Source organism: Bos mutus, chromosome 19 (assembly GCF_027580195.1).
Source record: "Bos mutus isolate GX-2022 chromosome 19, NWIPB_WYAK_1.1, whole genome shotgun sequence".
NCBI lineage: Eukaryota > Metazoa > Chordata > Mammalia > Artiodactyla > Bovidae > Bos > Bos mutus.
Genome location: NC_091635.1, coordinates 21,962,579 through 22,103,331, shown reverse-complemented (window position 1 = coordinate 22,103,331; position 140,753 = coordinate 21,962,579). Strand labels below are relative to the sequence as shown.

Below are 140,753 nucleotides of genomic sequence, written 5' to 3'. Positions count from 1 at the left end.
TAAAAAATTAGTTTGAGGGGCTCCCCTGGTGGTCCAGTAGCTAAGACTCCACACTCCCAATGCTGGGGGCCCAGGTTCTATCCCTGGTCACGGAACTAGATCTACATGCTTCAACTAAGAGTTCATCTGCTGCGACTAAGGATCCCAAGTGCCACAACTCCTGGTGCAGCCAAATACATTTCTTTTAATTAATTTGAAATTTAAAATTTAATTCTAAAATGGAATTCAAAATGTTCAGTTTTTCGTCACTCACCCTGACTACCTGCCAAGGGCCAGGCTCTGCTGAGGGCCGAGCTCCTGGGGATGACTGATCTCTGGCCAACCACTGTGGAAACCTCCTCAAGGGCCTGCGGGTTGGAGACCCTGATCCTTCCCGGCACAGGTACTTCAGAATTCTGAAATTTCAGTCCAGCCTCCATCCCAGCTGAAGAGATGAGGTAACTGAGGGCCGAGGACATACCAGGGACTCCTGCCAGCAGGTGAGACACATGGGGTGATTTACTGAGGAGAAAAGTTGAACCAAACCAGGAAAAAAATGACATCAAGTTCTCCAGCTGTGAGCAAAAGGAAGATGGTGGTCCAGGGAGCAGGAACCTACCAGGCCTGGTTAAGAATCAAAGCGGCTCAGGGCAGGACCCGGCAGGGCCGGAGGGAGACCATGAGACAAGATGATAAGGACCACTCAGGCCAGGGAGTTGGGACCTTATCAGGAGGGCAAGGGCGGGTGGTGTGGAGAGGCATGGAGAGTGTGAAGCTGGTGGTGACCCAGACAGAGATAAACGCTGGCCTGTCCTTCCCAGGAGGCCCTCCTTTCCACTTAGCATGGTCAAGGAGAAAGGGTCTGTCTGCTTCTGGGATCCTCACCAAGGTGTCCCCCATAGTATGTGGAATTCCTCCATCATGAGGGTATGAGCTTGTGGGGTAAGAGGACCCTCCTGGCCTTGCAACTTGAAGAAACCTCCATTCCTCCCACCCCAGCACCAGCGCCCCCCTACACACACCAACTTTGCTGAGATTTGGGGTCTGTCCTCACACTGATGGGCTTGATATAAAATAATTGAGCGTGCGTAACTGTTTTTCTCCCGTGCTGCTCATTTGCGCCAGTCGTGTCCAACTCTTTGTGACCCCATGGACTGTAGCCCACCAGGCTCCTCTGTCCATGGGGATTCTCTAGGCAAGAATACTGGGCTGGATTGTCGTGCCCTCCTCCAGAGGATCTTCCTGACCCAGGGATCGAACCCATATCTCCTGCAGCTCCTGCATTGCAGACCGATTCTTCACCCACTGAACCACTTCCTGGAGTATCCCAATTACAACACCACTTGACATTCCTCCTCACTTGAAGACCGTCTTCCCCTCCCCCCACCACTTCCTTAGCAAGGCAGGCAGGTGGCCGCCCTCCCACCGCACCCACTCACACTCCTCTCCACCCTGTCCCCTGTGGTTGGCAAAGGCCAATCTGGACCCTTGCTGAACCTCAGCTCCTTCCTGCATGAAGCCCAAAGGGCAGCAGCCCGCATCTCATCAGGGCCTCGGGAGGAGCCGGAAAAGGAATATTATGAAGCACTCAGTGTAGACAGCTGGCCAGTCCTGCCATGAGGGACACAGGCAGAGCAGCCTTTCAGGGCCAGCCCTGCAGCCCGCCAACACGCTGGGGGCCTGGAGTGGGTCAGACATGGTAGTTTCAGGGGAAGCTGAGTCAAAGTGGTGGGCAGGCTGTTTCAGGCAGAGGTGGAGGTTGCCAGGGGGCTGAGGCCACAAGGCCAGGAGCCAATTCTCCTGAGCTTCCTGTCAGTGTCTGAGGCCAAGTGCCCGGAGGCTTCTCATTCTGGTTCTAACTGGGAGCGTCTAATCCTCAGATTCGCAAAGCTTCTAACTCCTGATGACTCGGACTCCAAGCAAGTCCAAGTCTGTAGCCACCCTTCACCCCCCCTGCCTGAGACTCACCAAGACACTGGCAAGAGCCCCCTCTCAGGCCCTGTGCTGGCCCCTCTGCAGCCACGCACAGCCAGACGAGCCCTTGGAAACGAGCTGGATGGAATCCAGCACTACTCTGAGCTCGCCGGCAACTGTCCTGTGCGTAGCAAGAAACCAGACCCCCGGGGTCCTCAGTGCCCCCCATGCCCTCACCCACCTCTTGCTGTGCTTCTCACTGGCTTCTGGGCTTCCTTCAGCACCCCAAGGCCTTTGCACTTGCTGTCCCTGCTGCCTGGAGCACTCCTCCCCCACGCTCCACTTGCCAGGCTCCTTCTTACCATCCAGGCCTCAGCTCAGTGGTGTCCTCCTCGACAGCCCCAGCCCAAGTCCTCAGACCACAGAGGCCACCCCCACTCTTGCTCATGGGAGACCGTGTTTTATATCCTGCACGGTACTTTCTTTCAGAAATTGCCCCATTGGTTGCTTTACATGTTTATTTTCCACCCCGCCCCGGGAATATTTGTCTCTTTCACTGCTATGCTCAGGGCCTGGCATACAGTGGATGCTCAATAAATAGAATTAGACTCTCCCAGTTAGAAAGTATGAGAAGCGGGCAGGAAGCTCAGGAGACCTAGCGTTGGCAAATGAATGAATTCGGTAACTAGGGGGGTCTATGTCTTGTTCTCACACCAAAGGTCTGATAGAACATTACTGGCTGAGAGCTCGGTGGATATTTGTTGACTGCCTACCTGATCTGGCACAGCTGCTCCTGGGTAAAAGGCACTTCACGCACACTGGAGGGAGGACGCAGAGGACAGCATACAACCCCTACTTGGTAAAGGGACAGAGGGCAGTTTTTGCTGAGTTGCTGGCCCCACAGCGCACCCCCTCCCTGCCTGCCATCACCCCCTGCTCAGAGGTCCAGCCACCAGCTCACACCTGCCAGGCTCTTCCTTGCCTTTGTCCTCCTCAGCCCTATACAGGCTAGCCAGCCCTTGAGCAGAGGTGGGGGCCTCTGAGCCTGCAGGGTTAGTGTGGGGGCAGAAGCTCTGCCAGGAAGTGCAGGTCCCTGGCTGGAGTGGGGGTTGGGACGGGGCTAATGGATTGTTAATGGCCAAGCCGCTGCTGCGACCCAACCCGGTGGCCCTCGCTTCCCCGGGGGCTGTTAACAGTGTTAATGGGGCTGACGGGCCCTCCAGAAGCAGCCCTCCCCTCTTGGCCCAAGGTCATCAGGGCTGTTAAGTGGATAAGTAGCAGACAGGGAGGGGAAGAGCAAGCCCCGCTCCTCCACTACCCTGGCACTCAGGGTAGCCTGGGGAGTCTAAAAACCAGCTTGAAACCTGGGGAGAGGACACTGCCCTCCATGCCCCCTCACAAGTGAGAAGACAGAGGCCAGTGCCTGAGTCTGCTTTTGTTCATCCCTCTCCTTTGCTCCTGTGACCATGGCTCACCCCTCCTCTCTGGGCTGCAGGAGCCCAGCCACAGACCCTCAGGGACACTTCCAACCCAGGCCAGAGGGGCACCTGAGGGTGACTCAGCAGTGGGGCCCATGGGTTTTCAGGACCAACAGCAGGCGTAAAAGAGGAGAGCAGAGGGAACCTAGTGGGGCCACGAAGCCCAGCCACGCTTGAAGTTTGGGCTCCCACTGTCAGCAGTAGCGGGTGAGCAGAGGATCTCTGTGCTGGGAAGGTTGGAATCAGGTGCCATGTGAAGAGAAATTTAGGTGGACAAGTGTGACCCAGGGTGGCCACAAGGCAGCCACTGACCATGTCCAGCCAGGGATACTGGCAGTGGAGGTGGGGAGGAGGTTTGGAATTCAGCAGGTGGAACTGCAGAGATTATCAAGGATCTGGGTATGGGGGAGGGGAAGCAAGGAAGTAAAAGCCCATCCCAGGGCCTTTGGACCTGCTGTTGCCTCTGCCAGGAATGCTCTTCCCCAAATGGATTCTCATTCAGTCCTTCACCTGCTAAGTCTTGGCTCAGCCATGACTTGCTCTGGGACACCTTCCCAGACCACTAGATATTATCCTGCAGTTCCTCCTACCCAGCAGCATGAGCCCTTCTCGCCTGCCTTTTTCTTTTCAATACACTATGTCCCCCCGATATTTATTAATCCCCAACTTGAATGTCAACTCCTTGAGGACAGGGCCACTGTTCTGCCACCACTGTGCCCCTAGCCCCTTGCACAGGGCCTGGCATTCAGTAGGTGCCCAGTAAGTGTCATAGAATCGGGAAGACTGACAGGGAAGAGGTTTGGGGGGCAGAAGTCAGTGAGCACAGAACTGGCAACCATTCATTCGACAGTATTTGCACAGCACCTACTGTGTGCCAGGCACGGCCCTGAGCACTGAGGGGTGAGCAGATCAGATGACGTGGAGGCAACACTCCCCAGGGAGACAAGAGGCAAACACGCCAGTGCAGCTGTGGGAAACGGGATGGCTCAGGTGTGCGTGGGGCCGGGAAGATGCAGAACATGGGTGCTGGCACACTGCCCAGGGTTGGCACAGGGGGGACCTGCCCATCTTCTGCCCGGTGACAGGTGGGGACAGCTCCAGCTTCCTGGCAGTCTTGACACCCCATGTGATCTGGGGACATTGTCTACCACCTGAGGCCTTCCGGGCCCCTCTCCACACCTGAAATGGGAGGAACAACCCCCATCTGCCTCGCAGGCCTCGCACCTCTCGGAACCTCAGTTTGGTGGTGGTAGATGCATGGCTTCTGGCTGTCACCTCAAGCCAGGATGAGTGCCCCCACCCCAGGAGGGGAGAGGGGCCTGGATGATGGGGGAGGAAGGCAGAGCCCAAGCCCAAAATAGCCTGAGATGGCAGAATGATGGAGGCGGCGCAGGCTGGGCAGCAGAGATGGATGGCTGTGTGCCGGCCATGAATAAAACATCGGGCTCCCTCCACCCTGTGCTCAGTGTTTGTAGGGTCACCCTGCCCATTCTCCCTGGGTCCTGCCTTCTCCTTCGCCTGCTTGACTCCTCAGCACCAAGAGGGCAAATCGAGGCTCTCACAGGCCAGTTTTGTCCCCTCCTGCCAAGCCAACAGCCTTACTGCCCCCTAAACCCACACTCACAGCCACACCTCCCTGACTGGCCTGCAGTGACTCACCTGCCAGGAGCCCCTGCCTCTTTCTCGCCTGCAGCAATAATTCCTCCATCTGGAGGGCCAGACATCAATCTCTCAGGAAGACTTGCCTACCCCTGACACAGAGGACCACCCCGTGTGACAGCCAACCACCTCACCAGGGGTCCCTCCCTCTCCCTCAACCTCTACTCTGCCAGGGCACTCCAAATGCAGTTGACTGGAGGTACCATTTCACCAACAGATTTTCAAAGTCCCCAGAAGGGCATGGGGAAGTGGGCATCATATTCATCACTGGCCAAATGGCCACCATGGGGGCCATTCACACAAGCTTGCCAGAGACCGCTGACCCCCAGGCCCGATGAACACTTTGTTCTTGTTTAGTCACTCAGTCGTGTCCGATTCTTTGTGACCCCATAGACTGCAGCCCACCAGGCTCCTCTCTCCATGGGATTTCTCAGGCAGGAATACTGGAGTGGGTTGCCATTCCCTCCTCCAGGGGATATTCTCGACCCAGGGATCAAATCCATCTCTCCTGCATTGGTAGGAGCCACATGGGAATCCCACTGAAGACTCTGACTCATGAATATCCTCAAACACGTGTGGCACGCCTGATCAAGGACGCTTGCTGCACTGTTTCAGTTCAGTTCAGTTCAGTCATATCTGACTCTACGCAACCCCATGGACTGCGAACGCCAGGCCTCCCTGACCATCACCAACTCCTGGAGCGTGCTCAAACTCATGTCCATCAAGTTGGTGATGCCACCCAACCATCTCATCCTCTGTCATCCCCTTCTCTTCCCACCTTCAATCTTGCCCAGCATCAGGGTCTTTTCCAATGAGTCAGCTCTTGGCATCTGGTGACCAAAGTATTGGAGCTTCAGCTTCAGCATCAGTCCTTCCAATGAATATTCAGGACTGATTTCCTTTAGGGTGGACTAGTTGGATCTCCTTGCAGTCCAAGGGACTCTCAAGAGTCTTCTCCAACATCACAGTTCAAAAGCATCAATTCTTAGGTGCTCAGCCTTCCTTATGGTCCAACTCTCACATCCATACATGACTACTGGAAAAACCATAGCTTTGACTAGACGGACCTTTTTCAGCTAAGTAATGTTTCTGCTTTTTAATATGCTGTCTAGGTTGGTCATAGTTTTACTTCCAGGAGCAAGTGTCTTTTAATTTCATGGCTGCAGTCACCATCTGCAGTGATTTTGGAGCCCAAGAAAATAAAGTCTGTCACTGTTTCCATTGTTTCCCCATCTGTTTGCAATGAAGTGATGGGACTGGATGCCATGATCTTCATTTTTTGAATGTTGAGTTTTAAGCCAGCTTTTTCACTCTCCTCTTTCACTTTCATCAAGAGGCTCCTTAGTTCCTCTTTGCTTTCTGCCATAAGGGTGGTGTCATCTGCATATCTAAGGTTATTGATATTTCTCCCGGCAATCTTGATTCCAGCTTGTGCTTCATCCAGCCCAGCATTTCACATGATGTACTCTGCATAGAAGTTAAATAAGCAGGGTGACAGTATACAGCCTTGATGTACCCCTTTCCCAATTTAGAACCAGTCTATTGTTCCATGTCCAGTTCTAGCTGTTGCTTCTTGACCTGCATACAAATTTTTCAGGAGGCAGGTAAGGTGGTCTTGTATTCCCATCTCTTTAAAAATTTTCCACAGTTTGTTGTGATCCACACAGTCAAAGGCTTTGATGTAGTCAATGAAGCAGAAATAGATGTTTTTCTTGAGCACTCTTGCTTTTTCTATGATCCAATGGCTGTTGGCAATTTGATCTCTGATTCCTCTGCCTCTTCTAAATCTAGCTTGAACATCTGGAAGTTCTCAGTTCACGGAATGGACTGTTGAAGCCTAGCTTGGAGACTTTTGAGCATTACTTTGCTAGCGTGTGAGATGAGTGCAATTGTGCAGTAGTTTGAACATTCTTTGGCATTGCCTTTCTTTGGGATTGGAATGAAAACTGACCTTTCCCAGTCCTGTGGCCACTGCTGAGTTTTCCAAATTTGCTGGCATATTGAGTGCAGCACTTTCATAGCATCATCTTTTAGGATTTGAAATGGCTCAGCTGGAATTACATCACTTCTACTAGCTTTGTTCATAGTGATGCTTCATAAGGCCCACTTGACCTCACACTCCAGGATGTCTGGCTGTAGGTGAGTGATCACACCATCGTAGTTATCTGGGTCATAAAGATCTTTTTGTATAGTTCTTCTGTGCATTCTTGCCACCTCTTCTTAATATCTTCTGCTTCTGTTAAGTTCGTACCATTTCTGTCTTTTATTGTGCCCATCTTTGTATGAGATGTTAGCTTGGTATCTCTAAATTTTCTTGAAGAGACCTCTAGTCCTTCCCAGTCTATTGTTTTCCTCTATTTCTTTACATTGATCACTTAGGAAGGCTTTCTTATCTCTCCTTGCTATTCTTTGGAACTCTGCATTCAGATGGATACATCTTTCCTTTTCTCCTTTGCCTTTTGCTTCTTTTTTCTCAATCATTTGAAGACCTCCTCAGAAAACCATTTTGCCTCTTTGCATTTCTTTTTCTTGGGGATGGTTTTGATCATAGCCTCCTGTACAATGTCACAAACCTCCATCCACAGTTCTTCAGGAGCTCTGTCTATCAGATATAATCCCTTGAATCTATTTGTCACTTCCACTGTATAATCATAAGGGATTTGATTTAGGTCATACCTGAATAGTCTAGTGGTTTTCCCTACTTTCTTCAATTTAAGTTTGAATTTGCAATAAGGAGTTCATGATCTGAGCCACAGTCAGCTCCTGGTCTTGTTTTTGCTGACTGTATAGAGCTTCTCCATCTTTGGCTGCAAAGAATATAACCAGTCTGATTTCGGTATTGACCATGTGGTGATATCAATGTGTAGAGTTGTCTCTTGTGTTGTTGGAAGCAGGTGTTTGCTATGACCAGTGCATTCTCTTGGCAAAACTCTGTTAGCCTTTGCCCTGCTTCATTTTGTATTCCAAGGCCAAACTTGCCTGTTACTCCAGGTGTCTCTGGATACCTGGATACATTCCAGTCCCCTATGACGAAAAAGATTTTTTTTTTTTTTTTTTTGGTGTTAGTTCTAGAAGGTCTTGTAGGTCTTCATAGATCCGGGGGCATAGACTTGGATAACTGTGATATTGAATGGTTTATCCTGAAAATGAACAGAGATCATTCTGTTGTTTTTAAGATTGCACCCAAGTACTGCATTTCAGACTCTTTTGTTGACTGTGAGGGCTACTCCATTTCTTATAAGGGATTCTTGCCCACAGCAGTAGATGTAATGGTCATCTGAATTAAATTCTCCCATTCTGGTCCATATTAGTTCGCAGATTCCTAAAATGTCAATGTTCACTCTTGCCATCTCCTGTTTGACCACTTCGAATTTACCTTGATTCATGGACCTAACATTCCAGGTTCCTATGCAGTATTGCTCTTTACAGCATCAGACTTTACTTCCATCACTAGTCACACCCACAACTGGGTGTTGTTTTTTTGCTTTGGCTCAGCCTCTTCATGCTTTTCTGAGCTATTTCCCTGCTCTTCTCCAGTAGCATATTGAGGCCTGGCTCAGAGGCGGGAGCGACAGGTGCATGGAGGCTTCATGGTGTAATGGTGAGCCCCCTGGACTCTGAGATCCCAGAAGAAACACCGTCAGCTGCTCACACCCAATCACACCCCACAGGGCGCCAGCAGCCTGGGTGCTCACGGTGGGATGTTTAAGATTCAAGAAGGTGGAGTAGAAGGATGTGCGCTCATCTTCTCCTGTGAGAACTCCAAGCTTGCACCTCGCTGCTGAACAACCATCAACAGGAAAATGTTGGATCCCACCAAAAAAAGATACCCCATGTCCAAGGGCAAAGGAGAAGCCCCAGCAAGATGGTAGGAAGGGCAAAAGTGCATTTAGAATCAAATCCCATACTCACCAGGGGCGCTCAGAGAGCTCAAACAAAACTTTGTGTGCACCAGGACCCAGAGACCCTACAGAGACTGAGCCAGATCTGCCTTTGAGTGCTTGAGTGTCTCCTGCAGAGGCATGGGTCAGCAGTGGCCTGTCACAGGGACAGGAGCTCTGGCTGCAGCAGACCTGGGAGGCACTGTGTGTGGCATAAATACTCATGGGGGAGGTGGCCATTAGCCCCACCATAGAGCCACCGAGCAGATGACCCACAAACTGGAGAACAATTATATGAAAGAAGTTCTCGCACTGTTGCGAAAGTTCTATGGGCCACAACAGATTCCCCAACCTGGGGATCTGGCAAAGGGAATGAGTACCCCCAAGGAATTTGACTTTGAAGACCAGTGGATTTGATTACAGAACTTCCACAGGACTGGGAAACAGACTCCTGGAGGGCACAAACAAATCTTTGTGTGCACCAGGACCCAAGAGAAAGGAGCTGTGACCCTACAAGAGACTGAGCCAGACTGGCCTGTGAGGGTCCAGGAGTCTCCAGCAGAGGCGTGGCTCGACAGTGGCCTGCCACGGGGTCAGGGGCACTGAATACAACAACAGTCCTGGGAGCCATTACCCCTACCATAGTTCAGCCTCAGGCCAAATTACAGGGAGGGAACACAGCCCCACCCATCAACAGAAAATTGGATTAAAGATTTACTGAAAATGGCTCTGCCCATCAGAGCAAGACCCAGATTTCCCCACAGCCAGTCCCTCCCATCAGGAAGCTTCCACAAGCCTCTTATCCTTATCCATCAAAGGGCAGACAGAATGAAAGCCACAATCACAGAAAACCAAAGTGATCACATGGATCACAGCCTTGTCTAACTCAATGAAACTATGAACCATGTTGTGTAGGGCCACCAAAGATGGACGGATCATGGTGGAGAGTTCTGACAAAACGTGGTCCACTGGACAAGGGAATGGCAAACCACTTCAGCATTCCTGCCTTGAGAACCCCAAGGACAGTATGAAAGGGCAAAAAGATATGACACTGAAAGATTACTTCCCCAGGTCAACAGGGGCCCAACATACCACTGGCGAAGAGCAGCCTGTGTGCAGAACAAAAAAGGTTGGACAGTCAGGACGCCCACCACGGGGCGCTGATGCAAGGGACATTGGCGCCCTCAGAGCATCACAGAGCTGAGACAGTGAGCACGGCGGCTCGATAGCTCTGGCCAGGAAACACTTCCAGAGGTGACACATGAAAGAAAGGCAAGGTGCAGGGCAGCATTCACACATGCTGCCTTTTTCTGTTCAAAATAACCAAAAAACAATTTTGTGTCAATGCTGTGTGTACACAGCAAGGACACACAAGGAACCCAGTGGTCGCCTCTAGAAGGGGCAAATGAAGGGCCGGAGGAGGCTGCTCCCTCAGACTCCGTCCCCATGTGTCTGTTAGGTAAGTAGAATAGGGGAAAGGAGTCCAAAATGGCGGTGGCTAAACGACAAGGACAGTCAAAGGAAGGTCTGAGGACCAGAGTGAAAACTTCAGGCAGAACAAACAGCACTCCTGGCTAAGCCCAATTTGCATAGGGCAGGCCCAGGTAGAGGAAAAAAAACATATAAAAGGAGGAGCCAAAGCGCTATCTCTCAGACTCTCTCTCCCGCGTGCGTGCGCTCTTCTCTCTCTCTCTCTCTTTCTCTCTCTCTCTCACACACTCTCCTGCTATCTTCTAAATAAAATAGAGCTGTAACACTGATTTGCCTAAGAGCTGTAGCACGGTTTGTCCAAGACCCAAGAGCTGTGATGCACCGAGGGCTTTAATGTCCATCGCTCCAAATCTTTGTTGTGACGAGACAAAGAACCGAGGAACATACACTCGCGTGACATCTGTGGTGCCATGACTCGGATATAACCTGGCTGAAACAACCTCCGCGTGGAAGAGGCCAAGCACAGCAGGAGCCCAACTTGGTGAAGCTCCCACGCTAGAAACAGAAGGCAAAGAAACCCAGCGCAGGGGAAGGCCCATCGTGCTAGAAACTGGGACAGCGAAAAACGAACTCAGCAGAAAGCTCACGCGGCCCAGTCTCAGATTCCAGAAGACCTCTGGTTAAGGTAAGAGGTCCTTGCTCCTATGGCTGGACGAACCTTTACAATCTCTTGTTTCTTGTTTCCTCGAACCTCCCGCAAACAGGCGGGTGACAGGGGCACAATTGAGGGACTCTGGAGAGGCTACTCCTCAGCATGTCCCAAAGGCACTATCTGCTGAGCCCCAGTAGCTGTTACCCAAGCCGGTGGGGGTTCTTCTGTCTTTTTCTTCTCTGTGCCAAGGATCAGACCAATGAAACTGTGAGCACCGGTCAGATATTTAGCAAATTTTCCGGCGGGCTATGAAGGGGATTCCTTGGCATGTTTTTCCCACTGCTTTTTCCTCCTGTCCTTCAGCTCTCTCCCGGGACTCAAGCCCGGCCAAAACTAATGAAACTCAGGCTCTGATGTCTCATTGCAAAAATTCATTGCGAGACAAAGCGATAAGAGGTAGATTTGTTAGGATCCAGAGAGAAGGCACCCTTCAGGGTGTGAACCATTGCCGAGGGCAAGGGCTGCGGCCTTGGTTATTAGGCCTGGCTAGGTTTTGTGAGGGGATGGAATTCATATGCTAATGAGTGAGAGGATCATCCCAGCCATTGGGGAACCACTCACTCCTCCCTCTTTTGACCTTGTGCCTCGGAGCTGTCCTGCCACCTCTGGGTGGGTCTGTTGGCTTCTGAGCCCTTCCCTCCTGTTTCATGCTCTTTTCCTGAGCCCCATCCAGACCCACAAGACTGCCTCTACAATCTTCTGGATAGACAACCAGAAAATAGCTGGCCTTCGGAGGGAAATACTCTATAATATCCAACCCCCTAATCCTACCCAATACTGGTCACACTGGAGATCTTGGGGATGCCCAAACTCCAGTCCGGGGGGTCCCAGGAGGTCATCGCGCCTTGACCTGTCTAGGGATTGGTCTTCGAAAGGTTGTCACGCCTCAACCTGTTCGGGGATCCTCTGGTCCCAGGGGTCCCAGGAGGTTGTCACGCCTGGAGCTGCCCGGGGATTCCATCTCTAGGAGGCTGTCACACCTCAGCCTGCCTGGGGATCTGCACCCTGACCCGGGGACGCCTGGCTCTCAGGTTGCAACAGTTCTGGGTAGGATAAGCTTCAGAAAGACTCACCCCTAAGGAAGTCCACCCATGATTACTTGTGGGATTGTGCCCAGTCTCAGCAATAACTCAGGAGCCTGGACTTAGACTCTTAAGTTACAGCAGCTACAACAGCAGGACCCTGCTGCCTCTTTAGATGAGATGGTCCAGACAGCCACCAATACCTTTTATAACAGAGAACAGGAGAAGGAGGCCAAGGCCCAGGAAAAGGAGAGAAAGAAAGAGACAAGGCATGCCCAGATGCTGGCCGCCCTCCAGAGAAGCCCTATGGCAAACCCCGAGTCCTTGAGGGACAAGGCACGAGACAGATGCCTGATCTGTAGACAGGTGGGGCATTGGGCCAAAGAGTGTCCAAACCATAACAAGTCTCCTAGAACAGCTTGCCACAAATGCCATCAACTGGGACATTGGGCGGCACTCTGCCCTCGGGACCCAAGAGCCTCAAGGTCAAGCACCAAGCCTACCCTCACATGGTTCAAGAGGACTGAAGCGGCCCGCTCCAGCCAGCCCGCCTGTCACAGATAACCATCACAGGGCTGGAGCCAAGGGTGCAACTGGATGTGGCATGTAGGTCTGAAAATTTCTTGGTTGACACAGGGGCTACCTACTCTGTCTTGATCTCCTACTTCGGAGCCTTCTCTTCCCAAACCAGTACCATTTTGGGTGCTACAGGAAAAGCAACTACTAAAAGATTCACCCGAGCACTTCTTTGTTGCTGGGATAGACAAATATTTTCCCACCAGTTTCGGGTGGTCCCTGAGTGTCCTACCCCCTTATTGGGAAGAGATATACTCACTAAACTGGGGACCACCCTTGTGATGGGAAGTTTTTCAGCCCCTAGAGCTCCACAGCTCCTGGTTACTACTGAAGAACCCATTACACCTTCAACAGAGAGGGACCAAAAACTATGGGAAGACAAAATTAACCCCCAGGTATGGGACCAGGGGATTCCGGGACGAGCCCACCAAGCTGAACCGGTCATCATTGTCCTCCGAGATCCCACTCGGTTTCCTAATCGGAAACAATATCCTCTCAAAAGAGAGGCTCGGGAGGGACTACAGCCTTTAATAAATAAATTCCTTGTGGGCTATTGGTCCCCACCAGTTCGCCATGTAACACCCCAATCCTCTCAGTAAAGAAAAAAGACGGAACCTGGCGACTGGTTCAAGATCTCCGGATCATAAATGAAGCTGTAGTCCCCCTCCATCCCACCCAATCCCTATGTAATCTTGGGAGAAATCCCACCCAGTGCCAAGTGGTTTACAGTCTTGGATCTCAAAGATGCATTTTTTTGCATACCACTGGCTAAAGAATCCCAATACCTTTTTGACTTTGAGTGGGAAGCCCCAGGAGAAAAACACCAATAGATGACTTGGACAGTATTACCTCAGGGGTTCAGAGATAGCCCCCACCTGTTTGGACAGGCCCTTAGCCGGGATCTCCTAGATCTGGACCTGGGACCTAATGGGAAAATATTACAATACGTAGATGACCTACTAATCTGCTCTCCAGATGAGAAAAGTGCCCAACAACATGCAGTTCAGGTTCTAAACTTCTTGGCAGAAAGGGGATATAAAGTCTCCCGTGCTAAGGCACAGATGGTCGAGATAAAGGTCACTTACCTGGGAGTTCAAATTACACACGGGTCCAGGAGGCTGTCCTCTGATCGGGTACAAGGAATCCTCCAGTTGCCCTCCCCCACAACTCGAAAACAATTGCGAGCTTTCCTGGGGCTAACTGGTTATTGTAGAATCTGGATACCCAATTATGGTCTAATTGCCCAGCCTTTATATGAAAGCTTAAAGGGACGAGATGATTCAATCCCAGTGATGTGGGGAACTCCTCAAAAGGAGGCAGAGGCTACACTAAAACAGGCCTTAACTCAGGCACCTGCCTTGAGGTTGCCAGACCCAGAAAAAGCATTCCAACTTTATGTCCATGAAAGAAAGGGAATAGCCTTGGGAGTGTTAACTCAAAGATTGGGATCTGAGCCCCAGCCTGTAGCTTACTTATCCAAGAGGCTCAATCCAACTTCCCGAGGTTGGCCCCCCTGCCTTTGAAATCTTGCAGCTATTGCAATCATGATAGAAGATGCTTTAAAACACTCCTTTGGGGGCAAACTAACTATTTTTACCAGCCACCAAGTAAAACAACTCCTAAATGGGAGAGGCCATTTATGGATGTCTGATCAAAGAATCCTCAGCTATCAAGTAATGCTGATGGAAAATCCAGGCCTCACTATATCCCCTTGTGAGATTCTTAACCCAGCCACCCTCCTACCTACCCCCGAGGGCTCTCTCCCGTTTCACTCTTGTCTAAAAACCTTGGACCACTGGACAAAACCCCGAGAGGGATTGTCAGAAGATCCTCTGACCAATCCTGAGAAAATCTGGCACACTGATGGAAGCAGCTTTGTCTTGGATGGAAAAAGAAGAGCCGGGTATGCAGCAGTCTCCAATTTTGAGACCATAGAGGCTAAGCCTCTGCCACCAGGTACTTCAGCCCAATTAGCTGAGCTCATAGCCCTGACTCAAGCTTTAGAGCTGGGAAAAGGAAAAAAGAATAGCCATTTACACTGACTTCAAGTATGCCTTTCTGGTGCTACATGCACATGCAGCTGTTTGGAAAGAAAGGGGCCCCTTGACCACCCAAGGGTCCCCAATCAAATATGGTGATCAGATTCTTCGACTCTTGGAGGCAGTCCATCTGCCCACTGAGGTTTCAGTCTCCCACTGTAAAGGACACCAGAAAGGGAACATGGAAGTGGCACGAGGGAACCAAGCAGCTGATCAGGCAGCTAGGAGAGCAGCATTAGAGAACCATAACCTAATAGGGATTGCCACCCTAGTTCCACAGACTAATTTGCCAGAAACTCCTTCATATACTGAAGGTGAGACTCTTAAAGCTAAGAGTGAGGGCTTTCAAGAAGATCATATGGGGTGGTTCCAAAAGGAGGGACTCCTTTTTCTGCCTGGGACCCTCCAATGGAAGCTGGTTAACTCCTTACATGCCACCACTCATTTAGGAGAAAAGGCCCTCCACAGATCACTAGAAAGGTCCTTCAGAGGAACAGGCCTCCAAACAACTATAAGACAGGTGGTCTCCTCTTGTCCCACTTGCCAATTAAACAACCCCCAAGGAGCTCGAAGACCCCAGCTGGCCCAGCCCGTCCAACGACGTGGGGCCCACCCAGGAGAGGACTGACAGATGGACTTCACCCAGATGCCAATTTCTCAAGGGTATTTGTACCTATTAGTTATGATAGATACTAATAGGTATTTATACCTATTAGTTATGATAGATACATTCACAGGATGGATTGAAGGCTTTCCCACCTGGACTGAGAAGGCTGAGAAGGTAGTTAAAAAACTGCTCCATGAAATCATTCCAAGATTTGGTCTGCCCAGGTCATTACAAAGTGACAATGGGACATCATTTACTTCTAAGGTCACCCAAGGAGTCTCGAAAGCACTGGGCATTACTTACTATCTCCATTGTTCCTGGAGGCCTCAATCTTCAGGAAAAGTAGAAAGAGCCAATCAATTATTAAAATCAGCGATAAAAAAGATAACCCAGGAGACCTCCCTGGGATGGAAGGAGGCTTTACCAATAGCTCTCCTCCGCACCCGCATTGCCCCTAAGGAATAGGTTGGTCTTAGTCCTTATGAGATGCTATATGGGAGACCTTTTGTTTATGTCAATGACCTCTTCCTAGATCCAGAGGTTCAGACCCTCCAGTCTTATATCATAGCCATTGGGCAATTCCAACAGGATATACGTTTGTGGGGTATGAACCAGGACCCAAAAGATTCTAAAGAGTCACTACTCCAGGGACTCAAGTCCTAATTAAAGTCTGGAAAGATGGGTCCCCAAAGGCTCAACTCCAGCCCACATGGAAGGGCCCCTACCCTGTAATACTTTCTACCCCCACAGCAGTCAAGGTACCAGGACATGACTCCTGGATTCACTACTCATGAGTAAAGCCATTGAAGAAAACAGAAGAGGACACTCGATACACCTGTAAGCCCCTGGGAGCTCTCAGATACTTGTTCAGGACTACCAATGAGTGTCATTCTAACGAACACCCCCAAAATCTGGTTTCTGGGGATAAGATTTCTCAGGATAACTCTAAAGAGCCAACACAGCTTGACAGAGACTGTACTCCAAAATAGACAGGAGATAGATCTTCTGATCCCTGAATAAGGAGGGACTTGAGCCATCCTGGCGATGTAAATTTAAAATTGGCTAATGCCCCTACTAGTCCTTGTTATGCTATATTGATGATGCTTATGATTATTCCATGTACTGTCAATTGTCTAACCTGTTTTGTCCTGCCCAGGTCAACCAGCTACAACATGCAGTGCCAATTCAACAAAGATATAAAACTACAGCCGACCACGGAAAATATCACACACCCTTAGAGGGACACCGCTATAAGGACTCTGAGGCTTGAGACTAGCAAGAGGAGGAGGCCCAATACCCCTCGCCATCCCAGTTCAGCAGGAAGTAGCCAGAAAGACCTCGACGCCCCTATTCCCAAAGAATTGGGCCTCCCATCTCTTGAGGGGGGAATGTTAGGTAGGTAGAATAGGGAAAAGGGGTCCAAAATGAGATGTCACGCGAGTGTATGTTCCTCGGTTCTTTGTCTCGTCACAACAAAGATTTGGAGTGACAGACATTAAAGCCCTTGGCGTGTCACAGCTCTTGGGTCTTGGACAAACCGTGCTACAGCTCTTAGGCAAATCAGTGTTACAGCTCTGTTTTATTTAGAAGATAGCAGGAGAGTGAGAGAGAGAGAGAGAGAGAGAGAGAAGAGCGCACGCACGCAGGAGAGAGAGTCCGTGAGAGAGCGCTTTGGCTCCTCCTTTTATATGTTTTTTTCCTCCACCTGGGCCTGCCCTATGCAAATTGGGCTTAGCCAGGAGTGCTGTTTGTTCTGCCTGAAGTTTTCACTCTGGTCCTTGGACCTTCCTTTGACCTTCCTTGTCTTTTAGCCGCCGCCACTTTGGACTCCTTTTCCCTATTCTACCTACCTAACATGTCCGTTACAAGTTAAACATAGAAATGAAACCTGCTGACCCACTGACCCAGGGACTTGACAACAGCCAGCAAACCCTCCAGAAATAATTAAGATATGTGAAGTTGTAACCTCAGGGCCTGTTTTAGTAGCTAAAAGAGGTGAAATGGCCCAATGTCCAGCAGGAGGGGACAGTGTCTAGCATTCGTGAGGCAGCGCTGTGGCCCACTACCCACACAGAAGGGCCCAGTGGCACAGCCTGGGATTCCTGACGGGGGCCATCAGCAGCACCAAGCTCCACCCTGTCTGTGCCCACCCTGTGTGTGCCCACCACCAGTCCTTCCTGCTGGCTCCTCCAGGACATCTGACCGTCACTGTCCCCACCACAGGGCTGGGCACCAGGGAAGGACCCGGCTCAGGCCCCACGACTGGCCCGTCTCCAGGCTGCCGTTCAAGTCACATTAGCTGCCCCCTCTCTGGGCTCAGACGGGGCCCCCCATCCCCACATGACCAAACTGGCCCCACAGAAACACACTCCCACCACACCTCCTGGTCTCACACCCACAGGGAGAAACTGGTGAGGGGGGCAGACTGGGCCGCGAGGAGCTCCGAAAGGCTAGTCACCTCCACACAACACACCGCACCCCTCCTTCCACAGACAGGGTCCTGTCAGTGCCCTCAGGGGACTCGTAGGCAGTGGCCCCTCGGTTCCTGGGGCCCCACTTTGCATCTTGCTAGGTGGCCCCAGGCACAATGGGCACATTCTATTTGAGTGCTTGGGACTCATTTGGCCCCTGGTTCCACGCTTCTAGGAAAAGAGCAGAAGAGGAAAGGAACGAGGGGCTGGGAGGGGCTGGGAGGGGCTGGGAGGGGCTGGGAGGGGCTGGAGGCAGAGCCCAGCAAGGGCAGGTGCTGTGCGACCCCAGGCCGGTAGCTCAGCCTCTCTGGAAAGCCTCGCTCAGAGTGTGTAATGGGACCTTGTGTGCCCACAGGGCCAGCCCTTTGAGATTCCCAGAGCTGCTGGGCTAAGTCCCTTCCAGTGAGGGCTGGCCTCAGCTACAAGCCCCGGGATGCAGAGTTGAGGCCACAGAACGGGGCCCCATGCACCGGGCCCTAGAAACGGGCGAGCCTAGGGAGTAAACCAGGCCTGAGCGCTGTAAGGCTCTGGGTCCACTGGAGCAAGAATGAGGAGGGCCCTGGGTCCGTCCAGGGCTGGAGCCCCACACAGCTGCTTCTGAGGGGCAGGAAAAAGAAGTTAAGGCAGGGAGGGTGGCTGGGCCAGTCCTCTTGCCGAGAAACTGGAGGGCCAGGGTCCCCCTGCCAGCCGCCCTTGCTGCTGTGTGGACAGCACCCAGTCCTGGACGCTGGACCTCAACATGTATCTGCTGAGGCTTCAGGAGGCCCCTCCCACACACAGAGGGGAGGCGCCACTGAGGGGCCTCACGGGAGGCGGAGGCGTGCTCAGGGCAGGGGGTGGTGCTCGGGCAGGGCCCTCTTCATCACAGCCTTGAGCCCACCCACCAAACTTGCCCTGTCTCCGCCCTCTCCAGAAGGGACAGAAAGTGGTATCATCTGGTGTCTGACATCACCAGACATCATCAGAGGTCTGGCAGCTAGTGTCTGCAGCCTTGACCCCTCACCTGTGGCCTCGAAAAAGCACGTGTCCTCCAGGAAGCTGGGTCCCGTCCTTTCTAAGAGAGGGTCACCCCCGGAATGCCAGCATCATCTAAGTGGGCCGTGAGGCATGGGTACACCAAGCCCCTCTCTGCCCCACTGGGCAGAGCTCTGATGTCCACCAGATGAAGGATACCAACAGGCGGACCCCAGGCTGGGAAGTGGGGCCCCAGAGCACCTGGAGCCCTCGTTCTCATCTCCCTGCAACAGGGCCAGGTCCGAGGCAGCTTCCTCCACCGTGCCCCATCAGGGCTTTTGACTCACCCCACCCCACCCCACCTTGGAAATCTCTTCCTCCAGGCCCCTTGCCCTGTCCAGGTGTCCACTCAGGTGGTGCCTCCTCCGAGAGGCCTTCCCCCACCTTCGCTGTCCCATTTCTCTGTGTTATTTTCCCCGACAGTGTTCGTCTCCACCTGGCGTTTCACTAGATCTTTTTCCCCAGCGAGAACATTGTCTCAAGGGCTTCCGAGTGCAGAAGGGGAGCAACACTTGCCTGCAATCCTGAGCTGCTCACCAGGCCCAAACCTGCCCCTCGGCCCTAGTGGGCAACCCACGTGCACAATGAACTGAAAGTTGCTCAGTCGTGTCTGACTCTTTACAACCCCGTGGACTATACAGTCCATGAAATTCTCCAGGTAAGAATACTGGAGTGGGTAGCCACTCCCTTCTCCAGGGGATCTTCCCAACCCAGGAATCGAACCCAGGGCTCCCCACTGCGGGCAGATTCTTTATCAACTGAGCCACCAGGGAAGCGTGCACAGTGAGAGCAGTGGTAAATACAGCCCCTCAGGGGCTTCCTCAGCCAGGGCAGGAAGACAGATGCGCTGTTCACCTCGATGTCCACCGAGGGTCCACAGCTGCTCAGAAGGGGTGGGGGTGGTATGGCCAGCCCGTGGGGCTGGGGCTGTGGAAGGAGGAGAGCCAAGGCCGCACCCCCACCCATGCTGGCGCCAGGGTCGGGGCAGGGGGCCCTGCGGCTGTGCTGGCCATCTCCTCCCTCTCTGCCCTGAGGCTTCAGGAGTCTGGGCGAACTCAGCCGGCTGCCAGGGATGCAGAGACCCTGCCTCTCGCACACCGGGAGCCTGTCCGGAGTACCAGTCACACCCTGGCCACTGAGCAGCCGGGGTCCCATCCCCATCCGAGCCATGCTGCTTCTTAGATGCCTCCTGTTGAGGACGAAAAATGTATGCGAGGTTGGCATCTGCTGCGGACTCTGCCCGAGGTTTGCTCTCACGGGAAGTGTCACGTCCTGCCCCGGATTTTTGAGGAAAACCAATGCCCCAAGAAGAGGGACCGTGAATGCCCCACAGCTTGGCTTTGTCCGGAGTGAGCCCCCAACCCCTGACCTGGAGACACAGTGAGAGTATGAGAGCCAGGGCTCAGGGGCCCTGTGGGCCTTGGTCAAATCCCAGCTCAGCCCCTTGTGGCTGGCCACGCTCTGTTTCCCTGTGGGCCTTGACCTTCCTGTCTGTGACCTGGCTCCTCCAAGCCCTGAGCCCCAGGCTACAGCCTCTGGGGTTAAGGGAGGGAAGGAGCAACATACAGCCTGGTGGGAGGACAGAAGGAGGTCGAACCCTCCAAACACCAGGGACTGTAACTCAGAAATGCCTCTCCAAGGTCTCCGGCCAAAGAAACCGAATCCAGGATTCACACAAAACCATCTATGAAGGTTGAGAACTCACTGCCCACAGCGGCCAAAGCGGGAAACAAACCAGGTGACCATACAAAAGGTGGTCCATGCAGTCGAATAGTACTCCACCCCGGGAGGACGACCCTGGAGGTTATTATGCCAAGTGAAACAAAGGACAAAGACCATGACTCCACCTACACAGTGTCCAGAACAGGCACATTCACAGACGAGGCCTGCAGGGGTGCTGGGTGCCTGCTGACACACACAAGGTGCTGCTTCTGGGGGGTGAAGACGCTCTACAACTAGAGCGTAGAGCCGACCGCAGAGTACTGTGAGCATACACAGCACCACTGAGCTGTGCACTTTGGCTAATTCTAGGTCACATGGCTTTTACCTCAATAAAAAGAGGGGAGTCACCAGGGCCAGGGCAGGACCACAAGCAGCCACACAGGTGATAGTGAGCAGAGAGGGTCTGGGCGCGTGTGCCTCCAGCCGCCTGCCAGCAGCGTGACCTTGGCCACATCCCTTCTCTGAGCCCCCGTGTCTCCACCTGACAGAGGAGGAGAATACACCAGCTCAGGGGACATGAGGAGGGCCGGTGGCATGTCTGGAGTGGGCCTGCTGCCCCATGACCACCACCAGCAAGGGCCACAGGCACCCTCCCCACTGGCGGAGAGCTGAGCCACGCAGCCGTCCCTCCGTGTCCCTGGTCAGCTGGTGTCTCGTCCCTGGGCCTTGCCCACCCATCTGTGAAGGGACTGGACACCAGTCATCTACGGAGCCCCAGCCCTAGGACCTTTCTGTTCCTGGAACTCCACAGGGTGGGCAGTGGGGATTAGGCAACAGGGGGTTCAGATCCCAGCTTCCCGCTGCCCAGCCCTCCACCCTCAGGATCACAGTCTGAGGCTCCGTGCCTACGTCTCCCCATCTGTAAATGTGGGGTAACTACAAACACTCTGTGGGGTGCGGGGAGTCTTGACTGAGTCCTGCCTCAAGGCACAGGCTCCGCAGGCATGAGTCAGGCACCCAGGCTTAGGGCCCTCATTCTTCAGGTGAAGAGACAGAGGGTCAAGCTGGAGCGTGGAGAGGGGGCTACAGACTGGGCTGCTCCACAGTAGGTGGGCTAAGCCCAGGGCCCCCAAGAGTGGACACTTAGGCTGGCTGTGCCAAGAGGGGCGGCCAAGAAAGAAGGGGGTTGAACGGGGTGGCGGGGGTGGGTGGGGGAGCCGGCTCTCATATGTGCACTTGGACACATACGCGCGCGCGCACACACACACACACACACACACACACACAGGCAGGAAGAGCTGCCCAGAGGGACGGGTAGGTGGCCTGTGTCGGGTGGATTCAGCCCTACCAACCACGCTTTATAAATTTTGCATCATCTCGTCTATGAATAGATTCCTCCACAGCAAGACAGACAGTTCAAAGGGAAGAGAAGGGCCTGTGGCAGGTTAGAGGGGTGGCAAGACGCACCGAACCCCTGCCTCGAGCTCTGGAGCTGCAGCTGGCGGGAGTGGGGGAGGACCAGAGGAGGGGTACAAGGGAGCTGGAGGACAGAAAGGGCCAGGTGTGTCGGGCCCAGGAGGACATGACTCAGGTGGGCACGCTGAGGCCTGGGCCTGGGGTGAGCTGGGCCTGTGGTGAGTGTAGGAAGGGGTCCAGTGAGCTGATAGGGTCAGGTGAGTGGACCCCAGGGCGTGGGGTCTGGGAGTGTGGGCGGGGTGGCTTCCAACAGCCACTTCAGGGCTGGAGGACCTGGGGAAAGAGGCAAGACTTCTCTGTGCCAGTTTCTCAGTAATAAATGTGTGATAACACCGCAGCTGGTGGGGAAGGTGCACCCTCTGGGCCCCTGCCCAGGGTTCAAGCCCAGCCCTACCACTCACCAGCCATGGAAGTGGCTCCCTGCAGAGTGGCCCTGCGTGCTTGGAGAACCAACCTGGCACAGAGTCACAGCAGCACCCGCTTACCACCACAGTTAGTATTCTGGGTGTTGAAACGTGAGGGGCCCCTCACCCGTAAAGTAACTGCTGGGCAGCCCCACCGGCCACAAGGGTGTCACTCTGAGATGTCTGGGGCCCCCGTTTGGTTCCCACCGGGCCATCGCCAGCTGGGACCAGGGGACTCAGTGAGGGGAGGCTCGCCGCTGGCAGGCCACACCCCATGGGGCTCTGTGGGCAGCACGGCCTCATTCACTGCCCACATTCCCAGTTCAGGGACCTCAGGCCATCGTCTGACCCTGCACTGGGGAGCAGGCTTATAAACTGAGGAGTATAGCCCGCCTCATGGGGCTTCTGTGGGAACCGACACCCCGAACCTCATCCGGGCCAGTTACGAACATGACTCTGGCAGCCGGCTTCACCCAGACACACGCACGCCAGGTGCTGTTAAACGCTCACTCCCCACTTCGAACGGCTCCTCACCCGAGGCAGATGCTGAGAGCGTCCCATCTGACTGACGGGAAACAGGCTGTGGGAAGCGAGCGGCCTGCCCCAGACATGGGCTCATCCTCAACGCTCCATCACGACACTCCGTCCTGGCTCTTCACTTAGGCCCTAGGACACCCATCCTCTCCCCATGCCCTCGGCAGTTGATGGGTCTGAGGCCAGCAGAGTGAGGCCTGGTCCGGCCGGTCCTCTGCCCACCAGCTGAGGAGGTGAGTCCCAGGCCTCCTCTTTCCTCCACAGAGTAGCGCTCACGCTCCAGCACTGAGCAAGGTGAAGTGCAGGAAGTCCTGGGCAAGAGCTGCCTGAGACTCCTCCTTGCCTGAGGCCGACGGGAGGATGGGGCTCCAGAGAGCCAGGGCCCACAAGGCCTGTGGGCGGCCAAGGCCCCGCTGAGCAGGGGAGTCTGGGGCTGGTTGTCCCCACAGCCTCCCATCTGCCAGAGCCCTGCCAGCCAGGCAGAGGAGTCCCCAAGGAAGCAGATTGGGGAGTTGACCTTCCCCGAGGAGAAATATGGCTTCACCAGGCCCTCAAAGTCCCCCTCCCAGAGCACCTGCCAGCTAAAGGCCCTGGGCCTGGACGGCTCCCCTCCTGGTAGCTTGGACCCCAGACTCTTCAGAGTCTCAGTCACCCAGGACCCCCCTGGCTCCCCACTTCCAGCAACATGTCCCATCACCCAGATGTTGGCCCCACGGCCCTGAGGTCAGTGGCTCTCTACTGAATCACTGGGGTCAAAGCCAGTTGGCCGAGGACCAATCTTGAGCTAAGTGACCTCAGCTGCCCGGGCGTCACCTAATAGCCCAGAGCCAACAAGACCATCACGAGTACCTGTGGTGAACAACAAGCCCCAAATCAGCACTTTTGAGCCAAATAAGCCCATTAGAGCTTGTGCCACCCACCTCCATGACCTCATTTCTGCATCGGATCAGAACTTCCCTCGACTTCTCACACCTTGGGCGTCCTCGTCTGACCATGTCTGCCTCTTCAGCAATCAGATCTTCTGAGAGCAGAAACTGAGTTTGATTTCTCTCTGTGGACCCAGCAACACCTGACATGGGGCCTGGGAGCTCAGAACTTGTTTACTGATTGAATGCATGATGGCTTTTGACCACATGTAAATTGCAACTAAGGTCACAGATTCCCCGTGGTGACCTCTATCGGGAGACGAACTCTATTCCCTGTCACTTTGCATCTTGAGCTTGGCAGCACTAGGAGGACAGGCAGAGGTGATGCCAAGACCAAGACCAGGTCTCTAACAAGTTTGTAGACTTCTGCCTGGGCTGGCCTGCTGACAGGTACAGGGCCTCTTGGAAGTGAGGCCCAGTCATCGCACCTGAGTTGGCTAACAGTGAGCAAGCCCACTGGAGAACAGCTGAGTTCAACCCAAATCACCAACCCAAAGATGGTGAGCAAAATGAAAGTATCATTTTGTACCCTGCATTTAGGGGATGTTTGTTACAGGGCAATAGTTAATTGATACACATCATATCCCCACTTCACAGATGAGGAGATTTGAGGTTGCAGTGGGCCAAAGCTCCAGGCCTCATCTCCATCTGCAAAGGGCCATCCTACCCACCATCATCGCTAGGAAGTCAGGGGACACAGGCAGAGGGGACAAAAAGTGCACACCCTCAGGATGGACGACTGTGACAGTCCTGCCAGCACTCTGACAGCTTATTGATAAAGATGTGTCGTTACACATAAACTCACACCAAGGGCGCCTTCTCATTCCTCCTGACATTTTGCGCCAACAGCTCACGGGTTGAGGGGCAGCTTGGCCCCACCAGAAAAGAGTACAAGGACCAGCATCAGCCCCCTCTGCACTGACTCTGGGCCCACAAGGATGGGTCTTCTCCTCCATCTGAGAGTTGGCTGTGGCCTGCGTGGGGGCAAAGGGAAGGTGAGGAGGGGACTCAGAGCTGCCTTGCTTCCTGCGGGCATGCACCTGCAGCCCCAACCACACCAGGCTGACCAGCACTCTCTGCACTTGCCACATCTTCTGCCTGATGCAGCCTTTCCTCCTTCCTTGCTAGCCCATGGCCAACTCCTGGACAACCTGCAGAGCCCAGCCACATTAATCTCCTCCTGGCCCTGCTCACTGTCCCTGATTCTAAGAAGGATCCATCTCTCTGTGTTCAGCCCAGCCCCGGGCCCTGAGTTAAAATGGTCAGTGAGACACATCTTTACTACCAGCATCCCTCCAGCCATGCTGCCCACTCCCTGTCCTCCAGCCCTACACGGGCCAGGTCCCAGCAGAGACTTGACCCCAATTAAGATAAAAATTAGAGGAGATAAAACTCAGGCACCAGCTCTGGCAACACTTCTCCGGGAAAATGCATTTCCCAGGTACCATGTCCATTGCAGCCATCTCAAACCCAGTCAGTCACGGTTCTGAGTCACTGCGTGAGGACTAGTGATGGGGTGGGGTGCGGTGGGGCGGACGGGATGGGAAGGGTGGGGCTAGGGAAGGGTGGCGGGGGGTGGGGGGCAGGGGTTCCACCTCAGACTGCAAATCAAATGCTATGTGGATGGGGCTCTGGAATTTTCATTTTAACAAACTTTGCCCTCTCTGGCACATGACTCCTACCCATGGGAAGGAAACAGGGGTTTATACTGGGTCCCAGAGCCCCCTAGGATTCACAGGTGACCTGACACAAGAGGTACAGGGTCCCCCACTGTGAACCTTACTCCAGTTTCTATCCTGTTTTACATAGTGGGGCTTGTGAGTATGTTCCATTTTTTTCCTCAATGGGTTTGTTAACTCCTCCCATACTGTGTGGGTGGGAGTGTAATTAGGACAAGCCCCATGGAAGCCATCTGGCAGCATCTGCACAGCATCTGGCAGCATAGCCTGTGACCCAGCGGTCCACTCTTGGGTGTGAACCCCCAGGAAACGAATCCACTGGAAGATACACTATGGCCTTCTTGCCACTTTGTTCAGAATCGCCCTAAACTGAAGCGACCCATCAAGAGGAGGAAAGGTAAACACATCATGCATATCCACATGGAGGCACGCAGCACAGCAGCCATGGAGACCTGCCACGGGGACCAGCCATGGGGAGCTGCCACGGGGAGCTGCCACAGGGAGCAGCCACAGGGACCTTTACCCAGAGAGAAGGGATCCAAACACAGAGCCACACACATGCCTCCAAATGAACCAGATGGTTCTGGGCAATGCTGTCGGAGCAGGGCTGCTTGTGGGATGCCGGGCCTGACCAGTGGCCACATGGCAGATGCATAAACACACTCAGGAATTTTATTTAAGGGGAATCATGAAGAACGGAGAAGGCAATGGCAGCCCACTCCAGTACTTTTGCCTGGAAAATCCCATGGACGGAGGAACCTGGTAGGCTGCAGTCCATGGGGTCACAAAGAGTTGGACACGACTGAGCGACTTCACTTTCACTTTTCACCTTCATGCATTGGAGAAGGAAATGGCAACCCACTCCAGTGTTCTTGCCTGGAGAATCCCAGGGATGGGGGAGCCTGGTGGGCTGCCGTCTCTGGGGTTGCACAAAGTCAGACACGACTGAAGCAACTTAGCAGCAGCAGCAGCATGAAGAAAGGTTAACATAATGAGCCTACTTAACCCTGCCGCCGAGGGACACCTGCCCCAGGGGCCTTCGGATCCAGGCTTGCTCTAGTTCAGCCCCTCACCGGCCTCACGGCCTTGGACCTCCTGCTCACCCCACAGAGCTCGCAGACCCACGTCAGGCCGAGTCAGCCATTGGAAAAGGACACCACCGTCCTCCGAGGGGACCCCAGGCCCTGCTGCTGCCCTCCAGCCACAGCTACCCCCAGCCCTGCTGGTCTGGACACCCAGCGAGCTGCTCTTTCCATTCCTCACCATGGGCCCCTTGCACCTGCCCAGCCAGGACCGCTGTCCCCAGCCTCATCGACTTCACATCACCTCCAGGTGGGGAGGGCCCGGCCCTAGGAAAGCTCCCCCTGCCTCATTCCTCTCATGACTGGTTAGGGTGGTTGTGTCTCTGGTGTCTGTTCACCACCCCACCCACCCAGCCGACCCCCTGGGGCAGGTCAGGTTTGGGGCCATGTCCATAGACAGCCTGCTCACTGTGGGTCTGGTGGACGTGCGCTGGATGAGTGACTGAGTGAATCAGTGGATGTACAGCCCCGCTCTGTGCCTGAAACTGAGGGCGGGAAGGCAGGCAGGCAGGGAATGGGGAGGGTCCTGGAGCAGAGGCAGCGATGGCAGGGCGAGGGTGTGGGGCCAGGCCTCAGACTGGGAGCCATGGACTTAGGGCCCCGGAACCAGCCTCACCCTCAGGGTCTTGGCAAGGAGCCTGGCCAGGCGCTGCCCACCTAAGCTCAGAACTCTGCACTGCACCCTCCAGAAGGGAGCCACCCTGAGAGGGTGCTCACTGCAAGTGGCACAAAAAGTGCTCAGAACAGAGCTGGCTGCACAAGTGTCAGTGCTTCTGAGTACTTGCTGTGACCTGGCCGTGATCATGCTGGCGTCCACCCCCGAGGCAGCACTGTGGTGCCATTTCGCAGATGAGGAAACTGAGGCACAGGGAAGTAAAGTGACTCCCAAGGAGGAGCCTGTATTGCAGCTGAGTCCTCACTCCAGAGCCCAGGGCTCCATTCCCAGGCCCTTCAGCCCCCAGCTCTGCCCCACACACAGTGTGACCTTGGCCATGTCACCACCCTCTGGGTTCATCCCCCCACCACCACCACTCTCTCAGGAGGCCAGGCAGCCCATTCATCCTCCCTGATGGCCAGAGCAATGCTGACTTCCAGCTCCGGCCAGCAAGGCTGAAAATATACCCACATGACGTTTCCATTGAGTTTCTCTGACTTATGGGCTAGGGCCTGCCCGGGCTGCTTCAAACTCTGACTCCAGAGACCTCAGAGAAGGTGCAGGCTCTGGTGGAGCCAGGCCAGGAGACACCGCCCCCTGCAGCCCAGTGGGACCACCTCACCTTCTCCCCACCCAGGGTCCCCCGCACGTTTCCCTGGGCACATGTGCACCGGGCCCCTCCAGCCCCCACCCCGTGGCCTACGGGCACCACAGACTCAGAGTGTCAGTCCACGGTGGCAAGGGTGCAGGGCCGTGCGCTGCTGTGTCCGAGTTTGTGCTCTGGGCGGGGCCTCTGTGTAGACACCAGGCGAGTGGTCAGCATGCTCACCAGAAGCTGGATATCTGAGTCAGAGGTCTTCAGAGGTGCCCGGGCCGGGAGCTGCGCTTTCTACAGTGTTAGAGGTGGGACCAAAGTTTCTGGAAGGGATGCATCCAGTGTACCTGCCGACCCACCCCCAGGTGAGTTCTCCCCAGGGTCCTGCCTGGGGGGAAACGGAAGTGCCTGTGACCATGGGGGCCCTACCCTCCACACACACACACACTCACCTGATCTGCATCTACTCACAGGGAGGTCCCCAGCAGACCCATGCTGACCCTCTCTGAGCCAGGTCCCTCCACCCCAGTATCTAAACCCAGACCTTATTCCAGCCATGCTCTCTGATACAGGAGCCTCTCACCACATCTAGCTATTTAAATTTAAATTAATTAAAAGTTAAATAAAAATTCAGTTCTGCAGTCTCGCTAGCTGCATGCAAGAGCTCGGTAGGAATAGCTTGGTAGGGACATGAGGCCAGTGGCCTCCATGCTGGGCAGCACAGATCCAGAACATTTCCATCTTTGCAGAAGGTTGTCAGCTCTAGAGGATGAATCTAGATGGGGCTAACCTGGTCACAGAGTCCCAGTGCCAGTGGCTGAACAGGGAGACATAAAGGAAGGCTGAGAAAGATGATCCTCCTGGCACAAAGGGACAGACCTGGGAGGAGTGGACACTTTACACACTGGTTACCCACCTTCTCTGCAGCTTTTGAAGGTCATGGTGAAAGGATGTGAAGGCTGGAGCTGAGGCAGCCTTTTTGTAGCTATAAGGCAATAAACCTAAGAACAAAAAGCCAACACACAGCAGGAGGCAAAACAGTAGGATGGCCAGAGACAGCTTCTACTGAACAGTGGAATAGCTGCCTCTGAACTTTTCTTTACGTGAGATAATTCAATGTATTTTTTTATTCAAGCTGCTGTACTTGGGGATTTCTGTCACCTACAGCTTTCTAACTTAATAAACTATGAAACCATACCTGCATTCAACTTCCAGGCCTCTAAGTCATTCCCTCTAAGTGAAAGGTCTTTTTCCTCATCTGTCTCCAAATCCCAACCATGTTTTAGGGCCCAGATAAAGGGCCACCTTCTGGTAACATCCTCCAAAAAGCTGGAAGTGACCACTTCTTCCTGTAACCCCAGGCAGGCCCATGTCTTCCAACATTTGGCACCAGTCACTATCGGAGTGAGGATAGGGTCACTGTCCTCATGGAGATGTACCTCAGACCCAAAAAAGTACCTGGCAAGTTGCAGACATTCAATATTTGGCAAAAAAAAAAACACCAGAATAGCTGCTTCATTTATCTCCCCACCTTGCCCTACACGTGGTGCACATTTACACCAAAGCTTGTGAAAAAGTGGAGAAATTCAAATGTCCACCCCTACCTCGCACCATCCACCCACATACAGTCCTAGTCAATTAAAGGATCAAATACAAAAGCAAAGCATTCACATTTTTATTTCTTTCTTTAAAATTCCATGTGGATGGTCTATGCATGCAACAGAATGTTATTCAGCCTTAAAAAGGAAGCAAATCCTGACACTTGCTGCAACATGAGTGAATCTTGAGGACGTTATGCTAAGTGGAATTAAGCCAGTCACAGAAATACAAATATTACTGTACGCACAGGAGGCACCTGGAGTCGTCAGGTTCACAGGGAGAGAAAGCAGAACGGCAGATGCCAGGGCCTGGGGGCAGAGTGGGGAGTTGTTTTTGTTCAGGACAGAGTTCAACATGAAAAGAGTTCTGGGGACTGGCTGCACAGCAACAAGGCTGTACTTAACAGGAATGAACTGTGCGCATAAAAACGGTTAAGACAGTAGTATTATCTTACATGCCTTTTGCCACAGTTTTAAAACTTTTGAATGACATATGGGATGTATACAGACAGAATGGAGATACAAGATCACTGTCCAATTGAAGCCAGAACACTTGGATGGGCCCCAGAGGGCCCACAGCCATCTGAAGAAATAGAGCTTCACAGTCCCTCTGAAGCCCTGAATGCTCCTGTCCAGCTTCACCCCTTCCCGTAGAGGAAACTGCCCTGCAGACGCGGGGTCACTACCTTGCTCACCTTTACACTTTCGCCAGATGTGTTCCTAAACAAAAGGTAGTTCAGTTTTGTTCAGTTATAACATCTACATAAATAAAAATAAATAACGCACATGTATATCTCTTCTGAGACTTCTTTTTCTCTTGGTTCTTTTTGGGGTGGGCATTTTTATTCCTATTATTTGTTAAACTTGCATTTGTGTGACAGACTCTTTAGTATGTCTTACAGGCTTCACAGTTAAAAATAAATAGATACAGTGCTAAATGTAAAGAATGAAGCTCTTTTTTGGAAAGTGGGGGGGCGGGGATCTCAGGGACTCTTTATCATCTTCAGCTGAGGAGGGACTCTCTAAGCATCACACAGAGACAGTCACAAAGGAATAGGCGGACGTGTTGGATGACAAAACAGCTCAAAAACGTCTGTGGATTTTAAAAAATGCCTGAAGCAGAGCTAAAAGGCAAAATGAAAACTGTGAAAAGTATTCACAGCATAAGGCAGGAGAGATTAACATCACCACTTCATGAAGGGCTCTTCCAAATCTGCCAAGAAGAAATGAACACGCTCCCACATGCTGGTCCTGATACAAGCTGGTGCATGGTTTCAGAACGTAGTATGTATTGATACATATCAAAAATCAGAAAAAATGTTTATACCATTTAACCTAGCAATCCCACGTTTAGGACACAACCAGAGAGGTGCATCACCACCACATAGACGATGTCCTTCACAGTCTTATCCATAATTAGGAAAAAATGCAAAGGCCCTAAATGCTAACCAACTGGGGATGCTTTGAATTATCAAAACCACTGAAATCCTGTTTCAGAAAAATGTTTCCTTAAGCAGGGAAATGTGAATGATATACGAGTTAACTGTAAAGGCAGGTTATACTCTGATGGGTGGCTTATCAGGAGACGAAAATGGTACAGTCACTTGAGAACGCAGCTTGGCAGCTTCTTCTGGGGTCAAATATACATTTGCACACAACCCAGAAATTCTACTCTAAGGGATTTACCCAAGAGAAAGGAAAACATGACCACAAAAATTTGGGCACAAATGTTCATAACAGCTTCACTCACAGCAGCCCAAACCTGGAAAGAACCCAAAATGTCCCTCCATGGGGAGGCAGAGCCACACACACTGTGGAGGGCTGTTCGGCAACAAAAAACAACAGACTCTCGGGAAAACCTCAAAAGCATCATGTTAAGTGAATGAAGCCAGACAAAACAGGCTACGTGCAGTGGGATTCCATTTATACAGCTTTCTGGAAAAGGCAAAGCCATCATGTCAAGAAGCAACTAGCCTTTGCCAGGAGCCGGTGGCCAGACTGGAGGCTGACTATCAAGCGGCCAGAGAGGATTTGAGAAGAAGGAAGTGCTGTTTGTTGCTTTGGTGGAGGTGATGGTTACACAGCTGGCGATCTTTCTCAAACTCATCAAGCTGTAACTTAAAATTGGGGGGTTTTATTTTCTATAAACTGTGCTTCAGTGAAGCTGATTGTTAGCTTTAAAAAAGAATGTTATAAAAGAATATGGTTGGCAAGGCCTCAGTGTTGTGTAAAAATGCAGTAAGTACCTGCGTTGGTTAAGATAGACCAGGATATGCCAGGAGGACAAAACCCCACAATCTTGGGGGTTTACGCACACTCATGTCCTGGCCTAGACCGAGCAGGACGATGGCCGCACCACTCTCTCCCTCATGCTGACCCCAACAGCACTGGCAGCCTCCACCCTTCACTCAGAACCTGCAGAGTTTCTGTCCAGAAGGAAACGGATCAGGGGCCTCCAGCTCCCACCGTGTCATTCTGAAGTCAACATACATTACTTCCTCTTCTAGCCCATGGCTGGGACAAGTCACATGGCCCCAGCCCAATGGTAAGGGGGGCTGGAGTCACGGACCTCCAGCGAGCAGGCACTGCCTCTGTCCAAATCCTTCAAACAGCCTTCCTCCATCCTCCCTGCATGGAGAGCACACGCCTCGTCCCATCCAGCACGGCCTCCAGCTCAGGGCAGGGGTCTCCAGGGATGGAAAGTAGCTACTGTCTGGTGGCTCCTCTCACTCCAGAGCCTCATGAACTAAAACAGTGTGTTATCTACCCTCTCCACACACTCAAGATGCAGGAGTCAGACAACAAGAGCAAGGTTCCGTCTGGAGCCCACCAGGAACACTGAGCAGCCTCATCTCAAGGGCAAGAAGGCTCTCTCTGTGAGTCATGTCCTTGGGGCCCTCACTCTGCCTTTTGAGGGTGTCCCTCCATCTTTCCTGTTTCATCTTCCTGGCTGCATCTGGAGTGACTGCTCTCAGTGCTCGGCCCACTCCCTGTCTGTCCCCCAGGAGGGTGAAGGCCCCAAAGCCATCTCATCCCCTTTCAAACAGTGACCGGCAGAGGGGTGGCTACACATACTAGGTGTGCGTGACTGTAACGGGGCAACGTGTGAAGAGGCTGCAGAAGACCTGCAACTCTTAACATGAATAACTAAACTCCCCTCCAGGGCAGGGCCCCATATTGAGAAGGAGGTGCTGAGAACAGAAGCCAAAATGAGCAGAAGAGGCATAGGAGGGGCCAAAAACTAGAAGTGAAAGGGGTGGGAGAAGCGAGGGGAAGGAGGAAATACGAGACCATTTTTTTTTTTTTAACATGTCATGAAAACAGCAGGAAAGAGTACTAAAGACTGTGAAGCCACCCCAGTCCTCCTCTCCAAAGTTCTGAAAGTCATTTCAGATAAAAATGAACAACAGAGAAGATTATAGTCAAGCCCCATGCAAAGTTACGGGAGAAATGAGGAAATGAAACAGATAATGAAGGCATTCCAGAAACACAGGCCACAGGACCACAGCCAGAATTTTTTTTTTAATGTACCCTAAAACTCTTGCACATGTCAATAAAAAGTAAGACAGTAATAAAAGATACAAAAGAATAACAAATCAAAATGAGAAGACCTAAGAAAAGATGTGCTAGAATTGAGGAAAGAATTGGGAAGAAAAGATAAAACTCATTTCAGAATGACAACTATTAGTAAACCAGAAGGAACACAACACAGCTAAACACAAGAGATGATGCCTAAGAGAATCAGAAGTTAGAACAGGTGGAAATTTTTAAGCAATAAAAAAGTGGAAGAGATAAACAGGATTCGAGAGAAAGTGACTACGTGGAGAACAGGCAGAAGATGGAACGTGTATAACACAAGTCGCTGAAGAAGGAAACCAAGTGTTTAGTCGAAGACTAAATACTGTAATTAAAAAAAAATGTCCCTGAAATATGTAACAACTGAACATCGTTGAGTATCTGGAAAAACGGATCCAGAACAGCCAACAGAGAGACATGTTGTCCAACATATTCTATGGCTGCCTTTGGGAATTCAAGCAAAAAAAGATGAAGTCGGTTCCCAGGAAATCAGGCTGTTGTCAGAGTCTCCAACACAAGCCTTCCTGCCAGCAGCCTCAGAGAGGGGCAGATCCAGCCAAACTGACCTGGAAGTACGATGGTCATAAACAGATCAACAGGCAAGAACTTCAGGACTGTTACTTCCACCTGCCTCCTAAGGACCTGCCAGCAAAGAAGCCTGAAACAACCAAGACCACCAGAGAAACAGCCCTGAGGTCTGACTGTGAGAACTAAACGTGCAAACACGTGAGAATCTACACAGTTAAGACCAATGATGGTTACACTGTGCATGCTGCTCAGTCGTGTCCGACTCTTTGCAACCCCATGGACTAGCCTGCCAGGCTCCTCTGTCCATGGGATTTCCCTTGCAAGAACACTGGAGTGGGTTGTCATTTCCTTCTCAAGGGAATCTTCCTGACCCAGGGATCTAATGCGTATCTCTTATGTCTCTTGCATTGACAGGCGGATTCTTTACCATTTACCACTGTGCCACCTGGGAAGCCGAACGGTTACACCAGATATAGTCTATTTGAGGGAAAGTGGGAAGAGCATGTAAAAAATAGAAAAAGCTTACTAACTGCCTAGTTAATGTCTGAGTGTAAAAGGCGTGCGTGCATGCTAAGTTGCTTCAGTCATGTCCAACTCTGTGTGACCCTATGGACTGCAGCCCTCCAGGTTTCTCTGTTCATGGGGATTCTCCAGGCAAGAAACTGGAGTGTGTTGCCATGCCCTCCTCCAGAGGATCTTCCCAACCCAGGGATCAAACCCACATCTCTTACGTCTCCTGCACTGGCAAGCAGGTTCTTTACCCCTAGAGCCACCTGGGAAACCCAAGAGTAAAAGGATATTAATTCAAATCAGATACTGTGGAAGACAACTGTAGCAAGTTTCAGTATGGCTCATAGGAGGAAACCAATAACAAAAAAAAGAGAGGACCAAGTGTCACTTACAGATATTACTATAAAAGTAACAGCTGGAACAAAAATAGGAACCCTTCCTAAGTACCAAAAAATAAAGTCCAGTGAGAGAGAAAATAAAAACCACAGTGAAAGACACATTGTTTAAAAGACTTGCACAGGTAGGTGTGAATGTAACATAAAACACCACGCAGAACTGAAGTTTAACATATTGATTGTCCCATCTTAACTCACCTATTAATAGAAAACATATTTTCAGGTTGGCTTAGAAAGGAACCTCCAGTGCTGGAGGGACAGCCAGAGCCTGCAGTCCAGGGAAACCAGGGGAGGGGGCCAGAGCTGTACACTCGGGTCACCGCGGCTCCTGCTCAAAGCGCGAGTGGAAGAGAGGGTTCTGAAGACCTGCTGCCCATGACCGCCCCACGGCTGACTGTGTAAACGATTCTGTGAAGACGAGTCCATGCAGGACCCACCTCGTGGAGGCTTCTTTTCCTCGTGGTGCTGATGGCAGCCCCTTGCTTACATCCAGAGGGAGGACGGGCTGGCTGGGAGGCTCCCCAGCTCAGGGCCTCTGAGGAGCCAGGCTCTGCGGCATGGTCCCCTCAGCACCTTGGGCCCCTCATGCCCATCTGCCACACTCTGCCAGTAGCTGAAGAAGGCCCAGTTCCCCAGAGTCAAGGTGGGAGACGTGAGTTCAAGAATTCGTAGCTGTGTTCACAACTACAAAGGCCAGCAACGGTAAGCCATTTTCTTAATGATCACATACAGGGGAGACCTCAGTTCAGTTCAGTCCAGTTCAGTTGCTCAGTCATGTCCGACTCTTTGCGACCCCATGAATTGCAGCCAGACCTCCCTGTCCATCACCAACTCCTGGAGTTCACCCAAACTCATGTCCATCAAGTCGGTGTTGCCATCCAGCCATCCCATCCTCTCTCCACTATCAGGAAGGGTAATTATCATAATCAGTTGAAACACATAGAAGATCTTTGGGGTTTCAGGGTTTTTTAATATTTATTTTTATTTATTTATTTATTTGACTAAGCTTGGTCTTAATTACATCATGTGGGATCTAGTTCCCTGACCAGGGATTGAACCCAGGTCCCCTGTATTGGGAGCACGGAGTCTTCACCACCCGAGCACCAGGGAAATCCCCCCAAAATTTCTTTGAACCCATGTGTTCCTAAATGGTGTTTTCATCCCTACTTGATCACCATTGGCAAACTTAACTCAGAAAACTGTTACAGGGACAGGCAAGCATACATCCGTGTTGTTGTTCAGTCTCTAGGTTGAGTACGACTCTTTTGTGACCCCATGGACTATAGCCTGCCAGGCTCCTCTGTCCATGGGATTTCCCAGGCAAGAATACTGGAGTGGGCTGTCATTTCCTCTTCCAGGGCATCTTCCCGACCCAGGGATCAAACCCGGGTCTCCTGCATTGACAGGCGATTCTTTACCACTGAGCCCCCAGGGAAGCCCAAGCTTACATCCTGCCTTTCCTTTAGAACCCACACCACCAGTGCAAACACTGGGGGAGGGCAACTTTCTCTCCACAAAAGCGTTCAGCTAACAAATGAAGCAGGAATGATAGAATTAGGATGTCACCAGTTTGCAACCTCTAATAAATTAGCGAATCCAGGTGCTGCAAATCAGCAGCTGCTAACACAGCAGAGATGGCAGGACGCTGTACCTCTCCCTGGGGGGAATACTGAGCCCCCGACCTAATGTTCTTGTCCAGTAAATAAATAAAGTCCCAGCTGAATCTGATCAAGTCTCCAGACCTGGCTCCCAACTTACAGGAAATAGAGAGACTGCGGGAAACTCTACGAGTCTAACAACCTGGTTTTCCCAACTAGTTACAAGGAAGAAAAGACAGGGGGTGAGCCTTTAGATGAAAGGTATTTAGGAGATACATCAGGCAGAGTGACATGGAGACCTTATTCAGATGCTGATTCAAACCATATTTTGTTCATTCTGACATTGAGGAGACAACTGTAGACTGAGACTGGATATTTGCTGATATTAAGGAATGGCTGTGACGCATGAAGATCTAAACAATGACGCTGTAATTGTCTTTTAAGTCATAACCTTCAGAAATATATTTTGAAACTCTTGTGGATGAAATTACACGATGTCTGGGATGAACAGGACGACCGCTTGGGAGGGGAAGAAGTGGCAAGGGCAGAAACGAGACCATTCTGATGTGTGCTGACCACTGCTGAAACTGGGAGCTGGGTGCCTGAAGCCTCATGACCCAACCTAGCATTGTATATGTTTGAACCTTTTGTAATAAAAGGTTTATGCGTGTGAATTTTTGCACGATAGAAACTTTTATATATGGGGAAAAAAAGACTGGAAGGATATAAATCAAAATGCTAGCTGCACACTCTAAGCTCATACAATGTTATATGTCAATTTTATCTCAATGAAAATGAAATCTAAAAAAGTGCTATTTATAAATATTTCTGGCAGATGGGATAATAGATAAATTTGCTCTTTGAATTGCTCAGTATCTTCTAAACTTTCTACAGCGAACACATAGCACTTCAAAAATCTTTGAAAGAAAGACAAAACGAAAGTGGCCCCCCTCCCCCTCCCTGCCCTGGGCTCTGCAGGCAGGTGGACCACTCAGCACAACCCAGCCAGGAAGCTATTTGGCTCCAAAAGCCGTGGCCTCACGGGCAAATGTGCTTCCCTCTGCCCCAGTCCTCTTCTGGGAATCGTGCCCAGGGAAATCACCTAAATCTGAAATGCCAGCTGACTTGCTGCTCAAGGATGTCCACGTTACTGGGGTGAAAGCTTGGTATCTATTGGAGGCCACATCCAGCTAGGGGGTATGTGGTGAAGAAGGGACCTCATGGCGATGGACCAGTAGGCAGCCACCAAAATGGAAACTCATGGACTTGGTGCTGTATGAACCAAGAAAGTACATCTGTATTCCTGGCAGGATTCTGGTTTTGCAAACATATGTGGAAAATGAGTGGAGCCCTCATCAGCCCACGGGACATCCTGTGGGTATTTTAGTTAAGATGCCGTGATCCTGGCCCCTCATGGGGGAATTGGCTTTCTCTGAGATCCTTCAGGGCCCCTCAAACCCAGCCTGGTCCGGCCTGTGTCTCTCACATTCCCTGGTCAGCTCTGTCTTTTGCAAATATCCCCACTGCTCTTAGACAGCCCTCACGCAGACTGAAGTGGGTCACATGTCCACTCAAAAGTGGACGCGGATAGGTTTCACAGGAGGGGCTCCTTCCACAGACCACTCCTCCTGGCCCATTCCTGTCCCTGCCTTACCAGCCCCCACTGCACTATACAAGCCCTAACCTCCCCTGCACCCCACGGGCTTTCCCTTACAGGAGCGCCTTTACCACCACGGACCCTAAGCATATTTTCTTAAATAGAGACCCTTATCTCTGAAGGAAGAATATGGTTGCAGTATGGTTCACGGTAATATTCTGTCCTCCCTGTGTGTCATAGCATGAACAGATTTCCCGTTTCTGTCCCCCTCCTCCCAGACCACAGGGCCCCTGGGGTTTAGGTGGGCACTGAGCTGCGTGTGTGGACTACATTTCCCAGCCCCCCTTGCAGTGTGGTGACTATTTGACTAAACTGTTCAACCTGAGGTGAGCCAATAATGCGTATGCCCTTCAAGGGGAGGGAGGTGCCGCTTCTCCCTCTACCTGCTGCTCAAAACAAGGGCTGGTGTCAGGGACCACCTGGAATGGTGTGAACAAAGGCCTCAGACACCCAGGATGGAAGGAACCTAGGCCCTGGGCCATGAAACTGCCCTTTTGCTACAGATCGCTGACCCTCAAACTGTACGAGAGAGAGATGGTTGTTTATCTGCTTTAAACCATCCTTAGTGTGATTTTGCTGGTATTTTTAATAAGCTGCCATACCTTGATCCTGACCAATAGACTCATCTGATTAAAATACACCCAAGATACCTAGTGCCAGCAGGTGGTCTAGTCAGATTCTCTCAGAAGCAGAGTCTGAGGCAAGGATTCAGGTTGCACAACCTCGGAAAGGATGTTCTCCCTGCCGAAACCATCGCGGAGCAGGAGCAAGGGGAGCGGGAGAGAGCCCGAGCGGCCCACGAAGGGGGCGTTTCTGTCCTGGCCGCGACCGGATCCCAGGGAGCTCTGGCCTGTAGATCACGCCTCTGAATCTGCGCTGCTCCAGGCGAGGAGCGCCACCTCTGCAGCAGCAGATGGGCGGGGTTGCCTCAGGATGCAGGAGTCGGCTCCCGGCAGCTCGGACTGCGCTCTCAGGGCAGTGCGGGCCCCAAGGCCCGAGGGCCACTCTCTGAAGCAAGTATCAGAAGCAGGTCTCAGCCAGCAGCCAAGCCCAGAACAGCGCAGGGACCAGCATGAGGTCCCTGTAAGGAGGTCTGCAGGCTCTGGTGAGGCACCAGCGCTCCACACGCAGGAGGAAGCCCCCCAGGTCTGTTGCAGTTCCCATCCTCTCAGCCTCTACACTCCCCTCACACCGAGGCCCCAGACACTTCTCCGGGACCCTCAGCCAGCCACGACACCTGGGATTCGTTTGCCCAGTGAGCCATGCTGGCACTGGCCCTGAGGAGGCAACAAGTCCCAGCACAGAGCGAGTAAGAAGTGCAGTCACTTGCCCAAGGCCACACAGCTAAAGCGGAGCGACTGAGGGGGTGCGCCAAGAGAGCAGTGTTATGAAAAAGCCCTGAGGGAACCCGGGAGAAGTAGAGTCCAGATTCTGCGGAGAGCCCGGGACGTCGACGGAGAGGGAGCAGCGGGGCGGGAGGGTCCCTGTGACGACTGCAGGCGTCACTTACCCAGCACATGTACGGACTGAAAACCTGACCTCGGTTAGCGCCTGCATCCCCACCCTTTTTCATAGAGGTACTCCGTGTAGCAGACACCGAGAAGGGTTTAGGTGCAAGGGAATCCTGGGCAGTGCCTACTGGGAAGCGAGGACAGCGCGTGTTCCCACACAGATCCCCCGGTGCCTGGAGCCGCACCCAGCTGAAGCAGCCAGAGGCAGCGCGGAGGCAGGAAACCTCCCCGGCAGGGATAGCGCGGCACCGGGCCGCGGAGCGGGACCTGTGGGCGTGGTATGGGGGCGTGGTCCGGTTTTTGCGTCATGGTGGGGCGGGGCTGGATTGGTGGGGTGAGGCTGGTGGGGTAGGGTAGGGTAGAGTGAGGCGGGGCGGGGGCGGGGCGGGGCGGGGCGGGGGGGCGGGGAAGCCGACTCTGGATGGATGGAGGGAAGCAGGGAGCTTGAGGGGAACCCTGCAAAGGAGATGACCAATACCTGTGGAAGTGACTTTTGAGGGCTGAGTAGGAGTAGGAAGTCACCAGCAAAAAGAGGGTGTAGGGAATATGTGTTTTAGGATGGGGTTGACTGTTCAGTACCCAAACCCCTTCTTAGTGGGGAGGAGTCCCTCTGTTCGATTTCCCACTACAGAAGCTGAAAGGACCAGACTTTGGTCTGGTCACTAGACCACTCTTGCCTGGGACTTAGAAGCTTACTATCTGGGGCAATGATGACAACACAGTCCTGACAATATTGGCCTTGATGCCCAGGCCCTTGTAGCCCCTTTGGTACCTGAAAGTTCTCTTGTCTACTCTGTAAGCCCTGAGATTGATCCAAGAAATGCCCCCCTTTACTTATGGTGGACAGGCACTTTGTGTTGCTTGCAACCAAGAACTCTGAAGGGAATTCCTGGAGGAAAGACTAAAATGAGCAAGAAAGGAAAGGGAGCAACAGCGTGAGTCATCCTGGCCCCCAGGCCCTGCGCCTGAGTCCTGCCCTCCTCCCCAAAGCTTTCCTCTCTGAGACCATTGCGATCACACAGGGAGCAGCCTGACCAATCCATTTCACAACAAACAAGTCTGAGCCTTGAGAAAAGTCATGACTTGCCCATAGACAGAGGGGACCAGTCAGCTCCGACAGAGGGTCAGACGCCAGCTAGGCTCTGTCCTGGCTCCAGTCAGAGCCTCCAGCACCCCGAGATGCACAAGCCCATCCCTACCTGTCATAGCAGCCTGTGAAATCTTACAGTTCCAAGGGCAGACCTTGAAACCAAGATTTAAAAGTCAAGCCCAGGACTTCTCTGGTGGTACAGTAGATTAAGAATCTGCTTCCCAACACAGGGCATGCAGGTTCAATCCCTGGTCCAGAAAGATTCCACATGCCACAGAGCAACCAAAGCCTGTGTGGTGCAGCTACTGAGGCCCATGGGCCTAGAATTGGTGCTCCGCAATGAGAGAAGCCACCGCCATGAGAAGCCCAGAAAAGTAGCCCCTGCTCACCGCAACTAGAGAAAGCCCATGTGCAGCAACAAAGACCCAGCACAACCAATAAATAAATAATTAAAAAATTAAAAAAAAAAAAAAAAAGCAAGCCCATCTCAGCCACAAACATGCATCCCATGGTACCACAAATAATGAGGCTTTGTTTTAAAGGCAACTGTGAGATGGAAAATGAATTTGGAGTCACTGAATACCATGCCTGAGACCCATAATTCACGCTCTGGGCCCAGCCCAAGAGCATTAACTGCATACCTACTGGGTGCCAGGATCGTGATGGACCTTGCGCTCTCCAGCATTTCCTGGAAGCCACCTGCAATCCTGTAAGATCAGCATTACTAGTCAATTTGCAAAGAGGAAACTGAGTCTGAGAAATGCTATGCCATCTTCAAGGTCACTGTGCTGGGTGACAGAGTCAAACTCAGTGTATCTGAACCAAGAGCTGAGGGTGGGAAGCCTGGAGCAGAGCTTGAGGGCAAAAAGGCATGAGAACATTTCAGAAAGGTGCTCCTCTCATTGCTGTTGTTCTTCCCCCTCGGGCTCCAGGGCCTTTGCACAGGCTGTCCCTGGCATGCTCTCTCCATTCCTCACCTATGAGATGGCCAGGCCTCCTGCTGCTGCCTACCCTGTCGTGTGGAGTATTCTGAGGCTGTGGGCTGCCCCCCATGACAAGCACTCAATAAAGGTCCCCCCTCATGTGTCCCCTTTTCACTCCACTGAGTAGATTATAATCCTCTAAACTAAACCATGCATTTTCTTTTCTTTTTTTTTAAACCATGCATTTTCAAGGGAGGCAAAAATTGGTTCTTGGAGGACTGCAAAAATAGATGTTACAATTATTTGCAGCCCCATATGACAAAATCTTTTTCATTAGTATTGCATCTCTCATCAGAGAGAAATTAAATAATTTACTTAATTAAAGTGAGTTACTTAATTGCCATTAAGTTTAATTAATTTAAATGATTTAATAATTCGATGCTTCTCCTTAGAGAATGACAATGGGAAGAGAGTGTGAAATGCAGCTTTAAGCTTTTATAAGTTTCCTTATGCTCCGTCTGATGCCTTCTGACCTCAAAGAGGGCAGGCCAGGTCTGTCTAGGTCCACCTATAGCTCCAGTCCTAGAACGTTGCTGGCACACAGTAGGTGCTCAGGTGACACCTTCCATGTGCCAAACCCTGCAGAGAATAATCCAGACAAGGCTCTTCTGTAGAAATGTGGTGCTGGGCCTCCGTTCCCTGAATCCCGTGGGCAACAGGGAGCCATAGAGGGTTTGGGAGCCAGGAAAAGAACTTCTTGGGCTGGAGCATCCACAACTAGAGATGGCAGCTGCTGCTGCCTCCCAAGCATCTCCCCATCCAAGTCCTACCATTAAGCCAGTCCAGGACAGAAACAGAGCAGCCCACGACTTCTGCAAGGCTGGAGGGGGTGAATGCAGCTAAACCCAGCTTGGCAGGTGGCTCGATCAGAGTGGGGGGTGGACAGGACTCCTGGGTTACTGAGCTCACTGTCTGGAGGGCCTCAGGCAAGCCTGGACCCTTGCTGAGGCTTTGTGATCTCCAGGAGAACCTGACTGCCCTGGGCCTGAGGATAAACGAGCTGCGATAAACATAGCACAGCTGATGTATATATAGACCCTCCCACCTGGTTTCCAAAAGTATTCAAAACGGCTTTCACAAGAGGCAAAGAAATGAACATTTAGAGTGTGCCAGAGTCTACACATGAGGCTCTGGCATCACAAGCCTCAGGGAGTGGAACCAGGACAAGAAGAATCTGAGATCCCTCCAAGAAGCACGTCTGAATGAGACCAAGCTCCCCATCAGGGGAGGTGTGCAAGCAGAGGTCTCAGCCCCTGGTGAGGGTGTGACTAGGGAGGGATCCCTGCACTGGACAAAGGTTTGGCCAGATGCTCTTAAGTCCCTGCTGGGAGAGGAAATGACCCCGGCCCAGCTTTCTCATCCACTGCCTTTACCCACAAAGCACTCAAGGACACAGCGAATGGAGGGCTGATGGCGGGAGCCACATGCTGGCCCCTTCCCTTTTTCCTGAGCCAGAGCCATCCTGATGGGCTTAAAAACTGGAGGGGGTGGGAGAAGGATAAACCTTACTCACCGTCCCGGGACCACTGTGCTGACAACTGCAGTGATTCAGGCAGCCCCGTCCCCAGACCTTGCCAAGATCCCAGCTCTGGTGTTGCTCCCTGTGTGACCGTGAGCCCATCGCATCCCTTCTCCGAGCCCCCAGTCAGTACAACCAGGGGTGGCCTTGGTTCTAAGAGCCCTCCCAGGACCCACAGCCTCAAAGAAATAGAAGGGCAGTCCCCAGCCCACCCCTGAGCTGTGGCACAGAACTGGCAGAGCCTGGCTCTCTGGGCCCCACTGCATTGGTTCTGGTATCATTCTGGCACCAGAGGGCAGCTTCCCTGCACCTGCCTCCTCCCTCTGTCATTGCCTGGCCCTCTCCATGCCAGGCTCTGAGCAAGACAGACCCAGCTGGCAAGACAACTCCCAGTGTAGTTGGAGAGCTGCTCAGCAGGCAAGAGTGTGAAGAAAACACAGCAGTGCAAGGGGGCACAGCGACAAGGTGGCCAGGGAGGCCGCTCTGAGAGGACGGCATCTCTGAGGCGAAAAGAGATGTCCGAGTCCCGCCAGGACTGACAGGGCAGAGTGGCACGATCTGGGCACAGAGAACAGCGAGTTAAAAGGCCCTGAGGCAGGTCTGAGCATGGCGTGGCTGAAGCACAGGGAGCAAGGAGGAGTATGGGGTGTGGGGGCTGGCTGGCGTGGGCCACGGACTGGACGAGGTGGGAGCCACAGCAGGGCTCTGAGAAGAAGCCAAGCTGATGTCTAAGGAGCAAAGCTGCCTTTCCTCACCTCCAGAAAGGAAGTCACCAAATCCTCCCACAGGGGCCACCTCCTGCTCCCAGCCAGGCCCAGATGCTGGCTTTCAGTGCTGCCTCGTGAGGAGGCTCTCACTGCTGCACCTGAAGCAGACAGTTCATGCGGCCCCACCGTCTGTCTGTCAATCCCCAAGAGACTCATTCATCCCAGGTCTGGGAAGGCCCCTGCCCGCCCCATCTGGTTCCTGTGCCCATGGGCCCCACCCACATGGACAGTGGAAGGAGCCTCCACCTGGCGTGCTCATGGCTGAATAAATCGTCATGTGCTTTGTGAATGTCAGTGACCTGCACGCAGGCTTCTCCCAGCTAGATACCTGGACGCCCTTTGTGAAAGCTGCAGGGCCCCCTCCATAGTATCCGAACCTGTAAACAACCATGTTCAAACCAACGTGAAGAGGTATCTAGGAACTTTGCTTGGCAAACTGTGAACCACTTGCTGGGTAAAAAGTGCTTTGCAACCCTGCGGAGGGCCTTGTTATCGGTCAATTATTACTTTGTAAGCTGTGTTTTGTGAACAGCTCTGGGCTTTGTAGACGGCAAAGTCCTTTGGACACTGCAGATGATTTACCAGCTGTAGAGCGCAGTGGAGGACAGGGGAGCCTGGCGCGCTGCAGTCCATGGGGTCGCCAAAGGTCGGACACGACTGAGAGACTGAACAAGAGCGCTGTGAACCCAGAACAGGGGGCACCCCTCCGGGCCTCCGCGTGGAGGACCGGCGCTTGGGCACTCCGGGGCCGAGGGGTAGAAGCCGGGGCTGTGCCGCGCCGCCTGGTGGCTGCGGAGGGAGGAGCACCCCGGGCTGTGCCCGGGGCTCGGGTCGGCTGGACCCGCGCGCGCGCGCGCGGACACGAGTGCGTGCGTGTGTGCGCGCGCGCTTGAGGTGGGGGGCGCGCGCGCGCGCACGGAGCCACATTCGCACGCTGGCCGATCCATCTATGCAGGTATCCACGGGCGCATCTGCAGGACCACACCCTCAGGCCTTTCTCACGTGGTCATTCATTAGTGTTTCCACTGGTCACAGGTGGGGCGCTCCCCGCTCCGCAGCTTCCAGCACTGAGCACACGATAGTGGCGGGTCTAACTAGCCCAGATTAGTACATCTATGGGGCCATGTGCAGGCTGGCTTCCCTGGGGAAGTCACAGGAGTCAGGAGCTGGTAAGCAGAGACCCACAGAAGGTGGGAAGGGGCGTTCTAGGCACAGGGTACAGTCACAAAGACCCCCCAGGTGAGAACGGCCTCCCCGCCCAGATGGAGCTTGAGGCTGTTAAACGCTGCATCCAGGAGGACTACCCACAGAGGCTGTCCCAGGCTGAGGCCAACCTTGGGCATGAAAGTCACACTTCGCCTCTGGCTGAACTGAAGATGGGAGGCTGGTGGATAGAGGCAGAGGAAAGAGGGACCCCAGGAGGATCCGTGTCTCCTGTGGAAACATGCCATTTCCCCTAGAGGGCCAGTGAGGCCCTGCTCTCAGATCTTGGTGTGCAGGCCAGATAAGTCTCCTGAGCAGGATCCTTGCTGCCCAAGATGGGCATGAGGATGAGCCTGTGACCCTTCCCAGCCGAGATGAGCCAGTCCTGGGGCTTCAGCAATTCTGGAACACTTTGCTAAGCTGGCAGCAGCTACTGAGTCCTGACATGGCCCCAAGTGGGGAGTACAAAACTGAGACAAAGAAAACAAGTAAGGTGGATTTAAGTTCCACAGGAGATTAACCTGGCTCGGATTCCACGGTGCCTGAAGCCAGGCACACTTCCGCTTATGTGAGCAAGTAAATTCCCTTCTACTTCAGTCTGAAGGAAGAGAGTTTCAGCCCAGGCCTCAAGGATCACAGAGTGAGAACCCTGCCAAGGGGGCCATCCTCCAGCTGCCCCACTCCCTCTGCCCCAGAGCCTAGTTCTCCAATCATGAGCTGTGTGACTCTGGACAAGTTACTTCACCTCTCTGGACTCATCTGTGAGCTGGGGATAATGAAATTACCCTCAGTGAGGTGGCCGCCCAGCCCAGGTGCAGCACCTGACAAGGCACTCGTCAGTGCCCCTGGGGACCAGGCCCAAGTCTGCGCTCTGTCCAGCGTCCAGCAAGGGCCTGGAGCCTCATCACAGTCTGGAGGCAGCCTTGTGTCCTCACGTGTGGAAGCGCACAGCCCTGGAAGGTCAGAGGCCCCCTGACCATGCTGCCTGGCCCTGTGCCTCAGAGCCACCAGCCACCACTGCGCAGCAGGAGGGCTCACAGCTCCGACACACAGTCACACAACCTTTTGCCCCATTTTTTTTTTTTTTTTTTTTAATTAAAACAGCAATCAGCCAACTGCCCCAACCCATCAGGGACAGGACCCTGGACAGGCAGTCCTTTCTTCAAAAAAAAAAAAAAAAAATATATTTTTAAACAATACCAAAAGCAAATCCACAGCCCCCTTCGAGCCGGTCCCCAAGGAGAATGAGCTGGATGGCTCCCCTAGCACCTCTCTGAGTGGAGACCTTAGGCCCATCTCCCAAGACCCTAGCCTGAGCAGACAGGGCAGGTCTTAGCCTGCTGGTCCCCTAGCAGGTGACAGAAAAGTGATCGGCTCCAAACCATGCAAGAAAAACCAGCCAAACCCACAAAGCGAAAGAAAAAATCAGGAAGATAAATTAAAAAAATAAAGGTGAAACTACACCCCTAGAGGCGGCAGGCAAGGGCAAGGTGACCCGGTGCCCTTAGCGCCCCGTCTGCCAGTGCTGGGGTGAAGGCCTCGGCGGCTCTGGCACCTGCCTTGTGGGGGCTCCAGGGAATTCACGTGGCTCATCCCCATGCTGGGTCCCCTCACCAATGCCAGGAGAGAGGTGTGGCCAGCCTAGGCCAAGTGTGCAAAGTCCATTCAGTCGAGAGATAAAAAAATATACAACTTGGGTGGCATCCAGGGCTGAGCCAAGGTAGTGGCCTGCACAAGGCAGGGCTGCCTTCTCTGTGAGGGGCATCAGGCCCCTCCAAGTCCAGAGTCTTGGGGTCCTTGGAGCAGCAGGGCAGAGGCACTGGGGGTCCCCGACGGTCTGGTTCTTTGGCACTTGGGACCTTGCCTGTCAGGCAGGAGCAGCCCCCTGGATTCCTCTTGGGTGCCCAGGCCAGGGCGGCAGTAGCTTATGGGTGTGGGCAAGCACTGCCCCAACAGACAGTTGGAGAAGGTCCAAGCCCTGCCCCTACGAGTCCTCTCCCAGGATCTCCTTCACGAAGGCAGCGATGTCAGTCTTCTTGGTTTTGTGCGAGGTGAAGAAAGGGTGCTCCTGAGGGTACAGAAGGCAGTCACCTTGGAGGGCAACCAGCCAAGTCCTAGTCCTAACCTGCACCCCGACCCTCCCAGCACCCCTGCCCTTGGAGGCCCTCCCGGTAGAGAGTTCAGGCTTCCTCCTCAGCTCTCTCACTGCCACCCTCAACTTGCTCTTGCCTGCACACGCCAGGACTCTGTCCACAATGGGCATTCCAAGTGGAGTGCCCTCTCCATCGGCGAGGAGATCCTCACTCATCCTTTGAGGCCCACTTCCCCTGCAAAACCTCCCGACACCTCCAAATAAAATGGCCCACCTGCCCTGCTGGCCCTCTGCCCCACTCCAAGAGCCTGGCATGAAGGGTGAAAGAGGGAGCCAGAGTACACAAGTGAATGAGAGAATGAACGACAAAGTTCCTCAAAGAATTCTGAATGCAGAGGCAAGCCAGAGGAGCTGCCCACTGCTGTGCATAGAGGCAGCCCTCTCCCAGAGAGCCCCACCCACACTCACCATCAGCTCCAGGTAGCTCATGCGTTCCGCGGGGTTCTTTCTCAGGCTAGGAGAGAACAGGGTATGCTGGGGCCAGGATGGCAGGGAAGTGAGTCCAGCCCATCCAGGCCAGTCAAGTCAGGCTGGGCTCAGCCCTGCCCAAGCAGCAAGGAGACACACATGCTCCCGAGGCTCAGGAAAGAAAGGACTGACCTGTCCTGGGGGCTTCCAAGGGCAGAGTGGGATCCATGGTGCCCACCACAGAGACTGGACCAAGTTTCTTTGCCTCCTGGGGTGTGAGCTTTCTTATCTCTATAGTGACCTAGGAGATTTCCAATGATCCCAGTACTAAAATGCTACCATTAACCATCATATGCTTGGTGTCCTTAATCGAGAGAGGAAGTTCCTTACCATGGGTGCTGGGAGAGAATGACCCTGTCTGCCAGGCGCACCTGTTTTCAGACTTTCTTATTTTCCAGTGAAAGAAAGAAAGGCTGTGAATTCTCCCCTGAGCGTCTCTCTGGCCACAGCACAAAGCTGTTGGTATGTTATACTCTCAGTCTTCACTTCTCACTACTTTATAATTTTATGTTTTAGATCTCTCTTATAACCCAAGAGTATATTAGAAGAATTTACTTTTAATGTCCTTGTAGCTTTTATCTCTATAGTTTGTATTTTCTGTTCCATCTAATTATAGTTAAGAGAATGTGGCCTATACGACTTTACCTCCTGCCTTTTCCCTTATTTCCTCTATAATCTCAAACATAATTAATCTTTATAAGGATCTTGTGGGCATTCTTTAATGTGATACAAAGTTCTAAACATCAACAAAAGCAAATTCACTGTGCATTTAAATCCTCCATATACTCTTCATTTTCTTTTTGATCTATGTCATCTGTCCATTTCTAGAGGAACTGTATTAAAAACTCTTCCCAGGACCATAGTTTGTCAAATTATCCTTATACTCTATTTCTGCCTACTATTTTCATGCTGTTATTGGGGTTTATCTGCTCAAAAAGGAGACCGGGCCCAGGGAGGATGGGATCTGGCCAGGGCAGGGAAGGGTACTGACTGGGCTCAGGGAGACCCTCAGGTCTGAGCAGGGCTGAGACTCACCACTGTGCAGTAAAGTCCACAAACTCAGGGGAGAAACGGTCAGCTGGGAGCTGGGGGGACGGCTCCTCTACCACCTGCTTCAGCTGCTGGAAGGGGGTCCCCCAGGACTCGTAAGGAAATCGCAGAATGGCCATCTCGATCTGCAGTGGAGATAGCACTGCTGGGTCAGAGACACCCACACTCCCACACGGAAGCAAAGCCTCCAAAGATCCTGCCTGTCCTAGTCCAGCAGCCAGAGCTGGACTGTGAGGCAGGTTAAGGGGCTGACAGGTGACATCAGTCCAAAGATGAAAGCCAAGGGACAGAGGAGTTAGTTCTTCTGTCCCAGCCAGCAAAGACTATATAGCTCATGGTACAAATTCAACCCTGAGTTTTGACTGGCTTGGCTATCAGGTTTTCAAACAATCTGAATTCAGAAGGTTTTGCATTAAAACCCAGGTTCCAGCTAACCTGGAAAAATCAGAGGGCTGGCAGCCTGGGGTGCTCCCCATAAAGCCGCTGTCAGCAAAGCGCCTTAGAAGAGCGATCAGCTTCAAAGTTCCCCACAAACCACTCCCTCCTCCCTAATGTCTCAGCAACACCTTAGCGTCTGCTGCCGTTTATGTGGGCTGTTGTTATTACTGAAAAGGCAAGCGGGAAATGAAATGATTCTCATGAGCTTGCAGGAGGAATGTTAGACTGAGAGGTTCATCTTCTGGGCTGTGCAGCAATCTACCAGGCCCCATTAGGAAATGAAGTCTGCAGCCTTTCTCCTCCACAAAGCCCCCACCACCCAGCCACCAACGCCTGGGAACCCCACCTCCAATGCTTCCCCCTCCAGGAAGCCTTTCTACTCTGATCCTGCCACTGTTTCTCCTCGACTCCCTGGACACAAGGCTGCCATGGCCTCATCGCTTCTACTAGACCCAGATCTCCCTGTGCCCCATGCCTCGCCTGCAGGAGTCATTTGTAGGAAAGAATGGCTGGCTCACAACAAACTCTGCTTCCAATTTTGACTGCTGACATGAAAACTCAGGTCCACCTCCCTGACAAGCAATCACCATAATAAACAGGAGACACCTCAACTCAAGCAGACGCACCCACACAGGTCACCAGTTGTGCTCAAAAAGCACCTTCTCATCAGGCTCTAGGCTCCCCTCCAGCCAAGACACAAACAGGCCCACAGATGGAGGTGACACAGTGTGGCGGGAATGGCTATGACCCTGGATTTTCATAGGGCCAAGACAGCCTTTCTTCCCTATAGTTTCCACTGACTCCGGCACACAGGAGTGAGGACCCTGCCTGGGCTGCAGAGAAGGATGCAGTGGCCACCAGAACTTAAGGACGAAAACAGCTTAAGGACAAAAACCTTGGACTTAGTCATTTCTCTCCTGGTAATTTTTTCTAAAAGAGCTCAAAAAATGAAAACATAAGCAGCCTCTGGGCATAGAGACACATAGTATGGCGTTATTTGTGGGAGTAAACGTGGAGAAGCAGCAAAAATGAGTAGGGCAGGTCGCTGAGCCTCGCCACTGTCGTGAAGCCCTCGTGCACAGGGAGCCAGTTGGTCTGGGGCTGGCTGTGCATTCTCAGTGAGCACCACGAGCCCTGAGGAAGTCCAACAGGAAGTCATCACCGACGAGAGCGGCATAACGTTGCCCTAACCCAGGGAGGGCGTGAGGCATCTGCGGACACGCCACTGAGGACACCATAATCTTTGATGGCACTGTCTCTTCTCATATTGTGAAGCCAACCAACCCTTCTGTCCAGGCTAGACTATCTGGCCCCCAGAAGCCCACAGACCTGGCACAGCCCCCACCTGTGCTCCACCCGACCAGCAAGGGTGCCCCAGGCCGTACCATGGTGATGCCGAGGCTCCAGACATCGGACTTGACATTGTAGCCTTTCTGGTTCAGTTCTGGGTTGATTCTCTCAGGCTGGAAGAGAAGCCAGAGGAGGGTCACCCAGTCCCCCTCAGCTGGGTCTGGTTGCCCCCCACAAAAACTTAGGGGCCAGCGCTCACCCATCCTACCTCCCCCAGAGCAAGTGTGGAAGCTGAGGCTGGTGAGGGCCCGGGTCTCGAGGTGGAAGCCTAAGTCTTGCCACACAGCTGCCACACCTGGGGGTCCCACCTTGGGGTATCGGCAACTCTCGCAGGCCCCACCAGCCACCCCCCTGAGGTGAAACCTATCATCCAAATGGATACCGTGGGGCCAGTCAGAAAGGGGTGGAGAGGGCTGAGAAGGAGACTCCCTCTAGAAGGAAATTCGGGGTCTGGGGAGGCCTCATTCCTGATGGAGCAGGAGGACACAGCTAGGTGCCTAAGCCTGGCTGCTTCCTCTGGGCATGACCTGGGAACCACTTACGGCCATGTAGGGTTTGCAGCCAGCATCCATTGTCTTGGCCACGGAATCCACCAAGTAACCACTGATCCCAAAGTCACACATCTTCACGTGGCCCTCCTTGTTGATAAGGACATTGGACGGCTTCACATCTGCCAGAAGTAGCACACGCCTTTCAGCTACTGGTTGTTGGCCCCCACTGCCCAGGTCAGAGCTGGTAGCCACACAGTCAGGAGCCCCGGCCTCCAGCCATAGGTGGGGAGAGAAGTTGGCTCCACCAGGGCTTCCCCCAGGACCATGTCTTTGCAGCTTCACAGTTGGGACTCAGCCTCCACTTACCAGTGCAACCTCTGGCTCTGGGGTCCACCCAGATGCAGGGAACCCATCACTAACAGTATGAGCACTGTAAACCACCCAGTATCCACCCTGAGGGGCCAGCAGTCTTGGCCAGGAAGCACAAGGCAGCCGCTCAAACACAGGAGGCGGGTCTGTGGGAAAACCCGGAGCCCCAGGACTCAAGGTGGGCACGGAGCGGGCACAGAGTGGGCACAGAGTGGACACGGAGTAAGCTAGGGGGCACAGCGGGGCCATCCAGCAAGCACACGCACAGGATACACGCGCATCCCTCCTGCCTTTTACGAGGACGTCTGCAGGGGCTCAGAGAGACGCCCAAAGGGTCCACGAAAACCTGGCAACAGCAGTGACCCGGGGACCACTGAGTGGGCTAATGAACTCCGTGTGGAAAAGCAGACCCCTCAGAACACAGAGGGAGGGGACAGGCAGGACACACACAGCCCCACCAAGTCTCAGAATCACTAGCCCAATTGGGAGGCTGAGAACAAGCAAAACCAACCCCCTTGAGAAAATCAGTGGAGTCAGGGGCTGGGGCGTTACAGGGCAAGAAAGGGAGGGGAGGGTGGGCATGACCCAGTGTAAACGATGATCGGATTCGTGCAGCACGCTCCTCAACACGTAAACAACACGTCGAGACAAGATGGGCTGGCTTTCCCAGGATGAAGGTCCACCCTGTCTGCGCTCTGAGCACCAGGGAACAAAACTGGGACGGGCCTGGGGGCTGACGGGAATGGCTGAGAGGAGTGGACAGCGGCCCGGACCCAACGGGCACATCACAGCCTGTCGCCTCCCAGAGCCTCAGCATCACAGGCCCGGCAGGACCGCGGGAACGTGTGTGTGAGGCCAGGCCCCTCCTCACCAGCCGGCCCAGGCACTGACCTCTGTGGATCACAGACAGCTTGCTGTGCAGGTGTTCCAGGGCCCTCACGATCTGGTGTATGGGATAGGAAGTGGGGAGAAACAGGTCGCATCAACAGTGACAGAGCCATAAGACTCCCCACCCAGGGCTGTCTGTCGCCCTTCCCCAGGTCATACCCAGCCCCTCACCACCTGAGGCTCCCGCCCACATCCCAGCCTTTGCTGGGGTGTCCTGGCCACCCTGATACTGATACACCTGGTTCCTACACTGCTCTGAATGGGCCAGGGTCTCAGGTGATGTGACCAAGACCCTGGGGAGTCTGACTTATGAACCCCCAGAGTGCTGTCCCTCCCTCCACCAGACTCCTGAGTAGAATCTGGCCCTTCTGCAGCCTCCTTGCATCCACCCCCCTCCCCTACTAGCAGTCACTGGGCTACATGCTCAGAGCCACTCCCCACAGGAATCACCCGGAAGATTCTGACTCAACGCCCTGGGGGGTAAGTTTACATGTTCGCAGCTGTGGTCAGGGATGAGGACCACAGGTACACAGACCCCACTCCCCTTCTGCTTTGGCTGCTGGGTGCTCATGTCCAGGGAGCCGCCTGCCCTAGGACACGCAAGCTCAAGAGGCAGACCCGTGGTTTTCTCCCCTGACTGCGTGCCTCTGCGAGCTGCCTCCGAGCATCTTCAGGATAAGGAAGCTGTGAACACTAAGTCCTCTTCTGTGGCCTCAAAACTCAGGAGCTGCACAGGAAGGCCCAGAGATCCTGGCTCTGCCAAATCTCTGTTGCTCCAGGGTCCCCGGGGTCTCCTGAGCAGGCTCTGCTCCAGGGTGGGGGCACCTGGGGCTTCCAAGGGCAGCTGCCCAGCTGCAGGACCACAGCTGGAGGCTACACCGGGGGCCCAGCTCTGCCCAAGACACTACCATTGGGACCCCCTCAACCCCACTTACAGACACAGCGATCTCCCCGAGAATGTCTTCTGGGATCGTCATGCCCTTGTCTAGCACCTTCCGATAGAACTTGTCCAGGGACGTGTCCATGAGCTCCATGCAGATCCACACATCTCCCTGAAGGTGGACAGCCACAGCTCAGCCACATCCGCCCAGGGCTACCTGGCCCAGCATCCTCCCATGCCCATCCCCATGGAGCCGGCCAGCCCCCGACACACCTCCACCCCTCAGCCCTCAGGGGATCTCTGACCTCCCAGCCCCTCCCCGACAAGGCTCGCCTACACTGCTGGGTCCACATGGCAGCCTCCCCCGACTGTCACCTTGGCTCTCCCCCGTCAGACTCCTACTTCCACGGCTCATCCCAGCTCTGACCCTGGCCGATGGGTCCCTTCACCGGCAACATACTGTCCCCCACCCCCACGCCCCATCCAGGATAGCCTTCTGAGAAGGCTGGGTGCAGCATTCCCTGGGGTAACCCCAAGCTCCTGGGCTCCCTGCCAGCTGACTCGGCCAGTGGGGAGGCTGACCACGTTTCCTCACCTCTCTAAAGAGGGCCCCATAGAAGGTGACGGTGTAGAAACAGTCCACCGTGCGCATGTTGACATCTAGGTCCATGAGCAGGCGCTTCTGCTCCTGAGAGTTCACGGTGGCCCGGATGCGCTGTGGGGGGAGGGGCTGCGGTCAGAGCCCGGGCGGCAGGGGTGCAGCCCCAGGTGCCCCCAGTTCTGACGGCCCTGGGTCGGGGACAGTGCTCACCTTCACGGCCATGATGGTGCCACTCTGGGCATGCCGCACCTTCTCCACCACCCCATAGGCACCTCGGCCCAGCTCTGAAATGGTCACCAGGTCATCCGCCTCCACCTCAAAGTTCTTAGGGGACAGAAAGGAGAGAGGGTTCAGGGGGGCCAAGTCAGGCACCAGTGGAGATGCTGGGGCAGCAGAAAGAGAATCGCCAGCCAGTCAGACTTGTGCTCAAGTCTTGCACCAGCCACTGCTGTGTCCTGGGGTAAGTCACGTAACCTCTCTGAGCTTCCCCTCCCCTTCTCTAAAATAGGCACAGCACCTACATCGGAAGGCTACTACAGGGTGTCAGCACATCAGCCTGGGAAATGCTCCCAGCGGTGCTGGGTCCTAAAGAGATGCCCTTTTCCTCTCACCCTACCCTCTCAGGTGGCCAGACTCACTCATTCATCACCTATGGCGTGTAAGTCCCTGTTTCAGGCTCTGGGAACACAGACAGGACAAAAGAATGGCCTTGCCTCCCAGGGAGTAGCGAGGCCCTGGTTGTCTACCCTCCCTCTTGACCTGCTGCCAGAGGAAGCAAGCAGGTGGATGAACAAGACTCCTGAGCATGTCCTGTGGGCAGCACACGGCCTCCAAGCCCGGCTTCCCAAGGGAACCACTGGCCTCAGGAGGTGCCAGTGAAACGCAGGCCCTTTGGGCAGAGCCAGGGATCTGCACACTCAGCACCGTGACTCCAGCTCCCCAGGGCCCAGGAGGTAGCCACCAGATGGGCCACCTGGTCAGCATCGAGGAGCCAGGCCCCCTCTACAGCCCAGCTCTGTCTCCACCCACAGACACCTCCTAGGGTCTGTTGACACCTACCCTGTCTCCAATGGTGATGAATGCCCGGGAGTCCAGGTTCCGGGGGAGCCTGCAGGGGAGAGTGGAGGCGTGAGTCCCAGAGAGCTCTGCCCTCTCAAGGGGGTCCCCACCCCCCCCACAGTCACCAAGCATCTGTGGGGCAGCACATGGCCTGTCACATGTACACGCCCTCAGATGGGCAAGGAGGGCTCCGAGAGGACAGGTGAGGCACATGGCCCCCGCAGCTGCTTAGAGGAGATGCTGCCCACACAGGCGGCCTGGCCCCCAACACTGGTCCCTGCAGGAGGCCTTCCAGGCAGTGCCAGAGGAACTGAGGCCAACTCACGTGGGGCTGGGCGCCGGCGGCTTGGACATGCAGGAGATTCGTAAATCCTTTTTCCTCCTGGACTTTCCTAAAAGGGAGAGAAGGGAGCATGCAGTCAATCACTGGTCAACCAACATCCCCAGGGACAGAGAGGGACAGGTCCCAGGGGCCCGGCACAGACACAGATGCCAAGGGCCACTGTGGTCAGTGCCAGGATGGGACCCCAAGGCCTCCAGGCACCCAGAGGACATGTCCAGCCCAGGCTAGAGGGTCCAAGCCCCGCCGGTCATCCTGAAACAGTCACTCCACGGTCATCTGAGAAAAGACAGCACCCCCAAGGAAGATGAGCCTACTCCCCAGCCCCCATGAGGCCCCTGCACTCCCAGGCCTGAAGAGTGAAAGCTGAAGTCCCAACACCCAGTACCTCTGAGCATGATCCTACTTGAGATTTACAGAAATGACCAGGTCACAGTGAGGTCACAAAGTGGAGCCCTGATCCAACACAACAGGCTCCTTAAAAAGGAGAAGCTTGGACACAGAGACAAGACATGCATCAGGGAGGAAGACGACCATCTGCGGCCGCAGCAGGACCAGCCCTGTGAAACCTAGATGGGGCTCTAGCCACCAGACAGGAAGTCCAGTATTGAAGCCACCCAGCAAGCGGGGCTTTGTCTAACGGGCATTACTCACAGCCAGGCCCATGGGCCAGGACCCTATGTCCAGGCACCCGTGTGCAGGTCCCCTGTGTGCAGGCCCTGTATGTGTGTAGGTGCCCGTGTGCAGGCCCCGTGTGCAGGCCCCCCATGTGCAGGGCCTGTGTGTGCAGGCCCCGTGTGTGCAGGCCCCCCGTGTGCAGGCCCCGTGTGTGCAGGCCCCGTGTGTGCAGGCCGTGTGTGTGCAGGCCCTGTGTGTGCAGGCGCCCGTGTGCAGGCCCCGTGTGTGCAGGCACCCCGTGTGCAGGCCCCCTGTGCATACACCCTGCCCTCTCTCAGCCTCAGCTGCCCCAGAAAGGGCCCAGGTGGAGAAGCATGAGGACCCACAGTCACACCTGACACCATCAGCACTTCACCCCAACTCACTCCCGGCTGACTGGGGGTGCGGAGGGGGTGGGGGCTGGCGGGGGAGATAAGCCCAGCAGGCCTACAGGGGTCAAGGCAGGGCGGACTCAGGCCTGAAGCTGGACCCAAGGCCTCATCTCACCCCTGCCTACTGCCCCAGGCAGGCTTCATGCCTCTGGGCCTCAGATTCCCCACTGGGAGGAGCCCTGTCCCCAGCTCCAGCTAGGAGGGCGTGAGGTGAGAGGGGACCAGCAGGGTCCAACCTTCCCGGGAGTAGGCCCAGGCACTGGACAGGACTCCCTGAGGCACAAGCAGGGCCAGCTCTGGCCAGGCCCACTCTCTCCACACCTGCACAGTTTGTTCCTTTGCTGTTTAAAGTTTGCCAACATCAAGGGCCCCAGGAAGCCCGCTCCCCTCCCCAAGGAGCTGGATGGGCCTGAGCCCCAAGACAACACCTCCTCAGCCCACACCTCCTGGGGACCGACGAGGGGTCACCTCTCCAAGCAGTCATGTCCCCGGCTCTCGGCCAGCTGAGAATGTGGCCCGGTGCCCGGCCTGCAGTTGGTGCTGAAGAAGAATGGGCATCGCAAGCACTGGGCAGCCCTGGAACTAGACCACCTGGAGCAGAAACAGTGACCACACACCTCTCCTGCGGCCCAGTGCCTCCTCCAGGCTCCCGCCCAAGGCCTGCACCCCTTGCCTCGGTGTGCACACCCTCTTGAAGCCACCTCTGGACCAGGTTTGGATCGAGCCTCCAGCACACCCTGCTGTATGGCCTCAGCACCTCATCTGTGAACCCAGATGGGCCCCTGAGCTTGGGTCCAGCGGTGGGGGGGCTGGCACTGCCATCCAGTGACGGGCAGGAGCATCAGTGCCCCTGCGGAGACAAGGCCCAGGCCCAGCTGTACTTAGAGCAGGGTGAACCACCCACCTCTGGGAGGGGCTCCAGCATCTGCCTGGGGTGGGTGGGCAGACACCTGCAGCCTCTCCTCAGGGGGGCCCCAGGCCCCCTTCATCTATGGGCCTGTCTCCCCAGGCTGGGCGTCCTGTGCTGGAACATCCTGGCCTGTGGGGTGGCACCTCTACCCCGCAGATGCCAGTAGCACCCCAAGTTGCTGAATGTCTTCAGATCTGGCCTCAGGGCCTGGCTGCTCAGTGCTGAGGGGATGGAGGCTGTGAGCTGGATGGCTTGGGGCCCTCCCATGGACTCTGCAGATGAGAAGGGCCGCAGGAGGTGGGGGCACAAGGGAGGTGGGGTCCCGGGGCTTAGGAAGCCAGCATGTGGCCAAGTGGCCACCTCACCACTGTGGGGTGGTGGGCAGGAGCGGGGGGCGGGCAGAGCTGCTAGGCTGAGCGGCCCCAGCCCAGCCTGGTGCTCCCTGTGGGCTCAGCACTGGGGGCGCTGTGGCAGATGCGGGCCTGGCTGTGGAGACTCCTTGGAGTGGAGAGCCCTGGTTTCCCTAAGTGAGGTGAATCGAGGAGCTTCTCCTCCAGGGGCATCGTGACTCCTAGCGGAGACAGGAAAGGCCTGCATGTGAGTGGCAGGCTGCTGCTATCATGGACAAGAGGGCGTTAGAGAGAGGCCCCCACCTCTGACAACCAGCCATGTTGCCTTGTCTGTAAAACGGGATGAAATCACTCCACACTGAGGTCATGGCTGGGCAGTTGGCACACCCCTGTGCTAGGGGCAGGCTCCAGGTGCCCAGTCAGGTCCTGAGCAGGCCTGGGCTGGAGGTACAGAGGTGGGGACGTAGCTCAATGCAGGTTGGGCGCTGCTCTAAGTGCTGTATCTGACAACGACAGGCAGGTGCTTTTTTTCATCCCCACTGTATGAATGAGGATACTGAGGCTCAGAGAGAGGGGAGGGACTTACCCAGGACCACCCAGCCTGTAAGGCACAAAGGTGGGATTTGAACTTGTCGCAGAGAGAGCCTTGCTTTTGGCGACAGGGTTGCACAAGAGCCAAGGCAAGTGTGGAGTGAGTAGAGACTCGGCTCTGGGGCTGCGGGCTGTGCCGTCAGGGTACATGCTCAGCAGTGGGCCCAGGGCCGCCTGGGTCAGGCCCTTTGGCCAGGACTGAGCCTCCGCTGCTGGCCCTCAGATACCCGGCTTGAAGTGCATCCCTTTACACTCCCTGATGGCGCCCAGACACCTCTGTTGACACACGAGGCCCTTCACTTGTCCCCTTGCACCATTCGCTTGTGAAAATCTTAAGAGAAACCCTGGAAGCTACACAATGATGCAGTCAATGAAAGTCAGGGCTGGTGGTACAGCTGCCCAGGGGGAACACTGTACCACTGGGAACCTGAGATTCACTTGAAGCAATAACAGCTGGAGACGCTGAGACATGCTCAGTGCTTCCACATGTTAACACGCTGACCCTCAACAGAGGCCCCAGTATCACCCCCATGGTGCAGTTCCTCACTGCCAGCCAGTTCCAACCTCTCCCCACCGGCCACCATACACCAGCGCTGGCCTCACAGACCACGGCGTGGATGCTGGCCCAGGACTCCTGCAGGTCAGTGAACCTAAATATACCACATGTACCTTAGGGCTCGATTTAAAACAGTACAGAAATGATGAGCACAAAAGTCAGGACAGTTATCAGGAAGAGGCGACACTGAAGGGCTTCAGGGGCACAGAAATGTGAGATATTTTTTAGCTGAGTGTCAGGAGCACAGAATTCCCTTTTCTTTGTTTCTTAAAATGCAGAGGTACATTCTATACAATCTTGTGGTGTCTGCAGTTAAAACACACAAAAAGAACGGATGCCCACCTGCTGGTAGGCATCAGCAGCGGCTGCAGACCCAGCCCCCACACCACAGGAGGACAGTTCAGGGTTGCCTGGAGGGACACCAGGGGGGAAGGGTGACTGGACACAGCCTCCCAGAGAGCCAGGACAACCCCTGGGTTGTCCATTCAGCCTGCAGTGACACCCCAGAGAGGGGTCCTCAGGACATGGGGAGGGTGACAGGCACCTGTCCCCATCAGGGTGAGTCTGGTGACCCTTTCTCGGGGGGCAGGAGTCCCCAGAGCCACTGAGGGGGAAGCAACCACAGAAGCATCTGGGCAAGAAGCCTGACTCACGTGGACAATGCTGTGGGCACCTCTGAGAGGCACCGCCAAGGGGAGGCAGATACAGTCCCTAGAGACGATGAGCTCCAGCATGCAGAGCTGAGCTCCGGGCAGGCCCACCCCATCTCCCCCATCCAGTTGGCACGGGGCTCTCTGTGTGTTGTTCTTCCTCTGCAGCCCAACAGTGACCCCTCCCAAAACACTGACAATGTTCCCCACGGCCACCAAGGCCCTACCTCCCAGCTGCTCCCCATCAGCTCAGTGGCGAACCTTGAAGCTGGACCCTCAGAATCACTCCTCCACCGCCTCCTTTTCTCCAGCCAGGATGCTCCCGGTCAAGAGAGTCCTCACCCAACCCTGCATACCCACAGCAAGTGCCCTGCCTGGCCCTGAAGGGGCTCTGCCCACTGAGCGCCTGGCCTAGGAGGCTCCCACTCTTCTGACTCCTGGTGCCACATGCCCTACACTGTGGGGGAGGCAACCATCCCATTCTCTCTGCTCCCCACAAGCCCTCCCCAGGAAGGCCCAAGAGGCCATGAAGCTCCCGGCTCCAGTGTGGGGACCAGAGCCTGGCAGGTGCCAGCTGCAGCCAAAGTCATGTCATAAGGCTTAAAGTCCACCATCAAGGTCCCCATTCTGTTTGTTCATCCACCAACGAACAACTGCCACCACCATAACAACAAGAAAATAACAGATGACATTTGTTTGACAAACACTATCTCCCACCTTTACCACCACTCTGAGATAGGGGGTTGGTTACTCTCACTTTACAGAAGAGGGGACTAAGGGTCAGAGAGGGCACCTGAGGAAGCTGGGAAGCAGTGGAGCGAGTCAGAATTTGAACACAAGCCCACCCACCCCTGAGCCCAGGCTCTGCCCACTTCCTGTCTCACTGAGGTTCCTCATAGGCAGAGGGCAGTCTCTGTTGTTCCTGTACCTGGTACTAGAGAGGGGGATGAGGCTGTCTACACACATCCTCGCAGCTGCCAGCATGCAGGGTTCCCATACCCATTCTGCAGGTGAAGAAGCTGAGGCCTGCATCTGAGAGCTGGGCACTGCCAGGGGACTGAAAGCATTACAGTGGGCAGTGGACGTCCAGCGTTACATCGGGGGGGCTGGGCTGGGATCTGACCAGAGTCTTCGCCTCTGTGGGAGTTCAGGGCACCTCTGCTCCTCTGCAGCCCGGAGCCCCCAGCTGCACATCTGAGCAGGAGGAGCCCCTGGGCCGAGGGCAGTGAACAGTCACCACCACCTGCTCCAGCTCCATGAGCAAGAGGAAGTTTCTGGGGGGATGGGCGAGGGGCCAGGAGCAGGGGTCTGGAGCCACCCCGTACCAGGTCCAGGGAGGGGGCCGCCTCCACGCCCAACCCAGGACCAGAGGCCGGCCCATGAGGCGGGGACTCAGCCCCCCTCCCACCCACCAGCAGCCAGGCATTGGCCCTTTAAGCTGCAGCCGGCAGGCTGGCATGCCCCAAGAGTGAGTCAGTGCCCAGTGCCCGCTGACTCACCCGCCGGAAGCCTCCTGCTGCCCCGGCCCTCTCCCCGCACAAGTGACTGAGAACTTTGCTCCCTTCAGGCCCTGAGCCACAGGCTGGCTGATAGACAGTTTCCTGTGCGTCATGCCAGGGGTGGGGGAAGTCCCCAAGATGCCACCTTCCAATCTTTCCAAGAGCCAGGGACAGGACGGGTAGGGGAGGGCAGCCACATGGCAGGAAGGGCCAGGACACTGTGCGCCTGCAGCCTCAGTGTGCCCAGGGGGCAGCAGGAGGCACAGGAGGATCAACCAGGAAGTGCCCACGGGGGCAGCACTCACAGTGCAGCTGGGGGCACCCCAAGGACAAATGTGGCTGGAGGCAGCAGACCCAGACTGTGCTATCCAAACGTGCCCCTGCCCTCTGACCCTGGCTGCTCTCAGCCTCTGACCCCAGGCAGAGATGGCCTGTGGGCAAGGGGGCTGGGAAAATATCAGGGCTACGGGGCCTGGGGCCTCATGCACTCTTGGAAACTCCCCGGGCCAGTGGCAGGGAAGGCAGGACAGGGCACCCCTGCAGGGCAGGAAGCTCAGAGGTAAAGCTCTCTAAGGTCAGGTGCCAACCACACCCTGCTTGGTCCAAATTCCTCAAGAAGGCGTGAAGAAAGACATCACTATGAGAAGGGCTAGGTCAAGCCACTCCTCCTGTCTGACCTCAGTTTTGTCACCTATCAAATGGGCCTCACTGCAGTGAGCATAAAGCGTGCCAGCTATAAAGGGTTGTGTACACATAAGGCACCATTTCTGGCTCAGGCCATCCTCCAGGTCAGGCATGGACTCAAGGAGATGCTTCTGGACAGAGGTGTGATGGGGGAAGGGGAAGTGTCCCACCAGCTCAGCCCAAGCACCCAGCACAGAAAAGGGACACAGGGGAGCACTGGGCACTGAGTCCTAGAACCCTACTTCCATCTGTCACAGCTGTGTGACCTCAGGCAAGGCGCTGAACACTTCTGAGCCTCAGCTTCCTTGTCTGTGAATGAGGCTGTGAACCATAAATGGGTGAATGCATGGCACACAGGAAAAGTTTGGGATTTTCGGGGTGGGGGGGGTATTGTGGCTTCCCTGCCACGTGTTGCCACAAACTCCAAAGAGGTTAAGGGTGTCCCTGGGCCTTGAGTAGACCCCTGACCCTCCATCCAACCCACTCAACATCATCTGTTATCCAGACCCACAAACTGGAAACTCATCCTGGCCCTCTCTCTGCTGAGAGGCTCAGAGAAGACAATACCAGGGCTCAAGTCACACAGCATATAAGTGTTGCCCCAAAGTGCTTTATTCCTTCATACACCTGACTCCTCTCGCTTCCCAACCTTGCAACTTTAATTTTTATTTTGATGAGGCGTCCCCTGCCTGGAACAGCAGAAAGGGACTTCAAAAACAAACACTGTTTCCAATCTCTTCTTTCTGCCCACGAAAACCCTGTGGCCCAGAGAGGATCATGGACCTGCCTGAGGTCTCACAGCCTGGCCAGGCTAGGCCTACACCTGGAGCTGGGGAAGAGAAATGTCTGATTTCCCGGTTCCCAAGCTCCACGAGGTCGGCTCAGTGCAAGTCCCTGCTGGGTACTCACAGTAGCTAGGCAGCGGTCAGGGACCCAGCCTCCCACTTAGGTTAAGACTTAATTACCCTCCACCTGGCCGGCTGGGCTCGGGTCCACAGCCACTGCAGCCACCAGGAACAGCAGCAGGGAAGGAGGACCCACACCCTTCCTGGGATCCCATAAGCGCTCCAGCTGCCACCCCGGCCCCACCCAGAGAGACAGAGGCAGGGGTAACCCCTGATTAGGGCCCCTAAGGGCCAGCTGTTACCTTTCTCCTCCTCACTCTGCAGCTACAAACCAGGAGAGGCAAGGCCTGGATCCCACATGGCTGGGGCCTTTCCAGCAAGAAAAATGGTAACAGTAACACAGTCAGACTGTCTGCTAAGCGCTTCTCATCGTCATCACCTACAATTGCCTAGAACTCTTTAGTATTCACTATCTCACATCCTACGCCTGAAGTCCACGGAAGGTAGGTGTGATAAGGACACTCCTGCTGCTGGCGTGAAGCAGCAGGTTAGGGAGGCGGGGGCAGCCCATTCATTACGGATGCGTCCGGTTTGGAAATCTCTCACACAGTCCAGCCCTCTGAGACTCTGACATGCCAAAAACATCCTATCCTTTTCCTGCCAAAAAAAAAATCCCCCTTTCACCCTCCAAGTCTCGTCCTCCCCCTCTGCATGACAAATCCTGCTGCCGCAGCCGCCACCTCACAAAAATTTCCAAGAAGGCCGGCTGCTTGGAGAAGACAAAAGCAAGACCATTGCATAGCCAGCAACCGCCTGGCAGTTGGCCCTGGACCCACAGACAGCGGGGACAGACCTGGTAGCAATCAACCCTGCACAAGAGGAGATGGGCTCCCCCAGTACAAAGAGAAGCCTGCAAGTCCAGATGAGCGGAGCCAGTGGAGAGGCCATGCAGTAAGGTGTGATGGGAGGCCAAGAGAGGTTCCCCCTCATCGAGACAGGGCTGAAGGACGGCCAGGAAAGGGGCCATGTGGGGCCTACTAGGATGGAGAGCCTTGGGGGAGAGTTAGGGGAGATCTGAGCTGGACTGTAGCCAGGACACCCACATAGGAGGGGGCGTTTACAGAGAGATCCCCAGAAGGGCAGTTAAACCCCAGCCAGGATACAGCCCTGGGACGCAGGAGTGGAGGGGGGCTGGGTGCAAGATGGGAGTGAATCCCACCTGGGTCCCAACTGAGGGACCCAGACTGGGAGCGTTTGTTCCTGTCCATGCTGCAGTTAAGGTCCAAATGGGGAGGTCCAAGCAAGGTTTCTGACCTGGTGTGGGGTGATCAGAACGAAACCTTCCTCAGAGTTCGGGCTGGGCCCGAACCGATCAGGGAGGGGTTCCAGGCCGGGAAGCTGCCCGGGTGCGGGCCCGGCCGGGAGACCGCGCAGAGGTCGGGTCCGCAGCCCGGGCGTTCCTACCTTTGGACGTGGGCACGCCGGCGGGCGGGCTCGGGGCAGGGGACTCCATGGTGCGGGCGGGTCCGGGCGGCGGCAGAACTAGTCCAGGGGGCGGCGGGCTCGGCCCGGGCGGAGCGCGCTCATGGCTACGGGCGGGCGGGTGGCCCGGGCGGCGGGCAGGGCGGCAACAGGGACGTGTCCGCGGCAGGCGGCGGGGCCAGACTGGGCAGTGCGGCAGGGCCCCGGCGGGACGGCGCCGACGTAGGCCCCGCCCCGCGAACCCATTGGCCCTCCAGTCTCCGGGCCCGGCCCCTGCCTATCAAACGGCGTCGGGGGCCTGCCCGTCAAACTCAAGCCTCACCTTCCATTGGCCCAGGGCGTGGCTCCTCCCACAGACTGTCAAGCCCGCCCCTCACCGGGAAACCCGTCAGGCCCCGCCCCTTGGAGCCCGGGCGGGTCCTTCCCGCTGCCGGTCAGGAAACCAGCCCAGCCCACTCCTGGGCCCGCCCCGCTCGCGCAGGCTGGAGTGCCCAGAAATCCTGGGTACCCCAGGCCCGCCCAGCTGCTGCCCGGGAAGCGGAAAAGTGGGTGCTGCGGGCGTCAAAGTGCGCCCGCCCCCTGGTGGGGTCGAGATCACATCCCGCTTTGACTACTTCCTGGCCAGGCTGACCTGGGCAAGTCATGTCACCCCGGAGCCTGTTTCCGCGTCCCCGCCTCCAGGCGCTGCTGAAAGGAAGGGACCCAGGCTTCCGCAGACACTCAGAAGGTGTTTGTTGACTATTCATTACGGACGGACCAGCCCTCTCTCCTGCTCCCACGTGGAGCCTGGGGGATTTCAAGAGCCACTCACCAATCTGGCACGGGGACCAGGTCACTAGAATGAACAGTCTAGCAGAGGTCACGGGGTCAGTCCCTCGCTTCACGTGGGCATGAGTGTGTCACCTGCCAGGCGCCTCACGTGAGGGAAGCAGATTCCACCACCTCCTAGAAAGGCTTGAAGCCTTTTCGTTTGTAAGATGAGGTGGCCACAGGGCCCACCCTCACAGTGATGAGGAGGCCCGATGAGATAAGGTGAGGCCTCCTTATTATCATTATTTCTTCCTGCACCCGGGGCGTGGGCAGAAAGACAGGAGCTATGGACTCAGCAGGTTATGAGTTCAAATGCCAACCGTGCCACTCAGAGGTGGGTGCTGAGCATCTCCATGCTTGCTGACATACCTGTGCTACAGAGACAGGGCAACCTCTCTGAAATGGGTTCATGAATGTGGGCTCACAAGTGCCTGGCTTAGGGCCTGGCACTCACTAGATGCCCAGCAAGTGTTTTTGAACTTCCTATGGGAAACTGACCCGGGCTCACCACTCCTGGGTGTCTGGAGTGGCCCAGAGTACTTGGTCCCAAATGGGTCTTGTGACCTCAGGACCTGCTGCTTACCCACCTGCAAAATGGGCAACAGCACAGACACCTCCCCACCAGGACTGCAAGCCTGGTCCGGTGGGTTTTCTGGGTTCAGGCCCCTGCCAACTGCTGGGACTTGTGCTCCCTCCGCACTGTTAGCGGGTTCTCAGTGCTGCCCCTTGTGCACACGAATACCCGTCCTACCCTGTGGCCTGCGCCTCTGCTGTTCCCTCAGCCTGGTACATCTTTTCCCCTCCAACCTTCCACCATGATTCCTGGAGCTGGTCCCTTTCATCCCATAGGCCTCCTCTTTTTTTTTTAAGATTTTTTGATGTGGACCAAGTCTTTATTGTATTTGTTACAATATTGCTTCTGTTTTACCTGTTGGTTTTTTGGCTGGGAGGCATATGGGATCTTAGCACCCCAACCAGGGGTTGAACACTTGACCCCCTGCAGTGGAAGGTGAAGTCTTAACCACTGAGCCACTGGGGAAGTCCCCTGCAGGTATCCTCTTAAATGAACTACCTTCAGAGGCCTTCTGGCCATGCACCCAAATCAGTTGTATTCCTCTGCACAGCACTCACGCCACCAACGCCTTTCCTATTTCCTCTGCTTTTAATATGACTCTCACTCTGGACCGTCAGACCATCCTGGACAGGAATCTTGCCAACTTGCTCTCTGCAGCACTCCTGTTACCCAGCCTAGGGTTGTGGACATGTTATGCTATGTTGCACAACCCTGTTCCACATAGTAGGTGCCTAAAAAATATGTGAGGAATGAACAAAGGAAGCATGGAAAGCATGCTGCAGACACTGGAAGCAACTCCTGTCCCAACCCAGCCTGCTCCTATGGCACCTATGACTCAGACGAGGCCTGCCATTGCAGGAGGTGACGCTTAGTCAGGGAGCCTGACAGACAGCCGGAGAATCACAAAACTCCATGTGGGTTGCTATAAATAGACACGTGAACAAGGTGCCAGCCTCCACCTGGGTGAGGTCAGGAAGGCTCCTCAGAGGAGGTGACTTTGAGACGGGCCTTTAAAAACCAGGAGGAGCTCATCAGGCAGAGAAGCCAGAAACAGAGGGTTGGAGCTGCTCAGGGGACCACCTGTGAGAGCCCAGCTTGGACACAGAACTCCCTGGTTGCTGCCATGTCTGTTGGCCTCCCTCTGCCTCTAAACAGCACAGTAAAGTTGGGTTTCCCCGACCACTCAGAAGCCAGGAGGGACTTTGGACAGGGTGCCTGTAGCAGAAAATAAGTCCCCAACACCCTTCCATGTGGACTCAGGGAAAGGGGTGTAGCCAGATCAGGATGTGGGCCCCGAGATGGGTTCAGGGTGGGGGGTGGGGCTGGAGAGAGGATGGCTGAACCCAAGGTGGCGGCCCGCCGGGAGGTGACTCTTGAGCGAACCTCACAAGCGAAATGGCCAAATTAAATTACAGTCGCCAGGGGATGTGTTCCCGGTAAAGGAGGGAGGGGACTGGCGGGCGTCTGGGGGCGGGGCTGTGATTTTAGAGACGGAGGAAGAGCCTCACTGCAGCCTCAGGAGGGGAGGGAGAGGAGGGAAGAGCACCCCAGGGAAGGGAACAGCGTGTGCAAAGGCCTAGAGGCAGGCCCCCTGCACATGCTCACTCACGCCCTCGGCCCCCTTCCACTCGCAAGTGCACACGCCCCAGATACACATGCAGACAGCGTGAGCACAGCGGGATGCACAAGCGTCTACCTGTCCGCGGAACGACCACTCAGGCTCAGGCACGTTCACAGGCACCATCCACACGCACATCTAGGCACACTCGCAGACACACACACACACACACACACACACACACACACGCACACACAGCCCTGATGCCGCAGGGCATCCTCAGTTTGCGCCCACAGTGCCCTCTGGTGGCAAGTCCTGGCATGGTGGCTGGACCTCAGCTGGTCACTCTGTGGAGCCCTGGACACTGCCAGGACCTCCTCTGCCCCCCTCCCCTTGCTTCCTGTCCCCAGTTCCTCCGCAGCAGCCAGAGAGCCTTACAAAACAGGGCTGGCCAAGCCCAGACACTCAGCAGAGAACCTCCCCAGGGATCTCCCAGCCCCAGCTCTCCTCCCTGAACCTTCCTTTCCAAAGGCTGTTCCCTCAACTGGGAATGCCCTTCCCTGCCTTTTCCACCTGACTCATTCCTACCCCTCAAGGCCCAGTTCTGAAACAGGGAGGGGAGGCTCTTCCTGACACAGCCTCCGAGGGACCCCAGCTCTGCCAGTGGCTGCAACCCCACCTGCATCTCCAGCAAATCGAGCTGCTCCAAGGTGGGGGCTGAATTCTTTCTGGCTAGAGATGGTGCTTTAGGGCTGGAAGTAGTTACCCTTGAGCCTGGAAGGAGATGGGAGCCTCTTACTCAGGGTCAGGCCTGGATGCTGCAGTCTACACAGGAGGAAAGGTCGTGGGTGGGGGTGCAGGAGCTCACCTGCTCTATCTAAGCTGTCATCACTCTTGAGTATCAATGGTGAATTCATACCAGTTAGGTGGCTCTATGAGAAAAACAGCAAGTCTTACTATGGGCTAATCCCTCGAAGCGCACCATTTTGTGGACTCACCATAATCAAGCTGCATGGAGGCATGACTGCTCTGGTCACTGCAGTGTCCCCATCACACCACAGGTGCGCCATAAACGCATGTGGAAAGGAGGAAGGCCCACAGTACTGCAGCAAGGTGCACGCTGCCACCATCATCTCTGTATATCAGACTAGAAACAGAGGCTCAGAGAGGGGCGGAGGCGGCTAGTAGTGGCAGAGCTGCTGTTGCAACGGCCAGAGGGAGATAGAGTTTCCCCTGCCCAAGCCCCCATTAAAGCAGTTTGCGACACCCTTCTGGGCAAATCACATCACCCCAAACTCCTGCCACGGCTTTCTGGGAAGATGCCAAGCACTTTGCTTCTGACTGAGCCCTGTGGTCTGTCCTGCCCAGGACCCTGCAGGGCTTCACAGATACCCAAGGCATCCCCTCAGGAACCTTCCAGGTGCCAGGGGCCTCTGAGCATCCCGGGAGCCCTGGCCTGGAGCCTGTCTGTCCCCAGGTCCTTATGTGTAGCACTTCATGCCCAGGAGGCAGGGACAAAGTTTCACTGACAGGCATTGCACTCGAAGTCCAAGATTTCACGTGACCTGGCAAGGCCAGTGTGGACAGACCTTCATCCCACAGAAGAGGAAACTTAGGCTGAAGGCTTCAAGCATCTGGCCCAGGTCCCACCACCAGGAAGGATGAAGTCAGGCATTTAGCCTTGACCAGGAACAACCTGCTATGTACCAGGCATTTTACTAGCAGGCTCAACATAGAGCCCATAACCTGAGAGCTGTTCTTATCCCATGGTTTGGGGGAGAAGTACAGCAAACAGAGTCAAGCCACACGCCCAAGATCTCAGGACCAGGGGGAAGAGAGAAAGAACTGTGTCCAGACTGGGCTGATGCCACTACCAGACGTATCCCAGTATCTGTCTGCAAAGGGCCGTTTTCTGATCTGAGGGGAGTCCTGGCTCCACCAGGAAGTAGCTGAGTGACCTTACGCCAATCACCGGTCTCAGTCAGGCCTTGGAAGTGATCACATCCTTCTTGTGTCCCCTGTCAGCCATCCCCAGGCCTGACCTCACCCTCCACCTCCATGAGGGTCTCACCTTCTCACTGGCAGTATCTTCCAAGCCCAGCAAACTCTGACCATTACCAGCTTCTTCCTTAAGTTATGCTGAAGTTGCTTCTTGGAGATCCCAGGCTCAACTCCATCCATCTGTCCAACACATATTTCCTGAGCATCTATCTGTGCCTGATACCATGTTAGGTGCTGAAGGAACAGTAAACAACAAGACAGAAAGGGCCCCTGCCTTCATGGAGCAAGCCTTCTAGAGGAGACTGAAAAAAAAAAACAAATACAACAGTGAAAGTAAATCTATAAAATAATTTCAAATAGTGATAAGAACTAAAAACGAAGTAAGCAGGGCAACATGACAGGGTGGCTTCATTAGATGGGTGGCCAAGGAGGCCTTCTTGGAGGAGGTGTCTTCTGAGCTCAAACTTGGGTGACCAAAAAAAGTTATGTGAAACTGGATGTAGGGGCCAACTTAAGTTATTCTATGGCACACAGCGGAGGCTCAGAGACAAGATGAGGGGGACTCCTACCTAGTTAACCATGAACTGAACCAGGATATTTTTCTCCCTTCCCTCCTAAATCCCCACTAAAATAATAGTAAACTAAGAAAACTTTAAGGTACAAACTATAAAGCCTCTTGATGAGAGTGAAAGAAGAGAGTGCAAAAGCTAGCTTGAAACTCAACATTTGAAAAAAAAAAAAAAACAAGGATCATGGCATCCGGTCCCATAACTTCATGGCAAATAGAAAGGGAAAAAGTGGAAGTAATCACATATTATTTTCTTTGGCTCCAAAATCACTGTGGATGGTGACTGTAGCCATGAAATTAAAAGATGCTTGCTCCTTAGAAGGAAAGCTATGACAAACCTAGACAGCATATTAAAAAGCAGAGACATCACTTTGCTGACAAAGGTCCGTATAGTCAAACCTACGGTTTTTTCCAGTAGTCATCTGCGGATGTGAGAGTTGGACCATTATAAAGAAGGCTGAGCACCAAAGAAGTGATGCTTTTGAACTATGGTGTTGGAGAAGACTCTTGAGAGTCCCTTGGACTGCACAGAGATCAAACCAGTCTATCATAAAGGAAATCAGTCCTGAATATTCATTGGAAGGACCAATGCTGAAGCTGAAGTTCCAATACTTGGACCACCTGATGCGAAGAGCTGACTCATTAGAAAAGACCCTGATGCTGAGAAAGATTGAATGCAGGAAGAGAAGGGGACAGCAGAGGATGAGATGGTTGGAAAGCATCACCGACTCAACGGACATGAGTTTAAGCAAACTCTGGGAGATAGTGGAGGGCAGAGGAGCCTGGCATGCTACAGTCCATAGAGTCACAAAAAGTCAAACAGGACTTAGCAACTTAACAACTATAAAACACAAACTCACAAGAGCAAAGAGAATAGGAAAGTCAATGACAGGGACAGAATCTACAAAATTTTTGAAGCTATCAAATGAATAGAAAAATGGTAACCAACTTAGTAGAGTGGAGGAAGGTGAAATTAATGTCTGCAGGGGAGGAAGCCAATCTGAGGCCAGACACCAATACAATACGAACACCAATACCAATACACCAATACAGATGTCCCCTTGGACACGGCAGCCTGGGAGACACCAGGTCCCACTGAGGGTGGGTATACAGGTAAGGATGAAAACAAAATAAGCTAAGAGTTTGTAAAAGAGCAGTTATGCCCTCCAACTTCCCAGAACTGAAGGCCATGAGTCCCAGGTTGAAAGGACCCCTTGAGTGCCCAGAGGGATGTAAGAAGAAAACAAGTCAATGATTAATTCCCGGAAAAACAACACAAAATAGAAAGTGTAGTCATAAACTACTGCACAGCTCAGCTGTGAACAATATTTACATAATCACAGTATGTAAACCAAAGCACCAAATGCTAATGTATCTGAAAAGAGAGTGGGCACGGGGGGAGGGGAAGTGCAGGGATCCGTGTGTAAGGGACTAAGTCTTTGTCTGCAGTAGGAAGCGTCAGACACTGTCTCACACTTAAAACAAGCATGTGACTGAGAAGTAAGGGGGCTATGAGGGTTGGAAACAGTCCCACAAGAATGTCAGCTGAAGGAGCATGTGTTGAGGTCTCTGCTGCACCCCCAGCACCTAGAGCCCAGTATACAGTAGGTGCTCAAACAGTTCCTGTTTGTCCATAGATATTCCTGCTCTCCAGATGGTTCTTGCAATGCCGTCTGACTTCTATGTGCCTGGATGGCTTCTAGGAGAATTGGAAATCAACTCAAAGCAGCACTTAAAGGCCAGCGTGTCTGGAGCAGAGCTTGAGCAAGAGAGGAGGATCGGGGAGTGAGAGCCTGAGGCTCGGAGGTCAGCAGGCCTAGGTCGTGGAAAGCCAAAAAGGGAATATTTTTAGAATATCTGGACTGTCCAGCCTGCCAGCCTCACCTCAGGAACAAAGATACAAGTCTCCCCAGAGCCCTGCAGACCAGACGCCCTCCCACAGCCTCTGTGGTGCTGGCCCTGCGGCCACGCCTGGCGCCGCCCTTCTGCCCACAGCCTGGTTTCCAGTGGAGCCTGAGTGGGGCGCGGGTCAGGTGGGCACAAGGCCAGCAAGCAGTCTGTGGGGGCTGGGGGGGGGGGAGGAATCCAGGCCAAGCAGCCATCAGACTCCCAGTCAAGCCCCAGATCTGTCCAGCATGGTGCTCCATGGGGCATTGTGACAAGTGCTCTGCAGCGGAAAATGCTATAAATGTCGACTTTTTTCCACCAGCGCACTCCCCTCCGGCTGCCCAGGCCCTGCACTCGGACTGTTTCTAATGCCCTTGAGATGTCCAGCTTCTCGGACAAGCCCTCCTAAGCAAAGACTCCCACCAACCTGGGTCTGGAGGCTACTATGCTTGGGGCGAGCCCAGAGGTTGTGGGAGGGGTACTGGAGCTGGCACCCTTGGGCTGCTTTGTGACAACCAGGGTACCAACTGCATGATGACCTTGCTGTTGGCAGCTCTGCAGCATCAGGGGAGGAGGGCAGCACAGCAGCACCTCCTCAGGGACCACATGCCCCATGCCTGGCCTCCTCCGGCTGGTGAGAATGCCTGCTTCTGCCAGCTGGTCTGTGCCTTGTTTGAACCATGGGGAGCATTTGCCCAAAGTTGCAGCCTGGTCCGAGTTGCAAGGTGGGAAGGTAGGAAGTACTCCAGGCCAGCCATAGTGATTTCTGGGCCTAATTTCACAAGGAATGTGATTATTTTCTTTACGCTTTTCTTGTTTAACACTTCTGCAGGAATTATGTACTTTTGAAAGTGTGAAAGTGTTAGTCGGTCAGTGGTGTCTGACTCATTGCCATCCCATGGTCTGTAGCCCGCCAGGCTCCTCTGTCCATGGAATTCTCCAGGCAAGAATATTGGAGTGGGTTGCCATTTCCTACTCCAGGGGATCTTCCCTACCCAGGGATTGAATCCAGGTTTTCTGCATTGCAGGCAGATTCTTTACCATCTGAGCCACAGCAATTACTCTCCACCATGCTACTTTTAATCTAAATTAAATATATAGTATTTTAATATGCTGCTGCTGCTGCTAAGTCACTTCAGTCATGTCTGACTCTGTGTGACCCCATAGACAGCAGCCCACCAGGCCTCCCCGTCCCTGGGATTCTCAAGGCAAGAACACTGGAGTGGGTTGCCATTTCCTTCTCCAATGCATGAAAGTGAAAAGTGAAAGTGAAGTCGCTCAGTTGTGTCCGACTCTTTGCAACCCCATGGACTGCAGCCTACCAGGCTCCTCTGCCCATGGGATTTTCCAGGCAAGAGTACTGGAGTGGGGTGCCATTGCCTTCTCCTTTAATATGCTAATAAAGTCAATTCTTATATTACTTTGATATTTTAATGTAACCAAGCAAAATGGCATGATTATTTTTAACTCTGGCTATTCTTTGCAACCAAATCCTGCCTCTTACAATGCAGCCTTCCTGGATTACCCAAACTGATCCTCAAAAGACTTGACCACACCTAGTGACTCAAGACTCTACTCCAGTGATATCAGGGGTTGAGTATACGTAGTGGTTTGGGTGGGGGGTGGGGGGAAGATGGTCATGGCCAGTGTCCCCTGATTCTAATCCAGTCCCATAGTTTTACAGGGAAAGGGTAAACAGTGGCTCTAGGATTTGACCCTGGGCTTGTGGAATCCGGAGTTGCAAAACGCACCTCGGAGGATACTCAGGACAGTGGAGTACAGTTTATTACGCCAGCAGGTCCAAGGGGAATCAGTTCCCAACAAAGACCCTAGTGTTTCTGAGAGGCCCAGTTTTATATCCCCCCTCCCCCACTACATGACTGGTTACATGTTAGCAACCTCTGTGTTGTATATGATTGAGGTTTACAAGTAGGTGCTAGAACAAACGATTAAGGTTAAAGGCGGAGAACAATGATTATACATCAAGGCGGGGGTGGGGGGTGGGGCATGGTTAATCTAACAGGGGCAGCCTGATCTCAACTATCTCCGTTTGCCGTCTGTAGGGAGGGAAGTCTCCAGGAGACCTGGTTTTTATTAGCATCGGTTTCCTCACTATTGGGCAGGGTTCAGGCCCAGTTCACATCCTGTCTTTAAGAGGGATGACAGACAAGATGGAGTCTCTCCTGCTTTCCTCACATTGGCCCCAACAGGCTGAGTTCCAAGCCAGTGCCACTTTGGCAGGCCCCAGCCTCTCACAGGTCCTAGCAGAAACAGGTTGAGAAAGGAACGACATCAGAGATGGGGAGGGTCACAAAATCCCCCTATGCTTGTGTCCTGCTGCCTGACAACCCTAAACCATTGGTGTGGAATAACTGTTTTCTGACGCTGTCTCTGTCCCACCATGTCTGGGGCCTCTGCTGGATTCCTTCAGAGAGTCTTTGTTTCCGTTCATTTCCAAGTCTGGCCCCTGGGCCAGGAGGACTCCAGGGCTGGGCCCTGCAGGGATGCAGTGGGCTGGAGCCCCTCCACACAGCCTCTGCCCCTGTTCAGGGCTTCCGCACAGGGAGTGGGCAGAGGCTGGAAGCTGCGTAGCCCTTCCTGCTGGTGGTGCGCCTGCCTGACTCTACTGGCCAAAGCAACTGGCCTGGTTTTAAGGGGCCGAGACACTGAGGCTGCCCCACAGTGAGTGGAATGAGAATTGCAGCCATTTTTCAAAACCTCCTTTCAAAACCCCTTCTGCAGCTTGCCAAGGGCAGTGGCCATTCACAGAGCTACCTACCATACTTCCCAGGGTGTCAGGAAGACCCCAGAAGGGACTTCCTCCTCCAGGGAGGAGGCAGGAGCAAGTCCAGGAGGGGCAGGAAGGTGGGGACGGGGTCTGAGAAAGATTCAGAGGCCTGAGTGGCTAGTGGGAAGAAGGGAGAGGATGAGGCAGGAGGCCGCCTCCAGGCCCTGGAGGAGGGTGCCAATCAAGAGATAAAACGGGGCAGGGCAGTAGGTGTGGGAAGAGAAGATAGTGAGCTTAGTAGGGAACACGCTGGACTGAAGATCTGATGGCTACCTCATCCTCCCAGGCTGAGTGCCAGCACCACCTCCCCCAGGAAGCCCTCCCAGCTGCTCCAGGTGGAATTACTGCTCCCTCCCCTGGCCTCCTGAAAGGGCTGTGCTGCCCTCATCCCACGAGGTGGGAGCCCTCAGTCCCAGGCCGGGGCATCTTTGGGGCCCAAGTCACCCAGGACAGGAGAAAGGCACCTCCAAGCTGAGGGGCTTCCGCCGCCCCAGGGGGAGGAGCCGCACCCTCTAATAGCTGCCAGGAGCCGCACAGACGGGACTCCTGCTCCTCTGCCTCCGGCTAATTAAAGGACTTCAGAACTGCTTTGAGCTTCAGTCTCATCCTCTGTAAAGTGGGGGTTTTAATGGTCTTCACTTTTAAAAGTCAGGGTGAGGATCAGAGGTGCCTGGCACACATTCAGAGCCCAGTGAGTCTGGGCTGTGAAACCAGCCCCCCTCCTGAGGCCAGGGAGGGGCAGGCCAGGCATCAACTCAGTGGCTGTCTAGGGTTTTGAGCTGGACACCAGGCCCCTCCCTCGGGGTGCCCAAGGCCACAAGGGAAGGACTGGTGGGAGGTGCTGCCCTAGAACTTATGGGGAGCAAGTTTAGAAAAGGGCGCCCTCCCCCAACCCCCAGGTTATTCAAAATAGGCATTTCAGGGAATGGAACCAGAGGCAGCCTCCAGAGGAGGAAGAAATTGCAGTTTGAAATTCAAGCAGTGATAAGATGTGGAGTGAAAAGTGTCCCCAGCTCTGTTCCTCACCCCCAGAAGCGTGGCCAGTGTGCACCTTCAGGCAGGCAGCCTCTGTTCTCCGCACACGGTCCCTTTGTGACTCAGAGGCCATGGGTGTCCTTCCAGCTCAGCCTGGGGACAGCAGCCATCCTCACCACAGCTGCCAACAGTGTCCACCGGGTGACTCCCCCACAAGGCGCTCGGTGGTCCCTGCTGAAGGCATTTGGGTGCCTCCCAGTCTTCTGCACTGTTTGCCATGTAAACACCATGTCCCACCCACATGACTGTTTCAAGGAAGACAGTCCCAAGGGGGCCAGAAAAAGGAACATGCTCCTCCATGTAGCCAGATCTGACCACATCACCCTCCACACCTCGGGGCCAGCAAAGGCTGTGAGTCAGCCACGTCCACTGGAGGCTCTGCTGAATGGGGTGGGGGGGTGGTGGTCCTTGGGTGGGAAGGGAGCAGGGAAGCAGCCCCGCACAGATAAGGGTGCAAAGACAGGGATGTCACAATGAGCTTGAAGGCAGAAGGGAAGTGGGGGAGTCATGGGCGAAGTAGGGGTGCCATAGCCGACTTCCAGTGGGTATCATCAGTGAGGTGCATGCCACCCCCATGGAGGGGACAGAGGCCACAGGTTCAGCCTGGCCCAGCAGGCAAGCACTCAGGTTATAGGGACACTGATTTCTTCAGTGAGTAACCTGGGCTCCCTCAGCCTCAGTTTCCTCATCTGTAAAATGGGACCATAACAGCTACTCCCTGGAGGGAGATCATCCATGCAGAGCCCTGTGCTCAGGAGCCTCTGTCTGCCTCCACTCGTCCTCAGCCTGAGGGGCATCTGCTGAGTGCCAGTGCTGCAGACCACCCAGTCGGGCACTAGAGCCAGGGTCTTCTGGGTGGTGGGTGGTGGGCTCTGGGTGGCCACACCACCGCCTCTAGCCTCAGCTGTCTGGCAGACAGGGCTTGGATTCTGGGTGCCACCATGAAGCACGAACGAGGGGACATGTCTGTGCAGGCCCACCTGGCACTAGGAGCATGGACTGGGGGTGGCAGGGACGTGGCTGTGTCCTGTGGGCAAAGCAGGAGGGCGAGGCCACCTCTGGGGCCTCCTCTGGGCCCAGCCGGGCAGCCAGGGCCAGCTGGGTGGTTTTGATAAGTGAACATGTAAACAACAAACAACCCAGATGTCCTGGGCTCCAGCAGAGGCTGCCCCCACCCAGGGGAGTTCCAGCAATGGGGACCTGGGGGTAGGTGTGGGCAGCCTCCGTGCAGGTGCCATGGGGAGCTCCGGGTGCAGACACGTGAGGTCTTGTTCTGTTGAGGGACAAAACAGGATGATACGCAGCAGTAGTAAAAAGACTCATAATGGTAAGACTACCCACTGACTTGGGCTTCCCAGGTAGCTCCGTGATAACGAATCTCCCTGCCCGGAAGGAGATGCGGGTTGATCCTGGGTCAGGAAGATCCCTTGGAGGAGGAAATGGCAACCCACTCCAGTATTCTTTCCTAGGAAATCCCACTGACAGAGAAGTCTGGTGGGCTACAATGGAGTTGCCAAAGAGTGGGATGCAACCCAGAAGCTAAACAACAACCCACTGACTTAATGTTTATGATGTCATTTAATCCTCAAAACAGCCCTGGGAGAAAATATTTTCAAAACACATCTCTGATACAGGGCTTGTACCCAGAATATACAAAGAATTCTTACGACTCAATCATAAGAAAACAAACAACCCAATAAAAAGTGTGCAAAAGACCTGAGCAGACACCTCACGAGGAAGCTATCCAGATGGCAAACAAGCCCATGGAGCGACGCTCTCATCACCAGTCACCAGGGCTTGCAAGCTGAGACCATGCAGAGTGTCCACTGTGCACCTGTTAGGATGGCTAAGGGTTTTCTTATACACAGATTTTTAAGAATTGAAGTGCAGTTGATTTACAATGTTGTGTTAATTACTGCTGTACAGCAAAGTGATTCAGTTGTACATGTATATGTATTATTTTTCTCATATTCTTCTCATATTGTGCATACATGCTCTGTTGTATCCAATTCTGTGAGACCCCATGGACTATGGTATAGCACCGATTTTTAAAATAATTTTTTTTAATATTTATTTATTTGTTTACTTGGCTACCTTGAGTCTTAGTTGCAGCTAAGATCTTCCTTTGCGTGAGATCTTTCTTTACGGCACATGGATTTTCTAGTCGCCGCTCACGGGCTTAGTTGCTCTGTGGCATGTGGGATCTTAGTTCTCTGACCAGGGATCAAACCCAAGTCCCCTGCATAGCAAGGCAAATTCTTAACCAATGGACCCTCAGAGCAGTCCCATATCATAGAATATTGAATATAGTTCCCTGTGCTCTACAGTAGAGCCTAGTTGCTTACCCATCCTGTATATAAAAGCTTACATCTGCTACAAACAGGTTGGCAGTCTCCTATAAAATCAAACCTATACCTGCCTACGACCCAGCCGTTCTACTCGCAAGACATGTGAAAACCTACATTGACACACGTGAGAAACCTGTGTGCAAGTACTAAGAGCAGCTTTATTTAACTAAATCCTGGAAAGGCCCCAAGTGCCCGTGGACTTGCAAATGGACAGACAAAGGCGGTCGATCTGTCAATGGGAGGCTGCTCAGAGACCAAGGAGCAGGAACAAGACAATGCACCCCAAGGCGGTTGAGTCCAAGGCGCCAGACCTAAAAGGTGACTCCGTAGGATCCCACTGTTTCCTGAGGGTCACTGGCATAACCTTCTTCTCCTACCCGTCAGCATGTGTCCCCAGAGAACAGAAACCTTCTCTTCGCAGGCACAAGACGATTATCCCATCTGGGACAAAAGCCATCATTCCACAGGCAGCTGACACTCAGGCCAAATTCAAATACCCCATTAGCCCCATGTGCCTTTTACAGCTGATTTTTTTCAAACCAGGATCTGACCAATATTCCCAAATTCTATTTGATTTTATCTCTTCTGCCCCACGTTTTTTTTTTTTTTTTTTTTTTGCATTTTTTTTGCCACACAGCATGTGGGGTCTGCGCCCCCTGATGAAGGTCAAATCCACACCCCTGCCTCAGAAGCACACAGTCTTAACCGCTGGACCACCAGGGAAGTTCCCCCGCAATTTTTTATTTTTGAAAAATTTATATCTCCAGAAAAATGTCTAGAATCCTGCAATGAACATGCTGATGGACTTTATCTGCCAGATCCTCTGTCTCTCTCCCCAGTAAGAGTAGCAACAGCTACGTGTAACTGTGTATTTAATCACTTGCCATCATTTAAGCCACAGGAGACCTCACTTTATTTTTGTTTCCAGCTCCTACTGGAAAATCAGATCTGGGACGGGTTTCCTACATGACCCGTCAGATGGAGGGGGCAGGACAGGACACCCCACTCCGCCTCAGTCCACACTGCCCCCTCCTACCTGGCACCTGGCCCAGCTCCCTGTGCCCACTGCACTCTCCACCCCCATCTTCCCCAGAGGATCTCAGGGCCTTGAGTGGTCTCGGTTCTTCCTTCACCTGCAAGTTCAGCTTTGGTCTCAGCCTCACCCTGTTTGAGTCCTGGCTCTGCCACCTCCCGCCCAGGAGAAGCTCAGGCAGCCTAGTGCCCTCCCCCGAGGGACCCCGGCTCATCAGGCAGGAGGGAGAGGAACTGAGACCCTGCCCAGGGGCACTCAGTGCAGTGAGAGCCTTGGCACCCACTGCGATGGCCCAGCGTGGGGCGTCAGAGGGTCATTGTCTCCTTAAGGAAGTCTCAGCGGCGACAGAGGCTGTATTTAGAAATGACTCAGGAGCCCGGGGTTGTGGGGGTGGGGAGGGTGGGGGCATTGCCAGGGCCTCGTCATCTGCTAATGTCGTCATGGTGTCCACCTACCGTGCACCGGGCACTGACTGTCACTGGGTCCCCGTGGCTCAGTGACAGGCTTCACTTTGGGGTTAAATGGCAAGGAGAAGAAGGAATATACATTTGCATTTAGTGGGTTTATGTATGGGAAACCAGGAAAATCCACAAAGTGAGGATGTTTTCCTCTGGGAGATGGGAAAGGACCGGGAAAGTGGGAGGAGGAGGTGGAGTGGGCCCTGGGGCTTATTTTACTTTTGGAAACATCAAATATTACATAATCCAAACTTAACCATAGGAATATCCTTAAAGAATGATTCTGTGGGACTTCCCTGGTGGTCCAGTGGTTGGGAATCCACAATGCAGGGAACACGTGTCTGATCCCGTCTGAGAAGATCCCGCATGTCTCTGTGCAACTAAGCACGGGCGCCACAACTGTGAAGTCTGCTCTGGAGACCGGGAGCTGAAGGCCCCCCGCTGCAGAGCCCGCCGTGCTCCACAAGAGAAGGCACTGCAATGAGAAGCCCGCGCCCAGTAGCTAGAGAGTAGCCCCCTCGAAGCAACGAAGACCCTGCGCAGCCAAAATAAATAAATAAAAAAAATTAAAGACGGGAAAAGAAAAACTCAAAGCATAAAAAAAGAATGATTCTGTGGTTTCCTAAGGAACTTGCTCATAGTATTTTATTAAATTGGTAGAACGAGTACAAAACGGTGAACATGAGCCCATCTGTGTTGAAAGAGAACACTCTTCCTGTGTGTAAAGAGCTCATGCCAACAGCTTCAGTGCCTTGTTGGCCAAGTTCTGGGTGTAGAATCAGGGTCACCCGGCAGGACCCGGTGGGTTGCGAGGGGCTCGGTCTCCTGGGTGTTTCCCTGCTTATTCTGAAGACTGTAAATCAGCCCCCTCGTGCGTCCACTCAGGCAGGAAGAATGGGAGAGGAGCCATCCCCGGGTGGTGGTGCCGGGCCAGACAAGCACGGTGGGACTCCCTGGGGAGGATGTGGGCCTGAGGGTCAGCACGGGCATCCAACTTCACCACCCGCACCTTCCACACAGGCCTGGGGCTGCCAGAGGGTGGGGGTGGAGGGCCCCTGAGGTTCACAGCAGAGCTGCCACAGGACATCAGACACTTGATGACATTATTCTGACCCCTTAAGAGCGAGGCTCTGGATCCACCAGTGCAAATTCTAAATGTGTGTCTTCTCCGACTTGCCATGCAGCCTCAGTCCCCTCTTGTCACTGGAGCCCAGGATGCAGGGTGGTGTGGGCGCTGAACCCTCCCGCCACCTGCACTGCATGCAGTGGGGCCCCCAGGCACCTGAAGCTGCTGGGGCTGGCCTCTAGGATTCTGAGGTCAAGCTTGGCTGCCTCCCTGGTGCTGGTGGCCCCTGGCCCTAGTGGGGTCAGAGCACCTTCCAGTGTCCACAGAGCCCACTGGGGGCCCATGGAGAGCCACTCACATTTGGGATGGAGCAGAGAATAGTTGGGTTTGAAATGGACTCTGCCACGAACCAATGGTGGGACCCACGGCCAGCTGCTACAACTCATCTGTGCAACTGTTCTTGTTGGGTTTCTATGAGAACTGGCAGCTCAGGCTGGTCCTCAGCCTCCTGCTTCCCTTGCACAGTCCACACCCACGTGGTGGGCAGGAGCCTCGAAACAGTGGAACAGACCTCCTGCAGCCCCCTTTGGAAGGATCACCATGCAGTTCTATCTGGGGATAGAAAACAGGTCGAGTTGGGGAGAGTTGGAAGGGGAGGGCTGGGGGCTTGAGGGGGTCATAAAACTGCTTTATAAATGGGTTGTGATGGCAGCTGCAGGGAGTACGCTTTTGTCAAAACCATACGCTAATACCTTGGAGCAACTAAGCCCATGTGCCACAACTACTGCCCACTCTAGGGCACTCAAGCCACAACTACGGAGCCCACGTGCGGCAACTGCTGCTGCTGCTGCTGCTAAGTCGCTTCAGTCGTGTCCGACTCTGTGCGACCCCATAGGCGGCAGCCCACCAGGCTCCGCCGTCCTTGGGATTCTCCAGGCAAGAACACTGGAATGGGTTTGTGCTACAACTTCTGTAGCCCAAGTGCCTGCAGCCTGGGCTCAGCAACAAGGGAAATCACTGCATTGAGAAGCCTGCGTACCTCAGTGAAGAGTAGCCCCTGCTCGCTGCAACTTGAGAAAGCCCGCGCAAAGCAATGAAAACCAAGTGCAGCCAAAAATAAATAAATGATTAAAACAAAAAACACTACATGCTGAAAGGGATCATTTTTACTGTATGTAAACACTACCTTGGGCTTTCCCTGGTGGCTCAGTGGTAAAGAATCCACCTGCCAATGCAGGAAACAAGGGAAGATCTCCTGGAGAAGGGAATGGCAACCCACTTCAGTATTCTTGCCTGGGAATACTGGCAAGAGGAGTACATGGAAGAGGAGCCTGGAGGGCTATAGTCCATGGGGGTCGCAAAGAGTTAGACACAGCTTGACTAAACAACAACCACCACCACAAAACACTACGTTAAATTTTTTTTTAATAAAAGAAAAAACACAGAAACAAAAACTTCAGCCATGGTGGGTGTGCTGGGCTTCATTTTATAATTCTATTTACACACAGGTTTGAAATTTTCAAATATTAGGAAACAAACAAACAAAAACCTAAGATCCTTGATCTGCTTAAAATCCTCCAGTAGCCCCTTCTGACTCAGAATGAAAGCTGAAGACCCCATGTGGCCTCAGGGGTTTAAACCCATCACAGGGTCTTTGCACTGGCTGTTCTCTCTGCCTGGACTGGGCTCCCTCACCTCCTTCAAGTCTTTCACTGAATGAGCCACAATTGCTTGAGGTCCTCAATTCCGTCTGAAGCTTCCCAAGGTACCTACTCACCCCTCCCCACACTGAGGCTCCAAACTCTTAGTCTCTGTTTCCTTCTTGGCTTGGTGTCTCCCTCCCCTAGAATGTCCCTCCTGAAGAGCAAGGAGTTCGGTCTGTTTGTTCACTGGGTACCCCTAGGACAGTGACCCACACACAGTGGCTGCTCACATACTTGGAACCCAGTCTCAGCGTGGCCCTGCTCAGCCTTGGTCGTTAGGGCTTTCCGGACCCAGAGCCCATCCACCCAAGATTTCTGGGACCCAATTCTGCTTTCTAACTTTGGGGTGGGGGTCACAGGTTCATTCAGTAGCCCGTCCCAGATGCTCCTCCACGACCAGTGTGCTTTGGGGTCGAAAGATAGACAAGCCTTTTCAACTCTGTAAACATCAATTTCTTGCCTCATTCTTTCATTGATCCACTGCCTTGTTCCACAAAGGATTTCTGCAATGAGAAGGCCATGGCACCCCACTCCAGTACTCTTGCCTGGAAACTCCCATGGATGGAGGAGCCTGGTGGGCTGCAGTCCATGGGGTCGTTAAGACTCGGACATGACTGAGTGACTTCACTTTCACTTTTCACTTTCATGCATTGGAGAAGGAAATGGCAAGCCACTCCAGTGTTCTTGCCTGGAGAATCCCAGGGACAGGGGAGCCTGGTGGGCTGCCGTCTATGGGGTCCCACAGAGTTGGACGTGACTGAAGTGACTTAGCATAGCATAAAGACTCCAACAAGATAACAGACATTTAAAATCACAGAAGAAAGAAAGGAATCAAAAACAGGGAGGATCTTGGGCTCTCACGGTGGACCTGGTGTGCACTTGGCCCTGCCTGGAATCTCCCCTGGCCCCGGGCTGGCAGGGGAGCTTCGCCGAGGACTTTCCGAGGGAAGTGCACATGCAAAGGCCCAGAATGGAAAATGGCACAGCCGGGTGATGGGATTTCCAGAAGCCTGTATGGCTTCCACACACCACTCAAGTTCTTTGGAGACAAAGAAGTCTCCTGAGATATACACAAGGTTACATCTCCTTCAGGATTGCAGTCAGCCCTGATTCAGCTCAAGTCAAAGCCCTCTCTGATCTCAGGATCCTTTTCTATTTCCTTGTAAATGATGACTCATTCTTCAACCCTGTTTTGTTTCCAAACTCTGTGATATAATACACATGTTTTTCTTTAAAACAAAAAAATGTCTGCTAGGATAGGATATTCTCAATAAATATATCTGACAAAAGACTCATAACTAGACAAAAAGAACTCCAATTTAAAAAAAAAATACCCACAGAAATAGATACCGAAAAGGGCCAAGAAGTAGATGAAGAAGGTTCAGCATCACGGGTCATCAGGGAAAGGTATACTGATGCCTGTGAGCCACCACATCATGTGCACCAGAACGGCTAGAACTAGAGACTGGTGACACCAAAGGAACACTCAGAATTGTTGGCAGGAGTGTAAAATCAGGTAGCCACTTTGGAAAAGGTCTGGCTAGTCCTCATAAAACTCATGGTCCTAAGACTCAGCCACCTTTGAAAAGTGCCATGTTCAAGAATGGTCACCGCATGTGTAATCATAACAGTCAAAATCCAAAATCAACCCAAACGCCCATCAACAGTAGGCAGATAAATACATTGTGGAATATGCATCCGGTGGACTACTACTCGGTCATGAAAAAGATACACTCAACAACGTGGATTAATCTCACACAAAATGTTTTATAAAAAAAAAACAACACTGAATTCTGAAAGGGCATACTATATGATATTGTTTATATGAAGTTTTAGGAAAAGCAAATTAGTCACGGGGTGGGGCAATGGCTGGAGGGGGAAACACAAATGATGGGCATCTTACATTGGGCGGTGGTCACGTGGGAATTACGTCATACTCACGCCTTCACCAGCAAACTAATAAAACCTGTAGTCACGTGACTCGGTGGGTCCGAGCAGTTGGTGCGGGGGTGGGGGGGAGGTGTTGTACCGTCCCGTTTCAAAAATGTAGTCTGTTCCCCACTCACCCACCCAGAGTCCTGTGTGTCCTCAAGCAAGTCCCTGGCCCTCTTGGGACTCAATTTCCCCCCTCCCAGTGAGTGGGTCCAGGAATCTCCAAGGCGCTTCCCGCATTTGTTTCTGGAGTTAGAGGTGGCATTGCACCAGATCCCAAGCCAGGCTTCTCGGGACAATCGTTCCAGCGGTGTGTGACCCTCGCAAGTCTCCCCCAGGCGCCTGGGTCATGCGCACCTATTTCCCGGCTTCATGAGCGCTTCCTGCAGCTTCCGGGGCTTTGCTGCGCGCAGGCACACAGCAAGCGCTGAGTAAGTGGTGGCTGCGAGGGGACGGTTAGAACTGCCCTACAGGTCGAAACGTGTGTTTGAGACAGGGTCCGTGGGGGTGCCCCAGAGTCTCCTGCGGGTCGGGGCCAGAAGCCCAAGGGCCCTGGCACGGAGCTGTGCGCGACGCTGCGCCTTTAAGAGGCGAACGGAATGTATCAAAACAGAGCGGCTGCGCGCCCACTGGTCGCGCGCCGCACGTGACCGCACAGCTGATTTCCTGCTCCCCCCTTTTTGTTGCTGCGGCCGCCGCCGAGTGTCAATTTCCGCGCCGCCGCCTGCGGTCGACCCCAGTGCGGCTCCGCGCGCCGCCCACCGAGCCCGCCGCGCGCCCCTGGCCCGGGTCCGAGCGCCCATGGCGCAGTCGCCGGCAGCAGCGTCGCCGGGCGCGCCGGAGCAGGGCTGCCCCATCCGCGTGGAGCACGACCGTCGGCGCCGCCAGTTCACCGTCCGGCTCAACGGTAACGCCGGGCCCGCCCGCCCCCGCCTTTTGTCTGCGCGCCGCGGGGCCGGGGGCGCACTCGCGGGCCAGGTGGGGGCGGGCGCCCGGGGCGGCGCGAGCCCGGGGGCGGCGGAGGCAGGCACCGGGCGGCTCCGGTCCCGCCTCGGCCCGGGGGAACCCGCACCTGCTTGGCCCGGCTGTTTTCCGGGATCCTGCCGAGGTCCCGGGGAGCGGGTGTCCCGCCATTTCCCCATTCCCGGTGTTGAGTGGCTTCTGGCTGCCCCTGCGAACCTTCGCTTTTTTGCGCAGAGGGGGCTGGAAGACCCTGCTAGACCGACCGGGGGCTGACGGACTGAGGGGCTTCGGCCCGTCAGGGGCGGGGCGGGGCGGGGACGGGGAGGGACGGTGTCTCCTTCAGACCCCGGCGGCTTCGGGGCTTGGCCAACTTGCCTCATCTCTGTGCGCCCGTTTCTCGCCTCTACAGTTGGATTAACTCCTGGCTGGTGGGAAGAACTGGATGCCCCAGTAAGAGTGAGGTTCAGAACAGCGCCTGCGGCAGGTAGTCAGTGCTGGAGGACACGGACTGGGCATTACTGATTTTTTCTTTTTTTTTTGCTGGCAGGATCTTAGTTGCAGCATGCGAACTCTTAGTCGCGGCATTTTTGATTTTTTAGTTGTGGCCTGTGGGATCTAGTTCCTTGACCAACCGGAGCCTTGCATTGGGACCGCACTGGAACACCAGGGAAATCATTGGGCATTACTTTTTAAACCAAAGCGAAGTCAAGCTCCACCGCTTACTAGTCCACGCCCCCTCCGCCTGATTGTGAAATGGAGGGTTGAATTCCTTGCATCCCACCCCTCTCTGTTAATAACTTTTTCCTCCCTCCCAGCTGGGCCTTCTGTGGTAGTGCCCAAGCTGGATGGGCCCGTATGGGCCACTGTGCCCTTGTCTGAGGAGGGAAGGGCGAGGCTTCCTGAGGTCAGGCAGTGGGGGGAGGGGCAGAACTCGAATAGGGTCTTGTCTGGGCTGACCCCTCCCACCTGCGCTTGGAGGGTCTGGCTGGGACCTTCTCAGACCCCATTTGGCTGTGTTCGTCTTTGAACCCGGCCCCAACACACGTCTGTTACAACACTCTCATGACGTGGCCATCACCACCCTGTGTTCAGAAGAGTAAGCTGAGGCCCCCGCAGGCCAGAACTCAAACACCTTTTCCTTCCTCTTCTCCGTTGTGGTGCCCACCCTGGCGCACCTGGCCTTGACTCTCAGGGCTCCCCCGCTACTCTCATTCCAAGAGACCCCCTGGCTTTTCAAGGCTCCTGAGAGGCCTCTGATTTCCTTGTGGGTGCTCAGGAGACCCTCAACACTCAGAGAAAGAAGAAAAAGGGGACCCTTGGGGGTGTCCCTTCTTTCTTTTCCTAATGAGTACAGCCATTAGGGACACCCTCTTGAGTTGGCTGGGGTCAGGACTGGATGAGCCCAGCTGCCTTTGTAAACTTGCCCCGTCTGTCGCCTCCTGCTCAGATGGCTGACTCTAAAGTGGACCAGGATCCCTGGGCAATTTCTCACCAGTCTGCAAGACCAGACTGTGCATCCAGGCCCAAAATGGTCTGGGTGTGTATAGGGGTGGGCCGAGGGCTCCTCTGTGCCCAGGCCCCCACCCTGCCTCAGCTGGGGAGGGGAATGGCCTGCCATGGTGACTTGCAGCCAGGCCCTGGAAGCCAGCTCACTGTGCCCATTGAGAGAGGTGGACACTGAGGCTGAAAGGTGGAGCAGCCCTGTGGCTCCTAGTGCAGGTGTGTGCCACCCATCCCCTGGCAGAGCTAGGCTGGTGAGTCCCCAGCACATTCCAGGTCTGGGGAGAAAAGAGCAGCTGTGTGCATTCAGTCCTTGGGTTCCCGGCATGCCCCTTGCACTGGAGTCAGTTATTTTATCTGCTGGCAGTGTTGGTGGAGGGGCTGCTCTGCCCATTTTACAGAGGAGGAGGCTGAGGCAAGGAGAGTTACCAACATGCCTGCAGTCTTGCACCTTGGAGGTAGAAGAACTAGGATTCATGCCACAAGTGCTTCTTGAGTGCTTACTATGTGCCACACATTGTTGTAAGTGCTGGGGGCTCAACCATCTGAGGGTCAGTGGACAGTAAAGCATAGACTGTCCTGAAGAACAAGACCTGTGAGAAGTAAGGTTGGGGTGTTGGGAAAATGCCGGTGCTTTTTGTTTTTGTTTTTTTGGCCACACTGCATGGCATGTGGGATCTCAGTTCCCCAACCAGGGATCAAACCCTGCCCCCTGCAGTGGAAGCATAGAGTCTTAACCACTGGACCACCAGGGAAGTCCCAAGGGCTGTTGTTTAGAGTCAGGTGTCCAGGAGGGCTTCCCAAGAAGGAGGCCAAGAAGGGAGCTACGGTGGCATGAGTGCTCCTTGTGGAAGTGGCGGCAAGTGCAAAGGCCCTGGGGTGCCTGGTGTGTACCGGGAGCAGCAGAGAGGGGAGAAACAGAGCCAGGCCACAGGACAGGGGACATCAAGAGGCATGGAGGCAGGTGATGCGGGGCTGTGGAAGGCATTATGAGAACTTGGTCTTGACTGGGTGAGGTGGGTGCCTGGGAGGGTCCTGAGCAGAGGGTGGATCAGATGTCATGGGCTCCCTCAGGCTGCCTGGGGGCAGGCAGCATGAGCAGATGGGGTGAAAGCCCAGTTCCTCGGTGCTTGCTGAAGGAAGCGTGGACGGGTCTTGCTGACATGGGGTATGAGAGGACATGGGTGCTCAGGCTTTTGCCTGACCCCCAGATCCAGGGCCTGAAATGCTGGGGTGACACGTGGGCTAACCTCAAATAGTGAGGACCCAGCCCTGGGTACTCTGGGGGAGGTGCCAGGAAGAGGGAGCAGCTGGCTGAGGCAGGTGGACCTGAGGGGCCGCAGGGAGGCTGCTGAGCTGAGGATGGGCGGGGTCTGACTCTGCTTCCACGGCGGGTGCAGGGGCTGGTGGACGTGTGAACAGTGGTCAGATTCCAGGAAGATATTGAAAGTTCTGCCCACGGGTCTGCCAAAGGCTCAGACTGGCGTCTGAGACACGTGCGAGAAGGACCCCAAGCACCTTGGCCTGGCTTGTTCGTGGCCATGTGCCCAGCTCCTGAGAAGTGCCACGGATGGGCTCAGTGAACTTTTGTCAAGGGGGCAGAAGGGTGGGTGAGCATGTGGTTGGATGGACAGACACGGTGGCTGAGAGGCTGGAACTCCAGCTAAGTGTTTCTCCAGCAGGGGACTGGGGCAGACTGGTGCACCAGGCCTGAGAGGGTGTGAAGGTCAGTTGCCTGTGCCTCCTGGGCCTGGTCACTTTCCTGCGGACGCTGGTTCTGCTGCTTCTGACCTTCCCCAGGGTCTAGCGGGTGGTCCAGCTCTCTGGTCTGTTCAGGCTCTGGTCTAGTTGGCAACTTGCTGAGTCCTGTTCTACATCCAATATTGGGCCTTGGGCTCGCATAGCACTGGGCAGGTGCTCCAGTGGGGGTGCAGAGAGCTGGGCCTTGGGGAGCAGTGGGAGCCCTGGGATGCTAAGCTTGATGGTAGCAGAAAAGGCCCACATGGGGCTCGGTGTGTTCTGGACGTTGTTCTAAGCACGCTAACCCTCCAGACACTGTCGTGAGGAGTGCTCTGTTATATCCATGCTTTGTGGATGAGGAACTGAGGCACGGAGAGGTGATTCCAGACCCAGCACTGCAGCCCAGCACCGAACCCCTGACCCTTCCCCCAGGCCTCCCTGCTGGTTCAGGGCCTCACCTGCCCACCACCTCCCCACAGGATGTCACGACCGGGCAGTCCTGCTCTATGAGTATGTGGGCAAGCGGATCGTGGACCTACAGCACACAGAGGTCCCTGACGCCTACCGCGGGCGCGGCATCGCCAAGCACCTGGCCAAGGTAGGGCATGGAGGCTGACCCCATTCAGAGGAGACCAGGCCCAGTGGTGGCCAGGCCCTGCCCTCCCATGGGCTGCAGCTGCCACCTACCCCCCTTTCACCTCTACGCCCCCACCTCCCAGGCCGGGCCCCCAGGGACCCGGATGCCTGCTTTATGTGGGGAGCTCACTGCTGGGACCCAGTGTGCATGGATGGTAGGTGCCCAGTGAACTCTGCGGGGGGCCGAGCCTGGCACCAAGTGTGAGGGTGGCCGTGAGTCCCCTAAAAGCTGTTCGGGGCCCCGCCCTGCAGTCTCCACTGCCCCTCTCCCCTTTTCAGGAGCAGCTCTGTGCTGGTCTGTGGGGCCATCCTGTTACCAATAAGGAGTCCTGGGTAACAGGAGTGGGGTGGGAATCTGTTGGGCACGAGGGTGCTTAACCTGCAGCCCCCAGTTCATTCGCAGAATGGGAGAAGAGATTGGAATCCTGTCACCAGAGGGTCTCAGGCTGAAACCGGGGGTCAGGTGTGTGGGGTGCTGAGTGATCAGGTGGTTCCAGACCCACTGGGTTGACAACTGCAGGCTGACCGCTCCTACTGCTGGCCTTGGGATCCCTGTGAACACTGGGCGACCTCTGCTGGGAGCAGAGGGAGCCCCAGGTGCCCTGATCCAGCCCACAGGGGTGGCTTCCTGGAGGAGGCATCCAGTGAAGAATGAGTGGAGAAGAGGGTTCTCCTGGGGCCGGTCTGACCCTGGCCCCCTCGCTTCCCTGCCATGTCCCTCAGGCAGTTTATCAGTCTGTCCGGGTTTGCCAGGTGTAACAGGAGTGGTGACAGCACCTCTGCCTCCATCGCAGACCCAAGGGAAAGCCTGGAGTGTGAGGGACTGGGGCTCTGACCGCTCTTCTCTCTGCCTGGCTGCCAGGCCGCTCTGGACTTTGTGGTGGAGGAGGACCTGAGAGCCCATGTCACGTGCTGGTACATCCAGAAGTTCGTCAAGGAGAACCCTCTACCGCAGTACCTGGAGCGCCTGCAGCCATAGCCCTGGCTCCACAGGGCTCGAGCCCGCCTATCGGACCCCCCAGGCTTTGCCCTGGCCTCCGTGTGCTCTCAGGAATCCTGGTCCCCACGGGGGACAGACTCAGAGTTATTTTTGTAAGGACACTCGTCTGTGGCTCTGGAAGGCGGCTGGCCAAGGATGGGCCATGGTCCAGCTGCCATGGCGAAGCGGGGCCCGGCTGTTCCCGCTCTGCAGACGGCGTGAGGGCCTGCAGTCGAGATCAGAACGTGTGGGTGGGGGGCGTCCCTCTGGCCGTGCCGGGTCCCCCTGCTGCTCCGTGCTCTGTGAGGGGCAGCAGGGGGTCCGCTCCCCAGATGAGGAGCAATAAGGAACTGTGTGTGCCAACTTCCAGGGCCATTGGGCCAACGAGGTGGCCCCCATGCTGCCCCTGCTCTTGACTGTGTGCCTGGTGCAGGAGATGGCTACAACCACGGGAGCCCTCCCTGATGAACAGGGCCAGGAATGGGCTGGGTGCCAGTCCAGGCTCAGGCTCACACACACACGGCTGGTGTCTCCTTTACATACGCACATGCACATGCGCGTGGCTGGTGTCTCCTTGGCAACCCGCCCTGCAGGACAGTGGTCCTCTCCCTCCACCCCACCCCCATGCCCGCCCTTCCCTTTGCATCTGAGTGTCTTGGGGATCCCTGCCCCTCATTGTGGGTGAGCTTTCTCAAAGAGGACCCTTGAGCTGGGGTGGGAAAGCTGTCCTTCACAGACCACAGAGGAAGAAGCAGTTCGGAGGGATTTCCTGTGCAAACGCCACACGTCAGAGCGTCCTTCCTTTCCTGCAAGCTATGGCCCATCAGGAGTCTGAGGCCCCTCCCAGACTGCCTTCCTGGGAACAGCTTGGGGAGCACCCCAGCACCTTTGTTCTGTGGGGCCTGCCTTTTTGGGGACTTCCTTTTGGGGGCTCGTTGAGGCTCAGAGTACAGCCTCCTGTGTCCTGCTCCCCACAAGGGCCGAATTCACGCCTGCTCCCCTGTGGGGCCAGAGGGCAGCTCAGGAGTCCCGTCCTTCTGGGGCTGAGATGTGAGTTAACAGTGAACCCCTGGGATGACACAGCCCCTCCAGGCCACTGGCTGGGGTGGACTGCTTGCCCCAGTGACCTCTCCCTGTCTGACCTCGGCAGTCCTCTCCAGGGTGCTCCCACCTATATACGTCTCACCAAGCAGTGGGGACAGCTCCATCTACGTGTATCCAAAGGCCTGGCAGCCCTGAGTCACTGTCCTCGGCCCCCACATCCTTCCCAGCGCCCAGCCCTCCTCTGGCCTCCAGGAATTCCTTAGAGGTTGCAGGACACCCTCCCCTTCCCTCTGGGCCCCTGGCTGTGTTTGCAAAGAGCTTTGGGGGAAGCCCCTCCGAGGCCACACATGTGCCCTCCTGGTGCTGCGTAAGACAGAGTAGGTAGTAGGCATGAGGGTGGACTGTTGGGCAGCCCAGGCTGTGGGCCATTTCCCTCTCCAGCATCACCCCCTCCCCATCCACACTCCCATGTTCAAGCACAGACTCCGTCATGAAAACTCTCCAGTAGCTCAGAGAGCTGGTGCTGATGCCTTTGCGGCCTTCTGGGCGAGGTGACCTGGTTCTAGGAGGCACTGTCCGTGGGAGGGTGTCCTGCAACAGTGGCACAGGGGACCCCAGGGCAAGTTGCATGTGGAGGGACCGGAGGGCGGGGTGGCACAAGGGGGCCCACCATGCCCCAGCCTGCACCTGTGTTCTCCCAGCGGGTGACTGGCTACCTGGCTGGCACACACAGCACTTAGGACTTGAACCAGGGATGTACAGGGTCCCCAGGGCCCTGTGGCACTGGGCCAGGGACAGCTCATCCTGTTTCTGCAGGTGCAACCTGGGCCCCCTTGCCTCAGGCTGCCTTACAAAATGCCGCTGCTCTCACTACGGCCCTTGACAGCAGCAACGGCCAACTCCCCCAATTGGGTGGGTGTGCTGCAGACCCAACCCCGGAAGCCCAGTCCCCTCCACCAGCACTCCCAATCCTGACACTGCCGGTGCTAGCCCGACTGTGTGACGTCTCAGCCTTGCCCTCCCACCCCACCCATCCCAGGGAACTTGGGGAACCCTCACTCAGGAGGCAGGTCATGTGGACCAGTTTGTGTGCCGCCAGCAGGGAACGGGAAAGCTCAGAGACCTATCAGGCCCCCAGCAGGTGGCCCCATGGTCACATGCTCTCTTGCCAGGGCCATTTGGTAGGTCTCACCCAGTTGAGACAGGCGGCCACCCATGTGCCTTTCCCACTCAGGACCTGCTGCAGGTGGCGTCTGGGCCAGGGCTGGTCTCCAGACGGAGTGCATGACATTTCAATAAAAGGTGTGACCCAGTGTGGCTCTAGGACTGCTTCTGGAAGGGCAGGGGTGCTCGCCTCCCTCGCCTCTGCTCTACCCCCAGGGCAGCCAGGCTCCCAGGGTTGGAAGCCCTTGGGAGTGGGAGGAGCGAGAAGGGCAGACTTGGCAGGTGTCCGGACTCATGCATCCTCACTGGCAGGGAAGCGAGGCCCTGAGAGGTGCAGGTGGCATCAGGATCCGGAGGTCTGCTGGCTGCGCCTGTGCCTCCTCCCAGGCACGGGCCCCTCTGACCGAGGTCACGGTCAGGCCTCCAGCACCAGGCTCCCCTCGCTGGGAACAGCTGGACAGGGGGGCCAGGAGGAGAATGTCACGTCATGTCATCTGCCCCTCTCCCCCCAGGAACCCTCTCCGGGCTTCTGTCCAGCGGGGGAGGCAGAGTACTCAGGCAGGCCAGGGCCAGCAGCACTTAGGACACAGGATGGAGAGCCGCCTGCATGGAGCCTGGAGCCCGAGGACTCCAGGGTGAAGCATGTTCCTCTAGGTCCCCTGGGGGGCCCTCTGTGGTCATGACCAGCTTGGCTTCCATAGCAGCTCCGTGAGAAACCAGGTATTGGGAACTGGAGGCTGGGGGTGGGGGGTCAGGAGGCTACAGAAAGGTGAGGCCAACAGGACCCATACCCGGTTCCTGCCCGCCCCCCCCATGTCCATGAACTGTGGTGGGGCCCTTGCAGGGTGATATGTAGGGACATGCCCAGCAACTGCCCTACAGCAGCCTGGGGTCTAGAAGTAAAACCCATGTTACTTTCCACCCCGAACCTGAATGAAACAGAGGGGCAGGGACAGGACAGGCTCAGCGAAGTCCCAGTGGGAGAAAGGAGGGCAGGAGCTAGCAGCCAGGTGGCTCTGGGGTGGGTGGGTGTTGGGTGCTGCATGCCCCCGCTTGACTGGTCCTCCCCCTCTGGTGTCCCCGCAGCCACCTCTTGGGAGTCTGCTCACTTTCCTGCCCACATACGTGTCAGCAGGATTTCCTCCAAGCAGCAGCTCAGGGGCCTGAGGCCCCTCTAGCCTGCAGAGCTGCCATCCCCATAGCTGACTGTGTCTGTCTGTGGCACAGGTGGGATGGGACCTGCTGTGGAGGACGCTGGGGACAGGTTCTAGGCATACAAACAAGGAGCCTGCGTGCTGAGGCTTGGATGGGAAGAAGACAGCACAAGCCCGCTGCGATCTGGACTTGGGGAGGGCTCTTTGCTCACAGCATGAGGCAGGGTCCCCTCAAGGCAGCCTGGCTGGCAAGGTGAACCTGGGTGGTTCAAGCCCGGAGTTAGATGGCAGGAAAGACCAGCACACACAGCTCTTGGTCTCTGGGTAAAAGAAAGCAGTTTTGTTTTTTTAAACTGAGGTATGGTTACTATACAATTAAATAAGTTTCAGATGTTCAAGATAGTGATTCAGTTGGCCTGCCCAACACTTCACACAAACAATGCCCTGTATTAAATCCATTCTGTTTAAAATACCAAGGGTGGGTTTTTTTCCCCTAATTAGACACTGACTGCTCCATTTACAGTTGAGAAAGGTGATATTCAGAGAGGAAATGACTAACCAAAGGCAAACCCAGTATCTCTCCTGTCACCCTAGTCACATTACTGGGTCACAACGCTTTGTCCCCAGCTCTTCCTTGCACACTCCTCCTCCAGGCCCCATGCAAATGCCGTCTCTTGAAAAGACCCCTAACTACCTGTAATCTCCAAGTCATCTATTACATCATTCTGCTTAATTTATTATCACTCTGGAAATAGTTGTTAATCCCATTGGACTGGAAACTCTTGAGACCAACTGCAGGGCATGAGGAATCTTAGTTCCCTGACCAGGGATCAAAACCCTGCATTAGAATTGCAGAGTATTAACCACTGGACCACCAGGGAAGTCCCAGACCAGGAAGTGTTTGTCTTACTAGTGTGACTCTAGTGCCTAAGAGTACCTGGCACTGAGCGTGCACATGGTAATTACTTGCTATAAGAATGAATGGCTCACTGGTAAAGAATCTGCCACCAATGCAGGAGATAAGGTTCGATCCCTGATCCAGGAAGATCCCACATGCTGTGGAGCAGCGAAGTCCATGTGCCACAACTAGAGCCCAAGAACCATAACTACTTAAGCCCACGTGCCCTATAGCCTGTGCTCTGCAACGAGAAGCCATCACAATGAGAAGCTCGCACTGCAACTAGAGAGTAGCTGCCACTCGCCACAACTAGAAAAAGTCCTCACAGCAATGAAGACCCAGCACAGCCAAAAATAAACAAAATTATATATATGTATGTACATATTGTTGTTGTTATTCAGTTGCTCAGTCATGTCTGACTCTGCGACCCCATGAACTGCAGCACACCAGGCTTCCCTGTCCTTCACTATCTCCTGGAGCTTGCTCAATCTTATGTCCATCAAGTTGGTGATGCCATCCAATCATCTCATCCTCTGTCATCCCCTTCTCCTCCTGACTTGAGTCTTTCCCAGCATCAGGGTCTTTTCCAGTGAGTCACATCGGGTGGTCAAAGTATTGGAGCTTCAGCTTCAGCATCAGTCCTTCCAATGAGTATTCAGGACTGATTTCCTTTATGATAGACTGGTTCAATCTCTTTGCAGTCTAAGGGACTCTCAAGTCTTCAACACCACAGTTCAAAAGCATCACTTCTTTGGCGCTCAGCCTTCTTTGTGGTCCAACTCTCACATCCATACATGACTACTGGAAAAGCCATAGCTTTGAATAGACGGACCTTTGTTGGCAAAGTAATGTCTCTTCTTTTTAAAACGTTGTCTAGGTTTGTCACCAAAGAGCAAACATCTTTTAATTTCACTCACCATCTGCAGTGATTTTGGAGCCCAAGAAAATAAAATCTCTCACTGTTTCCATTGTTTCCTCATTTATTTGCCATGAAGTGATGGGACCGGATGCCATGATCTTCATTTTTTGAATGTTGAGCTTTAAGCCAGTTTTTTTACTCTTTAACCTTCATCAACTGGCTCTTTAGTTCCTTTTCACTTTCTTCCATAAGGGTGGTATTATCTGCATATCTGAGGTTACTGATATTTCTCCCAGCAATCCTTATTCCAGCTTGTGCTTCATCCAGCCCAGCATTTCTCATGATGTACTTTACATAGAAGTTAAATAAGCAAGGTGACAATATATAGCCTTGATGCACTCCTTTTCCAATTTGGAATCAGCCATCAGTCCGCTGTTTCATGTACAGTTCTAACTATTGCTTCTTGACCTGCATACAGATTTCTCAGGAGGCTGGTAAGGTGGTCTGGTATTCCCATCTCAAAGAATTCTCCAGTTTGTTGTGATCCACACAGTCAAAGGCTTCAGCCATAGTCCATTAAGCAGATATTTTTCTGGAATTCTCTTGCTTTTTCTGTGATCATAGGGATGTTGGCAATTTGATCTGTGGTTCCTCTGCCTTTTTAAAATCCAGCTTGAACATATGGAATTTCTCTGTTCATGTACTATTGAAGCCTAGCTTGCAGAATTTTGAGCATTACTTTGCTAGCATGTGAGATGAATGCACTTGTGTGGTAGTTTGAACGTTCTTTGGCATTTCTTTGGGACTGGAATGAAAACTTACCTTTTCCAGTTATATATATATAAAGAAATACATACTTTAAAAAATGAAGAATGAAAAAAAAAAAAGAATGAAGAAAAGGGTGGTAAGGGAAGTGGCACATGATTTCTGAGTGCCAGACCAGCTAGAACCCATCTGCCCTGTAGGCTACCTCTTTGCCACCAGTCAGTGGTCCCTGGGGGCCTACAGGGATTCCAACTTCAGCCATTCAGATTGTGCCCTCAGTGGGAGCTGTTACTGAGGGAAACCTGACTGTGATGCTTCCGGGTATCTGTGCATTAGCAGTGAACCAGAGGTGACATTCTGAGGGGTCTCTGCTCAAGTTAGCAGGCTGAGGCAAATGGCCTGTTAGAAGTTAAGTGCAAGTGCAGGGAGAGGATCCCAGGTCCACAGCTTCTGAGCACTTTCCTCTGTGCACTAGACCCCAGCCTGATTCTTCCAGAGCGGTACCATAAGGAGCAAAATCTCGGCAACCAGACAGCTTGGGCTCAAATCCTGGCACATGAGGTCAGAGAGTGAATCAGGTAGGTTTTTCTCATTTGCAAAATGAGAATGTTGATAATAACAGTATCACTTTCATCGGGCTGATGTGAAGATAAAAGTCACTCAATTTTTTAGAACAGGGCTTGTCCTGACTTAAGTCAGTTGATTGTTACTTGTGTGCTGAGTTCCTCAGGTGTCACCTTATGTAATACTCATATTGGTCTTAGGAGAGGTGCTAGCTAGTATCACTCCAAGGTTACAGACCAGGAGGCAAAGAAACAGCGGTTAAATACGCAGTCCCAGATGGAGATCCACACTTAAAACGCAGCTGTTCTAGAACCCCAGGAAACCCTCTGAATCAGCAAACTAGAGAAAACAGACTAACCACAAGACAATGTGGTCATCGTTCATCTGTCTCTAGTAGTGCTGGCATCTGGAGGTGGACCTGTGACCCAACTGAAGAGCGGGTACTGCTGAGGGGCGGTTGGTGGGGAGAGAAAGGCATTTTAGGCACAGCACGGACCGTCTGTGGTTGAACTCGCACTCTCTGTATCTGCTAACCTGGCCAGCTTTAGGCAGGAAAGGGAGGTAGCTGAAGCTGGAGTGGGGTGCGATCTATTTCGGCCGGGCTTCTGGGTTGCGCTAAGGAGCCTGAGTTTCATCTTGTAGGTACTGAGAGCTTGTAAGAGGATTTGACATTTAAGACTATTGTAGATTGTGAACCGGAAGGAAATCCTGGGGAATCCTCAAGGACAGGAGCTGCACCTACACCAAAGAGCCCTCCGGCCCTGGCTCAGCAAGTTCCACCAGCCCCGAAGCCTGAGAGCAAGCGCCGTGGTTCTCCCGTCTCTGAACTCGTAGCAAATTTCGACAGGAGAGTTGCTCAAACTCTCATAGGTCTAATTAATATGTCTACCAAGGCTGTCGGTCGGAAGCAAGAGAAGGGACTATACGTTCCAGAGCTGCGAGGGGCCCCCAGATCAGCCCCCACTCGGAAGGGACAGCGGGCAGGAGTCACTGGGCTCCGTCTGCACTCCCAACTCGGCAGCGTCCAGGCAGGGCTCCCGCCATGGGGGTGAGGAGCCAGCAACCGCCTTCGAAGACGCCCTAGAGTGGGGCTGTGTCCTCGCTACCGCGGCCGGACGCGGCTGGGACATGCGCGCGGCCGTCTCTGCAGCCATCGCGCTTTACGTTCCCCCCCTTCTCCGCTTCCAGACCCACTCGGCCAACAGTCTGGCAGCAGGGACTCCGCGGCGGCGGGGACCTCGTCTCTTTTGCCTCCCGAGTATTTGGGGGATGACTGGCAGTGGCCCTTCGGTGACCTCAGCGGTCGAAGATCTCGAAGCACAGGCGGCCGGGAGAAGTCTAGTCCGGAAGTGGACCCTCAGCGCCGCCAGTCTGAGCCCGCGTTCCCAGGCGGCCGCGGGGCGGGCTTTCCGGAGCGCTGTGCATTGTGGACTTTGTAGTCTCGCGGGGCCGGGCCCCCGCCTTGAGCGCCGTCCGGGAAGGCAGCTGGACTACATCTCCCTCCCGCCCGTGCGGTGTCGCGAGGCCGCCCGGCGCGAGGCGTTCGCGAGCGGAGAGTCTCCAAGATGGCCGCGTGGGGAAGGAGGCGTCTCGGCCCGGGCAGCGGCGGTGGCGGCGCTCGAGAGAGGTGAGGCCCGGGCTGCTCCCCGCGAGCGGTTTAGGGCGGGAAACCGGCGGGGCTCTTTGGACTGCAGCGCAGTCCCCGCCTCCGCCCCGGGGTTCGCCCCGGTCCGCCCACTGGCGCGCGGGGTCTCAGTTCCGGTCGACGCGGTCTCAGCGGGCGGCTCGGGGAGGGGTGATGGCTGGCTGGGCACTGCCGGGCCGCGGCGGGACCCGCCTGTATGCAGCGAGCCGCGCGGCGCTGGAGCCCCCGCCCGCCTGGCCGCGCGCGTGGTCTTCTCCAAGCTGCAGCGAGGAGTGGTTCTCAGGACGGAGAAGGGGAAGCTTTCTCAGGGAGCCGGTGCGGGCCGGACGGGACGGACCGCACGGGTACCGAGGGGCCTCAGCTTTCCGCGCTGTTGCTCTGGGCGGGGAGCTGACCGCTTTCCCCCAGGGGTGATCCTTGGGACTTTGGAGGCGTCTCCGTGAGCGCCCCTGCTGTGGAAGTCCTTTGCAGTGACCTTCCCTAACAAATGTGCGTGAGTAGGGAACCGGGGGCTTGATTCTTCCGAGGTGGATCTGGATGTAAAGGATTCATTTTTAGATGAGATTGGAGTAGTTCTCGTTTCGTGTTGAATTTACAGTTTTTGCTTCTGGAAAACAGTTTCAGCTTAGTAGAAGCTGTTGAGGCACCAGAAGTTTGGGAAAGGAGAGGTACTGGTAGAGTCACACGCTTTGTACTGTCCTGACCCTTCTGTAACTTGTGGGCTGGTGCGGCGGAAATCGGCAGGATCTCCGTGGTGTTTTGTTTTTTCCCCCAGTGAGGACTGTTAAACAGAAAAGTTGTATTTCCCACCCCCCCACCCCGCGCCTTTTCTCCCAACTACTCTGCGTTATTCTTTTTCTTTGATCGTTTGCACCACCTACTCTTTGCGGTCGCCTTCTGTTTGGTTGTGGTTTAGTTCGCTAAGTCGTGTCCCACTGTTGCGACCCCATGGACTGTAGCCTGCCAGGCTCCTTTGTCCATGGGATTATTTCCAGGCAAGAATACTGGAGTAGGTTGCCATTTCCTTCCCCGATCTAGGGATCGAACCCGGGTCTCCTGCATTGCAGGCAGATTCTTTACCAGCTGAGGTTAGTTGTGTTGATAGAACCCTCTAGCTTGCATTTTATTCTTGAGCCCAGAGTTATCCAGCCTTGTCTCTTCTGCACTTCCTCTTCCTTGAAGAAGCAGCAGTAAGTGGCCAGGAGGTACTTTTGTATTTCCAACTCCCACCCGGCATTTCTTAGATCGTACCATAAAAAGTTAAGGAGGTGATCACCTTACTGGATAGAAACAACAGAAAGGGCCAAATGGGGAGACCCAGACTTCATACAGGGCCGTGCCAGCAAAACAGAAGCCTTTACTGATCTAAGAAATTAAATGGGCAGGGGGGGCGTTCTCTTTCGTTTAAGACAAGTGTTAATTCAAAATTGAGTTTGCAAACCAGGATCCCAAAGGCTGAATCTAGTCCTTGACTCTGACCCTCAGTTTTTAAGAGAATTTAAGTTATCAGTGCTTGTAAATGGAAAAACTTTACATTAAAGTCCCCTTGGAAAGCTCTCATTGGCTCTCTTTGGTCAGAGCAGGTGCTCATCATTCCTACCTGACAGCTTGACTCATCGCAGTTACATGCCTGGTCTCCTTAAGTGTTTCCACTACACCCTTCGGCCTGAACAAGCAGGCTCTGCTTGTACGTGCATATGTTGTGTGTCAGCCAAGAATGGGGCGTCTAGTTTTGTGGTTTGGGTGGCACCATCTGCCCTCCTCCTAGATAACGTGGTGTGGCTGTGGGACCCCTCTGTTTGCTCTTCTGGAGGAGCGTTTGCTTGGGCCTGGTTTCCCTGAGCTGCATGCTGAGCAGGGGTGGAAACCTAACCCGCCCAGGCACACCTCCATTCCTGCTCAGTGGGTGGGAGGACTTTGGGGTGGGGCAGGCGGATTAACTGCCCACAGCATAGACTGAAGCCCAGGCAGACTGGAGGCTCTGTGGCTACAGTAGGCTGTTCATGGCGCTCTTAAATGACTTCGTTCCATGTCACATTCATGCTGACTCAGATTTCAGCTCTACACTGTAAGACCACTTTCCCAAGTTGTCTCACACCCTTCATTGGAATCTGGTTTATGCTGACACTCTAGGAAACATGGTCTGGTTTGGGGCATTGGCTGGAGCAGAGCAATGCTTTGGGCAGGCGTTCCAGATTTGCCCGTGGCTGCAAACTCCAAAGCCTGCCTTGTGCTTGAAGGCCCTGCTTGGTGCCCGACGGTTGGCAGGAGTTGCTGCTGTCATCTGTGTGTTAGTGGTTGTCCGGTTTAGAAGGCACAGTGTATGGGTTCTTGAGTCTAGAGCTGTGTTAATTCAGTGCCCACTTGTCATTTGCAGCAATTAGATCTAAATTAAAGTGAAAACTTCAGCTCCTCAGCCACAGTACTCACATTGCAAATGCTCAGTAGCCAACCATGGCTTGTGGCTCATGTACTGGATGGTGAAGATAGAGAACAGAAAAGTCAGCGATGGTCTAGACCAGGATAAGAGAGGGATGGAAGAAAAGGATGAGAGCCGCTTGCGTGTTTTAAAAGTTTGTTTTATTGAAGTATAGTTGATTTACAATGTTGTGTTAATTTTTTTTATTTTTTTTAAGAGAATCCCTAGGCTTCCAGTAGAAGCTGTTGGTCTGGACCATTTTAAAGTCTTTATTGAATTTATTACAAAATTGTTTCTGTTTTATGTTTTGTTTTGTTTTCTTGGCCATGAGGCATGTGGGATCTTAGTTCCCCTACCAGGGATCAAACCCAGATTGCCTGCATTGGAAGGCGAAGTCTTAACCACTGGACTACCAGAGAAGCCCCCCCCCCTTTTTTTTTAGTGTTTATTTTTGACCGCATCAGGTCTTGGTTGTGGAACACAGACTCCTTCCTTGAGTTATGTGGCCTGCCTCTCTAGTTGAGGCACATGGGCTCAGTCGCTGCTTTTCCTTGGCTTCCTTGGCGCTTCTGTTGTGACTGATTCTGCTGTGAACATGGGTGCAAAAGTATGTTTGAGTTTGAGTCCTGCTTTTAATTATTTTGGATCTATACCTAGAAGCAGGATTGCTGGATCATATGGTAGCTCTATTTTTTGAGGAACTTCCACACATTTGCCACAGTGGCTGCTCCAACATTCCCATCAGCAACGCATATGTGGGATCTTCCCAAACCAGGACTTAAACCTGTGTGCCCTGTATTGGGAGGTGGATACTTAACCACTGAACCACCTAGGAAGTCCCAAACTGGCCTTTGAGTCCACAGCATAGGATTTTACTGATTTCCTTGGCTCCTGAGGAAGTGATTTGGGGTTTGCCAAAAGTGGGTTTTCCTAGACCCCAGGGAGGTGGGGGAGGGGAGGGTTGGTGAAGGCCACTGCCTGGTGTGGTCACATGACCCCATACTTCCTGGGTGGGAAGCAACTTCGTTAATAGTTTTTAACAATATATTAGTTTAATTTTTACAATAATTTAAGTTTTTCAGCCACAGATGCACTAATTACTGTAATTTTCTCCCCTTGTCACTTTTTTTTTGCTGTGCTGGGTCTTCGTTGCTGCACGCTGGCTTTCTCTAGTTGCTTCTCGTGGTCTTCTCACTGTGGTGGCATCTCTTGCTGGGGAGCACAGGTTCCAGCGCAGGCTCAGTAGTTGGTGCACCAGCTTAGTTGCCCCACACATGTGGGATCCTCCCAGACCAGGACCTTGCATTAAGAGGTAGATTCCTAATCACTGGACCACCCAGGAAGCCCTCGTCACTCCCTTCCGAAGTACTTTCCCTGAGTCTGTTGGGAACCTGGCACTTTGAGGCCCGGGGCAGGGGCAGAGGGTGACTGTGATGAAGATAGTCACAGCCCTCAAGGAGCTTTGCGTCACCTCCTTCTGTGTTTGAGCTGAGTACAGGAGCCCAGGGTCACTCCAGAAAAGGTCCCTAATGCAGTTCCCTGTCCTGGTTCAGTTCACCTGGCTCCAGCATGACCAGAAAAGATGGGTTTCAGGGCCAGTGGCCACTTTAGTGGAACAGGGACACAGACCGCAAGACTGTGAGACCACCTTGGCCCCGGGAGTGGAGGCCTCTTTGTGGGGCCCAGGAAGTTGCTGGAGCAGGAGGGGTTCCTTCCCCTCAGCTGGAGGCCTCGGCCTATCTGGTCTCCTCTACCCCAAGAGATACAAAGCTACTGGTTTAAGAAAAACTTTATAAAACTTTATCATTATAAAAGAAATGTGTATTTATTTTTTGTTTTTGAAAAGTACAGAAAACTATGAAGAAAAATAAAATTAAAAAAAAATACCTGTTGGGCCACCATCCAAAGAAAGGCCATGATTGGCCTTTCTCATACATCATCTTTAATGCTTTCCAGCAGGTATCTTGTCTTGGAGTTATAAAAATTGTATGTTAAATCCATCAAAAGTACCTCTCTAACATGTGAAAAGTTACAAACTTGTGGGGCCCTGGAGGCATGAGGCTGAAGGAAGAAAGCAGCCCCAGCACATGTGCCCTGCGATGCCTTCCTACCAAACGCCCAGAAGAGGCAGGTATGGAGTTGGGAAGTCGGCTGGTGATTGCCAGGAAAGGGGGTCATGGGGGATGGGGAGCAGTGGGGTTACTCTCTCAGATGAGGAAGAGGCTCTAAAACTGATTGTGTGTTAACTCAGTGACACTTAAGTCAGTCGAGCCACTGACTTGTGCGGTGGAAGTTGGTGAACCTATTTCAGTAAAAGCTGTTACGTAGGAAGCACTAATCAGAACTACCATGAGATGCCACCTCACACCCACTGTAGGGCTATTATTGAAAAACACGGAAAACAAAAGTGTTGGCAGGGATGCAGAGAAAAGAGAACTCTTGTGCACTGTTGATGGGAGTGTAAATTGGTGCGGCCACTATGGCAGTGTGGAAGTTTCTCAGAAAATTAAAAATAGAGCTACCATATGATCCAGCAATTCCATTTCTAAGTATATATCCACAATAATTAAAAGCAGGGACTCAGACATATTTTTACACCTATGTTCACGGCAGCTAGAAGGTGAAACCTACCCGTCAACCATGGATCGGTAACAGAATGTGGTCAACCGTGGATCGGTAACAGAATGCGGTCTCTACATACAAGGGAAAATGAAGGAAATCCTGACACATGCTGCGATGTGGATGAGCCACAAGGATATTATGCCAAGTGGAATAAGCCAGCTGCTAAAAGAAGTATCACGTGGTTCCACCTATACGAGGCCCTGGATCAGTCAGATTCATGGAGAGACAGCAGAAGGGCAGCGTGGGAATTGTGGTTTAATGGGGACAGAGTTTTAGTTTTGCAGGACAAAGAAGTTCTGGAGATTGGTTGCCCAACAGTGTGAGTGTACTTAACCTTACCGAACTATATACTTAAACTGGTTAAGAGACTAAATTTCCTGTTAATGTATTTTACCATAATTTAGAAAAGATCAATAAACCAAGTGCTAGCATTTCCCTGGCCACACGTCCCTCCCTGCAGACAGCAACCACCTCACTCCTAAACCCTCCATCATCTCCATGACGACATGTGTGTGTGTGTGTGTGTGTATGTGTAAGACACTTACTTGGCTCTGTGTGCTTCTGATTATGTATGTGTCTCTTTCTCTGCTCTTGTAAGGGGTCTTCTGCTCTCACCAGACAGTACTGCTTTGAACATTGTTGTGCAACCCTGACTTTGGGAGGAGTCTCCAGACTTTGGGGGTTCCATGCCTGAGGTTCCTGTAATCCCAGGTTCCTTTGAAACTGGCTTTGTGATGGTGTGGGGTCTGTCCTATGGGTTCTTCGTGGGGGCCCCAGGATGCCTTTGATGACTGTTTCCTGGGTGCTGCCGGGGCTGATTCAGATGAGGAGAGGGGAGACCAACTGGCTGGAAGCAAGATAATCAGCCCCTGACCCCGAAGCAGCAGGCGCCTGGCAGGCCATGCTGTGCACTGGCCAATCCCATTAGTTCCACAAAACCTACTGGATTCAGAGGGTTCCCAATCATGAAGTAAAATTGGCTCCTTTTCTTCCTGGAGCCGCTCTCCTGCTAAGTCTCAGGTCTTGCATCTGCTCAGAAGCATCCTGTGCGTGTAGAAGCAAGCGTTTAACTCTTACAGAAACGCACTGAAGATGGCCAGCTGCAAACACTGTTCTATGCTTGACTTTTTCACTTTACTTTGAAGGCTTTTCCATTATCAGCCTGCTCTCAGATTTGTTTTTTAATATGGACTCCTTTTACTGTGTTCTCTTACTGTTCATTTCTCACCTTCAACAAAATGAAAAAATATAGTCCCTTAGTAAGGCTCAAAGGATCCCAGTTAGCTATTGTTGTCGTTTTTAATTTGCCTTTGTGTACAGGGTTCAAGTTGGCTGGTGATGCTGAGATGATTCAAGGTAACCCTCTAAGTGTGTTCTTTCCTTAGTTGGGTTACTTTTGACCCAGAAACACAGCAGGCTGCCTGCAGTGGGCACTGGGGTAACCAGGCTTGGTGGCCATGGCCCCTGGCTTCTGAAGCAGTAGTCTCTGTCAGCTGGGGGACTAGCTGGATCTGGGGGTCTAGGCAGGGTGGAGGGCACCCCAGCTGAGGGTGTGGGTGCTGACCACGGGGTGGGTCCTCTGAGTGAGCGGCTCTTGTAGGTCTGTGTGGATCTTGTACTTGTCCCCATCCCTGCACTGGACCTGTTTCTCTGGGTGTTGCAGTCTGTCCTCTCCTGAGGGTAAAGAGGTTTGACTTCTGAAGCAGAAGTAGTGGTGAGCCCAGGATGGCATGCCTTCGGGGCTGGCTCCCAGCCTGCTGTGTGAGAGGGCCCCTGGGAGGGTTGGTTCGTGATGATGGACAGGAGTCCACAGGAAGACCTGGGGGCTCCAGGCGGCCACAGCGGGTGATCGCCTGGTCCACACCCCCTCAACCGGGCCGTCCTGACTGCCCCTGTCCACTGACTGTTGCTCTCTGTCCTGTCTGGGCTGAGCCAGGAGCCTGGAGGGACCTGTGGCACACGCACCAGTCAGTGGGGATGGCCTTGCCCATCATGTCTGTGGGAGGAGCCAGGGAAGCCTTCCTCCAGGGTGGGTGCTAGCTCAGCCAGAGAGGTGAAGGCCAGGGAGCTGGGAAGGGCTGGGTGAGCAATCAGGTGAGGGTGGGGCCTGCCCACTGACATGCCCCCGAGATGGAACAATCTGTTCAACTGATGCTTTCCTGTTGGGCCTGTCTTGTCACTGCACTTGGGGTGGCCACAGTCTGCCAGGCAAGCAGAGCACTGCACTCAGGTAGATCAGGGTTTGGGCAAGAATGCTCTGTAATCCCGACCTTGTCCCTGCGTCTGGCTCTCAGTGCTGCAGAGGGACTCAGTGGCCAGAAAGCTCCACTTGGATTCCGACAGCAAGGCCTTACCACCAGAACCCCCTCTGTGGGTCACCAGGGTGTACAGACCCCGCCCCGCCCTCCACGAGCTCCTCTCCCGCTGCCTGGCTGACTGGCTCGATTATGAACTTGAGAGCACAAAGGAGATCCCAGGCCAGGATGGCTCCTCTGAGACTGAGGTCATGCCTCATAGGTTTGCTTGTCTGCTAAGGAACTGAGTCCCACCTGGAGCCTGTCTCCTTTCTGAGTTAAAAAACCAAATGGGGAGACTCCAGCAACGCCCCAGAGGAAGACCGTCTCTTCCAGGTTCATTGATGTCGGTGGTTCAGCTCATTAACTACCTAGAAAGGCTGCCCTGCTAACTGGACCCTGTAGCCAGTGCCTGGGAGTGTCCCATCCCCAGGGGACGGCTGTTTCCCACACACACAGTTTCATGGGGGCCTGTGACTTCATTGAGGGGCTTCCCCGAGCCCAGCTTAGTTACAGTTAACTATTCCAGGATAAAGAGCCCCCCTGCCTAACTCCCGGAGCCTGGTGGCGCCTCCTCACCCTCCCCCTGCAGCCTCAGGAGAGCATCAGGCCCACTGTCCATCCACCTGGAAGGAAGCTCTGCCTCCTGAGTGTGCGCACTTGTTTGCTTGGGTAGCTTTTCCCACCACATCCCCGGGGAGCATGACCAGAGGGGCACCAGCGGTCAGCTCCCCATCGCCCCTCCATCCTCCCAGAGCTCTGCCTGACAGTCGGCCTCTGCTGCCCTGAACACACAACTGTTTCCCGCTTCAAAGGAAACACTGACCATGGAGATTCTGGGGTGACCTCACTCCACACGCCTTCCCTGGTCCTGATGTGCACGGTCGCTGACTGGGAAGCTGAGCCCTGTTCCCAGTGGCCTTTGGGTATGTGCGGGGTGGTGGGAGGCTTGCCTCTGTATCTCTGGGTCACAGAGCAGCCACCAGTGCTTAACTGTCCCCTTTTTCTCCTCATCTCTCCTTCCTAAGGGTGAGCCTGTCGGCCACAGACTGTTACATTGTACACGAGATCTACAACGGGGAGAACGCCCAAGACCAGTTTGAGTATGAGCTGGAGCAGGCCCTGGAAGCCCAGTACAAGTACATCGTGATCGAGCCCACCCGCATCGGCGACGAGACAGCCCGCTGGATCACCGTGGGCAACTGCCTGCACAAGACCACCGTGCTGGCGGGCACCGCCTGCCTCTTCACCCCGCTGGCGCTGCCCCTGGATTACTCCCACTACATCTCCCTGCCCGCAGGCGTGCTGAGCCTGGCCTGCTGCACCCTCTACGGCATCTCCTGGCAGTTCGACCCCTGCTGCAAGTACCAGGTGGAGTACGACGCCTACAGACTGTCCCGCCTGCCCCTGCACACACTCACCTCGTCCACCCCGGTGGTGCTGGTCCGGAAGGACGACTTGCACAGAAAGAGACTGCACAACACGATAGCGCTGGCGGCCCTGGTGTACTGTGTCAAGAAGATCTACGAGCTCTGCGCGGTATGACCGCGCCGCGCCGCGCGGCGGCCAGGCTGGGGAGGCATCTGGCGTCACGGCTGTTATTTTAAAGAAATAACAGGTGACAAGCGCACCAAGGGTTTTCTCAGCTCGTCACACTAAGACGTGGATTTCCACCACCAAGGGGCCTGCGGCTGTGGAAGTCCCACTGGGCAGCAGGATGTGATGGAAGCGAGGCTCCGGAGGGGGTGTGGATGCGCTTGGGGGTCGTTAAGTGTGTCATTTAACTGTACCATCCAGAGCCAGCCAGAGGCTAGTGACCATTAAAATGATGAGAATTTCAGCTCCAGGTGTCTGCTCTCTCGTGACGGCCCTGGTGGGAGCGTGCAGGCAGCAGGAGTGGGCACCACTTGCAGCAAGAATAAGCCTCTCACCCGGCAGGCCCAGCCCCTCCTGGAGGAGCCTCATGTCTCACCTGGGCCTTGGTTCAAGGAGCGCTGCTCGGGTGAGGCGGGGCAAGGCCAGGCCTGCCAGTCTCTGAGTCTCTGCTGAGTTTGCCCAGAGAGCTGGGGCCTGGGGTCTCTTGTCCAGGTTCTGATTTAGGAGAACAAACTAACGCCTGTGTTTTTTTTTTTAAGCATCAAGGCTGTCCTGCTGTGGACCCTGAGTTCAACCTGCTGCCCCAGGCTGAGGGAAGACTCCCCTCGTCTTCCACCAGAGGGGGCCCTGCCAGCCCAAGACTCTGCTCAGGTCCCACTGAGGGCACATGTGTGAGTGACACCTGGAGTTTCAGAGAGTCCCTCGGGAAGGTCAGATACCAGAGTGAGAAGGGGTGCTTGGGGCGACGGGGCCATTTGTTTACCGGGGGAGAGCCAAACATTTTAGAACAGTTAGAGAAACTCTGACTTAATTCCAGGAGGCCTGGGAGAGCTGGGTGGCATATGGTCCACAGGTAACCTGGCAGTGATCTGGACCTCGTGTCCACCACGCATCGCCCACCACCCACCTGAGCCTGTGGGGTTGGAACGGGGTGGGGGCCAGATCTGGAAAGGGAGCCTGGCTCTGCCTGCAGACCAGACTGGGGGGAGGTGGCCAGAGGCAGACAAACAGCAGCCACCTCAGGGCAGCTGAGCAGAAGCTGTCACTGAAACAAGCCTGGTGCAGGAGGGCAGCTCCCATGCACTGAACAACGGGGAGGCCAGTCACATGCTGACCATTTGCTTGTTGACCAAGACAGTGGGGGTCCCGTAAACAGTGTGAAGGCCGCTGCCTCCTCCCTGAGAACCAGGTTCAGGTGACGTGAGGGTGTCTTCTGACCCTAAGATGCAGGGGCTGAGGTACGAAAGAGGCGTGGTTCTGCCTGCCCTCAGGGACCACAGATCCCAGGCTCCTTCCTTTATTTCATGTCCCTCCACCTGGAGGAAGCTGTCCTTCACCCTTCCTGGTTCCCACACGTCCTCTGAGTTCCCGTCCCCCGCCAGCAGGCCTGGCCAGGGGTCTGCAGGGGAAGCATGTCTCCCTCCTTCCCCACCCATGAGGCAGAAGTCCAACACAGTCCCCATGGAGCAGCGACTGCCCCACCTGCCCACCAGGACAGGCACTAACTGTGCTTGGACTTCCGTTCCTTCCTGGCCCGGGAGGCCATGAGTCTGAAGAAGAGCCCAGGAGCCAGAGTTCGAAGGTAAACAGCCAGGGAAGGCATCGGGTCGGCCAGCACCACATCCTTCTTCTTCTTCCCCAGAGCAGCCAGGATGTCTTGGGCCACCTGCACAGGACTTCGGCCCTGGGCCGTGGTCTCATCCATCACTGAAATGGAATAGGAAACTCACTGAGTTTGGGGGCAGAAGCCTGAGCCAACTCTGGACACTTGGTCCCCCAGGGAGCTCTCCCAGGGGCTTGGCCAGCAGGTGCAGTGACTGTCCTTGCAGTCCAAGGAGGGAGGTGGACAGCTCAGAACTACGGTGCATAGCCAGGGGGTGCCCAGCAGATGCTCCCTCACTCCCTGACCTGGGGCATTTCAGCCAGTTGGGGCAACCAGTGACTAAGGGTGCTGTGCCAGGGCAGTGGGCCATGCAGGGGGCCAGGTGGGTGGGAGGGCTGCAGAGCACGCTGGCTGGAGAGGAGTGAGGCAGGTGGCAGGGCCCCTGTCTTGGGTGTATCAGGGTGGCAGGCAGGAAGGAAGCCTTGGTTTGTTTTGTGGACCAGAGGTCAATGCAGGGGCACAGGATGTTACTTTTTCCCTTATCACTGGCGAACTGTGCCCACAAAGCAGGAACAGCAGGCAGAGGGGAGGCCACCCGCAGCCACGGTGGTGCCTGGCTTCCTCTCCACCATCAACACAGAACAGTAGGTTTCTGGTGGCTGCTCGTTTTTAAATGCCACAGAGGGAATTTTTAAAAAAGATGCTTGGGACTTCCCTGGTGGTGCAGTGGTTAAGACTGTGTTTCCAGTGCTGGAGGCATGGGTGCAATCCCTGTCAGGGAACTAGATGCCACAAGTCATGGGGTGTGGCCGCCATCCTGGGAATAAATGCCTATGAACCTACCCAGCCCCGTGCTTCTGTACGGCTTCTGCTGCCTTGCTGAATGAGGGGGCTGCTGTCCTGGGCATAGGTGGTCTTGGTTCAGGCTTGGCCAGAAGGCCCCTGCTGAACACCCAGCATACTCCCAGGAGCATGTCCCAGGAGCATGTCCCAGGAGGCAGGCCCCGAGCAAGCGCAGGAAGGCAGCTCATGTGGGTCCACCAGCTGGGGAGGCAAAAGCCAGCTGGTCCTGGTTGGCCCCACCTGCTGGCTGGGCCTTGCCGATCGGGCCACTAGTGACTGCAGGTCAGCTCTGTGCTGTCTTTGGCCTCTGCCTACCCCTGAAGTCTTGTCCCCCCAACACTGCAGGGGAACCTCACGGGAAGAGACCCGGCCTGGTCACTTTAGCACTAACAGTGGGCTAGCAGGAGTCCTGTCAGCATCTCAGCAGAGGGCTCCCCCCAGCCCTGTTGTGGGCCTGTTCCCACAACTTCCTCCAGCCTGCAGGGTTCAGGGTAGAGATGGTTGGTGCTCAGGTCAGTCATCAGTATATATGACCGACCTCACAACGTCAGGTGGTTTAAACTGATACTCTGAATGAAAACTGCAAGATCATCAGGGAGCTTTCACAGAGGAACACACGCTGGGGCTTCACCTCCATACTTGGACCCGTCGGCTGTGACTGCATTAAGGGAGAGATTGGTGTGGATGTAGCCAGGACTGATGACCGTCACCTCGATGTCATGCTGCTCCACCTCAGCCCGCAGACAGTCGAAGAAGGCCTGGGTTGCGTGCTTGGAGGCCGCGTCTGCAAAGGTTGGTGACCAGGGAGGGTAGGATGATGCTGGTCAGGACCCTGAACAGGGGGGCATCAGGTCTCCCACTCCGGTTCAGGGAATACCCTGTGCGTCTTATGTACATGCACTCACTCACACAGAACACGACACAGCACGTATGGTCAAAGGTTCCTGGGCATTCTTGCTCCTGCAAGTTCTAAGTGTGAATTTAATCTATAAAGTTAAAAAAGTCTACTGTGTAAAACATTCAGATAGTTCAGAAGAAACTAAGAAAGTGAAAGTCCTCCTCACACCTCCCAGCGCAGTTCCTCAGAGGGGCCAGGCCACTGGTGTCTCATGTCGGCCAGGTCCCTGCACAGATGAGGACATGGCCACAGGTTGCTCCTATGGTCCGTGTTACTCATGCTCAGGGTTCTCTCTGTGTGGAAGGCTAGTTGGGTGCCTGCCGTGTGACTCAGGGTCATAGCCACAGAACAGGCTCAGCGTTGTTTCAACTTTCATCACTGAAAATGTCCAGGGATGCTCCCTGGCTGCATGGCAGCATGTGTGCAAACCCATGCCAGGCCTCACGTCTGTCTGTCAGTTCCCACGGGGCAGTCTCTAGTGTGGAAGAGTCCCCAGAGCTCCATGTGCTAGAGCTCCACGTGCTCACCTCCTGGATCCTCCCACCTGGCCTCACAACAGCCCGAGGGGACAAAGCCCCGCCCACACCCCACTTCACGACTGGGGAGCCCACTGCCTGTGGGTTGGCCAGTGTGCCTAGGAGGCACCACCTTGTCCAGCCTGGGGGTTATGAAACTTCCAGACCAAGTGTGACCTATGCAGTCACAGCTAAGAGGAGGATAAAATTCAGAAAGACCAAATCCAGTGATGTCTAGAAGCAACTCAGTACAAAGAGCACTGTGCACCGCCCCCCGCCCCCGAATGCCTGGTGTGGCCCCTGCTGTCAGCTGTGACGCCCACACGTTTCCTGAGGAAGCCACCCACGAGGCCAGGACAAGTATGGACACAGCATCCCTGGGCGTGTCAGGGCGTCCTGAGTGTGGCCGCAGGGGTGAGGGAGCTGGTGTGGACTCATGAGCCCCACAGCTGACCCTGGACACACGCACCAGAAGGAGCGCTGGGCTGCATCCAGTTCTGACGGGCTCCCCGTCCAGCTGAGGGTGCCATGTGGCTGTCCTCGCCAAGCTTTGCCCCTCCCCTCCACATGCCCTCTCCCCTCCATGCCCCCTCTCCTCCACATACCCCTCCTTGGAGCTGCCTCAGGCATCTGCGGGTGGGGGGCTCGGTTACAACAGAGTGTTTCCTTGCAGACGGTGAACCAAGGAACGCACTTACCAGGACAGTTTAGAGGTAATTGTGACATTACTTATAACATTAAACAAAAGTAGAATCTGCCTGCTGGTGCCCTGTGATGGTGCAGTCCCACCATCCTGGCACAGCTGTGCACAATGGCAGGTGAGTCTAAACTGAGGTCGAGCTGGCAGCATTCCCACTTTCTGGAACTAATCTTACTGAAACCCTCACAGTGAGTGAGTGCCCAGAGAGAAAAACACTGGAGGACGTGGCACACAGCACATCTGCTGCTGGCCACTGAGGAAGGCAGTTCCCTCAGGCATCAAGTCAACCCCTGAGTTACGTGACGCCCATCCATTCAGCAAGTAGGGAGCCGAGTGGAAAGACTGTCAAGCAGGATGATGGAAGCACAGAGCTGCACATAAGGGCCCCAGCGCTGCACGTCTCATCACATGCAGGAGAACTCTGGAGGCGTGTGCAGTAACCGGATGGAGGGGCAGCACCTGTGGGCTGATGGTGGTGGTGGCGCTGGGAGGGGCCTGGTACGCGGTCACACGTGGCGTGAGGAGCGTGGCTGGGACTGAGCCCAGGCTTCTGCTCAGGCACACGCCTCTCAGGTCCCCACACGCTCTGTGCTGAGCGCCCCTCTCATGTCTGAATTCTGGACCGGGAGCCTGCTGTCTTCACAACAAGAGTAAACAATGGGCGTGTGGGCAGGAGAAGTCTGGGCAGAAGCGCCTGACCGGGGGGAGGGAGCACTCACACGCGGATCGGAAAGGCAGGCTGATCTTGCCCTGGATGCTGCTGATCGCAACCACGTGGCCCTGGCGCCTTCTGATCATGGCAGGCAGGAGCGCTGTGGGGAGAGGGCAGAGGTCACCGTCGCTCACGTGGAGAGCCCGGGGAGGGCCACGTCTGAGAGTGCTCGGCCCCCTGTGCCCTGCTGTGAGAACCGTGGCAGGACATCACTGCCTCTGCTGTGCTCTGCCTGCACCCGGTAGGTCGCCAAACCCAGTGGGACATGGAGGCAACAACACAGCGCAGGCCCAGGCCCAGAAAAGCCAACCCTGAGTCGCAAGGGCAGCACTGACCCCAGGGTGGAGTGGATAAGACAACAGGTCCACAGGAAATGGAAACCATGCCAACCTGCCCGGCACTTCTCCCTTCTGACCCAAGGCCTTACCCTTTGTCAGAGCTACTGGGCCAAAGTAGTTTGTCTCCATCACTCTCTTGTCCACGTCTGGGCTGGTGTCCACAATGGCGCCTCGGTAGCTGATCCCGGCATTATTGATGAGCACATCCACGTGGCCAAAGCACTGCAGGATCTCGGAGGCAGCCCCTGCTATGGCCCCAGGGTCTGCGAGGTCGAAGGTCACCGTGCAAGGCTTGTGTGTCTGCACCTGGTCAAGTGCGACAGAAGCCAAAGGTACCTTCAGAGTGATGGTCTGGCCTGGCTCCTCATCGTGGGGGCAGCCTAGTGTGAAGGACAGGCTGCAGCACTTCCCTGAAGAACGTGGCCTGCCCGTCATGCTCACACCTGACCTGGGCAGCACTGTGGGCAGGGGTCACAGACGAGGTGAGCAGGGTCCCCTCCGCCCTGGGCCAGCAGGATGCTGTACACTGTCCCATGTTACAGAGCTGCTATGCCTCTCAGGCCAAGTCAGTTTATTCACAAAACATTTTTATGCACTCCTATGTGTCCAAAAAAGCAAAATGGCTGTCTGAGGAGGCCTTACAAATAGCTGTGAAAAGAAGTGAAAAGCAAAGGAGAAAAGGAAAGATATAAGCATCTGAATGCAGAGTTCCAAAGAATAGCAAGAAGAGATAAGAAAGCCTTCCTTGCGATCAATGCAAAGAAATAGAGGAAAACAACAGAATGGGAAAGACTAGAGATCTCTTCAAGAAAATTAGAGATACCAAGGGAACATTCCATGCAAAGATGGGCTCGATAAAGGACAGAAATGCTATGGACCTAACAGAAGCAGAAAATATAAGAGGTGGCAAGAATACACAGAAGAACTATACAAAAAAGAGCTTCACGACCCAGATAATCATGATGGTATGACCACTCACCTAGAGCCAGACATCCTGGAATGTGAAGTCAAGTGGGCCTTAGAAAGCATCACTACGAACAAAGCTAGTGGAGGTGATGGAATTCCAGTGGAGCTCTTTCAAATCCTGAAAGATGATGCTGTGAAAGTGCTGCACTCAATATGCCAGCAAATTTGGAAAACTCAGCAGTGGCCACAGGACTGGAAAAGGTCAGTTTTCATTCCAGTCTCAAAGAAAGGTAATGCCAAAGAATGCTCAAACTACCGCACAGTTGCACTCATCTCACACGCTAGTAAAGTAATGCTCAAAATTCTCCAAGCCAGGCTTCAGCAATATGTGAACCATGAACTTCCTGATGTTCAAGCTGGGTTTAGAAAAGGCAGAGGAACCAGAGATCAAATTGCCAACATCCGCTGGATCATTGAAAAAGCAAGAGAGTCCCCAAAAAACATCTATTTCTGCTTTGTTGACTATGCCAAAGCTTTTGACTATGTGGATCACAATAAACTGTGGAAAATTCTGAAAGAGATGGGAATACCAGACCACCTGACCTGCCTCTTGAGAAACCTATATGCAGGTCAGGAAGCCACAGAACTGGACATGGAACAACAGACTGGTTCCAAATAGGAAAAGGAGTACATCAAGGCTGTATATTGTCACCCTGCTTATTTAACTTATATGCAGAGTACACCATGAGAAACGCTGGGCTGGAAGAAGCACAAGCTGGAATCAAGATTGCATTGCTGGGAGAAATATCAATAACCTCAGATATGCAGATGACACCACCCTTATGGCAGAAAGTGAAGAAGTACTAAAGAGCCTCTTGATGAAAGTGAAAGAGGAGAGTGAAAAAGTTGGCTTAAAGCTCAACATTCAGAAAACTAAGATCATGGCATCTGGTTCCATCACTTCATGGCAGATAGATGGGGAAACAGTGGAAACAGTCTCAGACTTTATTTTTTTGGGCTCCAAAATCACTGCAGATGGTGATTGCAGCCATGAAATTAAAAGACACTTACTCCTTGGAAGGAAAGTTATGACCAACCTAGACAGCATATTGAAAAGCAGAGATATTACTTTGCCAACAAAGGTCCGTCTAGTGAAGGCTATCGTTTTTCCAGTGGTCATGTATGGATGTGAGAGTTGGACTGTGAAGAAAGCTGAGCGCTGAAGAATTGATGCTTTTGAACTGTGGTGTTGGAGAAGGCTCTTGAGAGTCCATTGGACTGCAAGGAGATCCAACCAGTCCATTCTGAAGGAGATCAGTCCTGGGTGTTCATTGGAAGGACTGATGCTGAGAGATCAGTCCTGGGTGTTCATTGGAAGGACTGATGCTGAAGCTGAAACTCCAATACTTTGGGCACCTCATGCAAAGAGTTGACTCATTGGAAAAGACCCTGATGCTGGGAGGGATTGAAGGGGACGACAGAAGATGAGATGGCTGGATGGCATCACCGACTCGATGGACATGAGTTTGAGTGAACTCTGGGAGTTGGTGATGGACAAGGAGGCCTGGCGTGCTGCGATTCATGGGGTCGCAAAGAGTTGGACACGACTGAGCAACTGAACTGAACTGATGTGCCCGATGCTGGAGACGGTAAAAGCAAGGCAGACACGTTTCTGTCCTAGAGCATATGGTCTCATGGGGAAGACTGACACACTATGGCTGTAAAGAACATCGCAAGAAGAAAACGACTGGTGGACATTCTGACTCATGATGCCCTGAGCCTAAGCAGATGAGGGAGGGGTGTGGAGTCAGAGAGGTCGTGCAGGAGTTGCCCTCTGCCTGGACAGCTCAATGGCAGTGACTCAGCTCTGAGGTCAAACTCTCTGAACACTTGCAGCTTCCAGGGGGTCTGCTCAGCCACCCAAGTATAGAAAATGTTGCCTGATTTCAACCATAAGCTCCGTGGTGACCATGTTCCTGTGATGAGAAGCTGTGAGAAAGGCAACCCACATTTCTCGTGCAGCATCAGGAGCCAAGGAAGACCCTGTCTCCCAAACACTGGGGCTGTGTTCCAATGGTGGATGCTGTTCTGATGGCCGACCTGTGTCATCTTGTCCTGGCTGCAGGATATAAGATAAATACAAAACACTCAGCTGTGTTTCTACATACCAACAATGAATAATCTGAACAGGATATTAGGCGAGCAAGACCATTTATAATAGCAGCTAAGAGAATTAAATCCTTAGGAATAAATCTAAAGAGGTGAAAGATTTGTACATGGAAGGCGGTAAGACACATGATAAAAATGAAAATTTAAACACATGGAAAGACATCCCATGTTCATGGATTGGAAGACTTAACACTGTTAAGGTGACAATACTATCCAAAGTGATCTGGACTCCACACAATTCCTATCAAAATCTCAATGCCATTTTTGTCAGGGAAAAAAAAAACAATCCTAAAATCCATATAGAAGTGCAGTGGCTATTCAGGAATAGCAGAACAATTTTGGAGACAAGAGCAAAGTTGGAAGATTCACACTTCCAGTCTTTGAAACTTACTACTGAACTATGCGGATTAAAACAGCATGGTACTGACATAAGGACAGGCATATAGATCAGTGGGACAGAATAAAGTGTCCAGAAATAAACCCTCAGATTTAGATTTTTGCCAAGGTTGCCAAGGCCATTCAAGAGGGAAAGGAACTCTGGGCAAACTAGATATCCACATGCAAAAGAATGAAGCTGGAATCTTATCACCATGTACAAACATGGCCTCAAGGGCTTCTCTGGTGGTCCAAGGGTTAGGAACCCGCCTGTCAATGCAGGAGACAGGAGACTCAGTTTTGATCCCTAAGTCAGGAAGATCCCATGAAGGAAATAGCAACCCACTCCAGTATTCTTGCCTGGAAAATTCCATGGATAGAGGAACCTGGCAGGCTACAGTCCATGGCATCACAGAGTCAGACATGACTGAGCACATACACTCGGTATCTAGAATATACATAGAACTCCTCCACAACAAACAACCTGATTAAAAATCAGGAAAAGGACTTGAATTGACATTTCCCCAATTGAGATATATAAATAAGCACATGAAAAGATGCTCAGCACCACCTGTAGTTAGGGAAATGCAAGTCCAAACCACAGTGAGATTCCACTTAGATCTCCTAGGACAGTACAATTAAGAAACAGAAAACAACACGTGCTGGCCCGGATGTGAAGTCAGAGCCCTTGCGCAGTGCTGCTGGGACTGTAACTTGGTGCAGCTGCAGTGGAAAACAGTCTGCAGTTCCTCAAAAGGTCAAACTAAACCTCCACAAACCCTGCCATTCCACTCTTGGGGTGTCCAAAACAGCTGAAAGCAGGGACTGGAGCAGACACATGTCCACCTGTGTCCACGTCAGCATCATTCACAATAGCCCACAGGTGGAGATGCCTTGCAGTACGTCAAGAAAATGGGACAGACCAAGTGAGGAACATCTGTACACACAATGGAATACCAGTCCATCAGAAAGAGGAAAGAAGTTCGGACACATCTGTAACGTAGATGAACCCTGAAGACATTACGCTTAGAGAAAGGGCTACTCGTAGAAAGACAAATAGTTTAATTTTATGAGGCATCTAGAACAGGCAAATTCACAGAAAGACATTTCCAGGGACTGGAAAGCAGAGGAAAAAGTGGATTGTTTAAGTGGGAACACAATTTTTGTTGGGGACAGACAGGTGATCATTACAAACATGGTGAATGCACTTACTATCACTGAACTATAAGCTTGTAAGAGGTTAAAATGATAAATATGTGTATTCCCCACAAATAAAACGTTAAAAGTCATTGCCAACCTCCCACCACCAAAAAGAGATGAATAGGGACCGGGGTTGACGGGGAGAACTCGCAGAGAGACCTCTCTAAGCACTGTGAAGACCCGCAGAGGACGGGCTGTGCCTCTTCCCCAGGCAAGTCCCCCAGGCTCACTCACCTCCAGAGCCCGGGAAGCAGCAAGTTCTTGGCTGAGCTCCTCCAGGGCCTCAGCATTCCGGCCACAGAGCACCAGCCTAGCACCAGCAGCATGAAAAACTCTGGCACATTCTAGGGGACAAGAAAGCAGCCTGTTGTCTGGGGAGACCCAGGCCTTCGGCCCCGTCAGCTCAGCTCCCAGCTCCCCAGCCTCAAACCGCAGGCCTTTTCTTCCCCAGGCATCGGTACTAGCCCCGCCATGGAGGGGTGTGGGGCTGGGAGTCAGGGCCCTCGCAGAGCGGTATTCAGGGCTGTGACACATCCATGGGCAGGAGGGAGGCTCAAGCCGGGGGACAGACTGTTGGGTACCAGGCTCAGGATTTTCCAACATAGTCTTCAGCTCTGACCCCCACTGTAAGCAGGATCCCCACTGTCACTGCAAAGAAGCTCTGTGAGGCAAGGGACGCGCCCAACAGTCAGCAGCGCCAGAACACCTCCCCCGCACCCCTGCACCGAGGCCTGTGGTTGCTGTCACCTCAGTACAACAGGCACATATCTGCCAGGGGCACTTCTGTGGACACATAGGACTCTGGTGAGGGGGGGTGGGGAGACCCCCCCACCAGACCTGAAGCCTGTAGGGCTGTTCCTCCTGAGATTGCCCAGGCCCAAGGGCTCGTAGACACACATGCCCTCTGCACACTACATTGCTCAGTTGTGTCCAACTCTCTGCGACCCCACGAACTGTAGCCTGCCAGGCTCCTCTGTCCATGAGATTCTCCAGGTAAGAATACCACAGTGGGTTGCCATTTCCTCTCCACACAGTGAGGACAAAGTGCGGAGGCTGGCAGCCTTGCAAGGAGGTTAAAGAACAGCAGGGGGACAATAAGGGGGACATCATTTTAAAATGATCGGGGGCAGGGGGGTGAGACCAGGCTCCTCTGAGTCACTAGAGCATCCAGGTGACAACTAAGACCGTGGCAGGGCAGAGTCCAAAACTGCCTGGGCACCTGTCTTCGTCAGCCTTCTTTGGAGGCAAAACAAAAAGCAGGCTTGTCAGGAGGATTCCAGGCAGCTCAGGAATTCAGAGAAGGAGCTGAACGGCCCAGACGGGGGTACAGGAGGCTGCACAGGGTCCCAGGCAGCAGGAGCCCAGCTGTCTGAATGCTGGCAGGTCCCTTCCCCACTTCATCCCCCAGCCTCTCCACAGAGGGGATGGGGCTGCAGACAACTCTGGGTTCCCACAGACACCACTCCCCAGCCACGCAAGGGGGCCTCTGACCTGTTCCCTCCAAGCTCTGGTGTCAGAATTCGAGGGAAGGGCCATGTTAGGGGGCAGAATCACCAGGACTGGGCCAGTCAGGGTCACCTGGGAACCCCAAGACCACAATGGGAAGGGCGGCGGGAGCAAGGAGTGATTCCCCAAACACGGCTGAGTGGTGACTGCCGTGAAGCTCAAAGCCCCTAGGTCAAGAGGACGGACGTGAGCGAGACTTCCTGTGATGGACTGAGTCTCCTTGAGAGGCCTCCTCACCTCCACTTCCCTCTTGTGAGGACTGAGCGCGTCACAGCAGCCTCAGGCAGACAGAAAGTGCCAGCCAGGGCTAAGTGTGTTTCTAAGCTGCCTTTTTAGACTGCTCAAGGGACATCCCTGGTGGTCCATTGATTAGGACTCCCCACTTCTACTGCAGGGGGCGACTGTTCAATCCCTGGGTGGGGAATTAAGATCCCCCATGCCATGCTGCAGGGCCAAAAAATAAATTTAAAAACTGGATGTTGGCAAAAATGGAAACGTGGGGTTTAAAGGGCCACAGCCTTTCCTCACTGGAGGCCTGGCCTCACTCAGGTGCCCACAAGCAGGTCTGTGCAGCCCCCACCGCCCCAGCTGACCATGCAGCCACCCTAGGTATCAGACTGAGTCCCGGGCCCAGCGGTCAAGTGGAGTCTTGGTGCTATGGGCTCAGAGGAGGGGCACGGATCCAGGGATGGAGGAGGCTCTGGGGTCCAGGCGACATCCTTCCCCAGCCAAAGTGAGGGCATAATGCCAGCGTCCCTCAGGAAAGGAGGGAGGAGGTTCCGGGTGACAATGCCCTCTTTCCAGACACAGCTCCTCGTGCAGTCTCACTTGCTCCCCTGATCCAGGTGGAGCTTTCTGGAAGGAGGTTCAGGCCGTGTGGTGTCATCTTCCCTGAACCCCATCCTGACCAAGGGCTCAAACCCAGACTGAGTCGAGCCCCTGCTCTGGCCCTGGGTGGGCTGCTTGGGTCACAGCCCAGCTGAGTCTCCTTGGGTGGGGTGGAGTAGGGGTTGGGGGTGCTCTCACAGAGACCCTCAGCGTTCCTGAGGCCAGTTTCCTACCATTCCCAAAGCCCTGCTGGCTTCCTCATCCCGTTTCATCCTGACCTGACCGCCATAGTGGACATTCTGTGAGCTGCCACCAAGACATAAGGTGGGGGACACGGGTCCACACAGCTCTGGAGACTGTCATCCACTTTGCAGCGAAACAAAGGGAGGAAATTAGAGCTTGTACAGGAGTGACGGGGATGCAAACAACAGACTGGGGAGAAAAGCTGATACAGTGAGGCAGAAGGGTGGAGGGAGCACACTTATCTCGGCTGCTGGCCAGTCCCCAGACCTCTAGCCCTGCTGGCTTATAGCCCCCCAGCTGCTCACAGCTGCAGAACCAGGATGTGTCCCTTCACCCAGCATCCTGTGATCCACAGGACAAGCCGGGAGACACAGCAGGAGGAACACAGAGGGCCGTCTGAATACCTGGCATGTCTGCCAGGCCTCCAGGTGGCCGACGGCATAGCCACAAGGGTGGGTGAGGTCTCCTCCCCACAACCCATGGGCAGTGGCCAAGGGGTGTCTACTGAGGCCAGAGGGGAAGAGACACACGGCTTCCTGGCCCTCTGATGGGACCCAGGAAACAGCAGGAAGAGCAGTCACACAAGGACACACAGGCCCCAGTGCTGCAGGAGGAAACGGGGTGAAGAGAGGACGGCCTCTCTCCTGCGCATGCACATGCTGGCCCCGCAGCCCACCTCTCCCGCACAGCCAACCCTCAGGCGCTCTTCAAGGACGTTAAAAAACGCTTCTCTCTGCTGTGAAGCAGAGGCCGCTAAGAATCTATATTTAGAGCTGAGTAAGGTCAGAGGCTTGGCTGTGGCTTGGGGCCGGGAGATCTGATGACAGACCTCAGGTTACCCCCGAGACCTCACCTGAACACCATGCTGGCGCACGCTCCCCGAAGCCTGCTGGCACCCTGGCCACCAGCAGTCCAGTCCTCATCTGCTCCCCCATGTTCCTGCAGCCCCCGCACAGCCCTGCTACTCTGGACCTGTCCTGCCCACCTCGCCGCCTCCCCAGGGAGAGGAGACGCGGGCTTCCATTTGGCTTCGGGTTTCTGCCTACAGATCCCAGGAGGAGTCACACCTTCTCTGAGCGTATGGAGGACTCGGGAGATGAGCCCGAGCCAGCACACACCTGGGTGCCGTGCCTGCCGGCTGCGGGGAACACATGGGGTACACACGGGCAGAAGTCCCTCCTCTCTGTAGGACCCGGGCTCCCTGAGGGGAGGACCCTGCCTCCCATCATCTGTCCCAGCACGTGGTGGGAGACACAAAGGTGCCGGGTGTACCCCACCGCAGGGCGCCTCTCGGCCTTGTTCCACGGAACTGAGCGCCAGCGTGGGGAATATGTAGGGTGGCATGGCACACGTGCAGATTCCGACACACCTATACTGGTACACTGTGCTGAGGGCAGTCTGGGACCCAGAAGCTCCATGTGGACCTAGAACCAGACTAGAACCAAGCTTAGCTGGAGACCGGCTGAGGAACAGCTGATGCCTCATTGATGCTGTCCTGATCTGCCCGGATACAGCTGGAGGCCCCGTGAAGAGCAGCGAGGAGAAGGTGACCCCAGAGCCTTAAACCAGGGATGTGGATGAATCCAGTAAAGACCCTCAGAGAAGCAAAAACATTATTCAATTCAACGGACATGAGTTTGAGCAAACTGGAAGACGGTGAAGGACAGGGAGGCCTGGTGTGCTACGGTCCATCTCTGGGGACCTCTTTGGGGTTGCAAAGAGTTGGACACAATGGAGCGACTGAACAACAACTGGGAAGCTGGGTGCCACCACATACAGACACCCGTCTCCACGCTGACCGGCACTGAGGCCGCCCCAGACACGTGTGTGGCCTTCTCCCTGGCTGCCACCTCCAGCCCTGATGCTCCCACGGCCTTTTCCTCCTGGACCAGGGACAGGGAGGCCCTTGCTGCCCAGTCACCAACTGACCTCATATGTCTGCACCCACGTCCCCAGCCCCTCCCCAACAGCCCTGCACCACGACCCACCTCGGCCCAGGCCTGACGTGGCGCCAGTGATGACCACCACGGCGTTCCGGACGTAGGCCCTCATGCGCAGCCACTGAAGCAGCTTGAAGAGGCTAAAGAGGCCCACGCAGCCCAGGAGCAGGGGCAGAATGGCTGTGGAGGTGATGAAGTCCATGACCCGCGCCCTCAGCAGACTCTTTCTGGAAGAACAAAGCACATGAATTAGTGACGAGCTGGGGGGATGCCAGGGACTTGGCCACCCTCTGCCCCTGAGTCTGACACAGACCCCAGGTCCCACGTCAGGGTCTCAGTTCTGAGCCCGGCAGGATGTCCCCAGGCCCCGCACCCTGTGTGGACCGTTCAGCGTGGTAGAACCAGTTTCCTCTCTGTAGGGACACAAGCTGGCATCACAGACTGAGCTGGGTGGCTGAGGACCCGCTCCTGGAGCGCGTCAGCACCCACCGCAGTCTCCCTCAGAAACCTGTTTCGGGGAAATTGATACCACCCAATATTATTTCCCATTCCTGGTATTTGTGAAATGAGAAAAGTTTTTCTGTAAAAAAGGAAAAAGGAAGCCATACAATCCTTACACTCCTCTCAGAAGAGACATCCCCTGGATGGTGTCCTCAGTGGCCATGGGCCTCAGGATGCCCCAAGGGACTCATAGCATGGTGAGCACCCTCTGAGATGCGGGCGCAGACTCAGGCCTGGAGCAGAGGCCCTGCACACTGTGGCCTGTGCCCGCCCAGTGTCACTGGTGAGCCACGTCCCCCCAAAAATCGGGAGGCCCTGGCAGTGGGCACACAGCTGTGCACGGTCCACACTTCAGAAATGTCCACTCCTTCCAGGACTCACCACCCCTACTCCCCACACCCCCATGCCCAGAGGGGAGACACGGGGCTAAAGGCATGTTGAGGGGAGCAGTACCTTGCGTGCGGCCCAGAGAACGTGGCCCCAGGCCCTCCAGGACCATGAGATTAGGGGCTCAGGGAAGAAGGGCTGCAAATCAGAAGGGACTTCAATCATTCATCAGACTGAATGACTTCAGTGTCCTTGCCCAATCCCAAGCCTTCAGTTCAGTTCAGGCACTCAGTCGTGTCCGATTCTTTGCAACCCCAAGGACTGCAACATACCAGGCTTCCCTGTCCATCACAAACTCCTGGAGCTTGCTCAAACTCATGTCCATCAAGTCAGTGATACCATCCAACTAGCTCATCCTCTGTTGTCCCCTTCTCCTCCTGCCTTCAATCTTTCCCAGCATCAGGGTCTTTTCCAATGAGTCAGTTCTTCACATCAGGTGACCAAAGTATTGGAGTTTCAGCTTCAGCATCAGTCCTTCCAATGAATATTCAGGACTGATTTCCTTTAGGATTGACTGGGTTGATCTCCTTGCAGTCCAAGGGACTCTCAAGAGTTTTCTCCAACGCCACAGTTGAAAACCATCAATTCTTCAGCACTCAGCCCCACATATATAAGGATGTGCTTCCCCCCTTCCCATGACACACCCACTCTGGTGCCTCCAAGGCTGGAACACATGGAGCCCTCACGGGCCACCTGTGTGCCTGTGCTGTGCTGACCCTGACGTCCAGGTTTGCGAGGGCCATCCCAATCTAAGCTACAGGCTCTGTTCCAATCGGAACTGTCAACAAAGCTATTTCAGTATTCAGATTAACTTTTCACCTGCCTTTCCCATACACCTAAATTCTTAATCAGCATAAAAAATTAACATCCATGGACAAACATCTGCAAAAATGACTCTTTCCTATCAACCTCCACTTAATCTACTTAATCTACTTCTGAAACACCCCAGCTACTGTCTGCTAAGTGGGCACATTCCCGTCTTACCTGACACTGTGCCAAGCCCACACATGGATGTCCTGGCAATCCAAATGGCTTCCAAAGCACCTAGCTCTTTACCTGGGTATGACTGGCACCAATGCCTGCCCTCAACTGAACGTTCAGGTGGGGCTGAGCCCCAGAAGCAAGGCGAGGACCTAAAGGCCCTTTGTTTGGCACCTGGGAAGTTCTCAGAGAGGCTCAGTGCAGGCAGGAGCACCTCTGGCACCCGTGGATCTGTGGGTGCTGCCTGGGGGCCTTCACAGGGCCCAGCCCCGAAGACTGTGGGTACACTTCAACCCAGCAGGACAGCTGTGTGGGAAGAGCTTTATCCCCATGGCAACCCAAGATCCTCATACCAGGTAGGTCCCAAGAAGGAGCACGCTGCTTGGCTCAAATGACCCAGGCCCAGCCACTGCCCAGGAAGCCCAGGAGGTGGGGACACTGCTTATGGAAGGACAACAGGCTCAGCTTTCCAGAGACCACAGCCCTGTGGAGTCTGCCCATGTCAGGCTTTACTGAAGGCTAAAAGTAAGGCACCAAGCACCAACACGCAGCCCTGTTGCCTCCCAAATTCAGAGTTTCCGAGACCATCTGGAGAACACGAACACATGGCAGTGGCAGCACAGGGGCTCAAAGACGAGCCCTTGCCCTGCTGGCACAACCGGCTTCGGCCTCTTACCAGCCTGAGTGGGGGCCACTCCGCTGGGGTCTTGGCACCTGAGTTTGTAAAGCGAGGTCTGTAAAACAGGTTTGTTGCGAAGGATGAATTAACACATAGAAGTATGAGTACGGTCCCTGGCCAAGGGTAAGAGCTCAGTGAACACGGCTGGCACCAGCAGCAGCATCGTCACCCATCACTAACTGAAAGCCCAGGAATCGGTTTCACAGCAATCAGATCTCCAAGGTTGTCTGAAGGGGTCTCTGGTTTATGAAATAAAGGAAACTCATCAAATACTGCTATAATTTAATGTTTATGACTCATAAACCTCCTGGTTTAATTAAAGTAACAAACAGGAAGAAAGAGACAGAATCCCATATCCCAGACTTCGCTAGTGGCACAGTGGATAGGAATCTGCCTGCCAATACAGGGACACAGGTTCAATCCCTGGTCCAGGAAGATTCCACATGCCATGGAGCAACTAAGTCCATGCACCACAACTGCTGAGCCTCTGCTCTAGAGCCCGGGAGCTGCACCTATGGAGCCCACGTGCCCTAACTACTGAAACCCAAGCTCCCTAGAGCCTGTGCTCCACAAGAGAGAAGCCACTGCAATGAGAAGCTCACATACCGCAACTAGACCACAGCCCCAGCTCATCGCAACTAGACAAAAGCCTGCACCACGATGAAGACCCAGCACAGCCAAAAATTTAGAAATAAACAAATAATACTAAATATTAACATACAGAAATTGGTTGCATCACTTTATATTAACAATGAAATACCAGAAATGAACAAGCAATCCCTTTAAAAATAGCATGAAACAAATAAAATACTCAAGAATAAACCTGACCAAGGAGGTAGAAGACATATGCTGAGAACCATAAAACATTAATAAAGGAAATAGAAGGTAATTCATAGAAATGGAAAGATATCCTATGTTCTTCAATTGGAAGAATATTGTTAAAATGGCCATGCTACCCAAACTAATATACAGACTTAATGGGAGAGATCTGACAGAATGTGGTCCAATGGAGAAGGGAATGGCAAACCACTTCAGTATTCTTGCCTTGAGAACCCCATGAACAGTATGAAAAGGTAAAATGATAGGATACTGAAAGAGGAACTCCCCAGGTCAGTAGGTGCCCAATATGCTACTGGAGATCAGTGGAGAAATAACTCCAGAAAGAATGAAGGGATGGAGCCAAAGCAAAAACAATACCCAGCTGTGGATGTGACTGGTGATAGAAGCAAGGTCTGATGCTGTAAAGAGCAATATTGCATAGGAACCTGGAATGTCAGGTCCATGAATCAAGGCAAATTGGAAGTGGTCAAACAAGGGATGGCAAGAGTGAATGTTGACATTCTAGGAATCAGCAAACTGAAATGGACTGGAATGGGTGAATTTAACTCAGATGACCATTATATCTACTACTGCGGGCAGGAGTCCCTCAGAAGAAATGGCGTAGCCATCATGGTCAACAAAAGAGTGCGAAATGCAGTACTTGGATGTAATCTCAAAAACGACAAAATGACCTCTGTTCGTTTCCAAGGCAAACCATTCAATATCAGAGTAATCCGCTGAAGAAGCTGAAGTTGAACGGTTCTACGAAGACCTACAAGACCTTTTAGAACTAACACCCAAAAAAGATGTTCTTTTCATTATAGGGGACTGAAATGCAAAAGTAGGAAGTCAAGAAACACCTGGAGTAACAGGCAAATTTGGCCTTGGAATACAGAATGAAGCAGGGCAAAGACTAATAGAGTTTTGCCAAGAAAATGCACTGATCATAACAAACACCCTCTTCCAACAACACAAGAGAAGACTCTACACATGGACATCACCAGATGGTCAACACTGAAATCAGATTGATTATATTCTTTGCAGCCAAAGATGGAGAAGCAACAGTCAGCAAAAACAAGACCAGGAGCTGACTGTGGCTCAGATCATGAACTCCTTATTGCCAAATTCAGACTTAAATTGAAGAAAGTAGGGAAAACCACTAGACCATTCAGGTATGACCTAAATCAAATCCCTTATGATTATACAGTGGAAGTGAGAAATAGATTTAAGGGCCTAGATCTGATAGATAGAGTGCCTGATGAACTATGGAATGAGGTTCGTGACATTGTACAGGAGACAGGGATCAAGACCATCCCCGTGGAAAAGAAATGCAAAAAAGCAAAATGGCTGTCTGGGGAGGCCTTACAAATAGCTGTGAAAAGAAGAGAAGCAAATAGCAAAGGAGAAAAGGAAAGATATAAGCATCTGAATGCAGAGTTCCAAAGAATAGCAAGAAGAGATAAGAAAGCCTTCCTCAGAGATCAATGCAAAGAAATAGAGGAAAACAACAGAATGGGAAAGACTAGAGATCTCTTCAAGAAAATTAGAGATACCAAGGGAACATTTCATGCAAAGATGGGCTCGATAAAGGACAGAAATGTTATGGACCTAACAGAAGCAAAAGATATTAAGAAGAGATGGCAAGAATACACAGAAGAACTGTACAAAAAAGATTTTCACGACCCAGATAATCACGATGGTGTGATCACTGACCTAGAGCCAGACATCCTGGAATGTGAAGTCAAGCGGGCCTTAGAAAGCATCACTACGAACAAAGCTAGTGGAGGTGATGGAATTCCAGTGGAGCTATTTCAAGTCCTGAAAGATGATGCTGTGAAAGTGCTGCACTCAATATGCCAGCACATTTGGAAAACTCAGCAGTGGCCACAGGACTGGAAAAGGTCAGTTTTCATTCCAATCCCAAAGAAAGGCAATGCCAAAGAATGCTCAAACTACTGCACAATTGCACTCATCTCACACGCTAGTAAAGTAATGCTCAAAATTCTCCAAGCCAGGCTTCAGCAATATGTGAACCATGAACTTCCTGATGTTCAAGCTGGTTTTAGAAAAGGCAGAGGAACCAGAGATCAAATTGCCAACATCCGCTGGATCATTGAAAAAGCAAGAGAGTTCCAGAAAAACATCTATTTCTGCTGTATTGACTATGCCAAAGCCTTTGACTGTGTGGATCACAATAAACTGTGGAAAATTCTGAAAGAGATGGGAATACCAGACCACCTGACCTGCCTCTTGAGAAACCTATATGCAGGTCAGGAAGCAACAGTTAGAACTGGACATGGAACAACAGACTGGTTCCAAATAGGAAAAGGAGTACATCAAGGCTGTATATTGTCACCCTGCTTATTTAACTTATATGCAGAGTACATCATGAGAAACTCTGGACTGGAAGAAGCACAAGCTGGAGTCAAGATTGCCGGGAGAAATATCAATAACCTCAGATATGAAGATGACACCACCCTTATGGCAGAAAGTGAAGAGGAACTAAAAAGCCTCTTGATGAAAGTGAAAGTGGAGAGTGAAAAAGTTGGCTTAAAGCTCAACATTCAGAAAACAAAGATCATGGCATCTGGTCCCATCACTTCATGGGAAATAGATGGGGAAACAGTGGAAACAGGGTCACACTTTATTTTGGGGGGCTCAAAAATCACTGCAGATGGTGACTGCAGTCATGAAATTAAAAGACGCTTACTCTTTGGAAGAAAAGTTATGACCAACCTAGACAGCATATTCAAAAGCAGAGACATTACTTTGACAACAAAGGTCCGTCTAGTCAAGGCTATGGTTTTCCTGTGGTCATGTATGGATGTGAGAGTTGGACTGTGAATAAAGCTAAGCACTGAAGAATTGATGCTTTTGAACTGTGGTGTTGGAGAAGACTCTTGAGAGTCCCTTGGACTGCAAGGAGATCCAGCCAGTCCATTCTGAAGGAGATCAGCCCTGGGATTTCTTTGCAAGGAATGATGCTAAAGCTGAAACTCCAGTACTTTGGCCACCTGATGCGAAGAGTTGACTCATTGGAAAAGACTGTGATGCTGGGAGGGATTGGGGGCAGGAGGAGAAGGGGACGACAGAGGATGAGATGGCTGGATGGCATCACTGACTCCATGGACGTGAGTCTGAGTGAACTCCGGGAGTTGGTGATGGACAGGGAGGCCTGGCGTGCTGCGATTCATGTGGTCGCAAAGAGTTGGACAGGACTGAGCAACTAAAATGAACTGAATGTGACTCCTATCAATTTACCTATGACATTTTTCACAGAACTATAACAAATAATCCTAAATCTTATATGGAACCATTAAAGACCCAGAATTGCCAAAGCAATCCTGAAAAAAAAGAACACAGCAGGACGCATAAGATAATACTTCCAGCCTTCAGATAATACTACAAAGCTACAGTCATCGAAACAGCATGGTATTGGCACAGAAATAGACACATGGATCACAGGAAAAGAACACAGAGCCCAGAAATAAATTCAAAGACCTACAGACCCTTTTTGAGTAAGCAGCCTGAGGTGACCCCTAAAAATGGTGCACTATTCACTCCACCCAGAAAACCCCACAAAATCATCCATATCAAGAGGTTCAAATCTTCATGTTCACTTTAAGAACATTCGTGAAAACTGCCCAGGCCATAAAGGGTATGCATATCCGAAAAGCCACCAAGTATCTGAAGGATGTCACTTTTAAGAAGCAATGTGTGCCATTCCGTCGCTACAACGGTGGAGCTGCTGGGTGTGCACAGGCCAAACAGCGGGGCTGGACGCAGGGTCGGTGGCCCAAAAAGAGTGCTGAATTGTTACTGCACATGCGCAGAAATGCAGAGAGTCACGCTGAACTTAAGGGCTTAGATGTAGATTCTCTGGTCATTGAGCACATCCAGGTGAACAAAGCCCCCAAGATGCGGCGCAGGACTTACAGAGCTCACGGTCGGATCAACCCCTACGTGAGCTCTCCCTGCCACATTGAGATGATCCTTCCTGAAAAAGAACAGATTGTTCCTAACCCAGAAGAGGAGGTTGCACAGAAGAAAAAGCTATCCCAGAAGAAACTGAAGAAACAAAAACATATGGCTCGGGAATTAATGCCGCAAAAAATCAATGCAAATAAAAGTTAAAAAAAAAAACAACAGACCTATGGACAATTAATCTTCAACACAGGAGGCAAGATCATACAATATGGGGGAAAAAAGTATGTTCAGCAAGTGGTGCTGGAAAACCTGAACAGCCACATGTAAATCAATGAAGTTAGAACACATCCCTCACACCATACACAAAAATAAACTCAAAATGACTTACAGATGTGTCTGACTCTTTGTAACCCCATGGACTGTCCATGGAATTCTCCAGGCCAGAATACTGGAGTGGGTAGCTTTTCCTTTCTCCAGGGGATCTTCCCAGCCCAGGGACTGTACCAGGTCTCCTGCATTGCAGGTGGATTCTTTACCAGCTGAGCTACAGGGAAGCCCAAGAATACGGATTGGGTAGCCTATCCCTTCTCCAGCGGATCTTCCTTACCCAGGAATAGAACTGGAGTCTCCTGCATTGCAGGTGGGTTCTTTACCAATTGAGCTTACAGGGAAGCCCAAATATAAGACAGGACACCATAAAACACCTTGAAGAAAACACAGGCAAAACATTCTCTGACATAAATGGTACCAATGTTTTCTTAGGTTAGTGTCCCAAAGAAATAAAAATAAAAGCAAAAATAAACAAATGGGACCTAATCAAACTTACAAGCTTTTGCACAGCAAAGGAAACCACAAACAAAATGAAAAGACTAAAAAAAAAAAGTGAAAAGACTGGGAGAAAATATTTGCAAATGATGTGACCAACAAGGCTTAATTTCCAAAATATATAAACAGCTCACAGAAGTAAATAATAAAACAAACAAACAACCCAATCGAAAAATGGGGAGAAGACCTAAATAGACATTTCTCCAAAGAAGACGTTCAAGGGTAACAGGCCCATGGAAAGACGGTCATCACCATTAATCATGAGAGAAATGCCAATGAAAACCACCGTGAGGGGCCAACTCTCTCCAGTCAGACGACTAACAGTAAATGTTGGAGAGGGTCTGGCCAATAGGGAGCCCTCTTATACTGTTGGTGGGAATGTAAGTTAGTACAGCCTGTATGGAAAATGGTATGGAGGTTCCTCAAAAAACTAAAACTAGATTTGCCATGTGATCCAGCAATCCCAGTCCTGGGCATACACCCAGACAAAACTATAATTTGGAAAGATACGTGCATCGTTAGGTTCAGAGCAGCACTGTTTAGAAGACCTGGAAATAGCCTCGATGTCCATCAACAGATGAATGGATACAGAAGATGTGGTGTATATACATACACACACAAACACACATGCAATGGAATACTATTCAGCCACATAAAGAACGAAATAATGCCATTTGCAACAGCATGGATGGGCTTAGAGATTATCATACTGAGTGAAGTAAGAAAGAGAAAGACAAACGCCATATGATATCACTCATGTAGAATCTAAAACACGACACAAGCGAACACATCCATAAAACAGAAACGACTCAGACATAAAGAACAGACTCTTGGTTGCCGACAGGGAGAGAGGGTGGAGGAGGGGAGGGTTGGGAGTTTGGAAAGAGCAGATGCAAACTACTATATATAGAATGAATGAGCAACAAGGTCCTACTTGTATGGCACAGGAAACTATGTTCAATATCCTATGATAAACTATGATGGAAAAGCATATGAAGAAATATATATACAACTGAGTCACTCTGTTGTACAGCAGAAGTTAACACAACACCAAATCAAAGTTTAAAAACAAAAAAAGAAAATGTGGCTGCCACAACAGTCACGGAGGCTGACAGAGCAAGGACAGAGCAGACGGGGACTGTAGTGTCCCGTCCACCCCCTTCTCACGGCCAGGGAGGAGCAGGATGAAGATAAACCCACCCAGCAAAGCACACCACTGACACAAACGCAGCTCCATGCACCTGCTCAAGCCCAAGGCAGCACCTCGGACATAAAAAGAAGAGGAGCCACACACCGTCTCGGACACATCTGGTGTTCCTGGAGCACCTGACACATCGCCCGCCAGCCCAGGTCTTCCGGCCCCGGGGACCTCTCTGCCCGAGGCAAATACGGCACCAGGATAAGGGGGTCCATTCTCGGCCCGCTTTCTGTAAGGAGAGTGCACCTGCATTCAGTCTGGCAAGGTCTCAAAATCAGAACGTAAAGTAAACTAGAAACCAGCACCCACTCCGCCCAGCAGCTCAGGACGATGGTGGGAAAAGGGACACCCCAGAGCAAGCCACTTATTTTAGAGTCAGGTTCAATTTCAGCATCACTTCCCTGAACAGGTGAGGCTGCAAACACTGACAATCACACCTCTTTCTGGGAGTTTCTCAAATTCTTAAAGATCTCCCAACTTTAATTCTGCTCTGCCGTGCACACGGCCACACGAATGGGCCCCTGGGTCTCCCAGACTCTCAGAGGCAGCTGTGCCGACTCCTTTCTGTCTCACTCCCACTGGTGCGGGCAGCCAAGAGAGTGAGACACAGAAGTAACTCAGCCCCACAGCCTTGGTGCGGTGTCTGGGCCTTTTCTGAGCAAAAGGGCAGAAAAGAACTGAGTCTCAGCTGGCCATATGTCCTGATCAGGAAAGAAATCTCCTATATAAACCAAAGGGTGTGTATTGGCGGGGAGGGGGGCAGTTTAACGTGGCACATGTGTTTATATGTTTTGCATTTTATATCCAAATGCTTAACTGCTAGTTGTAGATATAAATGGAATACAAGACTGGAGGTTAAAAAAAAAAGGTAGGAGTGGGGAAAAAAATCTTGCTCACGATTCCCAGCGTTTGGAGATGAGCTTATAGCACGAGGTGCAGTCAGACAGGATGGGAAGCACGTGGAGAGATGGAGGCGGGGAGGCACCAGCCAGGTGTCCCCTGGACTGGAAGCCATGGAAGCACGACCACACACTGGGAGCCACGCCCACGCTCTCCAGGACAAGGCAGGAGCCCAGGATCGCCGGTGTTTTCAGGCCCAAGTCAAGCGTATGAAGGTGGAAGAGCCCCTACGGGTGGCAGGAAGGTCGTGGGTGTGCACTGCTCTCCTGCTCTCTATGAGGCTCTTCAGACAGGCCTTCAGAACCTCAGTCTGGAGCTCCGAGGAATCAACTTGAAGTAGGCTTGTCACCGCTTATGCCATCTGTTCCATTTTCTATCCTTCAGTCAAAATCCTACACTGCATTTCACAGATGGAATCTGCTCCTAAGATCCCTTTCTTCTCTCAAACAATCACAAAACTAAAATAAACTGAAACTTCAATAAAAACAGGTTGTTAGAATCCACTCAAAAACCACACACAGAAATTAAACCGTTAACAGCCACATCTGAAAATCAAAGGCAGGGATCTGAGAACCCTCCAAAGTCAAAGATAATGATGAGTTCAGGTCTGTCAGGGTCAGTCATGAAATAATGTGCCATGTTAAGTACAAGAAAATGGGGCGAAAGGGTAGAGAGGGGTTCCAACCGGGCGGCAGGACACGGAGGCCACACGGCAAGGAGGGGCCTGGCAGCGACAGGAGTCAGGCTCCTGTTCCCACAGCCCACATTTAGTTCCACACAGCTGTTCTGCTAAAGGTGACCTAAGCTACAGGTCATGCTTGTGACCCATATCTGAAAATACATATCTAATTTCAGAAAGTAAGAACAGAGTGAAGCCACTCTTTTGTGGTCCTAAGCGTACGAGAAGCAGCAGCGAAGGCCATCTTCGACAGGAAAGACAAGACAGAACCTACCTCAGGCGGCAGACGCTTCACCAATGGCAGGCCCCGACACCGAATCTTCTCTGGTCTTTTGACCCGAAGCTGAGTGACTCAGACCGGAGGCCAGAGGAAACCTTCAGGTCAGCAGGCCCTCCCCGGAATGCTGGAACGAGCCACGGACGGGTGGCCTGTGGGGTGTATTTTAAGATGACAGCCTTAGGGCCCCCAGTTTAAAGGAGTGCAGGCCAGCATTAGTGAAGACAGAACCAAGAGGAAGGCCTGAGTGTATTTCAGACCAGCTCCGGGGCGTTCCGTCCTGGAAAAGCAACCATGCTGAAGCGGGCACTGCTCTGCAGTAAGACGCTGAGCACCAACTGCCCACAGCCTGGCAGGGAAGGTGGCAAGAGGGATGCCAGACACAGCTCCAGACCCTGCAGAGGGGAACGGCCGACACAAGCACAGGATGCTGGAGGCTAACTGTTCATTACGGGCCAAAGTCTGCCTTCGGTTTTTAAAAACCACACTGAACGATAACTGCCCAGACACCATGTCACTAAAAACAATTTTGGTTTCCAATGTGCTTTATAAAATGAATTTAGTATTACTAGAAGATGCCCACGTGACCTTGCCCTCTTCCTAGAACACACACCAGACCTGTACCATCACCCCAAAAGAAACCACAGGAGGCAGTCATTGCAGTGGTAAAGCAGAAAAAGTACCAAGCTGGCGCTGGGGAGGGGAGTTCAAGTTCACCTGTTGTGTCCCTGACACGCGAGCAGATTTACTCTCTGCAACTAACTTGTGCTAACTTACAAAATGGGGCTGACTATTCCAATGAGAAACAACGTGGGCAGCACTCTGTAAACGCTAATGTCCTGCTGACTCATAAAGTGACTGAAAAAAAGCACTTCCAGGGAGGATTTCGGACAGGAACTTCACACAGGCAGCCATCTTGAAGGGCGTTCAGCAAAAAGACTAAGCTCTCTATTTTCCATCCACATGTCACATGCAGAGCCTCTCAGCTCAGCTCCAGGATGGCTCTGGCCCACCCATTCATCAATGGCGTATCGGCTGCCATTTGCACCAGGAGCTGGGCGGACCAGGGCTATAGGGCGATGGACCCGTGAGACACAGGTTCTGACCTCATGGAGCTCACAGCCCAGACAGACAGACTGACGATAAAAAAAGAAACAAAAGTTAAATGACTAGACTTGTGATAAGGTAGCCTGTCTAGTGGACAAGCCTCACCTGAAGCTTTGATTCAAAGTCAAAACCACCCAAACAGGCATGCTGGCCACACAGCATACAGCCCACCCCAGGGCAGCTGCCAGCTGCAACTCCCGAGTTTTAGGAGAGAACACTTTCTAACTCATTCCATGAGACCAGCAAGAAAAAACACTGTAAGAAAACTACAGACCAATATCCCTTTTGAACAGTGACACAAAAATCCTCAACAAAAAAACCCTAACAAACTGAATTTAGCAGTATAGTAAAAGGATTATACATCCCAACCACGTGGGGTTTGTTCCTGGGATGCAAGATTGGCTCAACATATGAAGGTAAATACACCACATCAACTGAAGGAAAGAAAAACATATGATTGTCTCAGTTGATGCAGAAAAAGCATCTGATTAAGAAATAAGCATCTGATAAAATTTAACACTGTTTCATGATGCAAGCACTCAACAAATAGGAATAGAAGGAAACTACTAACACAATTAAGAGTCATATACTAATAAACCTCCATCAAACATCAGACTCAATGATAAAAGAATGAAAGCTTCTCTTCTAAGATCAGGAACAAAGCAAGGATGCTGACTTTCACCACCTCTATTCAACACAGACTGAAAATTCTAGCCAGAGCAATTAGGCAGGAGAAAGAAAGAAAAGACATCTAAATTGGAAAGGATGAAGTAAAATTATTTGTTTGCAGACGATATGATCTTGTTTGTGGAAAACCCTAAGGACTATAACACACACACAAAAAAAATGTGTTTTAAAATGTGTTAGGCTTCCCTGGTGGTCCAGTGGCTAAGACTCCATGCTCCCAATGCAGGGAGCCCGGATTCGACTCCTGTTCAGGGAGCTAGATCCTACATCAGTTCACTCGCTCAGTTGTGTCTGACTCTGTGACCATACGGACTGTAGCACGCCAGGCTTCCCTGTCCCTCACCAACTCCCGGAGCTTACTCAAACTCATGTCCATCGAGTTGGTGATACCATCCAACCATCTCATCCTCTGTCGTCCCCTTCTCCTCCTGCCTTCAATCTTTCCCAGCATCAGGATCTTTTCCAATGAGTCAGTTCTTCACATCAGGTGGCCAAAGCATTGTCCACGTGTAGAGTCATCTCTTGTGTTGTTGGAAGAGGGTGTTTGCTATGATCAGTGCATCCTCTTGGCAAAACTCTGTTAGACTTGCCCTGCTTCGTATTGTACTCCAAGGCCAAATTTGCCTGTTACTCCAGGTATCTCTTAACTTGCTGCTCTGGTGTGAGTTCTAGGTCTTGTAGGTCATCATAGAACCATTCAACTTCAGCTTCTTCAGCATCAGTGGTTGGGGCATAGACTTGGATTACTGTGATATTGAATGGTTTGTCTTGGAAATTAACAGGGATCATTCTGTCATTTTTTTTTCCTTCATTTTGTTTTTATTATAGCATGTTTGCTTAATTTACAGCAAGCAGAAAATAAGCTGGGTCTTGTTTTGATCCAAACATTGATGTTTTAAAGGTTGTACACAATATTTGTTAAAAAGAACATATAAAAATACCTTTTTAGAAGCTTCTATAAGAAAGAAAATACAAAGTTTAACCCCACAACTTTCCTCTTTTCTAGAACTGCGAACTACTGCTACAGTTTTAAATAGACTTTTTGTTTAAACTATACATCCAGGAAAATCTAAAAAAATTAAAGAAACGTGCATATAAATGATTGCATAGCAGAACATGAACATTAACTGCAAACAGTAAAGAAATGAGTTAGAAATACTATCAAATATACAAAGGTTCTAGAATCAATCCTTGAAACACATTCCACAAACAGTATTTAAAAACCACCTTTTGTTCTTTACAGGCAAGGCCTAGATCTCTAAAACCGAAACTGAAAAAAGTAATCCTCTAAAAGGGATAGTTTCCCCACAACATTTCTTACTTATGCCTGTAAGCAAGCAATCTAAAATTTTAAAGATGCTAGCTTTTACTCTGAAATGAAACTGGACATATCAAGTCACTTTTTATTGCCCCCACATGATATCACAGAGAGATGTTAGAAATTTTTATAAAGAGTAGGGTATTATTCTCTTGTTTTTATCAGGTACTATACTGATAATCAATCATAAACTCAAAGAGATGTGACTTTCTTGAAATTAATTTTTTCCAAAGTTATTTTAAATCTCATGGCACCAGAGAATCACTTAGAATGGGAGTGTTGTTTTTTAACTTGCCTCACGTTAAACTGAGGTGTGAAGAACAAGCTTCCTTCATAAAGAGATGGGCACATTTTGATACAAATGCACACACCAAGTGCTTTAAGCATCAAAATTCAGTCCTCTTACACTATGCACACTCACAAACAAATCCTCCTTTGAAACACTTTACTTGCTTTTAACAGCAGTAAGAAAACTATGCAATATTATGGTCAACAACGCTCCTTAAAGTAACTACATAAGAGCTTTCTTTTCCCCTTAAAATTATTTCTGCCACCATCAACCTGCCCAAATTTTAAGGTGAGTTTTTCCGACGTTTGTATGGTTCCAAATCTTCATAGAAACCAGGAAAGTGAAGGCTCCTTGTTTCAAACAATCTGCCTGGAAATGCTACTTAACCCACTTGTCATGTTCCAAGACAGTGGGGGTTAACAGAAGAACTACTCCACACTGTGCCATAAACTATCATCACGGGCCTAGACATCTGGACAAGACAAAAAGGTCCACCCTGAACCTAAATGTGTCTGGTCGTCAGTGTTTACTGTGGCTACAACTTCACTTTTTTTCATTCTATCTTATTAGCAAGCTACATTTCTAGGTTAACAGTTCTACCAAATATGGATATGAAAGTTTATTTTTAATAAGACAATGTTGCAAATTATGGTCAACCAACATCTTTTCACCAATACTTCAAGCATAAAAAATGAGAATCTTTACAAAAATATAGAGACACCACGAATTGGTAGCTGCCCATAACATTAAACAAACTGGACTCTTAAGAGTGGCTTCTCAACAGCGTATCATTTTAATTATAACCATTGCCTGGTACAGGGAAAACTGACAAGTGTTTTTTAAGCATCATTGCAACATTGTATTCCTGATAATTTAAGTAAACCAAACTATGAGTAAATGAATGATACATGCCTAAAAATATCATGGTTTATACTATCAGTGGCCACTGGACTTAGGACTAGTCCAAGACCTTGACCTAGATTTTGACCTAGACCTAGACTGTGATCTTGACTGAGATTTGGATCTAGGTGGTTCTTTTTTCCTTGATTCCTTTTCATATCTTGAGCCAGACTTATAATGTGTTTTGGAATCTGTTTTAGAGGTGCCTCTAGTTTTGGTGTGAGATGCAGACCTAGAACGTGATTTAGCCTTCATTTCTTTCTTGGGCTGGGACTTGGACCGTGATCTTGAATTGGATTTAGATCTTGAAAAAGATCGATTTCGGTGTTTGAATCTATCATTGTCGGAATGGCTTCTGCTACGCCGTGGTCTTCCAGTCGGTCTACTGTTTCTAGGACTATAAGATCTTCTATAGTTGTAATCGAAGGACCGACTCCTGGATCTTCTTCTGTCATAACTTCGGCTTCTAGAACGTCTGTATCTGTCATAATCATCATAGCGTGAAGAACTATACACATTCCTCCCTTCCTTGGCTTTCATCTGATTTGGAGTCTTTCGATCCCCCTGTGCAAACTGTATTTCAATTTGGCGTCCACAAATCCACTTTCTGTCCAAATTATGTAAAGCATCTTCAGCATCACGAACATCCTCAAATTGAACATATGCAAATCCTCTTGGACGGCGAGTGTAGAAATCAAGTGGAACATACACATCAACTATAGGACCATAACGACCAAATTCCCGACGTAAATCTTCAGACCTGGTATCGTCGGCCACGTTCCTCACGAAGAGAGACGTGTTGGGGGGGCGCAGGTACCGGGACATGACGCCGGCGTTGAGTCTCCGCAGGGACACTAACGGGCTCAGCAAACCGTCCGCAGCTTCAGCGCCGGATCCTCCACAGACACACACACAGCCAGAGGGCTCCGCTACAGCCCATTCTGTCATTTTTGAGACTGCACCCAAGTACTGCATTTCAGACTCTCTTGTTGACTATGAGGGCTACTCCATTTCTTCTAAGGGATTCTTGCCCACAGTAGTAGATATAATGGTCATCTGAATTTAATTCACCCATTCCAGTCCATTCTAGTTCACTGATTCCTAAAATGTTGATGTTTACTCTTGCCATCTCCCGTGTGACTTCCAATTTACCTTGATTCATGGACCTAACATTCCAGGTTCCTATGCAATATTGTTCTTTACAGCATCAGACTTTACTTTCACCACCAGATACATCCATGACTGGGTGTTGTTTCCACTTTGGCTCAGCCTCTTCATTTCTTCTGGAGCTATTTCTCCACTCTTTTCCAGTAGCATACTGGGCACCTACCAACCTGGGGAGGTCATCTTTCAGTGTCATCTTTTTGCCTTTTCATACTGTTCATGGGGTTCTCAAGGCAAGAATGCTGAAGTGGTTTGCCACTCCCTTCTCCAGTGGACTACGTTTTGTCAGAACTCTCCACCATGACCTGTCTGTCTTGGGTGGCCCTACAGGGCATGGCTCATAGTTTCATTGAGTTAGACAAGGCTGTGGTCCATGTGATGAGTCTGGTTAGTTTTCTGTGATTATGGTTTTCATTCTATCTGCCCTCTGATGGATAAGGATAAGAGGCTTGTGGAAGCTTCCTGATGGGAGGGACTAGCTGTGGGGGAATCTGGGTCTTGTTGTGATGAATGGGGCCATGCTCAATAAATCTTTAATCCAATTTTCTGTTGATGCAAGGGGCTGTGTTCCTTTCCTGTTGTTTGGTCTGAGGCCAAGCATGGTAGGGGTCAAAAGGACTTACGCCAGCACTGTTGTAGTCAGTGCCCCTGACCCCATGGCAGGCCACTGCTGACCCACGCCTCTGCCGGAGACTCCTGGATGCTCACAGGCAAGTCTGGCTCAGTCTCTTGTGGGTCACTGCTCCTTTCTCCTGGGTCCTGGTGTGCACAAGGTTTTGTTTATGCCCTCCAAGAGTGTTTCCCCAGTCCTGTGAAAGTTCTGTCATCAAATCCCACTGCCTCCAAAGTCAAATTCCCTGGGGGTACGCAGTCCCTTTGCCCAATCCATAGGTTGGGGAATCTGTTGTGTGTCCTAGAACTTTCACAACAGTGCAAGAACTTCTTTCATATAATTGTTCTCCAGTTTGTGGGTCATCTGCTCAGTGGCTCTATGGTGCAGCTAATGGCCACCTCCTCCAAAAGGATTTATGTCACACGCAGTGCCTCCCAGGTCTGCTGCAGCCAGAGGCCCTGTCCCCGCGACAGGCCACTGCTGACCCATGCCTCCGTAGGAGACACTCAGAGGCAGGTCTGGCTCAGTCTCTGTGGGGTCTCTGGGTCCTGGTGCACACAAGGTTTTTTGTTTGAGACCTCCAAACGTCTCTGGTGAGTATGGGGTTTGATTCTAAACGTGATTTCACTCCTTCTACCGTCTTCTTGGGGCTTCTCCTTTGCCCATGGATGAGAAATATCTTTTTTTGGTGGAATCCAACATTTTCCTGTCAATGGGTGTTCAGCAGTGAGTTGTAATTTTGAGTTTTCGCAGGAGAAGAGGAGTGCACGTCCTTCTACTGCGTCATCTTCCTACATGTTGCAACTAAAAAGTCCCACTTGCTGAAGGAGGAAACAGACAGAACAGGCTCTATCTTGAAAGCAGGACTCCATCTTGGGCCAGACTGTGGACTTTGAGCTATATGCCCGATATCTATGGAAACGACATACCAACTGGAAAACCAGACCCCCCTCCCCGATGGAAGAGCCCCAGGGCTTGTACCTAGACTCTCCATCGCCTAAAAGAATACCCTAATTATCTGTGTAACCAAATAGAATCATAGATTCTATTATGCTTATTAGGGTATGACCACAGGCCTATTGATAATTGTCCACTGTTAACTACCTAGGCTTAAGGCATACGAATCACAGGTTTAAGGCATACGAATAACAAATAAGGGGTTAACTTTGATTGTATCTTTCTTTTCCTTTGTTCAGACTAGTTTCAGAGAATTTGGGGAGGTGGGTTTGAGCACGTACACTTAGGGTATATAAGGTTTTCACAAAAACTGGTTGGGGTCCTTGGCTAAGAGAAGACTCTGCCTTGGGCCCGCTGGTGTAATAAACTGCATTCCACTATCTGCATTGTCCTTCTGAGTGAGTTTGTTTCCCAGAACCCGTGGCTACAACATTGCCACAACTAAGACCTGGTGCAGCCAAATAAATCCATAAAAATTTGAAGTAAAATAAAATGTGTTAGAATAAATCAATTCAGCAGCAGGACACAAAGTCAACACACACACACAAAATCAGTTGTATTTATACACATGAAAAATGAACAGTCTGAAAAAATTTACGAAAACAATTTCACTTACTATAACAACTAAAAGAATGAAATACTTAAGAACACGTTGGGAGGTGAAGACTTATACAATGAAAACTATAATATATTGCTGAAAGAAATTAAACAAAACATAAGTAAATGGAAACATACCCCATGTGCATGAAGTAGAGCACTTATTACTATTAAAATGCCAATCCTAATCAAAACAATCTGCAGATTCAATTCAGTCCCTATCAAAATCCCTATTGTGTCTTTTGCAGAAAAAGAAGAACTCATCCCAGAATTCACACGGAGTCTCAAAGGAACCGAACAGTCAAAAGAATCTTGGAAAAGAGCAGAAAAGCTGAAAGAACCACTTTCTAATATCAAAACTTACTACAGAGCTAGAGCAATCAAAGCAGTGTGTTGCCACAAAGACAGACACAGACCAATGGAACAGAGAGCCCAGAAATAAACCTTTGCATATATGGGCAAATCATTTTTGATAGGGCTGTCAAGACAATTCAATGGGGAAAGGACAGTCCTTTAAGCAAATGACGCTGAGAAAACTGGATATCCAAGGACTTCCCTGGTGGTCCAGTGGTTAAGACCTCATGCTTCTACTGCAGGCGGCACAAGCTCAATCTCATGCCCTCTTCATGCTGTGTAGCACAGCCAAAAACAAAAAATTAAATTAAAAAAAAACCCTGTATATCCACATACAAAAGTTCAAATTTGGACCCTTGTACAAAAATAAACTCAAGATGGATCAGAGACCTCAATGTAAGACCTAAAGCATATTTCTTAGAAGAAAACAGGCAAAAGCTGATTTTACATTGCACTTGGTAATGATTTCCTGGATAAGACTCCAAAGGCAGAGCTAACAAAAGAAAAACTAGATACACTGGTTCATGAAAATGTATGTGTTGTGCATTAAAAGACACTATTCACAGAGTAAAAAGGTAACCCACAGGGTGGCAGAAAATATTTTCAAATCATATATCTGATAAGAGAGCAAATATCTAATATAGAGAACTCCTAAACTTTGAAACAAAACAACCTGATTCAAAAATGGGCAAAGGACTTGAATAGACATTTCTCTAAAGAAGATATAAAAACAGCCAGTAAGTATATGAAAAGATGCTTAATATCACTAGTCATTAGTAAAA

General features: G+C 52.9%; 4 protein-coding genes and 1 pseudogene across 7 annotated transcripts; 2 read left to right on the top strand and 3 right to left on the bottom strand.

The window, feature by feature from the left end:
• Positions 1–45,814: 45,814 nt before the first annotated feature.
• MAP2K3 (mitogen-activated protein kinase kinase 3) lies at positions 45,815–63,623 on the bottom strand. Its single transcript, XM_070389662.1, has 12 exons — positions 63,416–63,623; positions 54,803–54,869; positions 54,478–54,526; positions 53,629–53,742; positions 53,413–53,532; positions 52,873–52,989; positions 51,941–51,992; positions 50,732–50,859; positions 50,225–50,302; positions 48,387–48,526; positions 47,292–47,337; positions 45,815–46,799 (listed from the first exon to the last, which is right to left on the bottom strand). The coding sequence occupies exons 1-12, from the start codon at positions 63,462–63,464 to the stop codon at positions 46,716–46,718; spliced, it is 1,044 nt and encodes a 347-aa protein (XP_070245763.1). The 5' UTR covers positions 63,465–63,623; the 3' UTR covers positions 45,815–46,715.
• Positions 63,624–83,852: 20,229 nt separating this feature from the next.
• On the top strand, positions 83,853–94,236 carry NATD1 (N-acetyltransferase domain containing 1). Of its 3 annotated transcripts, XM_070389660.1 has the most exons (4): positions 83,853–84,101; positions 87,877–87,995; positions 91,733–91,940; positions 93,391–94,236. In XM_070389660.1, the coding sequence occupies exons 1-3, from the start codon at positions 83,996–83,998 to the stop codon at positions 91,901–91,903; spliced, it is 396 nt and encodes a 131-aa protein (XP_070245761.1). In that variant the 5' UTR covers positions 83,853–83,995; the 3' UTR covers positions 91,904–91,940; positions 93,391–94,236. The 3 variants fall into 3 exon arrangements, with proteins under 3 accessions (XP_070245761.1, XP_070245760.1, XP_070245762.1); XM_070389659.1 differs by having other exon boundaries at positions 91,733–94,236; XM_070389661.1 differs by lacking the exons at positions 91,733–91,940; positions 93,391–94,236 and adding an exon at positions 88,896–91,369 and having other exon boundaries at positions 83,865–84,101.
• A 2,695-nt stretch (positions 94,237–96,931) lies between these two features.
• Positions 96,932–106,280, top strand: TMEM11 (transmembrane protein 11). Its single transcript, XM_070389657.1, has 2 exons — positions 96,932–97,087; positions 105,469–106,280. Exons 1-2 carry the CDS (start codon positions 97,026–97,028, stop codon positions 105,983–105,985), a joined length of 579 nt encoding a protein of 192 aa, XP_070245758.1. The 5' UTR covers positions 96,932–97,025; the 3' UTR covers positions 105,986–106,280.
• Positions 106,281–107,291: 1,011 nt separating this feature from the next.
• Positions 107,292–132,318, bottom strand: DHRS7B (dehydrogenase/reductase 7B). 2 transcript variants are annotated; one of them, XM_005893476.2, is made up of 8 exons: positions 131,983–132,312; positions 130,226–130,358; positions 120,861–121,039; positions 116,530–116,639; positions 111,735–111,951; positions 111,315–111,407; positions 109,114–109,266; positions 107,292–107,743 (listed from the first exon to the last, which is right to left on the bottom strand). In XM_005893476.2, the coding sequence occupies exons 2-8, from the start codon at positions 130,342–130,344 to the stop codon at positions 107,538–107,540; spliced, it is 1,077 nt and encodes a 358-aa protein (XP_005893538.2). In that variant the 5' UTR covers positions 130,345–130,358; positions 131,983–132,312; the 3' UTR covers positions 107,292–107,537. The 2 variants fall into 2 exon arrangements, with proteins under 2 accessions (XP_005893538.2, XP_070245757.1); XM_070389656.1 differs by having other exon boundaries at positions 107,598–107,743; positions 109,122–109,266; positions 131,983–132,318.
• Positions 132,319–134,575: 2,257 nt separating this feature from the next.
• LOC102271141 (serine/arginine-rich splicing factor 10 pseudogene) lies at positions 134,576–137,236 on the bottom strand (annotated as a pseudogene).
• Positions 137,237–140,753: the final 3,517 nt, after the last annotated feature.

Coding starts and splice junctions, on each gene's coding strand:
- DHRS7B (XM_005893476.2), bottom strand. CDS start 130,344: ATGGACCCCCTTATCCTGGTGCCGTATTTGCCTCGGGCAGAGAGGTCC. Junction 116,640..120,860: donor CACGTCAGGCCTGGGCCGAG/GTGGGTCGTGGT, acceptor CTTGTCCCCTAG/AATGTGCCAGAGTTTTTCAT. Junction 107,744..109,113: donor CGACGGGTCCAAGTATGGAG/GTGAAGCCCCAG, acceptor ATTCCATTTCAG/TGATGGATGAGACCACGGCC.
- MAP2K3 (XM_070389662.1), bottom strand. CDS start 63,464: ATGGAGTCCCCTGCCCCGAGCCCGCCCGCCGGCGTGCCCACGTCCAAA. Junction 50,860..51,940: donor GCTGTCTGTGATCCACAGAG/GTCAGTGCCTGG, acceptor TACTTCTGGCAG/ATGTGAAGCCGTCCAATGTC. Junction 46,800..47,291: donor TGAGCTACCTGGAGCTGATG/GTGAGTGTGGGT, acceptor CTGTACCCTCAG/GAGCACCCTTTCTTCACCTC.
- NATD1 (XM_070389660.1), top strand. CDS start 83,996: ATGGCGCAGTCGCCGGCAGCAGCGTCGCCGGGCGCGCCGGAGCAGGGC. Junction 84,102..87,876: donor GTTCACCGTCCGGCTCAACG/GTAACGCCGGGC, acceptor ACCTCCCCACAG/GATGTCACGACCGGGCAGTC. Junction 87,996..91,732: donor TCGCCAAGCACCTGGCCAAG/GTAGGGCATGGA, acceptor CTCTCCCCCCAG/GAACCCTCTCCGGGCTTCTG.
- TMEM11 (XM_070389657.1), top strand. CDS start 97,026: ATGGCCGCGTGGGGAAGGAGGCGTCTCGGCCCGGGCAGCGGCGGTGGC. Junction 97,088..105,468: donor GGTGGCGGCGCTCGAGAGAG/GTGAGGCCCGGG, acceptor CTCCTTCCTAAG/GGTGAGCCTGTCGGCCACAG.